This window comes from Pelobates fuscus, chromosome 5 (genome assembly GCF_036172605.1).
Source record: "Pelobates fuscus isolate aPelFus1 chromosome 5, aPelFus1.pri, whole genome shotgun sequence".
Classification (NCBI taxonomy): Eukaryota; Metazoa; Chordata; class Amphibia; order Anura; family Pelobatidae; genus Pelobates; species Pelobates fuscus.
In genome coordinates this window covers 113,745,508-113,889,686 of record NC_086321.1, presented here as the reverse complement: position 1 = coordinate 113,889,686, position 144,179 = coordinate 113,745,508, and the positions used below count along the sequence as shown (strand labels likewise).

The window sequence follows — 144,179 nt, the reverse complement described above, 5'->3', positions numbered from 1 at the left end:
AATAGCTTTATTTAGCGTTAGGCACACACCTAGAGGGAAGCACTCATTATCCCCATATGAGATTCTATTTGGGACAGCACCCAGACTAGGTTGTTATTATCCGCAACAGTTACAGCTTCAATCAGATGTTTTAGTAGACTATGTAACTGAACTTGCAAGTGCCTTAAACAAAATACATGCCCAAGTTTTCTCTTCAATTCCAGATCCCGATTTGGATACAGGTACCCACAACCTGCTTCCCGGAGATTGGGTTCTGGTTAAGAAATTTGTGCGGAAAAATACCCTGGAACCAAGATTTGACGGTCCATTCCAAGTTCTCCTGATCACCGCAACCTCCGTCAAAGTGGCCGGCAGGCCAAATTGGATCCACGCTTCCCACTGCAAGAAGTCTCCTGCCCCAGAGGAAGCAGATACCGCACAAGCATGTACCTCTGGTACATAATTTCCTTAATTAGTTCAATTAAGGCCCAACAGGTAGCCATCACCAAAGATGTTAGTGGGTACACCTTCTGGTATAATTCATCATGTACCCATGTGGCTACCTATACCTTTGATTATTGTGACATCGTAGAATGCCCATTCCCCACATCACAAATTCAGAATATCTATAGAGATATCCCTCATGCAAAAGACCCATATGTTTGCGTAGTTGACAAACAATGGGGGCACAATTGTGACCATTGGGGGGCGGCGGGATGGAATGCCGGGACTGCCTGGGGTTACAAACCAAAAAGTGCCTTATCTAAAGTAGATAATCATGGTAGATCCCTCCTCCAGAGAATGACTTTGAGAAAGCCTGGGGGGGTACACCGATGAAATTAATCCTTAATATTGAGCATCCACGTCCAACAGATGCAGACCAATATGTGATGGGAATGTATTGGAAAAAGGGTTCCTACCACAAGTTAGGGCATTTCTACCTCAAAGATATGTGCAACTCTTCTGAGTGGCAAGGGGCCACTCATATGGTCCCCAACCCATTAAAACCACACATCCAGACCTTTCAAGACATGATGGCCATTGCTAACCCCACCTTTGAAGATACCATGGCCGCTGAAACAGGTTTTAATGATGTTAATCTATGGTTAGAATGGATGAAATATAATGCTAATAAGCATAATAAGACTGCATGCTATGTGTGTGGCGGTGCCCGGCCTCACCTGGGCACTGTGCCTTTAACCCTGCCAGTAGATATAGAAGAATGTGTTTTGAGCCTTTTTGCCTATCACTACGATTTCAACAGGTCCATATGTAAAGCATGGACAAAAGAGTATCCTCTCCTAACCAAGGATGTCAAACCCCCAGATGGTATTACAGTATATAAAGGTAATTACACGTGTTATGCTAATTATGATGGAATTGGTAAATTCTTGGGTAACTTCTCTAAGGGGTATTGTGCTACCTACAGAAATGTCTCCATGAACTTGTTGCAGTTTCACACTAGGTCATTAGGGGATATTTACTGGTTGTGTGGGGATTTACAGCCAAGATCCAGAATGGACAAGGAGTGGTGGGGGGGGTGTACTTTGGCTAAAGCCATTATGCCCATACACATCATCTCTGACACACACCTCAACACCCATGAGTCCAGACACACTAAGGTTAAGCGCGAAGCCCCAGTGAAAGGGAGTTTCGATCCTCATGTTTATATTGATGCCATTGGGGTGCCTAGGGGGGTGCCCAATGAATTTAAAGCAAGAGATGAAGTTGCTGCAGGATTTGAATCACTTTTTGCCATAGTTACCACAAACAAGAATTTAAATTGGATAAATTATATATATTATAACCAACAGCGCTTTGTCAATTATACCAGAGATGCCCTCCAGGGATTGGCCGAACAGTTGCAGGCCACATCCCAAATGGCGTTCCAGAATAGAATGGCCTTAGATATGATCTTAGCCGAAAAAGGAGGGGTATGTAAAATTTTGCCCGACACCATGACATGTTGTACCTACATCCCAGAAAACACAGGCCCTAATGGTAAAGTTACATTAGCCATAGAAAAATTAAATGAACTTTCTGAAGAGTTAAAAAGGAATTCTGGGATAAAAGATCCCTGGGAAAGATGGTTTGGTTGGATGACAGGATGGCAAAAGGCTTTAATGCATATTGGTATGGCAATACTAATTTTTCTTTTTATCTTTGCTCTTCTCTTTTGTTGTATCCTCCCTTGTCTAAGAAAATCCCTCATGAAGACTGTTGACCAAGCGGCACCCACTTTCACACACCTCGAAGTTGATGACCAAGATTTCCAAGATCCCAACTCACCCTGTTTACCGCTGCAAACTATCCCTTTTGTTGATAAAGTGCGAGAATTCTAGGAAGGGACCAGCTTAGGGACAGCATCTGTCAGTGAATGGTAAAGACCCCGTGTTAGCCTATTAGGGTCAGATTCAGGGACAGACTTGCACTTTGCATTAACACCTAGCTAGCGGCCACGGGGTTTCTGTGCCTTTGGGTTAACACGTCTTCTGATACTAACAAATAAAGTTTTATCTCTTAGAATCTAACATTTCATAGGGGGGACTGATGTAGAATTATTAAAAAATCTTGTTGAACTTGTATTGAATTATTGCACTAACTCCATTTTAATTTCATACTGTGACAAATCCTCCATTTTGTCCTCATAACCTGACTTCTTCATTTTAAAACTACATTACATGACAGAATTTCCCAGCACATCTAACACAATGGACAAAGACTGTATTTTCTATAAAGACATGACTAACTCAGGAACTGCTGAATTTCCCCTAACTCGCAACATAGTATAAATTGAAGGCCATGAGAACACTGTAGTAATGAAATGTTCTATTCATAAGAGACCTTGCACCTGACCACAGACCTGACATCACTGAACGTGTAAAATGACGCTCAAGCCCCCCCTTTCCACCGAGTAAACCTCATGCTAAGGGAAATGGCGCCTGAGCCCCTTGTCCCCACCCGTGTCCAAACAATACCACCTCTCGGTGGGTGGACACATAGCTAACCACTTAGTTTTTGAGCCAATTAATTATATTGATAGGTGGACACTAATCCAGACACTTAACAATTAATCCAATTAATGATGTGTATTTACTGATATCCTGATAATCAATGATGACGCAAAATGCCTCTTAAAAGGGCCTGCGCGCCCGCTTTTCTTCACTTGCCAATAAATTTTCTCGAAGTTATTTTAACCTGAACTCCGTGTGTCAGACTGAATTACTTCAGCGTATATACGCAATTCAATTTTCTTAATTTGGACAGGAACAGATAGACATTTAAACATTTTGGTTTACTGCTAAAAAGTACCATAACATGTGTGTATGCTCTCGCGAGATTTACACTGTGAGCTGACAGAAGAGCTGAACGGACCGGCGGAGGAGGAGAGAGCTGACAGGAGCTGCAGGAGAGGTAAGTAACATCTCTCTGCAGCCCCCACAGCCCCCATTGTCTTTATTATGGCAATGTAAATTGCCATAATACAGACATTGACTCGAGTATAAGCCGAGTTGGGGTTTTTCAACACAAAAAAAGGGGTGAAAAACTCGGCTTATACTCGAGTATATACGGTATATATTTTTTAATTACTAACTGTTTAAAACTTTATTAAACTTTCTTACAGGCACAGGCAGGCTCCCTACAGGCACTGCTGTGGACAGCTATTCCGTCATTGTGGTCGCGACGTCATCGCGATCACATGGCCCGGGAGGGCAGGATCAGCTGCAGGGGGACTCCATGGGATGCCAGGTAAGTCCCCCCATTGCTATCGCCAGAGGGGGATCGCCAGCAATCAGGTAAGTGGGAAGGACGGCGTGGACGTACTATGCCGCTCGCCGGCATTTAGGACTGTGTCCGAAAGATGGCATAGTACCTTAAGGGGTTAAAGAAATACTGCAAACAGAGTTTAACAAATTTATATTACATTGACATCGCTATATAGATGACGTCCTCTTGTTCTGGACAGGCTCAATTACATTATTTGAGGATATGGGATCTAAACTTAATAACAAATACATTGGCTTGCAACTCACTCATGTAATTAGTGAAGACAAACTCAAATTTCTTGACCTCACAATCAGACTGTCACCTGGAGGTGAGATTGAAATGGAATTGTACAGAAATCCCACCTCCTGTAACAATCTCCTCCATTGGAAAAGCCACCACCCGTATAAGCTTAAAGCTGGCACTCCATATGGACAGTATTTGAGGGCTAAGAAGAACTGCTCAAGTGAGGAATCCTTTTTAAAGGAAGCTAGAGCATTACAAATTTGCTTCAAACAACAAGAGTACCCTAATAGAAGCCTTTCAACGAGTCTCAAAAATGGATAGATCAACTTGCCTTACAAAACCTATCAAAATGGATAGATCAACTTGCCTAAAAAACCTATCATCAGGTGTATAGGGACATATGATCAACTTTAGGACCCTATCCGCAAGATATTCACCAACATCTGGCCAATACTGACTCACGATAAGGATGTTGAAACAAGTCTTTCACAGTTCCCTAGTGTCACCTCACGACGAGCACATAATTTACATGACCTATTGGTCTGTAGCCATTTGGAACCATTCTTTGACAATATTCTGATGCCTCAGAAATTCAGCCGTACTGTCCTTCTGGTAGCTGCCGATTCCAAGACAGCAAATATCCTTTTTAGGATGCCAGAAGTTACAAACTCGGCTGACACACACACACACATATATACACTGCTCAAAAACATAAAGGGACCACAAAAATAACACATCCTAGATCTTAATGAATTAAATATTCTTCTGAAATACTTTGTTCTTTACATAGTTGAATGTGCTGATAACAAAATCACACACAAATTAAAAAATGGAAATCAAATTTTTCAACCCATGGAGGTCTGGATTTGGAGTCACACTCAAAATTAAAATGGAAAAACACACTACAGGCTGATCCAACTTTGATGTAATGTCCTTAAAACAAGTCAAAATGAGGCTCAGTAGTTTGTGTGGCCTCCACGTGCCTGTATGACCTCCCTACAATGCATGTGCATGCTTCTGATGAAGTGGCAGATGGTCTCCTGAGGGATCTCCTGCCAGACCTGGACTAAAGCATCTGCCAATTCCTGGACAGTCTGTGGTGCAACGTGACGTTGGTGGATGGAATGAGACATGATGTCCCAGATGTGCTCAATTGGATTCAGGTCTGGGGAACGGGCAGGCTAGTCCATAGCATCAATGCCTTCGTCTTGCAGGAACTGCTGACACACTCCAGCCACATGAGGTCTAGCATTGTCTTTCATTAGGAGGAACCCAGGGCCAACAGCACCAGCATATGGTCACACAAGGGATCTGAGGATCTCATCTCGGTACCTAATGGCAGTCAGGCTACCTTTGGCGAGCACATGGAGGGCTGTGCGGCCCCCCACAGAAATGCCACCCCACACAACTTGTACTCAGAATTTATCTAATACGTAATGAAATGTAGAAGGAGAAGCAAAGTTGGTTGAGGTGTGCGGAAACCAACGTACGAGTAGGCCTGTAAAAGAGGGCAAAAAGAGGATTCAAAGAAAACACACTTTATGCAAGTTAAATACAGTGTGGGTACTGAAAGCTTGTAAGGAGCTTATACTCTGATTGAGGTATATATGTAACTGCGCTGAGGATTAGCCATGGCCCCATCACTTAGTGATGTAGACTGGGGTGTAAGAGCTTGAAGCTGCTGATGCAGCGCTTTGTGACAGAAAGACCAGCAAAGGAAGCCATGATGGACGGTTTAGACGTGGAGTAGTGGATTAGGACTGATAGTGTGTGGTTGACCTTGGAGACATAAAGCGGTGTGACAGCATAGGAGGTTTAAGTAAGATGCTTGATTTGTAGGTTTGGAGAAAGAGGCAAAAAACAAACAAACATATTGTAACTGCAAAAGTCTTGATTCAAGCAAACTCTAATTGTGATATGTACAATATACAAGGCCCTGGCGTGAGTGATGGAGTAGTCGTGAAACTGCGTGAAGCGTGCACACCTGTACGTGGTGAAATTGTGTGTTTAGTCCAAGATTAGCTCATGGAATGGTGGTATCTTGGATGGTATGTAGTGGATCGTAGGGAGTGCCTGAAAGAAAACCTTAAATTGAGAGCGTGCAAAGTGTCAGCAGTTGTGTAGTGGATACCAGGAATAAAAATGTAGACTAGAAAGAACTGAGGGGTTGCTACCTGCCAAATCAGTCTGCAAATCAGCCACAGTGGCGCGAGTATGACCGCCCTTGCTAATGAAGTCGCAGGCTGCGGAGTTGTCAGAGCAGCATTTAACTGCCTTGCCGGTCCAAAGATGACCCCATGTGAGGGTGGCCGCCACGTTGGGTTAGATCTCTGACAAAGTAGAAGTCTCTCTAAAGGCCGGCAAGGCATCCATCACAGTGGGCCAGGCATCCCCAACCCGAGGTTGCCTGGTGACAGAGGGACCCTGAGTGATGTGAAAAGGAGGCTGTGGTGGTGTGAACACTGTTAGGTGTTTGTGAACCTGCTAAATCAACAAAAAATTCATCCAGATAGTGGATAACCTGAATATTTTTAGGAGCGGCCAGCAGAGGGTTTGTGCGAAGATGTTGAATACTTACGGCTGCTCCTAGAACCAAACGTAGACAAGGTGCCATTGTGGAGGGTGAAGAGGTAGTAGATTAACCCCTTAAGGACCAAACTTCTGGAATAAAAGGGGATCATGACATGTCACACATGACATGTGTCATTAAGGGGTTAAAGGCGTTGGATAAGTCTGACTTGCTCAACCAAGCCTTACTACTTGCTGAAGTGATAGCTTGTATGGCATGGTCAATTTGCGTAGTGCAGTGAGAACTCCTTAACGGGAATGAGGAGTTTTGATGCTGGGAATGGAAGTAGAGTGTGGTGTGGAAGGGGACTATGATCAGATGTATACAAGGGTATTGTGAATGGCTACCTCGATGGGAATGGTACAGAAGGTGGTCCACCGTAAGAGGGTCAATGGATGTAGATAACAGGTTGATGCATATGAGTGTACCTGTGGGAATGGCGATATGGCCTGTGTGATTAGAACAGAGTGGGCCGGTGAGACGTATGGAGTAGTGATAGTGGATGGTGGTGGAAGGGGAGGGAAATGAGGGGTAAGTCAGACTGTATGAACGAGATCGCCAGGTGAGAGCCTGCCAGGCTTAATGAGACACCTGGTGTGGCTATAGCCGATTCCACTTATCAGCCTGTTGATCATGGAGGCTGGCCAGGATAGCGACCGGGGTTTTCTGATTGGAATCTGAGGAGTAAGCTGATGGCCCTTGTGAACTAGAGCCGGGCCTGGGGACGTTGGCCTGAGCCGCCATAAGCCTGTGTTGTCCTGCCTTACTGGTAGTGGCTGGAGATGGGATACCCCTGTGATTGAGCTCTGCTGACATTTTTGGAATGTACCAGTATCCCAGGTTACTGAGGGTAGAAGGGGTGATGTATTCCTTTGGAGACCCAGGCCTGACTGGCGTGCTGGGTATTTCGTGCAACAGCAGACTGATTATTGGGATGGATTCTTGTGACATTCTGAAAAAGAAATAATTATTTGGATAAGTAATGTGTCTTAGTTGTGTGGATGAGACCTTCGGAGAACTGGCCTGCTAGCTAGTGCCGAAGCAAAAAAAAATTCTAGAACCAAGTGACAGGTGAGGCCTTGCTAGTGCCAAGTGGCGGAGAAAGCTCTACCTATGATTTGGGCCGAGGGAATTTTGTGGCCACTTGAACATGGTGCAGGGTGTCGGCCTCTCGGTGACCGTAAGAGATTCAAAACATGTGGCCGTGACTTGGGAAGCCCTAACTGTAGCCCTAAAGAAGGGCGAGCGAGGTAGCTAACTATGATTTGGTCGTGGGGCTGAACCTCTGTGTATGAGGTGGGGGTGTAGACCTCGCGGCACCGTAGTATTACTTAGGATAGCTAAGGCCAGCGCCTAACCCTCAATGCCAGTTCTCTAGCCTGATGGGGCTTGTCTCAGAATGGTGTGATATAACGTATGTAGATACTTAACCTTGAGTGTTTGTCCTCTCTCTTTGGGCAATGCGCAGGAAGATTACAATATAGTCTTGCTTCTGCAGGGAACGGGCCTAGTCCGGGAAACCTTAGGGGAAAAAGATGCTAGTGGCCTGAGGCGTAAATGAGTGTAAAAATGTTGAACGTATGGGTAGGTGTGTATCAGAGATACTGTAACGTAAGAACTTGGGTAAGCTGAGGGACCTGAACATAGGTCTGTAAATTAGAGACAAGCCCCTGGGTTCCCACAAATGTGAATATTTTTGAATGAAACAAAGGCGAAGTGAGTCCTTAAGAAGAATCGTAAACATAGTGAGTAAGATTACCAATACCTGATACTGTAATGGATGGAATCAGGTAGCCTGTATGTTGTCGATGGCGTAGGACTAGGCAAACTGACGCAGGTCTAAGTAATCAAATGTAGAACTGAATGACAAAAACATGTACTGTTAAATATGGTAGTAATACGGTGGATTATGATAATGAGATTGTTGTTGACATTTGTGAGGAATCTTAGACCAGGTATGTTTTAAAGTTTAGAACCCACTTTGGGAGGTGGGGGGCTGTATGAGACCGTGGAGGCTGAATGAGGCCTCGAGGGAAAAGAGAACTGGTAAACCTTTTTTACCTGATACAGTAAAAAAACTAAAAACATATGCAGACTAAGTGTAAGGAACCAGTATATAAGGACTTTCAAGGAACAGAGGTTTTTTAAAATCGTGCTAATGGTCTGTAATGAGCCTGGTGAAAAAGGACCGTAAGGCTTAACCTATGAGCGGAGACCTTAGTTGCATAGAAGACTAATACATAGGGGAAAGTACAATAGACTAAGTCTCAGCAGGGTATGATAATGCCTGGAGGTGTACTTTATAACTTAACTTATAAGAGAAAGTGGACAAACTGTGCCTTTAAGAAGATTTATCCTGTAAAACAGGGCTGTCCAACCTGTGGCCCCCCAGATGTTGCTGAACTACAACTCCCATGATTCCCTAGCTATCTTTTCAATTGAAAGAATCATGGGAGTTGTAGTTCAGCAACATCTGGGGGGGGGCAGGTTGGACAGCCTTGCTGTAAAAGATAGGTGTCCCATAATTATGTGACCATAGCAGAAAATTAGAATATTATTTAAATAGTGGTGACTTTAAGAGCCATATAATAAAAACACATAAATACATATAGGAAAAAATAATGCGAGTGCTTAGATACGTGAAAGCATAACTATGTACTATTACAGTAGATTAGTGAATTTAAACACTGTAGCCTCTTGTGTTCGGTAAATGAATGAACAGGAGAACTGTAACGGGAAAGAACTCCTGCATTCAGCTAAATAGAGCATACAAAACAGATTTTTTAAACGAAAGCCAATTGTACCTGTGGTCGGATAAACGAACAAACGAACGAACGGATGAAATAGTCGAACGTAAGTTCGTTTAGTGCGGTCGGTAGTTAGCGTATACGAAAATAAACGAGAGGAGTGTGTACTCTGCGGTCGGCTGTTAGCCACACAAATGCTGAAGTACATAAATGGTGTAAAAGCACAAATGGGTAAGTAATAAAGGGAGCCTATCCCCGCGTTTTTAGGCCCGAACGTGCAAAATAGCCGAACGCCATTTCGCACGTTTATGCTTACGTGGACATGCCGGTCTCGTGACCGGAAGCCGGGTAGCAAGTGGCTTCGGGTAGAAGCCGGTGGACTGGCACGGAATACGGAGGCAGCTACTGGTGACGGACTGCTTGCTGGAGACAGCTTGAGACAGGACTTTGCAGGAATGACGAACCGGAAGTGCAGGTAACTATGGAGATGACACACAGCTTGCATAACAAAGGTAAGTAGGGGGGTAGGGTTTATATAGCATCATAACTCCTCCCACAAATTCGGGCCAAATGGCCTTCCAACATATAATATGGATGCATACACTGGTATATACTAGTGCTCAAAATTCCCACTCACCGTCTAATCAGGTGGCCTCTGATAGATACACAGTCAGAAAAGGATGAATGTTTAAAATGTCATTCCTGTTATAGATACCAAAATCCAATTTATATCTTGGTACTGCATTGAAATAGAACTATACTTTTGGCATAAGTTGTTTTGTATCTTTTCATATCCTTTGTGGTAATTGGAAATGCAGTTGAATCATCTCTTAAAGAAGCATGCACTCCTATCAAAAATGAAAGCTAAAAAGGAACAATCATTTTTGTCAAAGAATATTAAAATGTCGTATGATAAATGTAGTAGTTCTAGAAAAACCTTTTATCTATGCCTATATTTTAGCATGAATTTTCTAACCACCTTGTGATTATAAAGTTGTTATGACTTGTGTTCTTCAAATGGAACCAAGATACAGAGAGGACTGGAATTTTGGAATTGGGGATTATAGGCATTGTCTGGAACAACAATTTCTAACTCAAACAAGAGTAAATCTCAAACTCTTGGGGACCTGGTTGAGAAACTAGGAACCTTAAATGTGACACCCTATATAGAGATAGGGACAGAATCATTGTCTCATCTTGACTCCTGGCATTGGCCAGCAGCAAAGCATTTTGCAAGTAAGTGGCCCAACAACAGTATGTGGCCATGACAAAAGCTAAATGTTTAAAAGCATATGCTGTGCACCAAGGATCTGTAACAGTCAACTTTTTAATGTAATTATGTAAGTTCTGTACTTAATCTTTGTCTGAGCTTATTAGAAAGCAGACCAGCAGATCTATTTTCACTCTCTCAAATGCTATGTTTTAATCTAGTCAGACCACGATTAATCTTGTCATTCAATCTTTGTCTAATTGACCTCTGGGATATTGGAACACAATTAGTCTTTTTTGCTTGCAATTTTTTTTTTAGTTGCCAAGTCTATATTAAAGTATATTAATTTTTCTGCACTTATTTCCTCAAAAAACTTTACTTTAATTAAGTGATCCTTAATTTTGCCTGTGTAATTATAAACTATTTAAAAAAAAAAAAATTCATCATACTTCTGAAATCCTCTTTAGTTTGAATATTACAGAAAAAAAGTCCTCATTCAGTCTCCAAGAAGTCCTCAAGCTCAGATAATTAAATTTTTATAACACAAAAGTAATTGGAGCATGGTATGACTAAGATGAGAGGCATACAATTATTATTTCACATTTCCCGAGTGCATTGGCTCCAGCCTTTTTTTTATGTCTAAACAGAAGTATGTGTAATGATATTGATGCTACAAAGGTTTGGAGTCCAGCAGCCAGATGAGCAATGTTTTCTGCCAGAAGTAGCCACTCATTACCCAGGTGTTTGAGCTCCTGAGCCTTGAGTGGCCGTCTGGTCTTAAACAGAGATGAGAGACTGGAATAGAAAAATGGTAATCGTAGTAAGGCAAACTGAGGTCAGTTGGAAGGAGAAGCAGCAAAGTCAAACAGTCCAAATTCAACAACAAGTAGGGTAAACAGGAACAAGCTTGAGAGTACAGGAACCACAATAATCTGGCAAAGGTACAGAGACAGGAAGTGGCTTATATAGGCCAAGAACCAGACACCGGACCAGACAGTTGGCACTGATATCATTGCTTGTAGAGTCAAGGTTATCAGATCTCAGGTAATTTTCTAACGGCTACTTCCAGCAGAACAAGCCACAGGGAACGCCAGATCATGCTACTTCCACAAACATGACAACATGAGATCAGTATAACTCTGCACCTTGTGTTATTGAGGCATTTTAAGGGATTTGATGGCAAAATGAGTTCGATGACCCAGTGATTACACTTCCTGTTTTAAACACTGTATAATCAAGAACCCAGTAAACAGCAGGGTTTTGATGGGGTCAATGTATTGCCATAAGAAGACATGTGTAAGTGTTAATAAAATAATGGAAATAATGGTAAGATTCAATTGAGTGCGTTGGATTGTAAATTGATGGAGGTTACAAAAGAGATGTAAATGGGTTGATCCTTGGCATGTTTATGTGGATATGTAAATTAAGATAAATAGCAAAGGGATGTGAAGATGTATGTAGTGAAATAAGACAGCAGTGAATGATGTAGACAAACATCCATCGAATACACCAACCTAAACTAGTTTTATGTTCTCTGTTGGAGGTCTCATACCTTATAGCTTAACCTAGGTTCTTAATCAATCTCAGTTAAAGATGTCCAAGCATACAAATATTACCACTGCATGCATCTGTTCTACATTGACTTCTGGAAACTCGTACATCACTAATGCTATTTAGAGAGCAGTCTGAAGTAAAATCCATAAACATTTGGATTAAAGCCTATATATCAATCATGATATGGTCCTGCAACCTGCCCTACATAACACTTCAAATTCAAGCCATTTTCCAAAGCTTAACTTGTGGCATGTTTAGAGACATCAGTGAAACTATTTCTAAAAGTCTACCATAATATATCTTATTTTATCATACTTCCAGAAAATTACATACATCTTATGTGATTTCTTAGAATCTTATTACAAATTCTAGATATTCTAGAAACTAACATTTTAGGAAACAATAAAAATGTTAACTTTATTTTGATGAGGCATATCTATTTGTAGAAGACCAGTGGTTCTTAACTGTTTTTGGCATTGATTCTGGAATTGTAAAATGAGGTCAGTGACCAATTCAGAAGAGCATATGTATAAAATACATTCTTCAAAATGCATTGTAAAAGCTTCTCCATTAGTCTAAGCACCTACGGTTTCCCATCCTCCGGCCCCCACCTATGACGAATAAACAAATAGCCAAAATTTCCATCCAAATTTAGGACAATAGCGAATGCTCAAGTTAAACTGGGCTTGCGTGGGAATTTCACCATGCTATCTAGTGTGGGGAGATGATGTGTCCCACAGTGCCTTCATTTGCCCACACTAAGATGGCGGCGCCCTAGACCTAGGTCCGGGAAAGAAATCAACAGGTAAAAAAGTGTAAAATGGGGTTCCTAGATGCATTCACGGGTGACTAGCGGGACAGTTAGATGTAGTGGAGTCAGAAAGGGGGTTAAAAAAAACAAAAAACAGATGCGGCCATGACAGTGCCGCTTTAATGCATTTGTAATCTTTCTTAAGCCAACTCAATAAAGGACGGTGACTTAAATGTTAACATGTGACTTGCCTCATTAAAAAGCTGTTAAATTTACTTCGCTGAGTGCCTGGACCTTCTTTATTTGCTAAAACACTGTTACTAGGGATTGGGGCCATGACTGTACTCTGGATAATTTGCTTTGAGGAGTTTTATCCCTTTGGGAGAGCAGTCCCCGTAACTGGAAACTTAGTTTCAACTGTTAATACAGCTTGGTTATTTTGTCCTACATGTTGCAATTTAAATGTTTACTCCAACCAAAAACCAGTGTTTAAGAAAATACTGGTTTTGGTTAGAGTTACCCTTGCTGTGCTGGTCCGTAAAGTAATGCCCCCCACACAGTAGAAAATGATTCTCTACTGATCTCATTCCCAGGGAGGGATATGGGGGGTTGGGGGATTGGCTAAGGCAGTGATGGCGAACCTATGGCACGCGTGCCACAGGTGGCACGCCGGGCCCTTTCTGTGGGCACGCGGCCACAGGTCCGCCATCACTGCAGAGTAGGCACCTGCCTGCCCGAAACGGCAGGCGCCTACTCTGCTTCCGGTTCGGGAGGCAGGGGAAGGATCTGTGATGCTGATCCCTGTCCTCCCGCGCGATGCTGTGTGGAGCGTTGCCGAGCGTTACCATGGCAACGCTCCACACAGCATCGCGCGGGAAGACAGAGGGTTCAGCATCACAGATCCCTCCCCTGCCTCCCGAACCGGAAGCACTGCCTGCCACCACCGGACCACCAGGGATGGCTGTGTGTCCCCCCCCCCACTTCATTAAAGGTAAGATGGAGGGGGGGGGGGATACTGACACACAGCACCCCTACCCCCCCAGAAGTACCCTTACCCCCCCATCTCCCCAGCACCACCCCTAGCCCCCACAGCACCACCCCACCCCCCAGAAGTACCCTTACCCCCCACAGCACCCCCCCCAGAAGTACCCTTACCCCCCACAGCACCCCCCACCCCCCAGAAGTACCCTTACCCCCCACAGCACCCCCCCCCACCCCTCCAGAAGTACCCTTACCCCCCAGCACCACCCCTCCAGAAGTACCCTATCTCCCCAGCACCACCCCTACCACCCACAGCACCCCCCCAGAAGTACCCTTACCCCCCACAGCACCACCCCTATCTCCCCAGCACCACCACTACCCCCCACAGCACCACCTCTACCCCCCACAGCACCACCCCACCCCCCCAGCAGTACCCCTACCATCCCAGCAGTACCTCTCCTCCCCCACAACAGTACCCCTACCCCCCAGCAACCCTACCCCCCCTCAGCAGTACCCCTACCCCCCCTCAGCAGTACCCCTACCCCCCCTCAGCAGTACCCCTACCCCCCCAGCAGTACCCCTACCACCCCCAGCAGTACCCCTACCCCCCCACACACAGCACCCCTACCCACGCACAGCACCCCTATACTCCCCCAGCAGTACCCCTACCCCCCCACACAGTACCCCTACCCCCACACAGTACCCCTACCACCCCACACAGTACCCCTACCACCCCACACAGTACCCCTACCCCCCCACACAGTACCCCTACCCCTCAGCAGTACCCCTACTTCCCAGCAGTACCCCTACCCCCCCCCACAGCACCCCTACCCACACACAGCATCCCTACCCCCCCCACAGCACCCCTACCCCCTACAGCACCCCTACCCCCCACACACAGTATCCCTACCCCCCACAGCAGTACCCATACCCCGCCAGCAGTATCCCTACCCCCCAGCAGTACCCCTGCCTCCCACACAGCACAGCACCCGTCTCACACACACATACAGCACCCCTACCCCACGCACAGCACCCGTCTCACACCCACACAGCACAGCACCCGTCTCACACACACATACAGCACCCCTACCCCACGCACAGCACCCCCCTCACACACACACAGCACCCCCCTCACACACACACAGCACCCCCCTCACACACACACACACACAGCACCCCCTCACACACACACACACAGCACCCCACACACACACACACACACAGCACCCCCCACACACACACACACACAGCACCCCCCACACACACACACACAGCACCCCCCCAAACACACACACAGCACCCCCCCCAAACACACACACACAACACCCCCCCCCACACACACACACAGCACCCCCCACACACACACACAGCACCCCCCACACACACACACACAGCACCCCCCCACACACACACACAGCACCCCCCCCAAACACACACACACAGCACCCCCCCAAACACACACACACAGCACCCCCCCCAAACACACACAGCACCCCCCCACACTTACACAGCACTTACACACCACACAGCACCCCCCCAAACACACAGCACCCCCCTCACACACACACACAGCACCCCCCCCCACACTTACACAGCACTTACACACCACACAGCACCCCCCCAAACACACAGCACGCACAGCACCCGTCTCACACACACACACAGCACCCCCCTCACACACAACACAACACCCCTCATACACACACACACTTACACAGCACCCCTCATACACTTACACAGCACCCCTCATACACACACACAGCACCCCTCACATACAACACCCCCCCACACACACACACGCACCCCCCCCCCACACACACACGCACCCCCCCCCCCCACACGCAATTGCCGTGTTGGCACTTTAAGGAAAAAAAAGTTGGCATGTATTGCGGTTTGGGCACTCGGGCTCAAAAAGGTTCGCCATCACTGGGCTAAGGGGAGGACATGGACAGCAAGGAAAGGGGAGCTGTGTCACCACTGGTTGTCTGTTACCAGCATGCTGACAAATGTGTACAGAAATCACTTTAGCCAACCACAAACTCTTGTTCCGAGCTGGCTTGTGATACCCCAATGACTATATTGGAGGTGAAGTTATACTTCCAGCAGCAGAGGGGTTAAACTCTAAATGTGCAGCATTTCATAGAGAAACACAACACATTTAGACTCCAGACACCATGACCACTTCAAATCACTGAAGTGTTAATGGTGCTTGGAGTAACCTTTTGAGTCAAGTCATTTTGAGGACATTTTGCTTCAAAGGCATTGGAAAATAGTCAAATGCTAGCAACCCTTGCCTTTTAAGTGCTTACTTTACAAATTAGTTGTCCGCTCAAGCTGTGTAAAATTTAATCAGAAGTTTGTTTTGACATTTTTTTGAAATAAGTGTTCCTAAAATGTAGGTATCCCTGACATGGGGTCCCTGAACAGCAGAATTGGAGTTAATTAATGTGTTGCACCTGTACGTATAGATATTTTTATACGTAAATCTTTTTTGCAATCTTAATTGTAGCATTTTTTAAATTGCTAACCTATTCCTAATGATCTTCCATGAATAATAGCCCATATCTTATTAATTAATTTCAGCTCCAAAAATACATACTTCACTCATGACAAATGCAATTAAATCTGTGTCTTGGACAACTTCTGTCTCTTCTTTTACAGTAAGAAAGTCGTTATGTCCTTTTTTCGCATACTAATGTTTAATAAAAGGCAGCTTAACTATTTTTGAAAGTAAAAGAAAATATGACATATTTAAAGAGGCTTCAATAAATCAAACTCAAATAAAATGATTAATTAACTTTTAATATACCTGTGATAAAATTTTAAGGATCAATATTAAACCCAGTCTGAATATATTCAAATTATATTATTCAATCGGTGTTGGCATGAAAACATGTCTTTGTCTTCAATTTTACAAATTCTTCATGTCTAAAACTCCAATTTCTCAGGAATTAGGAGAGATATTGCACAGAAGCACAGTAGTTATTAGAAAAGTAACAGTACACTATAATGTTAGAATAGCCCAGGCAATAATTTTGGCTCCTTCAGTGGCATAGAAAAATAAAACGTACATCGCTGACATTTTTAATATTTATTTTAGTGTTGCTGTAGTACTGTTTTGTGTCTATTACAGCGGGGAGTTGCTAGGTGGAAGAAAATTCAGAGTTTTTCCTAGGGTACATTCCATGGCTCTTCACACCCATATTGACTTGGTTCTAAAACCAGTCCTACACTATTCCCAAAGTCGAACACTAAACCCTAATGTTCTTTAAATCACATTGTGACATCAAATCTTAAAATTAGGAGTATTAGATAAACCTTTTTTTTTAAATCACATACCTGCTGTATTACCCAAATGACTTCAACCCACTGCATTAAAACCCTATCCCCACCGCAATGGCACCACATTGTGCGGTATAATTAACTCCAAATATGGCACATTAAAGTAGCACTGTCACCAATAATATAACTGGATGTGTTTTCTCCTATGATTACAGGGGACTGAGGGTTTCTAATAAGATGGTGCCAACATTCAAGGGCCTCCAGCCCTTGCCAACTAACCTTTTTTTTTTTTTTTTTTAAATGATCGGTTAAAAATATCTTAATACAAACAAATATTTAGGTCAATTGTTGATTTCTTGTTTTCCCTTTAAAATAATGACATTCTAACCAAAACTCAAAACTGCCCATAGGGAAGGATAGACAGGACAATTTGTCCTTGTGTTATGGTGTACTGGGCACACCTTTTGCACATGTCTCTGAATTACAGAGCAGTCATGGATGCCCCCACTGCATCCATTAATCCTCACCCCAATGTACCCTTATTGAGGTAACATGATTAAGGACTTGGGACCACCACACTTTTCATTTTCCCGCATCTCACAAGTCAGGGATAAAGTTGGCAGTATCAGTGCGGCTTTCGTGCTCAGTGATCAGAAATAGAGACAACTTTTAGATAGGTGACCCTGGGGATTATAAATCATCAGTCACATCAACATGCATGGTAAGTTAAATGGGAAGGCAAATGCGGTCATACCCTCTCTGCACAAGAGACCCAGCAAGCACACACAATCTTTTTGACCTTACATAGGCCTCTTCAGTGTTCTCCCATACCTTGTTTTGACAAGTTTTAAGGCCGTAAGGCCTGTATTTGTGGGAGGAGTTAAGCGTTCCATATAAACGCTACTCCCCCCCTTCCTACCTGCCGTACGCACGCTGTTCACTCTCAGTGACAGCCGAACTTCCGGTCTTCGATCAAGCACTCCCAGTCCTCGCCTCTTCCGGTCCGGCTTCCTCTCCGTTCCCCCGCTCCTCCGCCAAGGTATTCGGCAAATAGCCGCGCTCGGGCTATTTGCTGTTTCGACGCTTTCCAGCAACCGTGAGTCTTCTCATTCCGGTCCCCTCCACATCGCTGTGGTCATGGGGGACCGGAACTCGCATATCTGACCGTCCAGGGTGCACACAGAATACTACTGAGCCTGCAGGGGACAAGTTCTGCTTCCTGTCAGATCCCTGTGTATCTCTGGTCTCCATTGCTTTGATAACCAGTCTGAGGAAAGTGTCCCCTGCTGGGTAGAAAGAGTTATTCATTAATCCAGCCTGCTCCCAGGCATTGGTTCTGCATTTCCTGTTGTAGAAGTGAAGCTCAGCCCATTCTGCTGTTAACCCTTTCACTGCCAGCAAGTGAGAAACTTTATTTTAGCATCAAACTAACTGATTGACTGATCAAATGCCCACATTAATACAATCAGATACAGAAATATATGTATTTATTCATATACTGGAATCCTGCCCATTTACAATCTGATTTTCCCTTCCCTGTGTTGAAATCTTACAATAGCAATCAGCTTAAGTGATTTCCCTATCTGGTTAAATTACATGCGTGTCGATCAAGTAATACACGCATTTACTAAGCTACGTATTTAACTTAAATAATACAGTTAACTGCTGTATTTCAATTGTTTCTCTATCTACCATTATGGTGGTTCTAGTGAACAGCTGGTTACCTATTGCAGCATTTGGTTGGGACAACAGTCTTGTCAACTTAATCTATGCTAAAAGGTTAGGTTGTATTTTATGAATTTCGTTGCTACTTGGTAGTCACATAAATCTTACCGGGGTCCACCACGCTCCCCTCACGCTAGCACCTAGGCGGTCACTTTCAATCACCCGTCTGGGGGGTCGGGATCCTACACCCCCCCCTCACCCCTTCACGGACTCATTAATTTCCGGTCCAAACGTTAATCTTGCTATGGTTATTTATATTAATCCATTTGGGTTAGGACTCATGTTGTTATAGAGGCTATGCTTTTCTACGGAGAGGGTAAAGGAAGGGATGCCAGTAATTTCATTATATCATGCACGACATATTGGCTACGTATATTTTCACTCCTACTTTCCATCATGTTTTTCATATATCAGCGCTATATTTCTAAATTGGAGATTTTGAGCATACTTTCCATTATGTTTTAATGCATCAGTGCAAAGTCATAGTTTATTCGGCTGGTATCTCCGCCTAGTGGTTTGATGGTATTTGCTGTTTTATTCTGTATAATGTGTAGCTTCTCTGCCGTCCTGTTTTCAGGTTGTTAGTGGTGTTTCTACTATTGGTGCATTCCACGTAATACCACTAAATGCCTGACGCTATGCATGTACTATTTTATTGGGTCAAGTTAATCTAACTAACTAAACACTGTGTATATGTTGGATTTGTTTTATCTCCCAGTTTACGCTTACACTTACGCATCTCCTGTTATACATGCATCGAATTACCTCAGGTTCAGGCGTAACCGCCATTTGACATTCCCCGCTGATTTCTATTAATGTTGCATACTGTCATTTGTTACCATTAGACAGTCACTAGGTCGCTATTATCACCTATTTCTATCAGGTACAATTTTGTTTCATCCACACTTCAAACAACCGCCTCGACAAGGCCACGTTGTTACACGATGAGGTATCGAACCGGCAATCACTGTTACTATTTGTTTCATTTTGTCATCTGCTAGCAGTAGACAATTACTGGTTCACTATTGCCGCCTGTTTCTATCTGGTATAAATGTGTTCGTTCACATTTCCTACAATTGTTACACAATTGGCCTTTGTTAAACGACTATCGCCTGTTTCTATCAGGTTTAGTTTCATTGTGTTTCCTAACAACTGCCTCTACCAGGCCACGTTGTTACATGTTTGGGGTACGGGGGCTTGATTCCTGCCTTGCCTCGTCAGGCCACGGCTCCACTCCACAACTCTTCATTCGTACTCACTACCCGTAACAATCGTTTTGTTACTCACTACCTTGCTAATTTCACCCTCCTCTCTCCGTCAGCTGCCACAACGTTTTCTCGGCACAACGCCTTCATTTCATCTCCTTTCAGGTTTATATGGTAACCATCATGAGAAACTTCAGCACCCTCGGGGTCTATCGATACTGCACTATCAGCTATATCTCCATAGTACTTCACTATACTGCACATTATTTTCCTTCCCTCGACTTCAGTTCCTTCTTCTTTCTTCCTCCTTTCTCTCCCTTCGTTTCCTCTGTCTCTATCTGGGAATATCCGGGTATCTATCGTTTACTACAACTTGGGTTTCCAAGCACGTTACGTTACCCCCTTATCAAGCCCCCGTCTAGGGTCAGAGAACTGGCTATCTAGGGTTAGGAGCTGGCCTTAGCTGTACACCGTAGCTGGTCCCGCGAGGCCAACTCCCCAATCTCAACACAGAGATTTCGCCCCTCGGCCCAAATCATAGTTAGTGCCTCGCATTCACCCACCTATCGGGTTTATAGTTAGGGCCTCACCTGACACGGCCACACGTTTTGGATCTTTACTGTCACCGAGAGGCCACCACCCCGCCACCACGCTAGTGGCTCGAGCCCCACGCCCAAATCATAGGTAGAGCCTCTCACCAGCCGCTTGGCTACTAGCAGGGCCTCACTTGTCACGGGGTAGTGAGCTTTTCGCTTCGGCACTAGTTAGCCAGCCAGTTCTATTTTACTTAACCATATTGTTGTTGTTTGAGTTCATTGTTGTTGTCATGTTCTTTTTCAGGATGTCCTACATACGCAACGTCAGACGAGGGATTGCAGCATTTTCGTGTCTATCAGGGCCGACTATCCACGAGTCGCTCAGTCTCGTACCTCACCCAACTCACATCTCTAAGGCATAAGCTGCATTTTGGCATCCCCTTCCGGTCACTCGGCTGTTGGGGCTCGACACAAGTTATCATCTAGAACTTTATTCGTTTGCTCTAAGATACATATAACAGAATCGTGACATTCTTCCAAGAAGCAGTGGAGCAGGACTTCCACAGGCATACTGATCACCCTGTAGTCTTTTCTAAATTTTTGCCACCTTTTATTCAAACCTTCATACGTACATGATCGCACTATTCCGAACTGACATACACGTTTCTAACAAGCCTTTCAAACCATACCCCATTTTTTACACAAGATATCAAAGATAATTGGTTATCGCTTCACAGTAACGTACGTACACAGATGGGAATACCGGGCAGTATCAGACTCCCTAAACAGCATTCGCGCCACACAACCAGGTCTTAAATCTATGTGCCTGCAACCATACAAGGGTTCGGGAACCCTACAACTCCACGATCACAACTAATCAGACAGGTAAGTCATGTCTCCCCAAGGAAACTTTAAGAAGGTACAAACACTACACCGCGTCACGTCAACGTTCGAACCAGACAATCGAGACACTTAACCACTAATCACTCCCTATTTACTTCTAAATACGATTCTACGTTCACATTCCGTCATTAGAGTAAGTAGGACCACTAGCTGCTATTTTCACATCCATTCTATAAGAACGACATCCAGTAGCAGTACGCCGGAACAAACATTAGAGGCACTAGGAATCGGCTATATATTATACAGGAACATTCCCAACACAGGAGTAGCAAGACATGGATTTTATATAGTGCTATAAGTGTGTTTTCTGGCATTTCCTTTTGCCCTCTTTTTCAGGCCTACCCTCTACGTCGGTTCCGGCACACCACACCGACTTAATTCCAATCACAAGGTACTTCACTATACGATATTAACCGACCACAAGTTTTAAGGCCGTAAGGCCTGTATTTGTGGGAGGAGTTAAGCGTTCCATATAAACGCTACTCCCCCCCTTCCTACCTGCCGTACGCACGCTGTTCACCCCACCCACCTCTCCCTCTTATACAATTCATTCAGGGGGGCCCTCTTTTTCAGGCCTACCCTCTACGTCGGTTCCGGCACACCACACCGACTTAATTCCAATCACAAGGTACTTCACTATACGATATTAACCGACCACAAATATTATTTAATTGTTTCTTTGGTGTCAGCTTGATTCTGTCAGCAAACATTTTAATGGTTTTCCTTTTTGATGCTTAATAATTGCTGTTCAAGAGGCAAAAATGATAATTTAAAGGGAAACTCTTGGAACCAATACAGCAGTTTATGCATTTGACAGGTTTGGTCTCGTTACTATGCTGTATTTGTTGCATGCTGAACTCTTCATAGTTTTTGCACATATAAAATAAATGTTTTGCAGAACACTGCCCCAGTACTGAAGTTTGTGTTTACAGGATGTCAGGTAAATATCGAGCATTATGCTATGTGTGTGTTACATACCTAATAACGGTAATGACTGTGCAATTTACCATAAGGAACCTGTGTATTGTTTTGAATGACAGATTTACTTTCTTTTCATACAATGTATATTCTTAATTAATGAATAAAAATGGAAAAAATATAAAGAGGGGGAGGAAAAAAATAGTTTTGTCTATAATAATTCTACTACAACTGGTGCAAATAAAGACATATCCCTTAAAGCAGAACCAATATTTTGTGATTGGAACACAAGTGATAAAAAATTGTCTCAAGTCAGTTAAAATCTTTGCCACATTAGTAAATAGCGTGTAAATCAGCCAAACGAAAGTCAGCAAGTTGTACTGTCCGGAAGTTGTGTTTTTTTTTTTCTTACCAGGTTAGACAAAAAGTCATTTTTTTGTGATTAATGCTTTTTTTTTGTGGCTATACTTACTTACTTTTATGCCTACTTCTCTGTTCTCTATTGAGCTATTAAGTAGATGGCAGTGCATTGTGCTTGTTTGCTAAATTGTGGTAACAAAATTAAATGAATAGATGTCTTCATGGAACAATCTTCATGGAATCTTAAGTCTTAGTTCTAGGTTTTGTGTGTCAGTGAGTGTGTCTGCTAGTGAGTGTCAGTGAGTGTGTTACTGTGTGTCTCTTACTGAGTGTGTTTGTGTGTGTATTAGTGAGTCTGTTTGATGTCTGTTAGTGAGTGTGTGTTTGTCAGTGAGAGTGTATGTTTTGTAAGTGAGTGTGTATGTATGTCTGTCGCTGAGTGTGTCTGTCAATAAATGTGTGTCTGTTAGCTGGTGTGTATGCATCTGTTCGTGAGAATGTGTGTGTGTGTCTTCAGCACTTACCTTTCTCTAGCGCCGGACTCCCTTGGCGCTGGGGATCCCTCCGCCTCTCAGCTCCGAATGCTCTTGCCGCGCACGCATTCAAACCGCCCATAGGAAAGCATTACTCAATGCTTTCCTATGGATGTTCAGTGTTTTAGAATAGCGGAAGCTCCTCTAGCGGCTGTCAGTGAGACATCCACTAGAGGCTGGATTAACCCTCGGTGAAACATAGCAGTTTCTCTGAAACTGCTATGTTTTCAGCTGCAGGGTTAAAACTAGAGGGACCTGACACCCAGACCACTTCATTGAGCTGATGTGATCTGGGTGTCTGTAGTGGTCCTTTAAGTGTGTGTGCATCTGCATGCACTGGCGTATATACCGCGGTCGCAGGGGTCACAGCCCTGCAACCCCTGCGACCAGGTGCCCGCCGCCATGTGTTGCGGCCCCGGCCCGCACAGAGTAAGCGCGAGAGGGGGGCACGGATCAATTTGCGCACTGGGGCCCCATGGGTCATGTGTACACCACTACACCTACCCTGGTGTCTGCCGCAGGCTGTGTGGAGGGGGCGAGGATATGAATGACATCATATCCCTGCTCCCTGTCTACCACACAGCGCGGCTGGCGCCCTGTGATGGGGCTGGGCTGCAGGACAGGACTCCAAGGAGCCAGACAGCATGCATCCAGGGGACAAGATTGAACTGATGTAAGTATGTAATTGTGTATTTCTCTGTATGTATGTATGTCTCTGTATGTATGTATGTATGTAGGTCTCTGTATGCCTGAATGTCTTTGTGTGTATGTTTCTGTATGCCTGTATGTCTCTGTATGCCTGTATGTCTCTGTACAAAATGTATGTGTCCGTATGCCTGTATGTCTTTGTATGTACAAATGTATGTGTCTGTATGCCTGTATGTCTTTGTACGTATGCGTCTGTATGCCTGTATGTCTCTGTATACCTGTATATATGTATGTTTCTGTATGTGTGTATGTCTTTGTATGCATGTATGTATGTATGTGTCTGTATGCCTGGATGTCTCTGTATGTATGTTTCTGCATGTATGTGTCTGTATGACGGTATGCCTCTGTATGTATGTCTTTATATGCCTGCATGTCTCTGTATGCATGTCTGTCTCTGTCTGTGTCTGTATGTCTCTGTTTGATTTTTTCTGTGTTTGTATGAACCTTATTTTAAACGAGGGTGGGGGGCACCAAAATGCATCTTCGCCTGTGTAACTAAAAATCCTAGCACCGGTCCTGAGTGTGGGGTAATCTCACCAGCAAGGGGAAGGGGCAGACGATGGGGCTCAACTGGTGAGATTATGCTTACCGACAGGTCAGAGGCGAAGAGAGTGGCCCCTTCCCAATGCTTCCGCCACCATGAAGGCCACAGATAGGCTGCCAAAGTTCCCACTGAAGGTATCCCTGCAACCACACAGGAAGCCAACGCTGCTCACACAAGCAATAGGGACCAGGGTAAAGTTAGGCTTGAAATTTCCGAGCAAGAGAGTCCACAAAGTGGGTCAAATAAAAGATTCTGCACACAGCCCAAGCAATGTGCGACTTCTCTGCATGGCAGTGGGGCACTGCCCCCCTTAATTCTAGTTTTAACCCTATGGTTCCTGTCATCATTTGTAAAAGGAAATCAACATTTTGCATACTGGTAGTGTGTACATGTCCTGCACATTTCTGATTAGACAAAGTAATACGTCCTTGTATATACACTAAAAACAATATAACCTTTTAAATAATGTGTGTATTTTAAATATTAAACTAGGCAAATACCAAAATCAACTCTCAGTGCTGCTGCTTTTTATTCTATTTGTATATATTTCAGTTTCTGCTTTACTTCTCAACAAAATGGAAACATAGAAAGTGGAAAAACCAAAAATGATTAATTCACATAAGCAAAGAAATTCCCCCTTGTAAATTACATTGCAATGCAGAGCAACTATCCCTCTAAAATCCCTTAAGCTGCTTTCAACATCAAATTTGTAATCTTACCATATGCCGAATGACTCAAATGCTCTCTCTCCTGTAGCATTTTGTGATGGACAAGACCAGTGATTTGCATTAAAATCTAGTAAATAAATTCCAGAGTGTTTGTCTACTAGATACCAAACATCTAGTGCTTATGACGTTCTTATTTAGGTTTTATACATATATGTATGTATATAAATGAAACCAAGAGGGCTGCACTCACCTGAACATGCTTACATTATAGGGTGCTGCTGGGACCAAAATATACAAAATACAGAATCCAGCGCACTCGCTTATTCACTAAACGATGATTTCAAATCTTAGCGATTGTAATAGTTTTATTTAAAAACACCTCACCTAGGAAAAAAATAATGGGGGTTTAGTTTTAGTTTGGTTTTAGTTTTTAGGTTACATTTTATGTATGTATATATATATATATATATATATATATATATATATATATATATATATCTTAGTATACATAGTAGGTACTATACATATCATTTTAGATATATAGATTTCTGTAGAAAAAAACAGTTTTAATTTTTTTCACCAATAATTGCATATGTTGCAGCAATGACCTGGTGCTACTGAGTGAAGGTGTGTTGCTGGCTACATATGACTAGGCAGTGAAGGTGTGTTGCTGGCTACGTATGACTAGGCAGTGAAGGTGTGTTGCTGGCTACGTATGACTAGGCAGTGAAGGTGTGTTGCTGGCTACGTATGACTAGCCAGTGAAGGTGTGTTGCTGGCTACGTATGACTAGGCAGTGAAGGTGTGTTGCTGGCTACGTATGACTAGGCAGTGAAGGTGTGTTGCTGGCTACGTATGACTAGGCAGTGAAGGTGTGTTGCTGGCTACGTATGACTAGGCAGTGAAGGTGTGTTGCTGGCTACATATGACTAGGCAGTGAAGGTGTGTTGCTGGCTACGTATGACAAGGCAGTGAAGGTGTGTTGCTGGCTACGTATGACTAGGCAGTGAAGGTGTGTTGCTGGCTACGTATGACTAGGCAGTGAAGGTGTGTTGCTGGCTACGTATGACTAGGCAGTGAAGGTGTGTTGCTGGCTACGTATGACTAGGCAGTGAAGGTGAGTTGCTGGCTACATATGACTAGGCAGTGAAGGTGAGTTGCTGGCTACATATGACTAGGCAGTGAAGGTGTGTTGCTGGCTACGTATGACTAGGCAGTGAAGGTGTGTTGCTGGCTACGTATGACTAGGCAGTGAAGGTGAGTTGCTGGCTACATATGACTAGGCAGTGAAGGTGAGTTGCTGGCTACATATGACTAGGCAGTGAAGGTGAGTTGCTGGCTACAAATGACTAGGCAGTGAAGGTGAGTTGCTGGCTACATATGACTAGGCAGTGAAGGTGTGTTGCTGGCTACGTATGACTAGGCAGTGAAGGTGTGTTGCTGGCTACGTATGACTAGGCAGTGAAGGTGAGTTGCTGGCTACATATGACTAGGCAGTGAAGGTGAGTTGCTGGCTACATATGACTAGGCAGTGAAGGTGAGTTGCTGGCTACATATGACTAGGTAGTGAAGGAGTGTTGCTTGCTACGTATGACCAGCCAGTGAAGGTGAGTTTCTGGCTACATATGACTAGGCAGTGAAGGGGTGTTGGATATTTGTAATGCGTCCTTTGCTACTTCTAGTGTGGTATTTCAATACATAACATCATGGGCACTCACATATAATTAATCGTAGTATTGAGTGATTGCCCTTTTGAAGTTAAGCTATTTTTGATCTTAGAAGGAATATTCAGTATTCATTTAATCACCAGGAATGGGCATGTTTTTGAGCTAAATATTGCCAGCTGCTGCAGGTACATCAAATATTGAACTAGCTCTTTGCAACATGTTTAAAAGAAGAATACATTTAACACAGTTAAGAATTATGACAGTTTAGTTGGTTTTATTCTTCAAGAGGGCATAGGCAAAAGAGTAGAACACACATGTATTTGGGTTATTTAGCAATTTATGGTCTACATTAGTGGTTCCCAAACTTTTTAGGTTCAAGGCGCGCCTAATATTTCAATACTTTTTCAAGGCGTCCCAAGTCAAATCAAATTTCTAGGTTGTATATCTGTACAGCTCTGCGGCTTATACTGGAGCTTTAGTGGGGTGCTTGTATGTTATTTTCATATTCTATTACAGGGGTATGTTTGCGTGTAATGTTTGCATTTGGGGTATGGAGCAGCTCCTTGTGCCCCTCTCTCATAATGCTGCCTCTGCAGCTGCCTTCTCTCGCTTCCACGCGGACTCTCTGCATGAAGCATGGAGGAAGTCCAAGGCCGTGGTCTAAAAGGGCCGTGGCACGTGACCAGGCCCCTGTTAAGCAAAAATGTTTCCCAAGGCTACAATCATAACACAGGGCAGTGGCGTACATACCAGGGTCGCAGGGGTCGCGGCTGCGACCGGGCCCGGCCCACCAGGGGGCCCGGCCGCCCCTGCGACCCGGTATGTATGCTCTGGGCCAGCCTCTTCTCCTGGGGGGCCCAGGAGCTGGCCACCTCCGGGCCCCCCGAGGCTGGCCCTGAGTGCCCCCTCCAGGCCCCCCTGAGTGCTTCCTCTTCAGCTCCCTCGCGCACCGCACTGATACCGGAGCCGGAAGATGACATAATGACGGTATCAGTACGCGGCGCGCGAGGGAGCTGAAGAGGAAGCACTCAGGGGAGAGTGCTCCCTCGCGCGCCCGCCAGCCTGACTGCCCACCGGGTGACCGCCCCCCAGGAGCCCAGCAGCACCACTGGACCCCAGGGAATCCCCCAAGGAGGCTGGGGGATTAAATTAAAAAAAAAATGCGTTAGTGTGTGTGTTAGTGTTACTGTGTGTGTTAGTGTTACTCTGAGTGTTAGTGTGAATGTGTGTTAGTGTTACTGTGTGTGTTAGTGTGTGTTACTGTGAGTGTTAGTGTTACTGTGTGTGTTACTGTGAGTGTTAGTGTGTGTGTTACTGTGTGTGTTAGTGTTACTGTGAGTGTTAGTGTGTGTGTTAGTGTTACTCTGAGTGTTAGTGTGAGTGTTACTGTTACTGTGTGTGTTACTGTTACTGTGAGTGTTAGTGTGTGTGTTAGTGTTACTGTGAGTGTTAGTGTGTGTGTTAGTGTTACTGTGTGTGTTAGTGTTACTGTGAGTGTTAGTGTGTGTGTTAGTGTGTGTGTTAGTGTTACTGCAAGTGTTAGTGTGTGTGTGTGTTAGTGTTACTGTGAGTGTTAGTGTTACTGTGAGTGTTAGTGTGTATGTTAGTGTTACTGTGAGTGCTAGTGTGTGTGTTACTGTTACTGTGAGTGTTAGTGTGTGTGTTACTGTGTGTGTTAGTGTGTGTGTTAGTGTTACTGTGAGTTTTAGTGTGTGTGTTAGTGTTACTGTGAGTGTTAGTGTGTGTGTTAGTGTTACTGTGTGTGTTACTGTTACTGTGAGTGTTAGTGTGTGTGTGTTAGTGTGTGTGTTAGTGTTACTGCGAGTGTTAGTGTGTGTGTTAGTGTTACTGTGAGTGTTAGTGTGTGTGTTAGTGTTAGTGTGTGTGTTAGTGTTACTGTGAGTGTTAGTGTGTGTGTTAGTGTTACTGTGTGTGTTACTGTGAGTGTTAGTGTGTGTGTTAGTGTTACTGTGAGTGTTAGTGTGTGTGTTAGTGTCACTGTGTGTGTTACTGTTACTGTGAGTGTTAGTGTGTGTGTTACTGTGTGTGTTAGTGTTAGTGTCAGTGAGTGTGTGTCTGCTAGTGAGTGTCAGTGAGTGTGTTACTGTGTGTGTCTGTTACTGAGTGTGTTTGTGCTAGTGAGTCTGTTTGATGTCTGTTAGTGAGTGTGTGTTTGTCAGTGAGAGTGTATGTTTTGTAAGTGAGTGTGTATGTATGTCTGTCATCGAGTGTGTCTCTGTCAGTAAATGTGTGTGTCTGTTAGCTAGTGTGTATGCGTCTGTTCGTGAGAGTGTGTGTGTGTCTTCAGCACTTACCTTTCTCCAGCGCCGGACTCCCTTGGCGCTGGGGATCCCTCCGCCGCTCAGCTCCGAATGCGCATGCACGGCAAGAGCCGTGCGCGCATTCAAACCGCCCATAGGAAAGCATTACTCAATGCTTTCCTATGGACGTTCAGTGTCTTAGAATCGCGGAAACTCCTCTACCGGCTGTCAGTGAGACAGCCGCTAGAGGCTGGATTAACCCTCAGTGAAACATAGCAGTTTCTCTGAAACTGCTATGCTTTTAGCTGCAGGGTTAAAACTAGAGCGACCTGACACCCAGACCACTTCATTGAGCTGATGTGATCTGGGTGTCTGTAGTGGTCCTTTAAGTGTGTGTGCATCTGCATGCACTGGTGTACATACCGCGGTCGCAGGGGTCGCAACCCCTGCGACCAGGTGCCCGCCGCCATGTGTTGCGGCCCTGGCCTGCGCAGAGTAAGCGTGCGGGGGGCCCACGGATCAATTTTCGCACCGGGGCCCTATAGGTCATGTATACGCCACTGACACAGGGGAAACATTTTGTGGCACCCCAGGGTGCTGTGGCACACATTTTGGGAAGGGCTAGTCTACAGGTTATTAAAGAAGAGGATAATTTTACATCTTTCTCCATCTTACATTTGTTGCACATATTTGCACAGATGGCATTCATGCAGGCTTTCAATGCATTTCTGTTAGCAAAGCTTTTATTTTTTATGGTTACATTAAATCATGCATGTCATTTAGATGTTTGCACACTGTTATAGTGTCTTCTTGCATCTTTTTTTATTCCATATGTAATTACAAATATTCCTGATGCTGGTTTCTGACTAGAATCATAGCCGTAGCCTCATCGACCAGCTAGCAGCAGTAAAACACAGGCGAAGGAATGACGTTTGTTCTGCCAAACTGCATTTGATATACAGTTACAATTGAAGTGTTAGATAAGCGTTTCTAGTTGGTGTAGCTTTTGGCTGTGCAATATAACTTGTGGCAGAACACAAGGTTATGCACATTTAAAATATTTTGATGACCTGCTGAAGATAGAAAGCTTGAAAAGCATTGTGGCCATATACCTGCCCAGTCAGCTAGAGCAGTTCAATGGGGCAGAAAAATCTCAGATGAGCGTCGCTATAAATGAATATACAGTTCATTGGAGCCTGGAGTTGTGGGGGGAGGTGGTGGGGGGGGGGGGGGGTGGTGGATGTGGCCTACATAAGCTCAAACCTACCTCCATACGTGGCTGGGGTCGATTGGCTACTTCCGGTTCCGGTTTCCCGAAGAGAGGTTTCCCGCGTGGTTTCCCTGGCCCAGCTACAGCCAGGACACGGTCTGGTATGTCCAGCAGGCTTCGCATCGTGTTTCACCGACGCCAGCTTCAAACCACTACTACACGGTTACATACAGCTCCACTAAGCTTCCGGTGCACAGTCCTGAACTTCCGGGTCAGCTACCAAACACCCGGTAACAGTGAGTAAAATACAAACGCGGTTCTAGTACTGAACGGGCGACACATGTGCACGATCACTGTAGACTGTAACTTGTAGTGCACAAATACACATTAACTTATGTACCAATAAGCACGAACGCGGTGGATTCAAATCCAATTTCATTCCCCTCATACAACAGTAGTTCGCAAAGATGATTCCTCATACATGATTCCTCTAGCATGTAAGCTCATTGAGCAGGGCCCTCAACAACCTCTGTTCCTGTACATCCAGTGGTCTGATCTCAATTATGTGTCTGTTAGTCCACCCATTGTACAGCGCTATGGAATTTGTTGGCGCTATATAAATAATAAAATAATAATAAAATAATAATAATAATACGGCTGTTATCACCTTTTAATTCATTAAATTACTTTCTGTTCGGCTGTTTCAACGTTACAAACCTCTATGAGCAGATACCAACACTGCCATCTACTGGTAAAAATTGCTAACTACGTATAACTCCCAAACTGTTCCAGTAACGTGGTCATAATTTATAGATTATTTCACAGTGGCAAACAAGAATGTACATGATGTTTTTTATTAACTATTGAAAGTCTGTTTACTCATTAAGTACAATGGGTTACTCTAGTCAAACGGTGAAAGTTAAATAGTAATTAAATAGGCTAATAAATAAACATCATGGAGTTCGCAGAGATGTGCAAACTGCTTACCCAGTAAGTGTCCAGCCTGGCCCAGACTGTTTTGGAGCTGCAGCGAGTTCAGTTTCTTAAAGGCACAGTACGCCCAGCCCTGGAACCTGCATATTCTGAGACGTTTTTTGTTATGCCAGAGAGATTTGACGGTAGCCGTGCATCCTTCCAGTGTTTTAAGGTGGATTGTGAAATTGTATTTGCCTTAAAGCCTCGGACATATGCCTCGGACAACCTGGACTAACGATGCTAATGGAGCACGGGAGAATGCTAGCAATAACAGCGCTCTCAGCTAACACCAAACGCTCATACAGCCGAGCTCTCACCATCTTCAACAGGTTCATTTCTGAATACCAGATTAGGGACCTGTTGACATTAGATACTATGGTGGCATTTACCTCCTTTTGCCACCTAAATCTAAAACTGGCACATTCGATAAAACTATATCTCACAGGTATACAATACCACATGATAAACACATACCCCAGTCACTATACCTTTATGTCAGCAAACCTAATAAAGAACAACTTAAAAGGCATACTACAGTCAGAAGGTCAAAAACCCATAAAACGACAACCAGTAGACGGTAACAAGTTTAGGGCACTATCCGATATGTTGGATATGCAACCATTGGAAACAAAGACTAACAATACGATCAAAATAGCTATATTTCTGGCCTTCTACAGGTTTTTATGACCTAACGAGTTCATAGTAGACAAGGAAAACTATACTATCAACATGCTAAAAATATCCGACCTAAACAGAGTAGGGGACCACTATGTTTTGACACTACAACAGTCAAAAACAAATCAAACAGGACCACCAGGTGAAATACAACTATTTCCCACAGGGAACAAATGGTTCCCTTTTCTGTTACTCAACCAATTTCATATGCACCTATTGGGTCAGAACAAAAGTGCTCCTCTACTGAGCTTACATGGTAAACCGCTGACATCTAAATTCATGGTGTACATAAGAACTCAATTTTCAAAAATAGGTTGTGATCCATCAGCCTTCACTGGCCATTTATTTTATATTTGGGCAGCAACAGCGGCCTCTAGTCAAAACATACCAGTACACATAATAAAAAGACTGGGACGATGGAAGTCGTCAGCATACAACCGCTACATACCTCAACTGGAAAAAGAACTTAGACTAGCATTCAGAGGGTTAGCCAAGTAATGATAAAGTGTCATATATTCACTGTTGTTATTAACTATTACATACATATTAAAGTTTGCATAGCAATCTTCTTTTTGCCCTCTTTATTGATAGGCCTGCCTCGGTTTCGACACACCACAACCGACTATATATTAAAGTATACAGTTAGATATAAAATGTGTCAAGCATGACAATGGAGAGGGAATTCGCTCTCCATTGTCATGCTTGACACATTTTATATCTAACTGTATACTTTAATTTATATCTGGTGGTACCTTTGTTTCGGTGGATTGGTGATATGCACTAATAACTTGTACTTTTATTGTCTATACCACATGTAGTGGATTATGAATTGTGATCATGTATCTATATATTGGAAATGCTGTTTGAAAAATTTTGCATTTTATAAACACCTCTGGGCTGATCACTTAATATTCTTCTTCTTTTCTATGTTGCCACAGATGGGGAAAGATTCCTTGTATACGTATGGACGATTTGGAACGCATTATGCGTTGTAGCACGCATTGACGTCATCTACTGCGGAGGATTCAACGTCCGGGTATATGGAACGCATTTGCGTTCCGGGAAGAACTACCAGAAGCCCATATATGGACTATGGCAATCAGAGCAAGTAACAACATATGAGAAGAGGAGAAGCGATTGGTGAACTGACGAAAGAGGGGGATTTAAAAGAAGCTCCAGTTTTTCTTATTATAGCACTTTATTGATGCACTTACTAGCACTTTGTATGTACTCCTGAAGAAGTCTATATGTTAGACAAAACGCGCAGAGTCAGTTTTTATTTACTTTAGAGTTTTTATTTGTATGCTGCTGTTTTATTTAGCCTTAGATTTTTTGTGTAAGTTCCAGCCACTGATACTGTCAGGATTGGACTGAAGTTCATATCTGATGGGCTTGTGACCTATTTCCACTTTGTAAGTGTGATAATTAAAGCGTGTAATTTTTTACTTTTCAACAATGTTGCACTATGGTTTCTGTAACTTATTTCATGTAAATCCTCGGAATGCTGAGCATTGCGGAACCTGGGGACATCTATGATTGATGAGCTTGAAACTATCTGATTCTCTGTGAGTGCAACTTTAAATGCTCGGGGGCTCTTTAACTTAAAACGTTATTACCCTATGAGTTCTCTTTCCATGTTATATTTTTAGGTATATTTGTTTTTGTTGTTTATACTCTGCATCCACTATGCACATACATACACCTTGCGTCCACTAAACACACATACACTGCATTCACTTTAGTTATTCTTTTGGGTAGAATCTGGGGGTGGTTCCTGTTGAAGGACTAGGTGGCAAGCCGAGCCCAGGCCTTGAGTTGTGTAAGGGGCCTCAACATTTATGATGGAAACCCTGCTTCTAATGTCTTAAACCTAAGGTTCCCAATCTAGTCCTTATGACACACCCACAGTTGTCATTTCCAAATTCTATTCCAAAGGTGACTGACAAAAAGGGGGAAATGGTGTGTCTTAAAAACTGAAGGCTTATTTTCGACATTTTCATTAAATATCTGCCATAAACTGTTATTGCCAGCCTGTAGATGTTAGCACTCTTATCTACCCTGGTCATCCTCTGGATCTTGAAGTCTACCTAAAGTAATTATTGCACCTGATGCTGAACATCAGATTGCCATTTACAGTTGTGAACATTTCTAAAAAAACAAAGTGAATGTGACAATAGATTACCACAGCAACTACAAAAAGACAAAGTTCTAATTAACCAATTCAATACCACTGTGGAGAGCTTCTCAAAGCAGCATTGAAAGGTTCATTAACTATTAAGTCAAATAATACAAAATATTCCATGTATATCTATACTGAGCATTCAATGTGTGGGAATGCCTTTATAAGTGCTTCAGGCTCTCACTGGGCTCACATAAAAAAAAAAAAATGTTTTAAGCAACATGGCTTTTATTTTTTTTTGTCATTTTTGCAAAGTGGGTCTTTATTTTATTAAGCTTTGTCTGATTGTGATGGCTTTTGATTTATTCAATAAGAATTTTGAGGGATAGCAAGAGCCAGTAATAAGTGGAGTCAAGCTTGGAATCCAGTCCATAACAATAGTTTACGGCTTCCATTATTGCCTATGATAGCTGTTAAAACGCTTATCTGATGGCAATTCTGTGTCAGGAATGACAATATTTTTTAGTAAGGAAACAGCCACTACTGGCTAATGTTAGTGATGGCCTCTTTAGCGAGAAATGACTGTTCAGTAAAACTTACAGATGACACTGGAAATGAGACCTGAATTTGGAAATACTGGTCTAAACTTGTCTTCAACTTGACTATGATCTATCCTTCTCACCTCTGTAAGCTCCTTGAGTTTAGTAAAACAGACACGTAAGCAGCTCTCTACCATTATTCCATCTCAGCATTTTCCTGTTGCCTTGTAAATGGTTTACCTCTCCCTTCATATAGGATTCAATATTAAAGGAACACTATCGTCACCAGAACAAGTACAGCTTAATGTAGTTGTTCTGGTGAGTATAATCATTGCCTTCAGGCATTTCCATACAAACACTGTCTTTTCAGAGAAAAGGCAGATTGATACTAGGGACACCTCCAAGTGGCCACTACTCAGATGGCCACTGGAGGTACTTCCTGGCTCAGTGCTGCACAGTAGGCAGCTCTGCCGTTCAGTGTCTCCACGCTCTGCATGGGGATGCTGAATTTTCCTCATAGAGGTGCAGTGATTCAATGCATCTCTATGAGGGGGTGCTGATTGGCCAAAACGGCGTTTGGCCTCACCCCTTGATGATTTGAGCCAATCCAATGCTTTCCCCATGGGAAATCATTGGATTGGCTAAAAATCAGCAATTCCGACGATTTCACCAAGGGGGCAGGGCTAGCGCTGGTGGACCCATGGAGAGCTGTAAATAAGGTGAGTTTTAACCCATTCTGATGGGGTTAAGGGGGAGGCAAGCCACCTAAATGGTGGGTTTTCACTACAGGGTCAGGAATACATGTTTGTGTTCCTTTAACCCCTGCATTGCTGTAGTGCAGTGGACCATAAGTATCTACTACAATCCTGACAGATCATCCACAAGATGGAAAAGGATAATGGATGTTCAGTTTCTTATTATCTGGAGGGGTTTGTGTTTCTTTAAACCTACTTTAGAAGCCGCACACTAATGGGGACTAGTAACTCACACATTTTGCTTAATATATAAACAATTGCATACTTTTCAGTCTGAAACATGATAATTAGCTTCAAATCCTGGGTATGCTTGCCATTAACCCATGTACTAATAATGACTGAATAAAGGAAATTGAAAGCAATACTTTTTCACGATTTATTCCTAAACAAAAGCATGATTACCATCTAGTGGACACTTCTGGAATAGTTAAAGAACTTCTCCAATGCTTTGATTTAGGTATTCTCCCCTAGTGCTATCCTCTGCTTTGTAACAGACCTCATATTTGTCTTCTGGGCAATTCATTCTAAGATAGCACTACAGCTGTATTTAATAGACCGCTTTGTTATGATGAGTATTCCTTTCTAACCAGTGCCAAAGCTACTGAATTCTAAAAGCTTTTCAGATTTGTCCTCTTTTCACGTACTATACTATGCATTATTTCAATGATTTCTGCTGTTGTCGTTATTGATTGATTCAATTGTATTATTATTTTTTTTTATGTAATAATTTAATGTAAAACTGGTGGTTGCTCTTAAGTTAGCACTTTGTCCCAGAATAGCAGAGAGACACATCTCTCTATGTGTAACCTCTTTTTGGCAAGGCCCTCTTCAACTAAACATTACTCTGTTTGTCAATACTTGTTATTTTCTATTACTTTTTTATCAATGTAAAATTGATGTGGAATATGTTGATATACAAATGATGATGATGTCACATTGTAAGCCTAGGTCCATAAAATATCCCAGCACATTCAGAACATCCTTCAGCTAAGCTTGATTTGCATCAAAGCTGCACATGAGCTAGATCAGGTATCCAGAAACTCAGCTACGTTGACAATTCTAGTAGTATATTATGGTGGAGCTACCAGATTGGGGTACTCGATGTTTAAAAACATTAAATTACCCCTGCTCAAAAGTCTGCATACACTTAGTTCTTAATACTGTGTATTGTCCACTTTATCATCAATGGCAACATGCAGTCTTTTGTAATAGCTGCCCATTTGTCTTGGCAAAATGCCTCCAGGTCATGCAAAGTCTTTGGTCATCTTGCACGTTTGAGATCTCCCCAGAGTGGCTCGATGATGTTAAGGTCAGGAGACTGTGATGGCCACTCCAGAACCATCACCTTTTTCTGCTGTAACCACTGGATGGCCAACTTGGCCTTGTGCTTAGAAGAATGCAGAATGCAAATTGTCTGCCAGTATTTTCTGATAATATGCTACATACATCTTGCCATATATTTTCACAAGATTCCCCATGCCTTTAGAGCTCACTCCCCCACAAAAACATCAGTTAGCCAATTCACAGTGTGGATGGTATTCTTTTTAGGCCTTGTTGACCCCTTTCCAAACATAGCGTTTATGATTGTGACCATAAAGCTCTATTTTGGTCTCGTCACTCCAAATTATAGTGTGCCATAAGCTGTGAGGCATGTCAAGGTCTTGTCAGGCATATTGTAACCAGGCTTTTTGTGGCATTGGCACAGTAAAGGCTTCTTTCTGGCAACTCAACCATGCAGCTAATTTTTGTTCAAGTGTCGTTGTATTGTGCTCTTTGAAACAACCACACCGTATTTTTCCAGAGCAGCCTGTATTTCTCCTGAGGTTTTTCGTTGCATCCCAAACAATTATTCTGGCAGTTGTGGCTGAAATTTCTCTTGGTCTACCGGACCTTGGCTTAGTATTAAAAATGCCAGAATTGTCCAGTTCTTAATAAGTGATTGAACAGTACTGACTGGCATTTTCAAGGCTTTGGGTATCTTTTTATATCCTTCTCCATCTTTCTAAAGTTCCATTACCTTGTTACACAGGTCTTTTGACAGTTCTTTTCTGCTCCCCATGGCTCATTATCTGGCCTGCTCAGTGCATCCACATGAGAGCTAACACACTCATTGACTATTTATACAGAGACACTAATTGCAATTTAAAAAGCCACGTGTGGGAAATTAACCTTTAATTGCCATTTTAACCTGGGTGTGTCACCTTCTGTGTCTGTAACAAGGCCAATCATTCAAGGGTATGTAAACTTGTGATCAGGGCCATGTGGGTGATTTCTGTTATAATTATGAATTAAAAATAAGCCAAAACACCTATGGGATAATAAATGGCTTCATATGATCACTATCCTTCAATAAAAATAAATAGTTTTGCGTGATCGGTCATATTTTCCAAATCAAGACCAAGATTTCCCAATTTCTGCCAGGGTATGCAAACATTTGAGCACAACTGTATGCAACAACTGCCAGCACATAATAGCCATCTGCCACATTAAAATAGTAATAAATAAATACATAAAATAAAAATTCACAAATAAAAACTCTACGGTCAATAAGACCCCCACATTGCTATAATGGAGGTGTTTTACCTCCATATGCAACCACCTTTCAGATGTCTACTAAACAGACATGTCCGCTAAACAATCAAGCTAGTGACTGGGCAGCCAGTGCCTGTGAAATAACGGGGCATCGGGTTGGAGCTAGTTTTAATTTTAAGGGGGGAAGCCCGATTGTCCACTCCCATACTGGGGATCTTGATATTTGTAATAAGGGTGGTTACCAAGTGTCGCCTCCACCCATGCCTGTGGGTGAAGGACCTGATATGTTTAACAAGGGGGGACCTATAATATATGTAATAAAGGGGGCACTAGGTCCCATCCCTTATTGTACAGATAAGGTTTGGGGGAGGGGAAGTAAACACCCAGGCTAGTAAACCAGCTTGGCTGTCTGAGTTCTCTGGTTAGTCAACCAATCAGAGAGCTCTTGGTCATATTGCAAAGCGTCGTACATTTTCCCATACTTTGCAATCCCCACTAGGAGAGCTCATTCTGCTGCGAGCCCTCCATGCGTTATACAGATGAATCTGTTTTAGTTATGGATCGGTTTTAATTTTTGTAGCTTTTCTTTTTTTTTATATACAGCCTTTTTATTTTTATTTTATGTGGCGTTTGGAACTATGGATTTTAATTTGACCTTTTTGGTACTGAAGAAAAGAAATTAGATGAAAGAAGATTTGTGACAGAAAAGTGTAATTGTTATATTTATTAAAAATATTATGGGTCCCACCATTAAAATTTAAAGTACAGTATCCCACACCAGCCACCAATGGCTCAGGCCACGGGGGACGACAACTCTGTCCCTCCTTTTGTTTCACACATCCCCTCGCCACAATGGCTTCCCAGTTGCTAGTTTTAAATATTTAGTACATATGCCCCCACCAATTTTGTTTATTACTATTTTTATATGGCAACTTGCTAGCAGTCACATATTTAACCCTCATGCTGCTTCAGGATTTTAACTATTTCCCCGTGGCTGCTATTGCTACCAGCAGGCAAACATTATTGCAATGATAATTTATGAATCCGTATCCTGCCGGATGCAATCGGTTTATCTCTGGCTGCCCTGCTGTCGTTGATCAATATCTGATTCCGTGCTGTAGAATGGTTCAGATGAGCTTGGAAAATCAGTGATTTTACATCCGAACTAATGTTACAGAATCGGATGGACCAATGGAATCATGATCGCATTTGGCTTTAGTAAATCGGAGAAATGTGGTCGTATTCGCTAGATTTTGTCCATTCTGACAAAATCTGGTGTTTAGTGAATAACGTTGAAAGTATTGAAGGCAAAAATGGACAATGGAGAACCCAAGGTGCTAGTTTATCAGTGGTTGCATTTTTCGTGACAACTTGAAATATAAAGTACATGGTTTCTATTTGACATATTGTATTCTAATAAGCGCAAACCACATTTTGTGCAATTAAAATGTTTTGCTACTAAAACTTAACATTAACACGTAAATAATACACAGACAAATACACATAATTACACCATACATGGTACATAAAGCAGTTTAGCTTTATTTATCTCTTCAGTATTTACGGAGTAACCAAAAAAAAAATAAGAAAATACAATCCAAACATATTATTGCTGTTTAGATTTGGACTTTACATACAGTGTTGCAGCTAGGTTTGAGTCCCTTTCTTAACAGAATTCCAGAGATTATTGTCATTGACAAAATGATCTACCTACTTCACAGACAAGGAAGCTTCTCCTTACTATAGCAAGTAAAGCATTAGTGTGAAACCCATGCTTTAGAGAAAGCATTCTGGTTTAAACTGTAGTAAGCAAGTATTAATTTATAAAATATTGTAGCAGCAAATTAGTTTCACAGAAGCAAAAATACTCCACTTGACATGGAATTAGATTAGAAAAACCAAAAATAGTTAAAACACGATGTTTGCATTAATGCTAACCATGCTGGAACCTCTAGAATCCCAGATTACCAGCAGAATGCATATGAAACCCCATGAAGCTTACCAAAAGCATAAATATACTTAAAAATACCAGTACTAAAATGGTTACCTTAGTCTGCAGCCTAGAGCTGGCCCACAAACTGTTACTTTTGGATGTGGTAGTGCTCTAAAAATGTTTTTAAAAATGTAAAATGGATTCTGATAATCGATAGACTCCATATCTAATACCACTTATCATAAATTACTGGAAAGTGACTAGAGGCCAGTATTTTTTCACAATCCTGTCTTCAACACTTGACCATTTTTTAAACTATTATTTAGTAAAATTAATATTACATATCAGCACGCTTACTATGGTCCTTACCATTTTTTCATGTTAGAGTATAAATTATCACCATATTCTTGGGTTTTTAAAGGATTCTTCCAAAATCAGTGATCGCTACAACATGTAGATATGCTACAATTATCAATTAGAGTCAGCTGACTCTAGCTCACCATTCAGAAAATGGATTTAAAAAAAAAAAAATAAAACTTTTTTACTCCATTTTTCTAAATGGGGAGTTAGTGATGGGCTTAAAGTGTCAGTGGACGTTCTGAGCAGCACCCAGTTCGAGGCTTTGTAATTGAAGCCTTGGACCAAGAAAGGAAGTAGAAGGGCAGAGCAATCAGGCGCCATCTTCTAAAGTTTGTGGTTAAACCATGCATTAACGGTTTAAACCCTTAAGGTAAGACAGCACTTGGACCTTGCACCAAAATAACTCCACTGTAATAAAGTTGCTATGGTGCAAATAGTGGTCCTTATTATTTTAACCTTGATGTTTGTTAGTTGTAAAAATGTCATTAGCACTTATATAGTACACAGAGAAAGTACTGATATTTTGAAAGGAGTCAGACAGGGTAGAAAAAAAAATGCTACTTAAATTATTAAAAAAATAAATAGAAAGTGGGCCTTTGATACAATATATTTCCTTCCCCTTAATCCAACAATACACATTTACCAGGTAATGCATCCATATCCATGAATAGTGTATACATAATTTCCATTATTGCAAATTACATTTGTTTATTGAAAATAAATTCAGTTTGCAAATGATTCCATAACTACAGTCAGCAGTCACAGCGCAGCAAAGTGCTGATATTCCAGCCTCTGGATGCTGAATACAGATACTAGCTCTCTGTATACAGTGCTGCACAAGCACAACCTTCAGGTCAACATTTTCCTAATTACTGCATAACTGTCGTTGGTGCCACCCGCTTCTAGTTATTTAGACCTGTGTCACTTTATTATGATCCCCTGCTCTTCCTGCCTCCTCCATCAAAGTGAGGAAAAGCTGGAAGGTGGAGAGACTGAATGTTGTATTAGTACACTGACAAAGACAGTTAACTACGGTACCATACCTTCATTCGCTGTAAAATTAATGCAGAATCTGCCTCCTGCATGCTAGTGTATCTGTGAGTCTACGTATGTATATCTTGGAATGTCTGTCTGTGGATGTTTTTGTGGGTGTATTTGAATGTGTTCCTGTCTATGTTGGTGTGTCTATGAGTGTGGTACTGAGTTTGTGTCTCTCTATATGTATGAATGAACATGCGGATGAATGTGTGAGTCTAAAGATATGTATATGTGTGTCCGAAGAGACAATGTTTTAGTAATGCAGCAACATTATATATATATGACATATAAACAGGAAATCCATGGGGTCCAAGTATGCAATGGTTAAATGTCAGTTACAATTTTTTTTATTTTTATTTGGAAACGTCATTGTTTGGGCAAATAATTTGTGTTTGAATTTTTCCTGTCCAACAAAAATATTTGCTTTTGTTTTCGTAAAATAATGTGCTATCTATGCATACTGAAATGAAAAATCCATTTAAACGTTCGTTTCCAAAACACTTAAAATACTGTGGGTATTTTTTATTTTGTTTGCAAACTGCTTGGTAGTGATAGGGTTAAGATTGGTTGTTTACACATAACTGGTCTCCCACAGAATCAGGTAGAGAGATTGTACTATTCCCTAAAGTCACAGGATTTGAAGGTACCTTTGAAGTACCTATGCCAACTCCCAAGTGAATGTGACATGAACTCAAGCATGGGCAAGAGACAAAATCCACTTGATGAACAACATTGATGTTTGTATTATTAAACTAGTTACCTGTATAAAGATTATTTTCTATGTAGCCTATTGATTTTAAAAGGTATTGGCTTTTAATTTGTATTACATTAGCGGTCATGTAGGCTGTCTCAATCCCTTTCACCATGTTAGCACTTTGCGCTAATTATTCTGGTGCAATAAGTTAACTAAAGGCAGTCAGAGTGGTCCCAATGTTCTCGCTATGAGAAGTATTGCTTTAACTAATTTCAGGAACAACAGTAACCACTCACAGTGAGGGTTAAGAGTCCAAAAAATGCAAGTTCATTGCAACAACACTTAGACACCCATGCTTAGAGTTTTATCAGACCAGAAATTATGTTCTCATAAATGTCTTTGGTCAACGGAATATATGCTTTTTTTGAATCATCTAAGAAAAAAAGTGGTTCTGATATTGACGTTGGATTGAAACCTTCTTCCACAAGACGGACTTTCTGTTGCTTGAATGTTCCAGTTACTTCCATGTTTTCCTAAAAACAACAAACACAAAGTCTGTAAGTTTTTTTTTTTTAATGGTTCTAATGGGCATTGCAATAATATTTATCTGTTTTATATTCTCTTTTCCATAATTCAGGACATTGAGAATAAATGTTTACAAAGATATAAGCTTGTTATATTTGCCGGAGGAGCACCAATTTTCTCTTTTGATAACCGTACATTAAAAAGTAAACACATCTGTACCAAACCCAGCGATGGTCTGTGCAAGATGTAGGATATATTTGTAGTGTGAACTGTCTTCCCTGTACTACATAATACAGATGTCTGATTTTAGCCAGGCAATTGTACATACTGTATGCAGACATTATACCCATGGACAGACATTTTTACATTGACAATTCTTGGTGTTCTTAGAAACACCGAGCGTATTTTCTGTATTTATCACATAGGCTCTATGTGACAAATGGTAGTTGTCCTTGTATGTTAAAAACTAATCATTCATAATAATGAATTGTCCAGAGAAAGGAGTTACATAAGATACAATTGTGATAAATCCCAACAGTTAATGGCTGTCATTTATTGCACAATATGTTTTATTACCAGTAGTTTTTTCAGACCAGATGTACAATTTTAGGATTAGGGCTGGATCATGCATAGTCCAAATGAGAGATCAAGTGCAGGGCTACATTTTCCCCAAGGATTTTGATAATAAGGAAAGTAATTACAGAGCTTTTGGTCTCCAATTATTTTGCTTGCTACTACTATTGCTATATTGTTTTACTAATTGAGAAAAACACAAATTTTCACACTGTCACTGTGAAGGTTATGTGGTGGACCGCCTAGTACCCCGACTGGGTATCTACGCCAATTCACGCTTCCTAGTAATCCCCGAGTACTATAAGAACTGCACCGGACACCATAAGCACTGTAGCCCCTTAGCAGCCGCAGCTTTGCTGGGGTCTTGCCTTCTCCACCCACCCTGGACCCAAGTCCTAGATCCAGCTCCCCATGGGTAGATCTCTCCTCCAGAGAGTACAGCAATCAATAGAGCAGTATAACAGTTTCCCCCACACATGAGCCAAGGCCTAATGCTGGGAGTAAGACTGTTTTATTAATTTCCACACAAGACCTTTTATGCAAAAGCCCATGCAACGTTTTTTTTTTACAAAAACTCACAGGGTAATCCCTCCCCTGTGCCTGGAACTGTACAAACTCAATTATCTCCAGGTACAGAAAACACACAATTTACAAACACCCCAAAAGTACCCCCAAAATCCATAGAAGCCTCACAAGAGTCACATCCTCGGATAGCCCTGACCAACATATGCAAAAATCGTCCAGATCAGTTCAGTAGTTCCATGTAAGTCAACTTTTGACTGATCGCACACAAGGCTCCTGTCCAAAATAGTTCCATGAGAAAAGTGGTAGCGGTCGGTCAACTTTGGTAGTTCAAAAACAAATAAACTACCGAATGTAGTTTTGTATTTGAACCATGGAGCTTGTTTCCCTCATCCAGACGAATGATTCCAATGAACAGTGCCTTTCCACGATGTACCGAACCAAACGCAGGAGATGATGGAAGTTCAGCGGTGTTTGGGAGTTCGAGTGTCCAATTTTAATTCCATGCACTAGACGACCAAACACCGCTGCCTGCGTTTGTGCGAACAAGATGGTCACCACCCTGTGTTTGTGCATTCGATGGCGGCCACCCAGATGAACACTTAGAACACTGCAGTTAGAATCGTTATGAGGTGTTAATAGGGTTTAACAAGCATCCCGGGTGGTCGGGAGTTGGTTCGGTTCCCGAACAGTCCAGTGAAATCACCCGAACCCAGTCTTTTTACATGGCCCATAGTCCTTGGGAACACGTGGCAGAGGCATCTTTGCCACAGGTTAGACACTTACCAGATATGTAGGCCAAGCCAGCTGTTCCCACACTTATGAATCAAGACATACTTTAACAGGAAAACAATTTCTAAGGCGCATATAACGGACTAGTTTAATTACTACACTTTTGGGTTCACGATTTTAAAGATGCCACTTATGGAAGAAAATAATTATTTAAAGAACTGCATTGAGTCTATTACAGCCTGAAATCAATATGTTCGGGCACACTTGAGGTGGCTTGGAGAACACCAGTCTGACATGGCACACCGATTGAAAGCCTCTGGGCTAGGCTATCCACGTACAATAAGGTAATTAATGGAGAGATTCTCAATAATAAATTCAGATCAAATATTGGATTAAAAAGGTTTATAGTAATTAAACTAATTTAAAGATTTATCTCTGACACTTGTGTAAATGATAACAGTGTAGAAAATTGTTAAAATATATATTTCTCGCCTTTCTTCTTATGCATATGTATTAGAATTCTTCTGTGTTTCAGTTAATGCACACGATCCAGCACACTCACTTATCCACTAAACAGCAACTTCAAAGCTCACAGATTTTTTTATTATTTTTTTATTTTTTTTATTTTTTAAGACGCCTAATCTAGAAAAAAAATAATGGGGGTTTAGTTACAGTATATTATCTTACATTGCATAAGCCTGCCACCAAGTCAATGTACATCTTTGGCGGGTCCTACTCTAACAAACTAATGTCTAATCTTATGAGATTAACCCACTTACTTTAGGAAACAAATTTCATCTGGGGCTCTCTGCAATACAGAGTCAAATAGAGCCCTGGAATGAGGCACCTTTGACAGGTAAGGGTGCAAAACAAAGGAGTTGGCGTAGACTCCCAAATGTATATATGAAAACAGGGGGCTGCACTCACACGAACATGCATAAATGGGGTGCTGCATCTGGGGTGCAGAAATCCCCACATGGAATCCCCCCCCACACCCAAGTAAGTGGGTTAATCTCATAAGAGCAGACATTAGGTTGTTTGAGTAGGACCTGCCAAAAACAGATGTTAGTTGCAGGACTCGGGAAGGGAGAGATAAAGTCTTTTAAAGTCAAAGAACACACAGACAACATGCCTTGTAGTCCTTTGTCCACAATTCTATACAGCTATGAATATAATGACGTTGGACCTTTTTAGGTAAAACTCTCAGACAAAGAAAGCCAGGTGATTTATTGGAACCATCTGTTACTTGCTCAATCCAGACAGTCATATCTAACGTGAATAGAAAATGCAATATTCAACAATCAGCAAATCTTTGAATTCATAACCTATTATTGCATAAAAAAACAACAATTCACAGGCATAGTTCTAAATGTGGAGCTATTACCATGGGAACAAATGAAATGTTCATGCCCACTACCCACTACTAGAATTTCTCCCATTCATTGCTTATTTTAAATATTTCCTTTCATTACATAATATCCGTTACCTTTGTATCAAGTATTAAACTTTACAAATGGTAGAGAGATTAGTGCAATGCCTAGAGGCAGGGGCGGACTGAGAGCCTTTGGGGCCCCGGGCAAAATTAGATCCCAGGCCAAATATTTGTGCATTATACAAATGTTAATGGGACACTATAGTCGCCAGAACAACTACACCTTAATGTAGTTGTTCTGGTGAGTATATGCAGGCATTTTCATGCAAACACTGCCTTTTCAGAGAAAAGGCAGATTGGCCCTAGGGACACCTCCAAGTGGCAGCTCCTTAGATGGCCACTGGAGGGGCTTCCTGGCTCAGCTGTTCAGCGTCCCCATGTTCTGCATATAGACGCTGAATTTTCCTCATAGAGATGCATTGAAATGCAAATTGGCATTTGACTCCGCCCCTGTGCTGATTTTAGGGAAATGGGAAAGCATTGAATTGGCTAAAAAATCAGCCATTTTGATGATGTCACAAAGGGGGCGGAGCTAGCGTCAGTAGACCAGCGGGGCAAGCCACCTAAATGGTGGGGAGGATTTAAACTGTAAGTAAACTTACTTTGGGACTATGGGTGGGTGACTGAGTGCGAGTGGAAGACTGCGCGTGGGTGGGTGACTGAGTGCGAGTGGAAGACTGCGCGTGGGTGAGTGTGTGTGGGTGACTGCGCGTGGGTGAGTGTGTGTGGGTGACTGCGCGTGGGTGACTGCGCGTGGGTGACTGCGCGTGGGTGACTGAGCGTGGGTGACTGAGCGTGGGTGACTGCGCGTGGGTGACTGAGCGTGGGTGACTGAGCGTGGGTGACTGAGCGTGGGTGACTGAGCGTGGGTGACTGAGCGTGGGTGACTGAGCGTGGGTGACTGAGCGTGGGTGACTGAGCGTGGGTGACTGAGCGTGAGAGAAATAGATATAGATAGAAATCGATAAGAATAGAAATAGATAGATAGATAGAAAGATTTATAGATAGAAAAAGATAGATAGCAATAGATAGTGTGTGTGTGTGTGTGTTTAACAATATTTATTTTAAATGTATGTTTTTGTATACAAGCACAATATATAGAAATCTCTCTATATATAGTGTTTGCATACTTACTTTGGGCTGGAGGGTTGCCATAGGAGAGGGGTGGGAATAGACAGCGAGCTGAGCTGTCAGTCAGCTCTGCTCACGAACGCGCATACTGCGCACATGCACGGTAAAGCGCTCAGTTTTTCATAGAGCAGCATTCAATGCCGCTCTATGAAGAACCTGATTGGTGCAACGCGAAGCCGCACATGCGCACCAGAGAGCGATGACGAAGCGTCTGATTGGGCCCTGCGATTTCGTAATTTTGACAAAAAAGGGGTTGTGGCCTGGCGAGGAGCTGGGCACTGGAACGGAGGAAAGTTTTATTAATAAAAAGGGCTCTAAATTATTTTTTTGTAATAAAGAAGGCTGCTTTCTTGCTTTTATATGTTGACTATAGTGATCCTTTAAACAGAATCATTTCCAAGTGAGAATTGTAGCTTACTTTATCAAAAAATAGAACTATAATTAACTGAAGCAACCTCATGTGGCCATTTATATCCATTGACATGCTTGGTTACAGAAAAGTTACTGCTTACACTGCTGAGCCTACAGCATCAATCTCTTTGCTCCAGAACCACTACATTAAACTGTAGTGGCTCTGGTGACAAGAGCGCCCCTGTAAAAACTCTCGTCTTTGGGAATATAGTGTGGGGTGGGATAGCTATGTAGTGTGTAGGTTATGCAGTGTGTATAAGCAACATAGTGTGAGGTGGGATAAGGATATAGTGTGTAGTTGTGTAGGTTATGTAGTGTGTGTATGGAATATAGTGAGGTGTGAGAAAGGGATGTAGTTTGTAGGTTATAAAGTGTGTGTATGGAACATGGTGTCATGTGGGATATGGATGTAGGAAACACACTATAGTGTGGGATAGGGATGTAGTGTGTATGTTTGCAGGTTATGTAGAGGGTATGTATGTAGGGCACATAGTGTGGGGTGGGATAGGGATGTAGTCTGTATAGGTATGTAGGGCAGAATAATGATGTAGTGTGTATAGGGCACATAGTGTGGGTTGGATAGGGATGTAGGGTGGGATAGGGATGTAGTGAGGGTAGGTCACAGTGTTGGGTGGGTAGGAATGTGCTGTGGACAGAGCACATAGTGTGGGTTGGACAGAGATGTAGTGTGTGTAGGTCAGTATAGGGCTGTAGTGTGGGTAGGCCAGGATAGGGATGTATGTGTAGGGCACATAGTGTGGGGTGGTTTAGGGATGTAGTATGGGTAGGACAGTGTGGAGTGGGGTGGCAAAGTGAGGGGGTGACAGAGTGTATGAGGGAGGTGGTGACAGAGTTAGAGGGTGGCAGAGTGAGGGAGGGAGGCGGTGACAGGTGGATGAGTGTGGAGGGTGGTGACAGGTGGCACAGTGAGGGAGGGAGGGGGTGGCAGAGTGAGGGGGGTGGGTTACTGGTGACAGAGTGAGGGAATGACTCTGCATCTTCCCCTTGCTCCCTCTGGCCTCTCCCCATCTTCAAAATCAGAGAAAAGGGGGTTAATGTGCAGAATAATAGGTTGCTTGGGCCCTTCGCTCCATCAAGGGCCCCACAACCTATCAATGGAAGAGATTTTTAAGAAATTTCCATTCCAGTTGGAGAGATCTCTAATCTCTCCAGCTGGATCATGACTGTGCGGCCAGTCAATGACCGATGTGCCAGAGTGGTCAGTGGTGTATCCTGGTTTTGTGCTGCCCTAGGCATGACAAAACTCGGGCACCCCGCCCCGCCTTCTAAATACACATACACACTCACTGACAGACACATATACACTCAGTGTCAGACACACACTTCCACTGACAGACACACATGCACTCGCTAACAGACACGCATACACTCACTAACAGACACGCATACACTCACTAACAGACACGCATACTAACACACTCACTAACAGAGACAGACACACATACACTCTCACTAACAGACATGCATACACACAGTAACATACTCCCTAACAGATACACACGCACACTCACAGACACACACACACTCACACTCACAGACACACACACGCACACTCACAGACACACACACGCACACTCACAGACACACACTCACACACACACACACACACACACAGACACACACACACACACTCACATTGTTTTTAAAATTCAATCCCCCCAGCCTCCCTACCTTTTGGAATACTGGGGTGGAGTATCACTTTCCCTGTGGGCCAGTGGGGCTGCTGGTCGGTGACTGCTGGCGGCGAGGCACTAATCCTCCTGTTCAGCTCCCTCGCGCACCGCGTAGTGATGCAGGAGCATCACTCCAATCTGAGTGACTTTGACAAGGGCCAAATAGTGAAGGCAACTGGGAGAGAGCATCTCCAAAATGGCAAGTCTTATGGGGGGGCTTCCAGTATGCAGTGGTTTGTACCTACCAAAATTGTTGCAATAAAAAACAACCTGTGAGCAGATGTCAGGGTCCCAGAGCTTATTGATACATGCGGGGAGTAAAGGCACAATTTGCATTAAACTTAATGCTAACCATGATAAAAAGGTGCCAGAACACACAGTGCAATGCAGTTTGCTGCGTATGGGGCTGTGTAGAGCAGCCTGGTCAGAGTGCCCATGATGACCCCTATCCACAGTTGAAAGCTCTTTCAGTGGGGACGTGAGCATCAAAACTGTAAGAAGGTTATTTAATGTTTAATTAATGTTTTAATACCTGCAGCCTTAAAAATCGTGGGCGAGCATAGCCAGGTAGATAAGCGACAACCTGATTGTAGAGACTGTTTAAATCCAAAGGATGGTTGGGTTTCATAATAATAGATGCCATTCCAACTTTTCCGTCATGCTCTAAAACAAATAAAAAAATAAATAAAAAAAACACATTAAACATTTTATATATGGCTCTGCAAGTACACAGATTCCCACATTACATATAAAGATGTTTTAATAATTGTAATTATTTTTTTTTACAAGACAAATTTAACAAAAAAAAATGATAAGCAGAAATAATGACATTCTTCAACCATCACCAGTAACTGTCCTCATATTGCAAAATCATGTATACTCCTTACTCTAATAAGTACACCTATATGTTACTGTATTATAGGATTCATGTGTGAATAACAGGCTTTTAAAGATTTTCTTACTCCTTTTACCTCCCAGTTGCCTACCAATTAACCCCTTCCCCTTCATCAGTGATAGTCTTCTGGGAGGGGAGCATACCAGCGGCAAGAGAGGATTCGCCGCTGGACAAAAAGCAAGTACATTTTATTTTTGTATTGGGGCACTCCTGACCTTTGCAATGTTAAAGAGACACTCCAAATGTTAAAATAGTTTGAGTGTGTCTTTAGCTTGAAGTGGCTTATATTCTTAGAATTACCCTTTATTTTAAAAAGAGACTGTAAAATAAGCACAAAAAAAAAAAAAAAAAAAGATGTAAACTCTGGACAACATTTATTCAATAAGCCGTGAATTGTGGCAGTTCAAAATTTTGAGAAAAATGTCAGAAAACATCTGGAAAATTATACATATAAAGATAATATTTTAAAACTTTTTGCTTAGCTTTCTATATAAAACAAACATCACCAAAAATTAAGAAAATAAAAATAAACTTTTGTAATTAATATTCATGTATAATCTATCACCTTGGAATGTGTTATTTCATGGAATATTTAAAAGTATGAATTCAAAATGAAATTCACAGTAGCAAACTTACTCTGCAGATACTCTTGTTTTACATAACCTGACTCTTACCTGGAGCAGTTACTCCATATACATTGGCTTCTTGAATAAAGTCCAGAATTCCAATGATGTCAGAAACTTCTGTAGTAGCTACATTCTCTCCTTTCCACCTAATAAAAACATACAATTATTAAATCTGTTGTATAACAGCTTCATCTAATTTCACTTGTCAAAAGAAGACCCAGCAAACTACATTTCAATTGATTTTTAAACAGATGTGACATACCGTATATACTCGAGTATAAGCAGAGTTTTTCAGCCCATTTTTGGGGCTGAAAAACCCCAACTCGGCTTATACTCGAGTCAAGGTCTGTATTATGGCAATTTGCATTGCCATAATACAGACTGGGGGGAGAGGGGGGCTGGCAGAGCTGTAACTTACCTGTTCTGCAGCTCCTGTCAGCTCTCTCCTCCTCTGCGCCGTCCGGTCAGCACCTCGGTCAGCTCCCAGTGTAAATCTCGCGAGAGCCGCGGCTCTCGCGAGACTTACAGTGTAAGCTGACAGAAGAGCAGAACGGACGGCGCAGAGGAGGAGAGAGCTGACAGGAGCTGCAGGAGAGGTAAGTTACAGCTCTGCCAGCCCCCCCCCCCCCCACTGAACTGCCACTGGACCACCAGGGAAGGAGAGCCCCCCTCCCTGCCATATATCAAGCAGGGAGGGGGGACGAAAAAAAAAATCTATAAATAAAATAAGAAATAATAATATAAAAATAAGAATTAAAAAAAAATTAATAATAACAAAAAAAGGGGTATAAGGACCACTATGGGAGGGGGGGGGGGTATAAGGACCACTATGGGAGGGTGGGGGGGGTATAAGGACCACTATGGGAGGGTGGGGGTGGGTTAAGGACCGCTATGGGAGGGAGGGGGGGTATAAGGACCACTATGGGAGGGAGGGGGGGGTATAAGGACCACTATGGGAGGGAGGGGGGGGATAAGGACCACTATGGGAGGGAGGGGGGGGATAAGGACCACTATGGGAGGGAGAGGGGGGAAAAAGGACCACTATGGGAGGGAGGGGGGTATAAGGACCACTATGGGAGGGAGGGGGGGGGGATAAGGACCACTATGGGAGGGAGGGGGGGGATAAGGACCACTATTGGAGGGAGGGGGGTATAAGGACCACTATGGGAGGGAGGGGGGGTATAAGGACCACTATGGGAGGGAGGGGGTGGGATAAGGACCACTATGGGAGGGAGGGGGTGGGATAAGGACCACTATGGGAGGGAGGGGGGGTATAAGGACCACTATGGGAGGGAGGGGGGGTATATGGACCACTATGGGAGGGATGGGGGGGGGATAAGGAACACTATGGGAGGGAGAAGGGGGATAAGGACCACTATGAGAGGGAGGGGGTGGGATAAGGACCACTATGGGAGGGGAGGGGGAAGTAAGGACCACTAGGGGAGGGGAGGGTAAGGACCACTAGGGGAGGGGTGAGTCAGGACCACTGGGGGGGGGGGTGAAGGAACACGGGGGTGGGGAGGTAAGGACCACTGAGGGAGGAGGAGGGGAAGTCAGGACATATGGGGGGGGAGGGGGCGGCAAAATTTTTTTTGCCTACGGCGGCAAATATCCTTGCACCGGCCCTGCACACACTGCATTCACACACTGCATTCATACACACACACACTGCATTCATGCACACACACACTGCACTCATGCACACACACACTGCACTCATGCACACACTGCACTCATACACACACGCTGCACTCATACACACACGCTGCACTCATACACACACACACACTGCATTCATTATACACACACTGTAAATAAATATTCAATTAATATATTTTTTTTAGGATCTAATTTTATTTAGAAATTTACCAGTAGCTGCTGCATTTCCCACCCTAGTCTTATACTCGAGTCAATAAGTTTTCCCAGTTTTTTGGGATAAAATTAGGGGCCTCGGCTTATATTCGGGTCGGCTTATACTCGAGTATATACGGTAATTCTAATATTTACATTACTAAAGTACGATGTTTACATAGAGTGAAAAAATATAAACACAAAACACATACAGCTAGCAAACCACATAGTAACTCAAATGATAATTCAGGTAAAAGCAAGATTATCACCGCTAGGAGTGGCTTAGTTTTCCACATTTTATTAAAATGTCATTAGAACAACTACAGTTTAATGTAGTTGTTCTGGTGTCTATAACATGATCATGCAGACTTTTCAATGTAAATGATCTATATATTTACATTGCTATATGTTAAATTAAGGTGGTGGGGGCGGAGCTAAGCAACCGAGAGGGAATGTCGCATGGCACATGAGCTCCGGCATAACCAAGCTCAAACTCATCAAAATCACGCATTTGGCATCACCTAACCGGCATCATAACAGCCCACCGAACTGACCGATACCAGGACAACATAATGGGGTGAAAATCAAAGAAGCCCAAGCAGGATAACCCAAGACAGGGCCCAAATATAGCCGAGCTGCTACGCCAAACACAGGGGGCGTCCGCTTATCCGGAAAACCTTCCCTGACTTCTCCGACGACTTCTCCTCTGGAGAGGAGGATGCAGACCTCCCGGTGGAGCCAACACCAAAACCGGTTACTTGTAGGGCAGACACCTCACCTGTGACGACGGCGGTGCTGAAATCACTGCTTGCTGACCTCCAACGCACCCTTCAATCGGACGTGGCGTCCCTACGGGTAGACATCCACGGCTTAACGGGGAGAATAGGAGCCCTGGAGACGGAATCCACTGACCACGCTTCCCAAATAGCAGCTCTGCAGATGGAGGTACAGGGCCTCAAAGGCCAGAGCGAGGGATATGAGCGCCGGTTCGCAGCACTCGAAGACGCAAGGCGGGCCAATAACTTAAAAATCCGGGGCATCCCTGAGGACACCCCGGCAAACGAACTGCCACACTTATTGCGCCGCCGAATGACGGCCCTGCTACCGCCACGACAAGCCAAAACAGCGCAGCTGGATGGCTTCTTCCGAGCCCAAAAACCAGCTAAGGCACCCACCGCAACACCCAGAGATCTTATCATAAAATTGCAGCGCCACAAGGACAAGATGGCAGTCGTGGCGGCGACCAGGGGAAGCTCATCCTACCGCTTTGAATCATTGGCTCTCGCATTCTATTTTTTAGCAGTGTGGGTGTATAGGAGCATATTTTTGCTCAATATCATTGTGTGACTTAATTGTTCTTTCTACAATTTGGATCTACCCTTTCACTTGTCTCATTCAAGCCACCTCTTCCACCTTGTGTCTTAATTACACCCCGGTCTTATCTCTCATGCCCTCCTCTTCATCTATTGTGTCTACTATTCAGTCCTTCAGATCAGCCTCCAAATTTGTTCCTGGGTGGCCAGAGTTCTGCATGTGGTTGGGGTCCACTTACAAACTGTTCCACCTGGAACTGATCATCCTTGCACAGACATCCAAATTGTGGGGCCCTTCATCCAAGGTAAGGGGAAATTAAATAACAAATACGCTCTATTGATCTCCCCAACCAGCCCATGAAGTCTGCTGAGACCAAGCCATTAACTTCCATGGGTCTTCGGTCATTGACCAATCGCATGAAAATACAGTGTCCTCCATGGTCCCTTCTTCACAGAGCCATAGCTCCATGATAGGACAGGGGCCCTAGGGTCGGACACATGGTCAATAGAAAGCGACAGGGGGTGAAGGGAAACTTGGCTACTTATTACCCCAAGAATGAAGAGGATTGGAGGAGGATCATGGATACACCTGAATGTGGTGGGAAGGTTACTTCAGATATGATTGATTAGAGGCAGGAATCTAAGGGACAGACACACTCTACACATACATAGATATGGATTCCGACATTTACCTATACTGCTACATGTGCACACACTAGATCCACACACTCAATCTATAGGTCTGTGCATTTACAATAATATTTATCATATTTAAACATTTCATTTTGCTTTCATTCGTTTGGAAGAGGGGAATTTGAGAGTTCTATGCCTGCAGGCGCTTGTGATGTAAATCCGGCACTGCTAATGAATAAACTTATTATAAATGCATAGTCTTACCTAAAGGTATCTCCAATCCGGTCACGGAAGTAAAGAAAGTTGTCAGAATCTTGGACCATCAAATCTCCAGTATTGAAATAAACATCACCTTTTTTGAACACATCACATAACAACTTCTTTGTCGTGTCTTTTTTATTCCCAGCGTAACCAAAGAAAGGGTTGTTAGAGTTCACTTTCGATATCAATAGTCCAGTTTCCCCTATGGTGTTGAATAGACAAATTACAAATAAAGTCGAGAAAAGCCACTTGAATAATGTCACATCTTAAGAAATAACATTTAATTAAGTAAATACTAAAATGAAGAAAATGTAAACACTACATGTTCAATCTTATAACAAATTAAACAATGCAAAAATATAGAATGATAATAATAATACTAGAAAAGCTACAATTTCTGGTGAAATTGTGTGAAGTGTTCTTGCCTCCACCAGTAGTCTACAACTGGAGTGGGCGGAGTAACTTATTATTTGTTTATATAGCACATTTAATTGCAACGTTGTTGCCCAAAGTGCTTCACAGTTACATTAAAACATACATTTATAAAAACATTAGCAGGTGTACAAAAGGCCCTGTCTATGACATCACTTGCTGCTCCAGTCTAGAACAGGTCAGAGTATTTTGGCGGTTGCCATTTTTAAACGGTCGTATTTTAAAAACCTAAAATCCTACAGCAAAGAGCTTTATATTGTGAGAATCACAAGATCCAGACCTACATTTTGATGCATAGTATGTCTCTGAAGTATTAAAAATGAAGGCACATTCGCAGTTAAGAAATTGCCCTTCAAATTTGAGCTGGCTACAGTGGAGTTTCAATGAATGTCAATGGACGGCATGAGTTGCAAGCAAATTGTCAGACTGTGAAAACTATCAGGACTATGGCTTAGCCGTGGACATTTTTAGTGACAGCAGGGATAGCTGAACGTTTTGATATAAGATTTGTGTAGGTGGGCTTGAAAATGAGGGAGTGGTGGCAGTTTAGAAATCATGTCCTGATTTTTCAGCTTTTGCCAGCTAGTTTTGAACATTTTGCCATTCATTCCTATGGGACCAATTTCGCCACAAGAACGACGATATTCCGTGAACCATTCGGCGAAACGTTCCACAAAGTAATAGCAATCCAATCGGGAACAATCCGCACGTTTCGGTATATGACTGTCTATGTAGTGTAAAAACTGTGTGAGGAGTTAGGGTGGTAAATTTGGCTATAATAAGAATAAGAACAATATATATGTGAGATAACATGAAGTGGTCTTGCTATGCAAGAACACTTAATAAAAGACACAAATAGCTGAAACTCCTGCATTACCTGCATCCACCAGAGTTTGCAGCTTGTGTAGTGACCTATAACCAAATTATTAAGTGACTCAATTAATCATTATTTTCTATAGCACTGCTGAGCAACCCCCCTGCTTTATGGAAAAACAAGCATTTGTCAAATTCTCAATCTTTCTAATGTAGAAAGTTAAAAGCCGTAGTGTAACTGCCAAAAACAAAATTGTGTACATCAGATATTTTTTTAGAACAAAATAGAATCAGTGCAGTTTGGAAGGGAGGGCAGGAATGGCAGTCTACTGAACAAAAGCAATCACAATCAATCAAAAAAAAGAAGTTTAAATGATAAAAAAAAAAAAAATCACAGAGAGCTATTGCATACATTGTGCCTAATGTGTGGGTACCTTTAATGAAACATGATAAACAAAAATCCAAGAGAAGTTCTTCTCTAGTCTTAGTTACCTTTCTCAACAGTTTGACACCAGCCATGTTGGTTTTTTATTGGTTCATCTTTCTGAATGTCATATTTTATCAGTTCAAATGGGAACACAAGCTGGATGTGAAAAAATAGAACATTTATGTCACAAAGTAACCTCTTACTAACAAACAAAAAGAGCATTCAAAAAGCATAGTTTTGTTAATATGTAAAATAAACACTAAAATTATTGTATCCAAATATGTTTTAGTTTATCAGTTTTATTTGTGAAAGCAATACGGGCGGTGTTGAAATTGCATAGAAATTCCAGGCCAGTCCAAGGATATACTGGGACAAACTAAGGATTAATAGGTTTTTTGATATTTTCTACGCCTGACACACCTAGACACTGATTGGAACGAAAGCAGACTACGGTTGCAAAGATATTAGCGGTTTCTGGGGAAGATCCTGCAGTATCATATGAAGCACATAGTAAGTCCACATAAATGCAACATATTTCTTAGAATCATAAATGGCTCTACAGAGGAGTCCTTGATCACCAAATGTCCTCTTAGATGTAACAAACTAGTGCTTTTGCAGTTAGTGTGTCAGAAATGAGATATGGGCCACATTCCAGTCTACTTGCTTGTGCTGGTTTTGAAGAAGATTTGTGTGTGTGTCATTAATGTGTATGTGCCATGTGTTTTTGGGGAACTGTCAGGATTTTTTATTTGTAGCACCCCGTCATCTGTAAGGATTGTGGATTCTCCCACTCTTTGAGTGACCTTGTAGAGAGTTACTTTAGATGGGCTTGCTTAAACAACAGGTACTTTGTACCAATTGTTTTCACATAAATTGCAAGTTATAGTAAGTTTCAACTTTGTGATTCCTTTAAAAATATATAGTTATCTAACAACAACAACAAAAAAATAATTTATTGTTTTGGTTTATATGCTTGATATCCTGTGAGCACATACACAGTTTAACCTCATGGTACATTCTTGTTGTGTTTGATTGTACTTCTGTATTATCTTCATCTGTTAATAAATGTTTTTTGGGGGTTTTTTTTATTGTGGTATAGTTGAAGACCGCTATTTGCATTTTCATATAACAATTTAATCAGTTTAAAAAAATTGTAGTGACAGCCAATGACAATTGTCTTCATATGACTCCTACAGACAGTGCTGTGTTTAGCACAAGGCAAAAAACACCGCCCCCCAAGTGCCCTGGCAAATACCTTGTTTGCCTTAACTTATGGGGGGCCCAAGAGTTGGCTGGCTGGAATGTGACGTCACTCCGGCACCAGGCATCACTAAGAGGCGCGCAAGGGAGCTGAACAGGAGGATAAGAGCTCCCTCGCCGCCTATTTTGCGCACCCACACCCCTCCCTTGGTGCTCCATCCTGGATGCCTGCCTGCCCGCCCAGCAGCCAGCCCAGCAGCCCCACTGGAACCCAGCTAAAAATCCAACCAGCTCTCCCAAAGGTAGGGAGGCTGGGTGGATTTAAATTAAAAGTAAATAATTATTTGTAAATGTTGGAGGGAAATGTGTGTGTGTCAGTCTGTCAGTGTGTGTGTGTGTGTGTGTGTGTGTGTATCTGTCTGTCAGTAAATGGGTTCAATCTGGCAGTGTGTGAGTATCTGTCAGTGAATTTGTCTGTCAATGAATGTGTGTGTGTCTGAGTGTGTATGTCAGTGTGTGTGTATGGATCTGTCTGTCAGTGAATGTGTGTTTATATATGTGAGTGTGTCTGTCAGTGAGTTTGTTTGTCAGTGAATGTGTGTTTCTGTGAGGGAGTATGTGTGTTTCTGTGAGGGAGTTTGTGTGCATCAGTCAGTGAATGTGTGTGTATGTTTATCAGTGTGTATGTCTGTCAATATGTGTTTGTCAGTGAATGTGTGTCTGTCAGTGAGTGTGTGCATGTCTTTCAGTGCGTGTCTGAGTGACTGTGTGTGTCTGTTAGATTGTGTCAAATCCGTGAGTGTGTGAGTGTGAGAGTCTGCCAGTGAGTGTATGTCAGTGTATTTGAGAGTGTGTGCCAGTCAGTGAGTGGGTGTGTATGTCAGTCAAAGCATGTGTTAGTCTTTAACAGGAAGAGGTGTGGCCCTGATCAGAAGGGGTGGGGCACATGTAAATTAGGGGGTGCCCGAGTTCCGTCATGCCTAGGGCAGCACAAATTCAAAATACACCACTGCCCACGGATATTGTGGTGGTTCAATATGTTTGCTTACGTAAACGATATAACATATCGTCTCTGCTAGGACACTGCCCTGTTAATCAGATATTAAAAGTCTAATGTTCTTTTGAATTTCAATGAATTAGGATCTCTGTAACGCTTTGAGTATTGTATGGATTTAACTATATTATACCTAGCTGAGTATTGTATGGGTATCTCTGTATTGTATGCAGCTCTGTGTATTGTAATGACACTGCATTTAAGGATTGAGTACATAAGGTTAGGAGTACATCATAACCTTAACAGAGGTAAGGGTTAAATTCAATCAAATACCGGTTTAGGAGTCTGGCGACCCACCATCTTAAAACCTCATCAGGTGTTGCAGAGTACTGATCTTCCAGTCAGTCCAATGCATGGCACTTGCCGCTCTGACATTGTTTTCATAGTGAAGCACTGAATCCAATGCTTCTCTGTATGAAGCACTGTATTACACTTTGTGCCGGGGCACAAAACAATCAAGAAGAGCACCCTCCCAACTGTTAAATGTAAAGGGCCAAGTTCTGTTAAAATAAAAAGCTTTACAAAAAATGAGACAAGCTGACGTGTGTTAGGCGTTTGGAGTGTTCCTTTCATTTCACCTAGTTTAGGACATGTTAAAATGTGACAAATTTAATAACTTAGGCTTCCCTGTGTGCAGATGTTCATTTAGTATTTGAATAATATTGGTATGCACCATGCAATGTTTGATAAAAGTGTAAATTATCCCCCAGTATGCATATGAAATTTGAACATTCTGTCAATAGATTAATAAAGTGTCCAATTATTGATAAACTGCATAAAATGTAACCATGCAAGGTCACTCTGTAAGAATTATATTTTTATTTTGTAAAATAAACAAATGCATATATGGCAACATAGATCTTACCTTGTAAAATAAATTGCTGCGCCCAACAGATCCAATTTTTCCAGTGTGATTCATGAAGCAAATATTCCCTTCGGTGGCACCGTACAGTTCACACATTTTGATGTCACCAAATCTTGCTAGGAATTCTCTCCACACATCACTGCGAACACCATTTCCTACAGCCATACGCACCTTATGATCCTTATCCCCATCTCTCTGTTGCATAAACAGAATTTGAATTAATGGATTTATATATGCATTGTTGTCATTTTTCTTCTGTAAGAAGGGCTCATTCAGAAATATTTTAAAAGCACACTCCAAGCACCATGACCACTTCAGTGATTTGAAGTGGTCAGGGTACATGGAGCCTCTCGCTATAGAGCATTTTGAATGCACATAACGAATTAAGAGTCCACCTACTGCAGCATTATTACGCAGCCCTGAATGAGAGGAACGGTAAGGGGCAGTGACATCACCAGAGGAGGATTGGACTGCCCAGAAAACTTGCTATCGTTGCTGGGTCAAAAGGTACAATTTATTTTCTTAAGAAGGGGTGAGGGAACATGCCAACAAGGAATATGCTAGCCAAACTAACTAAAATTAAGTTACTCCTGATATTACAACAGCTTGTACAGGCCATACAACTCCCAAGTACAGACCCGCCCATGGCATTCTAATCATAAGTGACTGTTGTTCTATTAAAGAGCTGTTTCATTCATGTTTTTCATTAATTAATTAAACCCTTTACATATCAACAATGCATGGGTATGCACATTACTCCCTTTTGAAATGGGCTAACTGAGATGGGCTAAAAAAAGTCAGTTTTCTTGGCCTCTACAAACTCAGGGAATTGTTTACTAAATGATAAGCACTCAAAGGATTTTTTTTTTTTTTTTTAATTGCTTTTAATTTTACTAGTGATGTCGCGAACATTACATTTTCCGTTCGCAAACGGCAAACGCGAACTTCCGCAAATGTTCGTGAACGGGCGAACCCGGCGAACCGCCATAGACTTCAATAGGCAAGCAAATTTTTAAACCCACAGGGACTCTTTCTGGCCACAAGAGCGGTGGGTGGGGGCCCTAAATACTAATGGGGGGGGGCTAATCTCCTCCCCCCTGGCCCCCAACCCTGAGCGGTGGGTGGGGGCCCTACAGTAAAATAAGGGGGGGCCTAATGTCCTCCCCCCTGGCCCCCACCCCTGAGCGGTGGGTGGGGGCCCTACAGTAAAATAAGGGGGGGACCTAATGTCCTCCCCCCTGGCACCACCCCCCGCCCTGCAATTAGGCTCAGAGCACTCTGATTGGTGGGTTTAAGCCATCCAATCAGAGTGCTCTGATAGGTAAATGAAGAGACTGACAGGTAAGTCTCTACATTTACCTGTCACAGCACTCTGATTGGTTGGTTTGAAATCCACCAATCAGAGTGCTCTGTGTCATTTTACACAGCGTGGGAAAGTTATTTGGAATTTTCCCACGTTGTGTAATTTGACTCCTAACACTCTGATTGGTGGATTAAGTAACCAGAGTGTTATGAGTCAAATTACACAGCGTGGGAAAATTCCAAAGAACTTTCCCACGCTGTGTAAAATGCCCCTTATTAGTATTTAGGGCCCCCACCCACCGCTCAGGGGTGGGGGCCAGGGGGGAGGACATTAGGTCCCCCCCAAATTTGTGTTTAGGGCCCCCAACCACCGCTCTGGGGGGGCAGGGGGGAGGACATTATTAGTATTTAGGGCCCCCACCCGCCGCTCAGGGGTGGGGGCCAGGACATTAGCCCCCCCCCCCCAAAATTTGTGTTTAGGGCACCCACCCACCGCTCTTGGGTGGGGGCCAGGGGGGAGGACATTAGGTCCCCCCCTTTTTAGTATTTAGGGCTATGGGGGGATAATGTATAATAAACTCAGGTTACTGCTATGGGAGGGATAATGTATAATAAACACAGGTTACTGGCTATGGGAGGGATAATGTATAATAAACACAGGTTACTGGCTATGGGGGGGATAATGTATAATAAACACAGGTTACTGGCTATGGGAGGGATAATGTATAATAAACACAGGTTACTGGCTATGGGGGATAATGTATAATAAACACAAAAAAAAATGAATGAATGCAGCTTCAGAATTAATCTAAATTGTATGCTGTCTAGGAGGTGGGAGGGTCTGGGAGGGAGGGTCTGCTGCTGATTGGCTGGAATGTGTCTGCTGACTGTAAGGTACAGGGTCAAAGTTTACTCAATGATGACGAATAGGGGGCGGACCGAACATCGCATATGTTCGCCAGCGAACCGTTCAGGACATCACTATAAGTGTCATGTTACAAGCCAAGAAAGAAATGTGCAAAGTTCCTTGTCAAATGAACAAGCCTTTATTTTAGACAACACAGTGGCGATATTATAGCAAGCACAGCCCAATTCACTCCAGCTCCCATCCTACAGTAGTCATTTCTTTATTTCCAATGATAGCCTATTCTATAGATCAGCATTTCCCAATTGGTGTTCTGTGGAACCCTAGGGTTCTGTGAGAACAAAGTTGGGGTTCTGCTGTGATTTGCCGATCAGGTAGCCCAAGCATTTAGAGCCACCCGATTGGCATCACCGAACAGGGGCCCGGTCATTTAAGATCATTACAGGACCCCTGTAGCATGGAATGCTGGGAGGAACTGACAGCCTGTCACTTCCTCCCAGGCAGAGCGTGCCGATTGGGACAGGAAGAATGAGGAGCAGTGAGGAGTTAGCAGCACACCAGCCTCAGCCAGCAGCACTCCAAGCAAGTCAAGCTCCTGCAGGAAAAAAAAGGTAATCTAACAGGAAGGTGACTGCAAATACCTGTGTATGTATTGGTGTATGTGTACTACGTGTCACTGTGTATATCTGAGCAGTATCTGTGTTTGTGTCACTGTATGCATCTGTGTGACAATGTGTATCAGTGTATCTGCCACTGTGTGTGTGTGTGTGTGTGTGTGTGTGTGTGTGTGTGTGTGTGTGTATCTGTGTGTCAGTGTGTGTATATCTTTGTGCCAGTGTGTTTGTGTGGCAGTGTGTGTATCTGTGTGTCACTGTGTGTATCAGTGTGCGTGTGTATATGTGCCAGTGTGTGTGTGTGTGTGTGTGTGTGTGTTTATATGTTTGTGTCAGTGTAACTGAGTGTTTGTGTGTGTCTGTATCAGTGTGTGTATCTGTTTGTTAATATAGTATGTATATCTGTGTAAGTGTGTATGTGCAGACATCCCAGCAAACACCAACACAACATGCAAACAAACCGCTGCAATCATGACATACAAAGACACCCCTGAACTCCAACTCTAAAATTATATACAAACACTCAAACAACAATAATACACACAAATGTACATCCCAATTTAAAATCCAACACTACATCCAAACACACCATAGCACCATAAATGCAGGCATAATATACAAACATGCCCTTGTATTAAAATGCTAAAATGATATACAAATACCAGCTCTACACACAGAAGCACACCTCCTACTAAGTACTACAATCTGTTTACTATTTTTAGAAATTTGCAAAAAAAAGAAACCCTTACGCTCAATTAAACGGTTTGTGCTGCGGCGCAAATTTTTTTCAGGGGGTTCCACAATGTTGGTACATTATATCAAAGGTTTTCACAGGAAAAAATAATTGGAAACACCTGCTATAGACAAGGAAACTTGCAAACGTTGCAACAAAATAATTTATATTCCAAAACAATCTGTAGGAGATAAGCTACGAATCTAGCACCCAAGTGCATTTTATCATATCTTGAAACACTTCAGATCTATTTATTTTTTCTCCCCATTTGCGAGATATCATTCCAATTCAGTTTTGCCCTCTATCCCTCCCATTAATCGTCATATTTCTTGCAATTATCTCTCTTCTACTCGGTTTTCTCCAACCCATTCTGCTTTACTTGTCTGTCTTAACCCTGTCCATTTCCCTGCCCTGCTAGTATTACTGAAAACAAATACATTTCTCTATTTTGTTTTATCTAGAGTTGCCTGTAAATGAAACTTTGAAAGAGTGCCAATGCTAACGGACAACAAGCAGGAGTAACTGAAGCTACATTCCTCAGTTTGCTACAATGAGAAGGCTTTCATACGACTTTGCTACAAAACAACGAGTCTTTCAGCTTCCAACACTGGCGCTAGTATGAAAAAACACCTACATTTTATAGCTGTAACTTAAGCAGCATGTTGGAAACCAGACTTCTCAGCAGCTGTTTTCATGGTTAGAAATATAAACTAGTCGCACAATTTCGGTTTATAAACAAGGATGTACATCTCATGACTGTAGAAACTGGGGTAATGTAAATTGCCATGTTTCTCATAGTGGTAGCACCATTAGTGTTGCATATCTTGACATGTAATGTAGATAAGGGCAAGATAATGCATATTGGGTGTAAAAGCCCAAGGTTAGAGTATAGAATATATAAAACAGTCCTAACCTCAACATCTGAGGAAATGGATTTAGGGGTAATTATTTCAGATGACTTAAAGCAAGCATGTCAAACTCAAAGGCTAACACGGGCCAAATAATCAAGGTTTAAGTTTATGTGGGCCGCAAAAAAAAAAGTTTGACCTAGACCAACGCAAACTAAAATTACTTGTATCATTCACATGCAAACAAGATGTAATCCTGGAGATTTTATATTATATTAATATATAACTCAAAAGTTTCACTTTAAGTTACTTACTATGCCTCCCAATCTAATACACAGCCTCCCACAGCCTTGCCCCCCACTAATACACTGCTCACTCTCCCTCCCCCCAATTTATTACACTGCCTTCCCTCCCTCCCCCACTTTAATACAGTGCCCCTCCCTCCACTCTAGTTTAATACGCTGCCTCCCCTCCCTCCACCCACTTTAAAACAGTGCCCCATCCCCCAATTTAATACACTGCCCCTCTCCCACCATTCTAATACACTACTCCCCACCTCCTTCCCCCAATTTAATAAAACTACTCCCTCCCCTCACTCTAATACATTGCTACACTTTCCTCCCCCAAATTTAATACACTGCCCCAAAATGTAATACCCTACACTACAGGAAGGTTCCCCCAAGCCCGTTTTGCCCTACCATAAGCCATCTTCCAGTCCTGCATGATCTTCTCTGCTTAAGCAGGCCACACGCTTCTCTGGCACTGCGAGCAGCAGGTAAGGGGGAGTGGCTGGCCAGCTCTGCATGCAGCCAGCAACTCTGCCACCCCATATGACTCCAATTGGCTGGCACAGCCACCGCACAAAGCGGCCCGGGGCACGTGGCCTACCGGAAAACTTCCCGGTATCCAGGTAGGCCAATCCGGCCATGGGCCGCAAAGATACCCATTGTGGGCCGCATGTTGCCCGGGCCACATGTTTGACATGCTTGACTTAAAGGTAGGCAGACAATGTAATAGAGCAGCAGGAAATGATAGCAGAATGTTTGGTTGTATAGGGAGAGGTATTAGCAGTAGAAAGAAGGAAGTGCTCATGCCATTGTACAGAACACGGGTGAAACCTCACTTGGAGTATTGTATACAGTACTAGAGACTGTATCTCCAGAAGGATATTGATACTTTAGAGAGTTCAGAGAAGGGCTACTAAACTGGTTCATAAAACGGGGTAAAGATATTCTGAACCTTTTTGAACTGGGACAAAAAAAAAACAACACGCAAAGAAACAGAGTGATGCGATTCTAAAAAAATAATAAAAATAAATAAATAAACAGGACATTCATAGGTGTTAAGAGTTTCTAGGATGGAGCAAGGGAGGCAGATGGACAATTTGGGAGCAAGTGACAGAAAGTCTGTTAGCAAAGACTGTTTTATTAGTATGAATTTCTGTCCTCCTTGGACATCCCCAAGTGTTTTGAATTCCTTTATTGTGATCTGTGGAACTGAATGTAATAGAATCACAGATTCTGGGACACTGGGATTTGTGGTTGCTGGTCTGCCTCAGATGCGATGCACCCATCAACAGGAATAACCCCGCAATCACTGGCATCATGGCGGACCAGTGCTAATTTTAGCGCATGACAGAATTATACCATGATAACTTCTTTAAGGTAGGACAACCTTGGCAGAATAATTTTGTCATTGATCATGAAGTGGTTAAAATGTATGGAGCAAGAATGTGTGCACTGTAGCTCAATGCAAGCCTGAATGATACAGTGTCCAATTTATGATATTATTAGTAAAAAAAAAATGTGGTTAACTTATTTTATGTACACTTTTGAAAGCCGTTGACACATAATATCCCCATTTACCAATGGTATACATATAATACGTAATATTTTTTTATTTTTTAAATCTGAACTCACCTCTGGTTGCTTGCATAAATAACGGCACAATTCTCCGATATATTGAATAATCGTAACGTTGTACTTTTTGCAATCATTCCAGAACTGACTTGCGGAAAACTTCTGCCTTAATACACATGTTGCACCTATAGATAAAATGCTCATGAATAGAATCCAGTTACATGCATACAAAAATATAGAACTGTAGGTTTATGTAATAAAATGTGCATTTTTTCCTAATAAATATACGATACAAAACCGTAAAAACGCATCTAATCCGTTATTATACTAAAATGTGTACTGTACAGTACTATTATTTTCCAGTAATAGTAAAAAAAAATTTTTAATTTAGAGGAAAGGCAATATTGTCAGGGTTAGTGTAACAGTTAGTGTTTCTTTAATTGTGAGGCAACACAGTAATCTTGAACATTACATTATTTTTGTCAGCCTAGGCACCATAACCTGTTTGCATTACTGCAAAAGTTCATGGTGCTGAGAGGTCCCCAAGCCCCATTTACACCCCACTCTGCCAAACCAAGCCCCGTTCACAGCCCCACTCTGCCAAGCAGGTGTGGATACCTACCAAGTGGCAGTGAAGCTTGGCATCTACCCGAGTGACTGAGCAGCCCTATTCAGGATTTTATTGCTCGCCTCTGTAAAATGAAAAATAGGCAAGAAAATGTACCCCAAACATTGCTTGTTTCACTTGGCCTACATACCATGACGGATGTCGAACACAAGCAAAACAGAGTGTCACTAATCACTATAAACACATGTATTGCGCACACACACAATTAAATGAAATCATGACATACAGATCAAAATGAAGAATATCACGTGTCGCCAGAGACCTTGCACACCACAGAATTGACATCGCAGCCTTTAGAACGCCTCACCTTGCTATTTAAGGACAACTGTCCTAGTCAGGTGGTAGCCATACATTCTTCTGGAGTGGCAGCAGCAGTGATGAACGTTGCTCATCTGGAGTTGACTTCACCATCTAGAACCATCTTGTTCAGACACTTGCCTGCCTACCCAAATGTGTGAACAACCGACTTATGACTATACAGCTCCACTTTATAAATGACTTGATAAGTTACTTTGATCAGTTCATATGCTCCCAAAATGATAAACTCAAAAAGGAAGTGAATGATACATTTTACAAAGAAAAAAGATACCCTGCTATTATCAGTGCACCGTACAGACAAGCTGATCCTGCTTGGTGATTTTAATGTAAGAGGCAGATCAATGATACCACCTGGGAAAAACTAGGTGGGAATGTGTAACAGCGATGACCTGTTAGTTTTGAAAACCTGTCGGGACCTAACCTTTTAATCACTACCCATAGCAGGACTTTATGGATGCATCCCCATTCCAAGCATGGCAGTGGCACTTATTATTAGTAGAATGGACAGACACAATGACAGTCTTACAAAAGCTATGTGCGGCAATGATTGTTGGACAGACCACAGACTTGTATGATCTAATATGAAGCTCTGTATGATGTAGAAGAGATGGCCACAAGACACTAAAAGGACCAAAGTGTTGAAGCTGAAGAATGGCCTCATCACTGAAAATCTTGATAATGAGTTTGCAGATCTTCATATTGTGGATGATACTGAGAAAGATGCAGCTACAGGAGAAGTGTTAAGAGTAGAATCATGAACTCTATATGATAGTAAAACATCTTGGGCAATCCCAGTCACCAATGGTATTAATCAAGGGTGTGTTTTCGCACCCACTCTGTTCAGCATGATATTCTTTGCCACTCTTACTGATGCCTTTCAACATGACAATTAAGGAGTAAACCTGTAGTACAGAATGGAATTTGAGGCGACTGCGTACCATCACTACTACTGTACTTCAAGACTTTCTCTTTGCCAATGATTGTGCTCTGAATGCCAATACAGAGCCAGAAATGCAAGCCAGTATGAACCAGTTTTTATCTGCATGCAAAATCTTTGGTATCACTATTAACATAAAGAAGACTGAAGTCATGCTCATGCTCTGTACTTAGAACCATCCATCAGATGAAACTTCAAACCGTGGACCAATTTGTGTACCTGGGCAGTACCCTTTGCTGAACAGTGTCAATTCATGCTAAATTAAACTACAGATTTGCTAAAGCCAGTTCTGCCTTCAGCCGATTGCACTCCAACATCTGGGAAAGTCGAAGGATCAGCCTATTAAAGTTAAAGGTCAACCAAGCAGTGATGATTTCAGTTCTGCAGCACATCTATGAGATGTGCACGGTCTATCGGAGTCATGTGCACTGGCTCAATCATGGCCACATGTCCTATCTGCGAAAGCTTCTAAAAATCAGATGGCAAGACAAAATGCCTGATACGGAAGTCCTTACCAAATTTGCCATCCGTTCACGCACTGCTGATGAGAATACAAACAACATGGCCTAGGCATGTGATAATGTCAGATGAGCGCATTCCTAAACAGCTCCTCTCCTGGGAGAACTTACACAGAGATAGCACTCCCATGGAGGACAACAGAAGCAGTTTAAGTACATGCTGAAGGCCCCCTGAAATCTCTCAAGATCATCACTGCCACACGGCAAAATATATTGTTGCCTAGGGCGGCAAGAATCCTTGCACTGGCCCTGATTGTATATGGCTCCATTTGCAGCCACAGCTCAGTTAAGGGCAGCACATGGACCCATGTGAGTGTCAGGCAGGCTGATCATTGCTTCCACAGCAAGACTGCTTTTTGCTTTCTGCACAACAACTGGTTACAGAGTGCTGCTCCTGCTTCAGTAACAACCTGGCTGTGCATAGATATGGTTAGATTATGCGGCACAGACCATGCTGAAAGCCAGAGGGTAAATTGACCCTAGCTCCTCACAGCTTCAGCTTGTTAATCGGGTACATTGGGAGCTCCTGGAGAGAAACCAAGATCTGAAAGGACTGCTCCGCAGCTATTGATCAGCTCATACAATCAAAATTTAGAACCATATTTTATATGAAAACAAAACAAACAAAAAAAACAACACACATGGATGATGAGGAGGTAAAAATATAAAATCCATACCTAAATAAATGCAGCCAGCTATTCCAATGATAGAGGCAGCGCTATGATACAGTGGAAGTGTAACATACAAAATGTCATCCGGATTACCCCCGAATGCCCATATCCCAGCAGCGCCTTTTAGCGTTTGTAACTGACTAATAACAGCAGCTTTTGGAAGGCCTAAAAGAAAGGAGTATTTAAAAAAGAAAAATGTTAATACAATTGCCGAGTTTTCTAGTTTAATTAAAATAAACTCATATGCATTAACATACAAATATTTATTTTATAGTTTTCCAATGCAATACATTTGATAATTGTAAACTCTGCAGTTCAAGTAGGAACTATGGTTTTTTTTATTTTTTTATTCAGATAAATATATGAAATTAAATTCATTCCATTATTAAAAGGAAATTTCGTGTTGTGATGATATATATAGCATATCTAATATCGAACTCTTTTAATAATGCTGTATATTACATATATACATTTCCACTCCATTTAACACCACCTATTTTCACTCTATAAAGCCATATACTAAGAATTAGCATATAAATGCACTATAACCTAGAAAGATTCATGATAATCAAGCGTAATAATACTTGTTTAATCATTGATAGTCATTGTTGGCTACACAACACAGTCCACATACATATGGGCAGAGGGCCTTGTTCCAAAGAATACAGAATTTATAAAAATCATTATGATTTATAAAATGACTTTAGGACAGTATGGAATGTCATAACGTTTTGGTGTTAGCAGGGTTAAATAACTGTTTACAAAAAGATATGGAAGGGCTGCGCCAAATAAGGGTAGATAGTCCAGTAAAGTATTGATAGGGTGCCAATAGATGGTCTAGGATACTCGATAGAGTTCCTCTGTGGATGCGTCTAGTGTAAACCGTTCCGTATATGTAAATACAAGAGAGGTAGAGGCGACTTATGGTTTAGTATGAAAGTTCAGGGTGTGATAGGTAACAAAATGTAGAGAACTCACATTCAAGAGAGCTATGGCTTTCTGTCTTTCTTTTCCGAGTTCTGGACTACCAGACGGTGTTGACGGAGACCCCCTCCCTACATATCCTATAAGCGGGGATTATACCGCTGTACGCAATCCACACCAGAGCTGGCCATAGCTCTCTTGAATGTGAGTTCTCTACATTTTGTTACCTATCACACCCTGCACTTTCATACTATACCATTAGTCGCCTCTACCTCTCTTGTATTTACATATACGTAACGGTCTACACTAGACGCATCCACAGAGGAACTCTATTAAGTATCCTAGACCATCTATTGGCACCCTATCAATACTTTACTGGACTATCTACCCTTATTTGGCGCAGCCCTTCCATATCTTTTTGTATCTATCCACCGAAGGACCCGAGGGGTTTTCCTTCATTTGGGTTGCTGCCTACCTTGACTAATTTTGTGATTACTAGCGCTGAATTCTTTTTGTGTTTAAATAACTGTTTAAACCATCAATAAATACCTGGAGCTCCTCTCTGACAGCTGGGGCCAAACTTCATGACCTCAGACTGATATGCAACACTCACTGTTAAAGTCACCATGTCGGAGCAATGACACTCAGTCATGGTGATTTGGAGCCTGTCTTCTGTCTGAAGGACACCGACAGGGTCTTAAAAAAAACAAAAAAAAACCTGATTGAGTCTTCCTATATGCCCCTCTATTGAGTGTGATTGGTGCTGGGCTTTGCTAGCTGTTCAGCACTGATCACAGTGTGACTAGCAGGGACAGCATGCCGGAGCTGCAGCATGAGAGGGAGATCTCTCTCATGCTGCAATCACACAGAGTGGATATTGCTCACAGGCCGCGCTCTACTGTTTTAGCTTGGAAATCCCTCTGCTGTTGTCAGCAGAGGGAATACTTCAAAGATAAGGTTTGGGGAGGCGTAGGGTTAGAGTCAGGGAAAAGTAATGCTTAATGTAGTGGTGGCATTTGCCTGCCCCAGTACACTTTAGCCTGCTGTTTGCTCCAGAGTGGCAACCCATGGCTATGTTATTGCGGCTCACAAGAGGAGAGAACCTGATGCTGCTGGAGGTGGAAAGGGACACTCCCGGGCCCTCCTCTCATACACACACACTCAATACAGCAAAAAAAAACTACATGCACTACACAGACATTGCATCCACTACACATACACATAATTCACCCACTACACATACTGCATACACTACATAAATACAGACACTGCAACCACTACACACACAATATGCATTCACTACACATGCTGCATACAATACACGCAGCATCCCCTACATCATAGATGTCAAACTCCCTGCTCAGCTTCCCGCAGTAATGCCTGTAGCCGGAATATGACGTCACTCCGGCTCGTTTATTTGGCCCTTGCTACCCTTTGAGTTTGACATGCTTGCCCTACACAAACACTGTATTCACTACACATACACACTGCATAAAATAATGGTTGTAGGCATGTTTTGGTGGGGGGGGGGGTTTGGGCAGCATTTCATCATTGGACTTAGACTGCACAATGTCTTGGCCTGGCCCTGGGGTTATAGTTAGATTTAGAGTAAGCATAGTATTAGGTTGGTATAGGGTTAACGTTAACTACAAAAAGTTTAACACATAGCACAAATTCTAGTTTTTCATTCAGAATTTGGAAAATTCCCTTTCTAACTTGGGTAAAGTGATCAGCGTTTACATAAAGGTAAACAATGTATCTACAACACAAGTGATTTATTTTACTGTGCATGCAAAACTCCTTTCTAGAACTTTATTTTTTCTATTGAAATTAGATTGATTAATTTTAGATCCTTTCAAATATTTGCTTAACAATTAAATATAGCTAAAGAAAGATGATTAGCAAGTGAACACATTTTTCAGATCAACTACAGAAACTAACCTCTTATCTAGCAAGTTCTAGTCATCTAGACAATACAATATGTTTGGAACTTGGGAATGAGTAGATGGCACATAAATAAAGACGAAAATCACAATGTGGCATGTAGGCCGTTAGTAAGACATACCTAAAATATGTCTCCTACATCTGGCGGGACCATCCTAATTTTAGGCTCCTGCATCTATAGATGTTAGTGAACTTGTCTTAGCAAAATCAATGCATAGGCAGTATTAAAAGTGCTAGTGTCAGGGCACTAGGACCATACAGAGTGCTTCATCAGTACACTACACATGGTCTACCCCTGGTGCAGACAGTCAGAGAGGCTGTCAGTCAGACTGGTGATGCCATTTGCCAAAAATATTTAATATTAATTTAAAAGAAAACAGGGCATCAAATGGAAAAAAAGAATAGTTAAAAAAAAAATGCATTTATTTATTCAGTGGTGCACTTTCTTTTTAGAAAATTTATTAATCTTTTTAATATTTTTAACATGATATTTATTACCTGTAGTTCCAGAAGTGAAAATGTACAATGTTGTAGCGCTGATACGATTTACTTTATACAGGTGATGTGGGACAGGTTCATCTGTTACAGATTCCAACTTATCTAGAATAGTATTTACCCCTTTGAGAGAGGTTTCTTTTGTCATTACCCAAACGCTGATGTTGTCTTCTTGTAAACTTGGTAGAATTTCGTTCAGTGTTTCAAGCATATCTGGTAACAAAAGTAAAAGAAAACAGAAGATTAATGATACGTTAAATGTTATGGATTTGCAGTATAAAAAAAAAAAAAAAGTATAAAAAAAAATGCGGGGAAAAGGGACACTATAGTCACCAGAACAACTACAGCTTATTGTATTGGCTCTGATGTTTAAAGCCTGTCCCTGCTTGCTTTTCAATGTAAACACTTCCTTTTCAGACAAAAGCAGTGTTCACATTGCTGCCTAGTAACCTTTCTAGTGGCGGCCACTATAGGTGCTTCCTAGATCAGTGCTGCACCGTGTGCAACACTGGTGTTCAACTTTTCCACAAACTGCATGGAGACATTCAACGTTCCCCATAGAGATGCACTGATTCAAGATAGATGATCTTAGTCAGGGAGGCGGAGCCAGGTAGGGCCATCCGCAGCACGACCAGCGTGAATTGGGAGAAAAGGTGAGAAAAATTACCTTTTCAGCACAATCGGTCACATAAAATGCCACTTCAAGACATTTGTATTCCTGACACTATAGTGGTTCTGTAAACAAAAAGACCAAAAAAACAACACCTCTGAACCTCTGTGTCAAGAGAAACAATGGATTTTAAGGAATAAAATATTCTTGCCTGCTCATTGCAAATCCTATAAAGACCCAAACTGATTTGCAACTGATTTGTATGCCATAATATAGTACAGTACAATTAGCTCACTTGTTCGGATTTAGAGGAGATTAGGCTTTCTTGGATCAGGAAGAATGCTGCAGCATGCTTTGGGAGCTAATGAAAGTAAAATGTATGACATTTACAAACTTAGAAAAGGCCTCTCCAAGGAGAATGTTAACACTTGAGAATACAGACTTTTGAATATGTAATATCAATTTGCATATTTGTGTAAAACAAATATTTTCAGATACATATCTAGCTCAATTTCAAGATTTATTCACTAAAAAGTAGAAATAACTAAAAAACAGGAAATCTGTCACATTTTGGATATTTCTGGTTTAATTTTGAAGCCTGGATCTTAAAAGACTACAAGTCACTGTTTAGTGAATAAATATGTTTGTTTGTTATAAGCCAGATTTGTGCAAATAAAGTTCTTGAACATGGGGTGTATAATACTTCATGTAAACATAAAGAAACAATTAACTTTTCAACCTTTTGCTAAAACATTTCAAACTCAATGTGGACACCCCTAGAAATCTTTATTAAAGGGACACTATAGGCACCCAGACCACTTCAGCTCGTTGAAGTGCTCTGGGTGCAGTGACCCTGTCCCCTTAACCCTGCAATGTTAATTGTAGCAGAGAGCTGATTTCTCACAGCTTAATTCCACCAGTATATCCAGAGGATGCAGGAACAAGTAATAAATCCCAGAGAATATCCAGCACAGTCAGCAATAAAATCCAATAATATCCCATCACCTTTCCCAATCACTGGACGACACACAGTATCAGGAGTAGAGCTAAAGTTTAATGGCAACATTCCTGCTTTTATGAGATTCTCCCAGATACCTCCCGCACATCTCCTCCCCTTAGCTTAACAGATAATACAATTATACTGTACATACTTTTCCCCACTTTCCAGATGTACCCCAAATATGTGTGATATACCTTTAAATATGGTACCCCCTGATCTGGGTGAGAAACATATCCAAAAATCACCCAGATCAGACAAGGGGTTCGGGAGTTATAGGAAGGTAAAGTTTTGACCGACCGCATGGGTAAAGATGCCGAAATTAGTTCCATGAAATCTGGCCCTGCAGTCGGTCTCTATTCGTGCCCCAAAACTCCCGAAAGGCTATGCCACACATAATGGAGTCGGTAACCGGATGAATCCCCTAGTTCGTGGGATTCACCCTACCGAATGACGGGCCGTTCGAGAGTTGCTTTCGGTAGTTTCTGCCGTCCTGGAGGTCTTAGCGGTGTTCGGCTAGTCGAGCGTCCGTTTTGAGTTCCAGACACTCGACGACCAAACACCGCTGTTAGTGGGTTTAAGATGGCCGCCGCCACGTGTTCGGCTGCTGAAATGGCGGCCACCCAGGGAATACAGCAGCGAGTTCGTATGAACAAAGGGAATAGGAGAAGCGATCAGGGAGGTAGATTACATGATTAATGTACATCAGGGTGGTCCAGTTGTTTGGTACTTTGTTCGTATACCGAACAAAGTATGTCCATAGATGGTGCAATGTAAATCTGTGTAATCCATGCATGAAAAACCTCTGCGGTGCCAACAAATAAAACAAGAGATGGGACAGCCAAAAAGGGGTTCCGCTACATTAATTATAGCAGTTTTTTTAAGAAACTGCAATAATTACATTGTTTGACAGCCACTAGAGGCATTTCCTGCTTGCTAGGCAACATTTGGTCACTTGACGCTGGACGTCCTCACGCTCTGCATGAGGATATCCAGCATCAGTGAAATCCCCATGGGAAAGCATTGCAACAATGCTTTCCTATGGGAAGGGCCTAATGTGCTTGTGGCATTAGCCCACCCTTCGTCAGGTGACATTGGAGCGCAAACCCAGCGCCAAGGGAGATAGGTGCTGGAATCAATTCAGTACAGTGCATGGGGGAGGGCGTGAGTGAGGGGGGTATTCCTAGCACTATAGTATCCATTTAAGGACTAAAGCACATTTCAAGTTGATACCTAGAGATACCTGGTTAATTGCACAGAGCCATATGTGCCCATAGGATTAATGACCATATGATCTGGTATCCACACTATTCATTTATTTTACAGCATAAAACATTTGCATAAAGTATGTTAACTTATCGTAATTCCTAATAGTATGCCACCCTGTTTTGTTTTTTTTGGCCACAGGTGGGGCAGAGGGGTGGCCAGTGATCTGTCCACCACCCATTACTTAATTTTAAGCCCTGACTTGATGCGCATTGTTGGTAAAAACAGGGGATCTGTGGTCCTCACTTTATTTTATTAGCAACTGGGCAGTGCCAACATCAGCAGATAGAATAACTTGAGAGGTGGCATTAGAAAGTGGGATTCAGACTAAAATAAAAAGGCTGAGACTAAGACTAAGAGTATAGGTACGGTAGGATTAAAGGTAGTAAAGTTTGGTTAGCATTAGAGATTAAATTACGGGGATGATTAGGGAAAAGGTATACATGCAGGGTATCATTGTAGTCAAGACCAGTCAGAATACAAATATAAGGTGTTGACAGTAGTGGGACATGGTCTGAATTTTCTCAAAATAAAACGTGCGTGGGGAAAAAACAAACCAACAAAAAAAAAAAATAATACGTTGACCTAGGTTTGTAAAATTGTAAAATATTACTGGACCTTAGGGAGGCCAGGTTTAACTCTCAGAATGAATCAGGGCTAATACAAGATATCTATAGATATAAACTAAGCAAGGCAAGGGAAAACCAAAATGAGGAATCAAAACTAAGCAAGGTCAGGGAAAAAAAAAAGAAGCCAGGAACCAGACTAATGAGTCAGGACAAAACAAAAAAATCAACAGTGCCAAAACACATATAAGGTTCTGAAACCACAAAAAGGTACCTGACCCAACGCTAAGGGAGTTTAAGTAGGACCAGGTCCTTGCATCATGTTTTCATTAAAATTGTGCAGGTACAGTGTGTCAAAATGGATGCCAACTAATAACAGATAAAAGGAGTGAAGGTCCAGGCTTGTGTCATTTTAGGATTGATTAAGGCCAGAAAAATGCATGCATGACACAGTGAAAAAAAAACACTCAGGCTGGTTGGTAATATTGATGCTGGAGCATCAATGTTGGTTAGTGATCTACAAAAGCTCTACTTTCCTTCTCATAGGGTATCTGAGCTGGTAAGCATCTACCTAACTCCACTGATGGGCCCTGAGTAGATTCTAGCATGTTATGTTTAATAAAGTGTCTGTAAATAGCATGCAAACAAACCACAAATGCTTGGAAACTAGGAGGTGTATGACAAAACACAGTGAAGTTTAATCTGATAAGAAACTGGGTGAACAAAACGCCTTTGATTACCAGCCAAAGCTGTACTTCAATCAGCTTGCGTCTTGGGATAAACAAAGTAAAGCACAGCTTTAATACATTGCATAGCTGCTGGTCGATATGATTACCTGTAATTCAGAGAATAACTTTCATAATTAAAAAAAAGATAGATGGACCACAACTTTCAGACACTTGTAAATGGTCTTTAGAAAAGTCTCACTGAAAAGTGCTAGAGCATCCTGATTAGCTAGGCTGCTTCCTGGTTAGTAATGGGTGCATTTTTGAGAGTATAGCCATATATTAGTGAAATGCATTAACATAAAAAAAGTAATTCCAGCCTGCAGGGCCACCCACCCAGTAATTAAAAATTTCCTAGCATTAAATATCTGCATGTCCTTTATTAACCGATGTTAGATTATTGCACAACCATCTGTTTCATAGATAACTGTAAAAACAGCTTGAAGAACTGTGTGCCAAAGATCATTTAACATAAAATGAAACTCCAGTTAAAAGAAATGTTGTAGTGTCAGGATTACAAACATATTTTCCTGACACTATAGGTCTAATTGCACACTTATTTGTTATCCTTATGTGGGATTGCCATATTTAAGGATACCAAATTATGGAGCCATCTGCTAAACACATACACATGAATATACAGTACCACAGACACACACACAAAATCTCAGACCCAGTGGCGGAACTATCGCAGTCGCATCTGCGACTGGGCCTGTCACTCCAGGTGGCCCAGCTGCCCTATGGACCCCTGCGACCGGGTGCCCGTCGGCCATGTGTTGCGGCCCTGGTTTGCGCGGTATAACCGCTGGGGTCACGCATTCAGGGGCCCATGCAGTTAGGGCCACTCAATGCTATGTGTTTCCAGGGGGCCCAGAGCAGTTTTCGCATTGGGGCCCGGTGGTTTCTAATTACGCCTCTGCACAAACCTAAACACACACATAACCACAGACACACACATACAATCACAGACCTATAAGCACAAATCACAAATATACACACACTATAACAGACCTATACACACACACACACATAATCACAGATGTACACACACACACACACACACACACCTACAGACCTCACATACACTATCACAAATACACACACAGTCACATACATACAAACACATAATTACAGATGTACATACACACAATCACAGACAAATACAACAAGGCCACACACACAAACAACCATAGACCCACACACAAAAGAATCACAGACCTATACATACAATCACATACATACACACACACACACACACACACACACAAAATATACACAAGAATTACATTCATACACTTTTAGTACCGAATAGGTCCACCCAGCTAGCGGTTGCTGCTGGGCTGGGATCTAACTCTGTGCCTCTCCTGCACAGAACCCTCACGGGGGCCCAGTACTGATGCCGATGCCAGAATTACGTCATGTCCCAGCAGCCGGCTCACTGCAAGGCGCAAAAGGGAGCTGTCCAGGAAGAGCACAGTATGTAAAGACTCCCTGCAGCCCGGACAGCTACCAGGAGGGTACTGCTAGTGGGCGGTGGATTGGACATCATTGGCTTAGAGCATTAGCTGATGCTCTTAGCCATTTGGCGGACCCCTTGGCTGAGGGCCCTGCTGGAGTGTTTCTTTAAAAAGCAAACACTCTTTAATAAGCAAACATGAGTGTTTAAATAAACCAAGTGGGAACTAGTATGAATTATCTCTACGGTCTTTAACCTGATCTCAATTGCTTTAGTAAAAAAAACATGAATACTTCTGCCAAAATATTTGCACAATGCATATTTAATTTGCAGAATAATGAACCCAGATCACCTGGTGAATAATTTTGTTGCCAAAATGTTAAACTAGCATGGACCTGCCTAGATGGTTATGAGGCTGATCATCTTGGGAACACAGCAACATCCCCAGAGGATAGCAAGCACTAAACATTTCATGAAAGAGGATATAAAGAGTATAAAAAGTTAACATTGGAAATATAAAGTAGGCAAAAGAGAAAGAAAAAGCAAGTAAAAAGCAAAAAAAAAACAAAACAAAAAAAAAAAACAATTATGAGATACCACGGTGTAGAATCACAAAATCAATAAGGGATTGTGCCATAGCGCAAAAGAGGTGATTAACCATACAATATAACCATATCTGGAAACTTTACAAACAAGCCAAGAGATCTGTTCAAATAGCTTCTCATCATGGCATTGTATGTAGTGCTCTCAGCAAAAAGCAATAAAGAAATGTTTTAAAATGTGTGTCCTCATGTGAACCCTAATGTTTTGGAACTTAGAAATATCCTTCAATTATTTCAGCTATATTTAAGCCACCACTGCTGTGATTGTGACATAAAACTAACAATTGAGAAGCTCAAACATCTTATTTAAGGAAGAATATTCCTGTTTCAGCTATTCTGGCCTAAATTTTGCAATTTACTTCCTTGTTTTGTGTGTTTTTCTTTTACTCATGTTTTTAACAAAATAAGGTGACAGCCAAGATGCATAACATAGCTATATATCATTAAAAACTTGGGTGCTACACTTCTATAACAACACCTGACTCCAGTCCACCTAAGCAAGTTTTTTGGCAATTTGCCCTTCCTGTGGACACTTTCCCAAGCAGAGAAAACCTCATCTATTCCGGTATCTGAACGTTGTGGTGTCACATCAATATAAACACTCAGGCAGGCTGTGAACCATAGAACATGTGGCCATCAAGGCCATTCGTTTAGTAAGTACAGAAATTGTCAGCAACTATTTTGATCAAAGAGCACGTTTCAAAAGACTGGAACCCACATTAGTCTCTATAGTAGTGGAAAAAGTAGTGCAGTGACAGTAATTAATACATAGCAATCAGTTGCCTGGGGCCTATTCTGATATCCATGTTCCAACCAGTGGTGGCCCAAGGAAATGACATGGGGATAAGGTAACTCCTGACCGTAGGGGTTTACGAACCATTATTATGAGGATCAGTGAGCTGGACATCTCTTGATCTTTTGATATGTGGTGCAAGGCACCCTTTACCTCAACAGCACCGTTGTGAAAGTGAAAAAATGGCAGGGACCAGAACTTTGTTTGTTTCAGCATGAAAACATGTCAGTCTAGCACTAGCAAGACAAATAACACCGCTGTAGTGAAGGCCTACAACAAACTCAGTAAAGTGTCCCCCTGGACAAATAGGGAAGGGGGAGCATGACTGCTGCCCAAGATAGTGGGACGGTACAATGGTAGCAACAATGTTGCAAAGATGTAAGGATTTATAAGGGGGAAGCAGGGGAGGAGACTTACCAGTCAGTAGGAGATTTTCAGTCCACTGGTTGAATTTCTTATCACTGACTGTATTTTTCCCTGGAGTGGCCTTTTCCGTGTCGGTTGCTGGAATACCTGGGCCTGCACACCAAAATAATTCATAGATTTTATTAAGGGAGGAACAGACTTCAATATGGCCACCCCATCTTTGGAGGAATTAGTAAAAATGATGGCAGCTTACCAGGAGTCCCATGGCTCCTTGGACCAGGTGCTGTCTCAGGTGCAGCAGGCTGCAGGAGGACGTCTGGATCGGCCTGATGGATCTGATGTGTTGCTGAGCGGGCGGAGGGCCAGGAGGTCGAGGCCTCCGTCGCGTTTGTCGCCAAGTCCGGTGCGGAGGAGCGGAGGGAAGAGTGTTCCAAGGTCTGATGGAGGCAGCAGTGAGACCGGGCGCTTACCAGCGCGAAGATTGACCAGCCGGAGGTGTAGAAGGGCCGGACAGGTAATGGTGGAGTCCGGGCCCCAAGATGGCGGCGAGCAGAGTGGCGGGAACCCGGCCGGAAGGTCGCGCAGCCCGCGCGCTTCTCTTCCGGCGCAGGGGAGTGGGACGTCATAACGCACGCAAGCCGGCGTGCGTTCAACGTCGGACGTCATGACGCCGCGGAGCGCATGCATACGGCCAACTCGGGATAAACCCGGAAGTTCCTCTGCGGTGCAGGAGCACCGGAAAACATCACGAAAAGGACCGCAGGTGTGCGCTCACGGCGCCTGCGGGTCCCAGCAGAGACAGCGTGAGGCAGATGGCAGCAGCACTCCATCCGGATCTGAGGATGGTGATGAAGAGGCGGTGTTCCCCAGTGGGTCCGGCCTGCTTCCTGCAGCATCAGCACGTGAGTACTGCGCTAGCGCTTGGGATGCGCTGGCTGAGGGTGATAGGGAGCTGAGTTCACAGGGACTAAGGGAATTAGGTAGCAAGAAGGATCTAAGCAGAGTTGGTTTTATTGGACAAGGGGAGTTAGTTAGGCAGGGTGACTTAGTGGGTCAAAAGGGGAGTTGTGGCACTGGGGAGCTTGCTAGTTTATTGAGGTCTGTTTTAGAGCGTTTGCCTAGCGATGTCCCCTCTTCTAATCAGCTGGGTATGCGGTCTGCGTCACAGATTCCTGGCAAGGACAGGGTTATGCGTCCGCGGTTGCCGGGCTGTGAGTTGTCCCCGTTGGGCCTGCATGTTGCAGCAGACGTCAGGGAAAAAATAGTCCGAGGTGAGTATGTCGACTTCCTGGCGCTGGTTCCTCCGGACAGGGAGTCGGTGGATAGACCGCGGCGAGGTGAGCTAGGTGACAGGGAAAAAGGTAAGCAGCTTCCTCGCACTTTTGGGAATTGGCTGCAAGGTTTTTCGATTTTTGCAAGCATATTAACGGGTAGTTTTCCGGATAAGGCTCCCTCCTTGTTCTGTTATTTGGATCTCATTTGGGGGGCATACAAGATTTACGGGGGGCAATGCTGGTACCGATACGACCAGCAATTTCGCCAAAAGATGGCGGTTAGCGAGGGCATGGATTTTGGTGTACAGGATGGCAGCTTATGGCTGCTGTTGATGACACCTTGCCGGCCCTCCCCCTTTCCAGGGACAGCCGGCGCGCTGGCTAGTGCGCCGGCAGGGCAGCGTAGAGGAATCTGTTGGCTCTTCAATGAGAGCCACTGTAAGTGGTACAACTCATGCAGGTTTCGGCATGAGTGTTCGCACTGCGGCGGAGCACATCCCGCCGTACGCTGTTTTAAGAAAAGTAAGTCGGGAGTGCGCCCCAAGGACGACTTTCCTAGACAGGAGGACGCCGGTGAACGTCGCAAGGATGCGCCCGTGGTTAGACCGGTATCCTAAACGACGAGAAGCCGCTGTGTTATTGGACGGATTTTTAGTTGGTTTTTGGATTCCGTTTGTTTTTTCTGAGGCGCCGTCGTTTGCGGTCAATTTACGTTCGGTTTTGGGTAAAGAGGATATTCTTGAGCAGAAGTTGGACAGGGAGGTGTCATTGGGCCGCATGGCGGGACCATTTGCTGAGCCCCCATTCTCTAACTTGCGAGTGTCGCCCCTGGGTTTGGTCCCTAAGAAAGTACCGGGGGTCTTCCGTCTCATTCACCACCTGTCCTACCCAGCAGGCGGGTCGGTGAATGATGACATTGATAAAGAAGTTTCAAGGGTGCGTTATGCTTCCTTTGATAGGGCCCTGGAGTTAGTTCGGGACGCAGGGTCGGGGGCATTGCTTGCAAAATCGGACATAGAGTCGGCTTTCCGTTTGCTTCCGGTTCACCCGAACTGTTTTCATCTTTTGGGTTGCCAATTTAATGGTTTGTTCTATTACGATATGTGTTTGCCCATGGGGTGTGCCATATCCTGCTCCTATTTCGAGATGTTTGCGACATTCTTGGAATGGGTGGTGTCTCAGGTGTCGAGTTTGTCCTCCTTGACCCACTACCTGGATGATTTTTTGTTTGTCGGGTCCGGGGATTGCAACGACTGTGCGGTATTGTTGACGGCATTTCAGCAGATCACGTCTGAATTTGGGGTTCCAGTGGCGATAGACAAGACGTTCGGACCGGTGGGTAAGTTGGCTTACTTGGGTATCGAGATTGACTCCGGGGAGATGGTCTTTCGATTACCAGAAGAGAAGCTGGGCCAGTTACTCTGCCTTATTGACCGAGTTAAGGGCTCAAAGAAAGTTCAGTTGCAGCTAATGCAATCGCTTTTGGGTCACCTGAACTTTGCTTGTCGTGTTCTGTCAATGGGCCGAGCGTTCGGTCGTCGCTTGTCCCTGGCTACGGTAGGGGTTAAACAGCCATTTCACTTTATCAGGATTACGAATAGACTGCGGTCGGATTTGCAGGTGTGGAGCACCTTTTTAGGTACGTATAATGGTCATTCTTGTTGGTTGCACCCGGAAGTGTCGAACGGTGATCTGGCCCTGTTTACTGACGCATCTGGGTCCGTAGGTTTTGGGGCCTATTTTCGGGGTCAGTGGTGCGCGGCAGAGTGGCCGTCCACCTGGCGAGGTTCGGAGCTGATGGGTAACCTGGCGTTTCTTGAATTGTTTCCCATTGTGGTTGCTGTAGAATTATGGGGTGCGGGTTTGGCACACAGGAAGGTGATTGTTCACACGGACAACATGAGTGTGGTCCAGGTGATCAATCGTTCCACGTCTGGGTCCCCTCCGGTTTTGGCATTGCTCAGGCGGCTAGTGCTACTTTGTCTTCAATGTAATTTGTGGTTGGTAGCCAGGCACGTGCCGGGGGTGGACAATGTCATTGCTGACTCTCTTTCTCGGTTTCAGTGGGACCGTTTTCGGGAGGCGGCTCCGGAGGCGGCGCCGACGGGAACCCCGTGTCCGCCTTACTTGTGGGACCTGGTTTTGGACATCTGAGGCGATTGATCCAGGGGTCGTTATCGGAGTCTTCTTGGAAGGCATACTCCGCGGTATGGGATCGCTGGTGGGCCATGGGTAGGAGCGGGGAAGTGGCCGGCAGACTGGCCCTTACGCTATCGTTCCTGGAGTCTTTGTGTGCCGCAGGTAGGTCGGCTGCAGCAGCCGAACAATCGCTGGCTGCGCTCTCTTTTCTATTTCGTTTCTTAGGTTGGTCGGATGTCACCAAGGCTTTTTGCGTTTCCCGTATTTTGAAAGGGTGGAAAAGGCGCCGCGTTCCTGACAAACGGCGACCGATCTCGGGGGCCCTGCTGTTGCAGCTGTTGGAAGCTCTTCCAGATGTGTGTAGCTCAGCGTACGAGGTACTTTTGTTTCGGGTGGCATTCTCCTTGTGCTTCTTTGGGGCGCTGCGTATCGGTGAGCTGGTGGCCCCCAGGGTGAGTTCTGTGTCAGCCCTTAGGCTTTCCGACGTATCAGTGACACCGGAGTGCGTGACACTGTGGATTCGGCGGTCTAAGACGGATCAGGAGGGGGCGGGAGCGAGAGTCCGTATAGGGGTCACTGGGGGTGTATTTTGCCCGGGGTACTTGTTGCGGGCATACTTGGGCGCCAGGGGTGGCGCTGAAGGCTCGCTTCTGGTCCATGCGAATGGGGCCTCCCTGAGCCGTTTTCAATTTGCGAGCCTATTGCGGAGTTGCATTGTTAGGTTGGGGGGGGATCCCAGGTTGTATTCTACACATTCATTTAGAATTGGAGCGGCAACACAGGCGAGCGCAATGGGTTTTCTGAAGGAAGCACTTATGCGCCTGGGGCGCTGGGAGTCGGGCCGGTTTCAGCTTTACGTGCGGCCGCATTTGCTGTGATGGTGTGCCTCTGTAGACACTTAAATTTCACTGTTTTTCTTTGTTTTATAGGTCAAGTTCCTCGTTATGTGTGGATCCTGGGGCACTCATATATTTACTGGGCAGCTAGGAGGGCGGAAGAAAGAGCACATGGCCGTAATTTGGGGTTCCCGATTCAGGACGTTAGGGTACGTTGGCGGGGATTAAGGGGATTACGTTGGGATCAAGTATACGGGGAGTGCGAGCAGCTGAGTCGCTGCGTCACGGGCCCAGTTACGCTGATAGTGCACGCAGGCGGTAATGATGTTGGCCGACGGCGGTCGGTGGATCTCATTCACGACATGCGTCATGATCTGGCACGCTGTTTTGCGCTGTTTCGTGACTTGACGTTGATTTGGTCTGAGATAGTGCCCCGTCCAGTGTGGCAGGTGGGAGGTTTTGGGAAGGCGTTTGAACGCTGTAGGCGCAAGATTAATGTTGCTATTTCGCGCTTTGTACGTAGTTTGGGCGGAATAGTGGTACGTCACTTTGAGTTGGAGGGGAATAATGCGGATGTGATGCGGCAGGATGGGGTTCATTTGACCCCCATTGGGCTGGACATTTTTAATGTGGGGCTACAGTCGGGTATTGAGGTGGCGCTGTCTGCGGGGGGGCGCGAAGCCGGCGCAGGTCAAGATGCGGCAGATCGGCTTCGCGGTGGCGGTTTCCCTGGACAGCGGAATCGAAAAGGAAAGGAGTATGACGCAAGGTCACATTGGGGAGACGACAGTCGGCGCAGGGCTGATGGCTAGCGACGGCTGTGTTGGGCTCATGGACAACAAAGAAGGAGAACTGCCTGTTGGGTCCTCACCCAACAGCTGGCAGGAATTAACAATTAAGTTTACTGTTTAAATAAAGCTGTGGCCGTTGCCCTTATCCACTTAAAAAGGTGTCCAGTGTATTATTTGGGGGCAACGGTGGGATGGATTATGGGTCAGCAGTCATGAGATTTCTGTTTCTGTTACAAAGTTTTTTATAATAAGAAGATACTTTTTTTTTTTTTTTTGCAGATAAGTAAAAAAAGCATGAAGCATTGAATAGGATTGCTTCCCGAACATATACAATTTAACTAGACAATAAAGGAGTAAAGAAAAGTAATGTAATTATTAACCTCCTGAAGCAGGGGATAACCCCTAGTGAGACTGGTCACTATGGAATAAATAAAAAATAAAAAAAATAAAAAACAACTGCCAGGAGAGAGTGAGAAATAACTGTATCGCTGGTGGAGTGGCAAATATCAACCAATAGGCTAGGTATTTCTAAAAATAAAACGTAACTTTTAATATAGCAATTAAGAGGTGAAATAAGTCACCACAACAAAAACAAAAGGAAAACAAAATTCAAACAGAAATAATAATGTACATATTTACAAAACAATTATCCTGAGTGTAGCTATAATGTCTGTATATGAAAATCTGGTAGTTATACCCAAATATAGGGATAATGAATACAGAGTAAGGTAGTGCAGGCTGTAGCTTTAATTGAATTCTGGATAAAAAAAAAAAAAAAACAACAAAAACACCACCACCATCTGTAGCAGACCAGCGGTATAAGGAGAATAGAAAAAAGAATCTAAACCTAAACTCCAAACAAAGGGATAAGGGGACGTCTCCCTCCCTTTTAGAAAAAAAAAGAAAAAAAAAAAGTAGTATTTCATAATGTGCAGTGCTACAATAAGAATACTAAGATATCAGAAAATGCTTATAATACAGGCTAAATGGCCTTGCTAGAGATAGTGCAACTAAAAAAGTCCAGCAATGAAGTGGGAACAAAAAAGTAGCATTATAGAAACATAGAATGTGACGGCAGATAAGAACCATTCGGCCCATCTAGTCTGCCCAATTTTCTAAATACTTTCATTAGTCCCTGGCCTTATCTTATAGTTAGGATAGCCTTATGCCTATCCCACGCATGCTTAAACTCCTTTACTGTGTTAACCTCTACCACTTCAGCTGGAAGGCTATTCCATGCATCCACTACCCTCTCAGTAAAGTAATACTTCCTGATATTATTTTTAAACCTTTGTCCCTCTAATATAAGACTATGTCCTCTTGTTGAGGTAGGTTTTTCTTCTTTTAAATATAGTCTCCTCCTTTACTGTGTTGATTCCCTTTATGTATTTAAATGTTTCTATCATATCCCCCCTGTCTCGTCTTTCCTCCGAGCTATACATGTTAAGATCCTTTAACCTTTCCTGGTAAGTTTTATCCTGCAATCCATGAACCAGTTTAGTAGCCCTTCTTTGAACTCTCTCTAAGGTATCAATATCCTTCTGAAGATAGGGTCTCCAGTACTGTGTACAGTACTCCAAGTGAGGTCTCACCAGTGTTCTGTACAATGGCATGAGCACTTCCCTCTTTCTACTGCCAATACCTCTCCCTATACAACCAAGCATTCTGCTAGCATTTCCTGCTGCTCTATTACATTGTCTGCCTACCTTTAAGTCATCAGAAATAATCACCCCTAAATCCCTTTCCTCAGATGTTGAGGTTAGGACTCTATCAAATATTCTGTACTCTGCCCTTGGGTTTTTACGTCCAAGATGCATTATCTTGCACTTATCCACATTAAATGTCAGTTGCCACAACTCTGACCATTTTTCTAGTTTACCTAAATCATTTGCCATTTGGCTTATCCCTCCTGGAACATCAACCCTGTTACATATCTTAGTATCATCCGCAAAAAGACACACCTTACCATCAAGACCTTCTGCAATATCACTAATAAAAATATTAAAGAGAATGGGTCCAAGTACAGATCCCTGAGGTACCCCACGAATATACTCCATTGACTACAACCCTCTGTTGCCTGTCACTCAGCCACCGCCTTACCCATTCAACAATATTGGAATCCAAACTCAAAGATTGTAGTTTATTGTAGGGATCGACCGATATTGATTTTTTAGAGCCGATACCGATACCGATATTCTGTGAACTTTCAGGCCGATAGCCGATATAATTTGCCGATATTCTGTACATTTACCATTTTGGAAAATAAAAAACTATTTCTAAAGGTAAATGCACAAACTATACATGCCACGTGTAGTGGATGCAGTGTGTTTAGACAGGGGAGCTGTGTATGTATGTGTAGTGGATGCAGTGTTTGTGCAGTGTGTGTGTGTGTAGTGGATGCAGTGTGTGTTTGTGTAGTGTGTGTATGTGTAGTGGATGCAGTTTGTATTTGTCTAGTGTGTATATAATGAAAGCAGAGTGTTTGTGTAGTGTGTGGGTAGTGTGCGTAAAGTGAATGCAGTGTGTGTAAAGTGAATGCTGTATATACTAAATGCAAAGTGTGTGTGTGTTTGTGTAGTGTGTATATAAGGAATGCAGAGTGTGTGTATTTGTGTAGTGTGTGTATAGTGAATGTAGTGTGTTTATATAATGCAGAGTGTGTGTGTTTGTATAGTGTGTGTATATAATGCAGAGTGTGTGTGTAGTGTGCATTATATAAACACACTACACAAACACACACTGAATTATATAAACACACTACACAAACACACTGTGTATATAATGCAGTGTTTATATAATGCAGTGTGTTTGTGTAATGTTTATATAATGCAGTGTGTTTGTGTAGTGTTAATATAATGCAGTGTGTTTGTATAGTGTGTGTGTATATAATGCAGTGTGTTTGTATAATTGTGTGTATATAATGCAGTGTGTGTTGTATAGTGTGTGTGTATATAATGCAGTGTGTGTTTGTATAGTGTGTGTATATAATGCAGTGTGTGTTTGTATAGTGCGTGTGTATAGTGTGTGTGTATATAATGCAGTGTGTGTTTGTATAGTGTGTGTATATGTAACGGATCGCCTGGCACCCCGACTGGGTACCTCCGTTGAAGGATGCTCCTAGCGCTCCTGAGGACGTCAAGCACTGCAGCAGACACCACAACCACCGACTCTGAGAAGCATAGGAATCCTCTCTAGCATATGAATGCTGTATACAGCCGAATAGGAAAAACCATACGATAGGTTTACACTCCTAGCAGTCAAACTGGAACAGCATACCACGAATCCTCCCCCCAATAATGAGACGACACTCCACTTTGAGGGTTAAGCAGGAACTCTGGACTGGCTCATCCAGCCTGGCTTTTATTACACTTGTACACTTACAGGCCACACCCAGGGGGAGGCATAAAATAACCAATACATACATTGTTCAGCCCACACATCGCCTCCCCTCAGATAACAGTAAACCCAATTATACAGTACACATTTTTAGCCAGGTTCTGGATGTACCCCAAAAACAGGGGGTACACCTTTAAATCCAGCATCGCTGGATAGCCCTTATTCAGGGGGACAACATATCCAAAAATCAGTTCATTCGGATAAACGGTTCGGGAGATATGGGGTTCCAAAGATTTGACCGACCGCATGGGTAAAGTATCCGAAAACAGTTCCATGCATTTTGGCCCTGCGGTCGGTCACAAACAAGGGAATGAAAACAGACGAATTGCCTGTGTTATAGAGCCTGGAGAGGGTTTGAATGAATTCCCTTGTTTGTGGGGTTCTTTCTACCGAACGGCGGGTCATTCGGTAGTTTCTATACGAATTTCTGGAAGTATGGAGGTCTCAGCGGTGTTTGCCTAGTCAAGTGTCCGATTTTAGTTCCAGACACTCGACGGCAAAACACCGCTGTTCGGTAGTTTAAGATGGCCGCCGCCACGTGTTTGTTTCCCGAATGGCGGCCACCCAGAGGACAAAGAATACATTACACTGATTGCCAATTACCCGTTTGCAACATTGTTGCAAACGGTAATTGGAGGCACACTTAGTCCTGGGTGGTCTGGTTGTTCGGTAGTTTCCCTCAATATAATGAATGGAGGGATTCTACCGAACAATCAGTTGAATGCTGCATACATATCCCAGGTAAAACTGAACACAGTATAACATATATAATATGAAAGGCAATATACTGAAATATGCTCCACAGTCTTAAAGGGACAGTAGTCCCAAAAGTCCCAATCTGTCCATCACTGATTTTAAAGGGCCAGTAGCAGCAATATAAAGTACAATATGCCCCAAATAACCCAGGGGCCATAGTCAGTAGGTAGGAGGCTAGCAAACAGGCTTCTCCAGGGCCCAGTGGCGAGGTTAGTTTCGTCACAGTATATATAATGCAGTGTGTGTGTATATAATACAGTGTTTGTGTAGTGTGCATTATATACACACACTATACAAACACACTGAATTATATACACAGTGTGTTTGTGTATAATAGTGTATGTGTGAGGGGGCATTTTTTATTAAATATTTTTTTTTTTTTTATATTAAATATTTTTTTTTATATATATTTTATTATTATTATTTACTTATTGTTGTCCCCCCTCCCTGCTTGTTGCCTTGCCAGGGAGGGGGGATATGTTAATTCCTGGGGGTCCGGTGGCATTGGCTTAGCTGGGGAGGGGAGGGGAGGGGGGGGGGGGATGTGGTGGGATGGGCAGCAAGCGTTTACTCACCTCCCAGCAGCTCCTCCAGCTCCCCAGTGTAAATCTCGCGAGACCCGTGGCAGTCAGAGCTGGCCGCGGGTCTCGCGAGATTTACACTGGGGAGCTGGAGGAGCTGCTGGGAGGTGAGTAAACGCTTGCTGCCCGCCCCCCCAGGACCGCCGGGCTTGTAATGAGCCTGGCGGTCCTGGGAGGTATTATCGGCAATATCGGTATCCCTATTGGCCGATACCGATATTGCCGAAAATACCGAATATCGGCCGATTATATCGGTAAAACCGATAACCGGTCGATCCTTAGTTTATTGATAAGCCTTCTATGTGCAACAGTGTCAAAAGCCTTACTGAAATCTAGGTAAGCAATGTCTACTGCACCACCCTGATCTATAATTTTAGTTACCCAATCAAAAAAATCTATAAGATTAGTTTGGCATGATCTCCCTGAAGTAAACCCATGTTGTCTCTGATCTTGAAATCCATGTGTTTTTAGATGTTCAACAATCCTATCCTTTAACATGGTTTCCATCACTTTCCCCACTACTGAAGTAAGGCTTACTGGCCTATAGTTGCCCGACTCCTCCCTATTACCTTTCTTGTGAATGGGCGCAACATTTGCTAACTTCCAATCTTCTGGGACTACTCCTGTTATCAATGATTGGTTAAATAAATCTGTTAATGGTTTTGCTAGTACACCACTAAGCTCTTTTAATAGCTTTGGGTGTATTCCATCAGGTCCCACTGACTTATTTGTCTTTACTTTTGACAGTTGAAATAGAACCTCTTCCTCTGTAAACTCACGTGTAATAAATGACTCATTTATCCTTTTTCTTAACTGAGGTCCCTTTCCTTCATTTTCATCTGTAAATATATTCATTGAGGCAGTCAGCTAGACCTTTATCCTCATCTACATACCTTCCTTCTTTTGTTTTTAATCTAACTAATCCTTGTTTTACTTTTCTTTTCTCATGTATGTATCTAAAAAAAGTTTTGTCCCCCTTTTTTACCGACTGCTATTTTCTCTTCTGTGTGTGATTTGGAAGTTCTTATAACTTGCTTAGCCTCTTTCTGCCTAATCTTATAGGTAATTCTGTCTTCCTCACTCTGTTTTTTTTTATAATTACTAAATGCTAACTTTTTGTTTTTTACTATTTTGGCCACATCTGCGGAGTACCACAGTGGTTTCTTGAATTTTTCGCTTTTACTGACAAGCCTAATGCAATTTTCTGTTGCCTTCAGTAGTGCAACTTTTAAATAATCCAATTTCTTTTGGACTCCATTTAAATTGCTCCAGTCTGATAATGACTCCTTTACACATATTCTAATTTTAGAAAAGTCTGTTTTTCTAAAGTCTAAAACTTTTGTTTTTGTGTGGTGTGACTCAGTCACTGTTCTTATATTAAACCACACTGACTGATGATCACTGGATCCTAAACTTTCACCTACAGTAATATCTGATACCAAATCTCCATTTGTTAACACTAAATCTAGTATGGCCTCTTTACGGGTTGGCTCCTCAACGACTTGTTTTAGAGACAATCCCAGTAGGGAGTTTAGAATATGTGTGCTCCTGGCACAAGTAGCTATTTTTGTTTTCCAATTCACATCAGGAAGATTAAAGTCACCCATGATGATAACTTCCCCCTTCTAGTAGATTATCTAACTCTTCAATTTGCCCTGGGGGCCTATAAATCACACCTACACGAGTTACTGTGTGATTACCAAATTCTAACGTAACCCAAACGGACTCTATGTTCGCCTCACTAACCTTTATTAGGCTAGATTTTATGCTATCCTTTACATACAGGGCCACCCCTCCTCCTTTCTTGCCTTCCCTGTCTTTTCTATATAAAGAGTACCCTGGTATTGCTATGTGTCAGGGTACCTGAAGTCTCTACCTCCGAGAGAGGTAGAGACTTGGACGTCCATCCGTCCGGACGGGCTGTTTCCTCTGTTCCTCGCGGTCCATCCGGTCACGTAAACGCCGGCCGCGAGGGACTCACTTCCTTTTCTAGCATGACGTCCGGAAACCGACGTCATGACGCCAACCCGGAACAACCTGTCACTCAATCCTTCAGAGACTAATCAGGACTCGTCGGAGGCGTGTCTACCCTTCCGAGCCAGGGTATTTAAACTTGCTTCTCCCATTTGCTCATTGCCCTGTCGTGGTTCTAGTCTGCCTAGTCACACAGTGCTCTTGTATTTCTGTTATCCCTTTGGTTCTGACCCGGCTTGTTTGACTTACTCTGTTTATCTCTGTTACCCTTGACCCGGCTTGTTCCTCGCTTACCTGTCTTCTCGTTCCCTCGACCTCGGCTTGTCTTTGACTATTCTCTATATTCTCCGTACGTTAGTCCGGCCATTCTAAGGTCCGGTATACGTATCCTGTACCTGTTTGTACTCTGCGTGTTGGATCCCTGTCCCGATCCTGACATTACGACAGGGCCAATGGATCCTGCAAGTACAAACAGTCAGCTTGGTCCTTCTGATCCTAGGTTCGAAGCCATGGAGCACAGAATGGATCAGATGGCGCTAGCACTACAGGCGTTATTGTCTCGTGCTAATAACCCGCCAGAGGAGACGCGTACTACTTCTATTTCTCCTGTGAGCTCAGGCCTAGAGGTAGCCACTGTAGGTGCCTCTTCCCGTATTACACCACCAGTACGTTATGGTGGCTCACCTGACGAGTGTCGTGGTTTCCTTAACCAGATCAGTATCCACTTTGAATTACAACCTCGCTCCTATCCTACAGATAGGGCGAAGGTTGGATTTATTATCACCTTACTCATTGAGAAAGCTCTGAGATGGGCCAACCCATTATGGGAGAATGATAACCCTTTGGTATATAATTATAATGCCTTTGTAGCTGCCTTTAGAAGAACTTTTGACCCTCCTGGTAGAAAGGTCAATGCAGCTAGATTACTGTTGCGCCTGAGACAAGAGAACCGAACTCTTGTGGATTATGCACTAGAGTTCAGGTCTTTGGCGGCAGAAGTTAAGTGGAACGAGCAGGCATATATAGATGTATTTTTGAATGGGCTATCAGATGTAATCCTCGACGAGGTTGCTACTAGAGAGCTTCCTGAAAATTTGGAGGATTTAATTTCATTCATTTCTCGTATTGATGAGCGTTTAAGAGAGAGACAGAACACTCGAGAGAGGAACCTTAGACCTTCATTTAAATTAGCTCCCGCATTTAAAAGTCCTGATTCCACTACCTCACTATGTCCTGAACCTATGCAGATAGGCAATACTCGCCTCTCAGAGGAGGAGAGGCAATACAGGAGAAGGGAGGGATTATGCATGTATTGTGGAGTCAGAGGTCACCTACGCCTGAATTGTCCTAATCGTTCGGGAAACGCTCGCACCTAAGTTTCTCTAGAGGACAGGCCTTGGGTGTTTCTATTTTGTCCTCTACGCATAATTATAAAGATCACAGGCTTTTGCTACCAGTTTCTTTAACTTGGGAAAGGGGAGTACTAAGGACCATGGCTTTGATAGATTCCGGTGCTGCTGAGAATTTTATCGATCAAGCCTTTGCTACTAAACACACTATCCCATCCCAGTTAAGGGATACACCCTTGGCCGTTGAGGCCATAGATGGTAGACCTTTACTTGAGCCTGTTATCTCTCGTGAGACCATCCCAGTTAGCTTAACTGTTGGTATCTTACACGAGGAAAACTTATCGCTTATGCTTATTTCATCCCCTTCTGTTCCCATAGTCCTGGGTTACCCATGGTTAAAAAGACATAACCCTATTATTGATTGGGAGTTAGGGGAGATACTCTCATGGGGCCAGGGTTGCCAGGAGAATTGTTTACGGAGGGTTTCCCCATTGGGTGTAATTAACACACCAGGTAGTTCTACCCAGTCTACAGAGATACAGATACCGCCCCTGTACCTAGACTTAAAAGCAGTATTCGACAAAAAGAATGCTGATACTCTACCTCCACACAGGACCTTTGATTGTAAAATTAACTTACTACCTGGTACCATGCCTCCGAGGGGCAATGTATACCCCCTATCCACTAAGGAGAATTCAGTTCTAGAGGAGTATATTCGGGAGAATCTAGACAAGGGATTCATTAGGAGATCTTCTTCTCCTGCTGGGGCTGGTTTTTTTTTTGTTAAAAAGAAGGATGGTTCACTAAGACCTTGCATTGATTACCGAGGTTTGAATAAGATAACCATCAGAAATGCCTATCCGATTCCCTTGATTACCGAGCTGTTTGATCGTCTGAAAGGCTCTAAAATTTTCACCAAGTTGGACCTCAGAGGGGCATATAACTTGGTGAGAATCCAGCAAGGACACGAGTGGATGACAGCGTTCAATACCCGTTATGGGCATTATGAATACACGGTCATGCCTTTTGGTCTTTGTAACGCACCTGCAGTATTTCAGGATTTGATTAATGAGGTTCTTAGGGAATTTCAACATGATTGTGTTATTGTATACCTGGATGACATACTGATACACTCTAGAGAGGTTGAGACCCACCACAGACAGGTCAGAAAGGTATTACACAAACTCCTGCAACATGGCTTATACTGTAAATTGGAGAAATGTAGCTTTGACCAGTCTCAGATAGACTTTCTTGGATACGTGATTTCTGGGGAAGGCTTTAAGATGGACCCTGACAAACTCCAGTCCATTTTAGAGTGGCCTTTGCCTAAGGGACTCAAGGCTATTCAGAGGTTTATTGGTTTCTCCAATTATTATAGGCGCTTCATTAAGGGATACTCTTCTATTATTGCACCTATTACCAATATGACCAGACAGGGGGTTGACACTAAGACTTGGTCTAATGAAGCTCTCGCTGCTTTCAAGACTCTCAAGGATCTTTTTGCTTCTGCTCCAATTCTAGTCCATCCTGATACGACTCTGCCATTCCTACTCGAGGTCGATGCCTCTGAGACAGGCGTAGGGGCTGTTCTGTCGCAAAGGTTAGGGGTGGATAAACCACTACACCCTTGTGGTTTTTTTTCTAAGAAACTGTCTGGTCCTGAAAGTAGATATGACATTGGCGACAGGGAACTCTTAGCGGTCATTATGGCCTTAAAGGAGTGGAGACATTTATTGGAGGGGACCTTACATCCTGTTACTATTTTAACGGATCACAAGAACTTGTCTTATATTGGGGAAGCTAAGCGACTGTCCGCCAGACAAGCTCGTTGGTCCTTATTCCTGACCCACTTCAATTATGTGCTTACTTATAGACCTGGTTCTAAGAACTCCAAAGCCGATGCTTTGTCTCGCCAATATGAACCTTCTACTATATCTGAACCGGTTCTTTCCTCTATAGTTCCGAAATGCAATATTATCGCCAACACGAATCTCAGGATTCACTCTCCGTTACTTGCCGAGATCATTAAACTGCAACATCTAGCTCCTAAAAAGACTCCTGAAGGTCGACGTTTCGTTCCTCCTGTTCTACAACTGGAACTGTTGCAATGTTTCCACAACAGCAAGGTGGCTGGACATCCTGGTATTCGCAAGACATGTGCTTTGATCTCTAAGGACTTCTGGTGGCCTGATTTACGGAAGGATATTAAATATTTCATCGGTGCATGTGAGGTTTGTACTAAGACCAAGCAACCTCATACCCTTCCCTGTGGATTTCTGCACCCCTTAGAGGTTCCAGAGAAGCCATGGTCCTGTTTGGCTATGGACTTTATTGTCGATTTACCTATCTCTAAAAAACAGACTGTTATCCTCACCGTGGTTGACAGATTCACCAAGATGGCTCACTTCGTTCCTCTGCCTAAACTCCCGTCTTCTCCCGAATTGGCGGAGATATTCGCAAGGGAGATTTTTCGATTACATGGGATACCCTCCCAAATTGTATCTGACAGAGGTTCCCAATTTGTTTCCCGTTTTTGGAGGTCCTTCTGCTCTCAACTGGGTATCAAATTGAATTTCTCTTCTGCCTATCATCCTCAGTCTAACGGAGCTGCTGAACGCACCAACCAAAAGATTGAACAATATTTACGTTGTTTTGTTTCCGAACACCAGGACGATTGGGTTGGTTTGATTCCTTGGGCGGAGTTTGCACACAACAATCTCATTTGTGATTCTACTCGTTCAAGCCCCTTCTTCATGAATTATGGCTTTCATCCATCTATTCTCCCTTCGGCTTCTTCTTCCCAGGGGGTGCCGTCGGTTGATGTTCATGTTGCCAATTTGAGGAAGTTGTGGGATCAGACTCGACAGATTCTTCTGCACAATTCTATGCTGGTTAAGAAACACGCTGATAAACGTAGAAGGGCGGCTCCGGTGTTTGTTCCAGGTGATAAGAGTATGGTTGAGTACAAGAAACATCCGTTTAAAAGTGCCTTCCATGAAGTTCGCTCCTCGTTATATTGGACCTTACAGGGTGCTAACTTGCATTAACACAGTTGCGTATCGTCTAGCTCTTCCAACTGCCTTACGCATCCCTAACTCATTTCATGTTTCATTGTTGAAACCACTAGTCTGTAACAGATTTTCCTCCACATCATCCTCTCCTCGCTCTGTTCAGGTGGAGGGTCAGGAGGAGTATGAGGTTAACTCTATTATCGATTCTCGAATCTCCCGGGGGAGAGTACAATATCTGGTCGATTGGAAGGGATATGGTCCTGAGGAGAGGAGTTGGGTACCTCAGGAGGAGGTTCATGCTCCTCGTCTCCGCAGGGCGTTTCACTCCCGCTTCCCATCTCGTCCCGGTTCCTTCCGCCCGGTGGGCGTATCTGAGAGGGGGGGTACTGTCAGGGTACCTGAAGTCTCTACCTCCGAGAGAGGTAGAGACTTGGACGTCCATCCGTCCGGACGGGCTGTTTCCTCTGTTCCTCGCGGTCCATCCGGTCACGTAAACGCCGGCCGCGAGGGACTCACTTCCTTTTCTAGCATGACGTCCGGAAACCGACGTCATGACGCCAACCCGGAACGACCTGTCACTCAATCCTTCAGAGACTAATCAGGACTCGTCGGAGGCGTGTCTACCCTTCCGAGCCAGGGTATTTAAACTTGCTTCTCCCATTTGCTCATTGCCCTGTCGTGGTTCTAGTCTGCCTAGGCACACAGTGCTCTTGTATTTCTGTTATCCCTTTGTTCTGACCCGGCTTGTTTGACTTACTCTGTTTATCTCTGTTACCCTTGACCCGGCTTGTTCCTCGCTTACCTGTCTTCTCGTTCCCTCGACCTCGGCTTGTCTTTGACTATTCTCTATATTCTCCGTACGTTAGTCCGGCCATTCTAAGGTCCGGTATACGTATCCTGTACCTGTTTGTACTCTGCGTGTTGGATCCCTGTCCCGATCCTGACACTATGTCCCAGTCATTTTTCTCATTATACCATGTCTCAGTAACAGCGACTAAATCTACACTATCAGTTGCCATTATTGCCACAAGTTCATGGATCTTATTCCCTAAACTGCGAGCATTTGTAGACATGACTCTAAGCTTATCATTTTTTAACACACTTGCTACAGGCACCTTCTGTCCTTGTTTTGGGGGACAATTGGATTGATGTTTTATCACCCTTTGTATTAGCTAATAGTCGCTGCCAAACAATGTAGCCAATACATGCCTGTATCAATAGGGGTGATAGCAGGGAGAGGTAAAGTAAAGTAAATACTAATTCTGGGCACCCCTTAACCCAAAATGCCTGTTACTACTAAATAGATGTATAAGGAATGCCTCTCACCCCTAGAATCAATATAATGAAGGAAAGCTGGAGATTGTAATAACAGCCATTTTTTTCACCAATATATGGTGACAGGTGTTAGTGAATTTCTTTAAACGCCATTATAAGCCGAGCATGAGCTCACTCGTGATAAAGTGGCTATAAAGTGTGCTTGTCAGAACCCCTGATGAGCCAGATTGGCGTAAAACTTACATTTTTTAGAAATACCTAGCCTATTGGTTGATATTTGCCAGTAATTTCTCACTCTCTCCTGGTAGTTCTCTTTTTTTTTTCTCATTTATACAATTTAACTATTTTATTTATTTTTAATTTAAACAAATGGCTTTGATGTCTTTTGTAACACGTAACTGAAACAAAAACAGGGCTATTTATTAAAGGATCACTATAAAACAAACTCTTTCCTGACACTATATAACCCTGAGGTCCCCCCCCCCCCCTCCCTCCCCACTGTGCTTAAGGGGCCTTCAGCTACTAACCTTAATCCAGTGCCGGGCTCCCTCGGTGCTGGTGACCTCTCCTCCCCCTCAGACGTCAGCTCCCAAGTGGAGCGGAATGCGCATACACGGCCAGAGCCATGCGCGCATTAAAAACGCCCATAGGAAAACATTTCTCAATGCTTTCCTATGGACGTTCTGCATGCTGAATGCGAACTTCGCCTGGTGCTGGATTCGAGGTGAGAAAAACCTTGTTTTACTGAAAATTAAGGAATGGGACCTTCTCTAGAATGCCCAATAAGGCATATTACACTTCTCAACAGTGTAAAAGCAAGCCTTTATGGCCAGAGTAGATCAACTGAAAAGATAGCTGACATTTTTAACACTCTGGCTATTTTTACTTTAGATTCGAAATACACTTTGAATACTTACTTTAGTGGATTATCCTGTAAATCCCTCTGCTAACCAAACCGGATACAGGTTTATATTGGCTTTTATTTATTTTCCTCATTTTACAGATCTGAATAATTTATTATACTATGGTATTGGAATAACAGCAATTTGATGAACAGGTCATTAAAGGAACACTCCAGGCACCATAACTTAATCTCAATGAAGTTGTTGTGGTTCTTAGAGGTCCTTTTGGGAAAACAGCACTTATTAGCTCTGCCCCTCTCCTTCCGGTTATGAACCTTTAAGGAGATTAACTTGTTATGGTGCCCAGAGTCTTCCTTTAAATCCAAACATTTTAAATGTGCCTACCAGTTTTAAATGCTATGATTATTAAAGGGACAAACCATACATTTAAAATTTTACCTATTTAAAGTGCAATTTATCCAAATTCTTCATAATTCCACAGGTGTGGTTTTGCATCACTCCCTTACCTCTTGATAGCAACATGTTTTGTGGAAATAAAGTATTTTATTTTATTTATAAAATATTTTATTTTATTTATAAAATATTTTACCAGGAAAGATACATTGAGATTTCTCTCGTTTTCAAGTATGTCCTGGGTTTTTCAAGTATGTCCTGGGTAAGTAGTGGGAAACATACTTGGGAAAGTGTCTTCTTTGGCATTTTCCCTACAAATTAATTAAGAAAATTGAGCTAATGTCATAATTGCAGTCAGGGACAATAAGCCAAGGTATGTTATTAGTGGTGTAAGTTTGTTGTTGTGTGCCGAAACCAACGCTTGGTTAGGCCTGTAAAGGGGGGCAAAAAATGTAAAAGGTTAATGCAAGATACGTGTTGATATAAACTTGTAATATCTGCCTCAAATATGTCTCTGGTAGAGGCATCTGGTGTATGCAGATAATTTGTCTCTGTCACTGATGATGCGTACTGGGGGCTGTTGAAGCCGCACAAATTGTAAAGGAGTGAACTGAAGATTGTTGAGTTGTATGCATGCAGAGTTATTATTCCAAGCTAGTTAAGGAAGAGGGGGCAAAAAGAAGTAAACGCTAGAGCGGTGTCGATCGTATACAGATCACTGATTGGTATGCTAAAGGGAATGTATAAATAACTACCAGAACTCTGGTATAGGAACGGCTGCCGGAAGTAGAAAGTGACATATGTGCCAGCTATCTATCAGTAATCACGGAAGAGCCAGTCCAAAGCGAAGCCTTGGAATTTATGGATTTGATGAGACGATTGACAGTTGTGGGAGGGCAGGGGACAATATGTAAAATTGTGAACAAGTGAAGGCATTGGCTGTAATGTAGGGATAGTTCGGTATGTGGGTGCAAACAAGCTAAAATATACAACCGCCATCACCGCCAGTCCAGACAAATCCTAATTAACTAAAATTGGCAGCAGGGGGACCAGGCTAAATCCGGTTGCTGTGTAGCTGAGCTGCGTTCATCCGATAACCCCCTTCATGGAGACCCTGAATGTGCGCGATGTTCATGATAGGGCATACAAATAAAGTGGCTGGGGTTATGACTAGGCTAGGGTAGGTTTTACTCCACTGCAGGCCACTATTTACAGGCCGCAGACAACAAGGTCATCGTGAGATTGTGGGGAATGAAACATGGCTTCCCCGTTCGAGTGTAAGTTTAGCCACATAAATGGGTCTGCGTGAGCTCGTGTGCTAGAAGTCACAGCACATTTGACTGGGGGGGGTAGTGCACAGCAAGTTCACAGAACCAAGAAAAGTTCCATGAAACTGTAATACTCTGGACCCCATGCGTGGGGACTGGATTGCGTCCAATATTGAGTCTAGTATACTAGAAAAAGGAGACTGTGGAGGGGCTTAGATTTTAACTACAGACTGTAGAACACCTAGGAATGGAAACAAATCCATAAGAGGGAACAATGCTGGTAACAGGTTGGGGTTGTCTCAGTTAGCAAGATTATACAGTATGGCTTACTGGACTGTAGTGGGGAATGGTATGGTTTACTTCCATGATCAGCAGTGATTGGGAATGGCTAGCTATATCTTACTTCATGGCTGAAGTACTTCTGGAGGATATAGTGGGAGTTCATGTCAGTAATCTTCTCCTATTGCCAAGGTGTGAAACATAGTATGTTGAACACATAATGAAACATGTGATTGACTTGCCAATGTTAGTGTAGTCCTACATCAACTGGCTGCTAGCTAAGTGCCGGATAGCTAAGAAATTAGATGAACAAAGGGAAGGTGAGGCCCTGCTAGTGCCAAGTGGCTTTGAGAGGATCTAGCTAGGATTTGGGCCGCGGGCACTGAGGCCACCAAACAAGGCTGCGGGAATGTTGGCCTCTCGGTGAAAAGTCAAAGATTTAAAAAAGTGTCTGTGACAGGTGAGGCCCTAACCAATAACCTTTAGAGGTTGAAGTGAGGCTCTAGCTATGAGTTGGGCAGATGGACGAATACCTCCATGTCAGAATGGGTGTTGGCCTCGCGGGACAGAATTATATTTATACTAGAATATGGTCCGCACCTATACAGCCAGTTGATCTATCCCTAGGGAGTGTAGGGGAATATAAACGTTTTGGATTGATCTTGAGTATGTTGGAATGAGGTTGAGATAGGAATATCAGAAAGAGGGAATAAAAGACAAAGCGGGAACGCTAAAGGCAATATGAGAATAGGGTATAACATACCCGAGTAGTGGGTAGGGCTTAAAACGTCAACAACAGGATGATAACCAGGGCTAATAGAACCTGAATAATAAGGGAACCTATATGTATGAGCATGAACCTAGGCCAAATATATGGATAGGAAAGGAAGGTTCCCCCTATGTGCCCTTTCAAAAGAAGGACCTGACATTTGTATGAGAAAGATGGAAAACTGGTATACTAGGAAGCAAAGTATGTGAGATGAAATAAGAGTCTGTAACAGGAAGTGTGGATGAAATGTGTAGTAAGGGGTTCTAGGTTCTCAGGTGTGCAGAGAGGGTTGTGTAGGAAAGAAAAGCCTGGGCTTAACAAGGTAGAGAGAACTAGTCACAACAACACCGTATGGAGAGACAACATAAATATGATAGTACCACTAGGTGCAAATACTCTCCCTCCAGTGACCAAACAACTATAAAATACACAAAACGAGATTGCACACTATACCACCTCTAAGAAATATATAAATGCTTTTTATTGAACCAAAAAAGTTATACATAAAGAAGAAAAACAAAGTAACAATAAATAGGCAAATAAGTAAACAATAATAGTTACCAAAATTTCACAAGCCTACTATGACAGAAACACAAGCCACCAATACCCCCAATGTTTCGGCACCTACATTGTTACTTTGTTTTTCTGCTTTATGTATGCATACCTTTTTTGGTTTCATAAAAAGCATTTATATTTTTCTTATAGGTGGTTATAGTTTGCAATCTCTTTTTGTGGATATTAGAGAGGAATAGTCAAGCATAGTATGAAAATGTTGTAGTAGACAATTGCAAAGCTGGAAAAGTCGTATGAAATTGCTTAAATGTGTCTTGGTGTATTGCCCGCGGAGGGCCATAGGCAACGTATGGAGTGAAGGGGTCACGTGTAGGGGTGTAGCAGCAGAAGGTGGAGAGAGCTGAATGTAAATCTTGTGTCATATGTAATTGCCCAAACGAGGTGCCGAAAATTGTAATGTAGTTCATTTGGATTGCACATGGAGAGCCGTATGCAACATAAGGAGTGAAGACCTAGTGAGGGCCATGAGTGGATATATCGCAGTGAAAGACGGACAGTGTTAAATATAAATCTTGTGTCGTATGTAATTGACCAAATGAGGGACGAAATTGAGGCTAGGTGGATAGCCTGCGGATGGCTGTATGTACCGAATAGAGTAATGGCTTACAGAAGGCCACGAGTAGAGGTATCGCAGAGTGGTGTGGACCATGAAATAGTGTATGGACCGCAATGTTTTGGGGAGCGAACCGGTACATAGCAGTGGTAGGGAGAATTAATGTGAAAAAAAGTTTTGTTTTTTTTTGTTTGTTTTTTTTATTTCATTTTTTTTTTATTGTATTTATTTTTATACCCAAAAGTTGAGGAGGGCCGACTATAAGGTTGTGACCAAGGATAATGAATCACATGACCGACCCAACAAATTTGCCCCTTAATATAGGTAATATGGTTTCAGATGATGTGGTTTATGTATTGTGTTAGTCCAACCGGCAGTACTAGAAGTAAGGAGAAACATAATGAGGGATTTCAGAAGTATAGCCTGGGTGCTAAATATAGGCTTCACAGTGGAGAGCATGGAAGAAGAGGCCAAAATTAGGTAATGGTGGTAAACTCTCTGAGAGCCATATGAAGGGCATGTATTGAAAACCTAAAGGCTCTTGTGACTTAGGAAATGGAGTCTTGGGCAGGGAGAGCCCAATGTGATATGTGAGCAGCGGGACGGCCGTGTTATGTCAGTATCAGGAATAGTGGACGTAAGAATTGATACGACGTCTTGAGTAATAAAAGTTGAGTAATGGGGTATTTGCAATTTACGCATTCCCCCAGTAAACAAAATGGTATGCAAACAAGATGCTCGAATGAGGGGTCCAAATATGACGTATGAAGCCTTCTGAGGGTCACATGAAACGCATATTGCAAAGGCGGCCATGGAAGGCTGGGTGTAACTAAACAGGGGGGGTGAGTAGACTGCCAAATGATTGGTTACTGGGTTTGTGAAGTATCATGCAGCATTCCTAATTTAGTTGAATGTTTAAGATCATATCAATATGATGGTAACAGAACAGAATACCTGCCAGCAGCATAGGGCTGAAAAAATTTAACTTGTCAGAGAAACAGAAAAACGAGCAATGTGCACCTGATATGACTGAGCGGCCCACACGTGTCCGAAAGCTGCCCAAGCAGACAAAGGAAACCAGACTTATGGTAAGCAATGGCCGAATGGAATGTAAATGAAGCATGTGTAGAAAGCCCCATAGACTCATGATTTGTGGCCATGTGGAAGACCAGGGAAGCAAGGACGGCGAACCGAAAGACCCGCATAGGTCAGGGGCCAGGATGTGTTAGCCCGAGGGAGTCTCCAAGTGAAAGCTGAAGACGGCGGGCACATTGCTGTTGTGGAAGGGGACTGGAACCAGAAGTGGCCTAAACACGATGGCACTGGCGCAGAGGAAGGGAAACCCGGAGTGCGTATGGGCTGGGTAACCCCTCTACAGTTACAGGCTCTGCCTTTCATTTATTAAATTTGAGAGAACCCGAATTATAAGTGATGGTGTTTGGCTTTGTAAATATATCAGGCAAGAGCTTCTAAAATATCATCATAAAACCCACCTGCATAACAGATCATATTTATCTGAAAAGGCAGTTTTTACATTGAAAAGCCTAGAGGAACAGGTTATAGACACCAGAACCACTACATTGATCTGTAGTGTGTCTGGTGACTATAGTGTCCCTTTAAGGATTGTATTTTTGAAAATGAAACTTTTTTTTAACTGTTCCCTAGATTCCAAGCAAATTTGTCAAGTCCTGTTTCATTTGTTATCTCCGACATTTACTAAAATGAAAATTGAATGGAATTCATAGAGAATTAAAAATTTTTGATATTTTGGCATTTAATTTGAAATGCACTTTGGATTCTCCCTTTAGTGAATAAACATGGCAGTCATTTTTCTAAATAAAGTCAGAGAGACAGGATTGGCTGTGATAGCACAGCCACTTCCTGGTTTAGCGCCAGCAAATTAGAAAGAAAAGTGTTGATAGATTTTCTTTAACCCCTTAAGGACACATGACATGTGTGACATGTCATGATTCCCTTTTATTCCAGAAGTTTGGTCCTTAAGGGGTTAAAGGACTGAAGGGTTAAGTGGCTTTGTACTTTTAGCCCTTCAATGCTAAACGCAGCCATTTCATTTTGTTGAACCGAAAAGGTTTACCTTGAATGTCAAAACACACTTCTAGTGCCGGTCATACTGGAGGCCACTAGAGGCGCTTCTGCTACAACAATCAAGTGAAACTTGGTCACATGACATCCATGAGGCCATCAAATACTGCAATGAGTTCAATATTTACCTATAGGAAATATTTCATTGAATGTGCACATGGCACTTGCTGCACATCACAACCGAAATACTTCCGCTATAAAGAGGTATTGGACAACAAGCCACAAAGTGACACCTCCATTATGACGTCACGGGAGATAAAGAGAGCAGCAGAGCCAAGTGAGACTCTTAAAAAAAGATGACGAACTTATTTATTTTTTTTATCAATGGTTATTGCAGTTGTGGTGGGGGGTGATATCTAATATGGGATTAGAGAACGATAGCATCAGGAATAAATGTTTCCTAATCATATATTTCCAACACTATAGTGTCATGCTCGCTGTTTGGATGGTTGCTCCCCACCCATAAAGAGTCAAATAAAATTGTATTTACCTTTCCTCCCGCGGCGCTTATAAAAAAATAGTATACAAATATGTCAGCGGCTACCACACAAGGGTTAGTCTCTCCTTGGCTTAACACAATAAATACCACCAGAGCATATAGTGGAATGATATATATATAAAAAAGGAACCTTACATGGGATATGGATAACAGTAATGCTAAACAAAAGATAAATTGATATATTGCAGTAACAGTGGAGTGTATTAGAAGTGTATAAAATACACACACATGGAGCAGAGCGAATAAGGACAAACTCAAATCTCTTAAGCAGGTGTGTTCTAAGGTGACACTAGGCCTTTTCTTTATTCTTAGGCAGGTATACGCAGGAGAAAACACAGGAAACAGAAGCAGAAACCTCCTAAGTGAAGTACATTCCATGCAGTGAAAACGTATTCAAATATTTACTGCTCACCTTATCTAGCTAGAGCCTATGGAACCTGTCTCTAGGTATCAAGGCCTGTGCGCCTCGAAATAGGAACACAACGCTTCTTTTACAATGAAGCAGGTACTGGTTGGGAGTCCACAAGAGGATGATTTAGTCAAGCAATTGCAAAATGTATTAAAATATAAAATAATATAAATACAATATCAGCAGAGTCCTACGTTGCTCCTTTTTCCCCCAAGACGTGTTTTGCCACTGTGGCGGGTTTATCAATTGGTATAATTCTGCTTCTTCCATGCCGTTTTAAAATCACCAGTGTGGGCTCCTACTGGTCCACAACCCGCGATTCATCCAATCGCAAGCGCTGTCGTAAGGGGAAGTAACTGTCACATCTGTGACAGTGCATTGTAACCCAGCAATGTTTTCTATTGCAGGGTTAAAATGACAGTGGCATGGCACCTAGACCACTTAACCTCAATTAAGTGGTCTGGGTTCCTGCCTATAGTGTTACTTTAAAAAAATAAAATAAAACACTATAGGGTCAGGAATACAAACGTGTTAAAGGACCACTCTAGTGCCAGGAAAGCATACTCGTTTTCCTGGCACTAGAGTGCCCTGAGGGTGCCCCCACCCTCAGGGACCCCCTCCCGCCCGGCTCTGGAAAGGGGAAAAGGGTTAAAACTTACCTTTTTCCAGCGCTGCGCGGGGAGCTCTCCTCCTCCTCTCCGCCTCCGTTCCTCCCCGTCGGCTGAATGCGCACGCGCGGCAAGAGCTGCGCGCGCATTCAGCCGGTCGCATAGGAAAGCATTCATAATGCTTTCCTATGGACGCTTGCGTGCTCTCACTGATTTTCACAGTGAGAATCACGCAAGCGCCTCTAGCGGCTGTCAGTGAGACAGCCACTAGAGGAAAAAGGGGAAGGCTTAACTAATTGATAAACATAGCAGTTTCTCTGAAACTGCTATGTTTATAAAAAAATTAGTTAACCCTAGCTGGACCTGGCACCCATACCACTTCATTAAGCTGAAGTGGTCTGGGTGCCTAGAGTGGTCCTTTAAGTTAAAAAAACAAAAACAACAAAAACACTATTCAGGTGTCCGGGGCCCCCTTGGATAAAAACTCACCTTTATTCCAGCATCGTGCAGGTCTGTTCTGGTGTCCCTTTATGGCTAAAATAATTCTGAATGTAAATTTGTTATGCAATATCAAGAAAAAAAAATGCAGTAAGAGCCACCCTTAACCCCTTAAGGACACATGACATGTGTGACATGTCCTGATTCCCTTTTATTCCAGAAGTTTGGTGCTTAAGGGGTTAAGTATTACTTTAGTTACACTTAATAGTCCAGATTGGAGACTTATCCTTGTAGTATAGCTGTACTATGTGTACATTGGAGGTTTTTTTCACTAAACAGTGAATTGTAAGGATCTGAACATTTAGGCCAAACTGTGCATTTCGCAGTTCAGTTTTTATTTTGTGAGAAAAAGTTATAATTTCCATTTACAATAACCCCAGAAAAAAAAAAAGTGGAATTGCATGCACCCAGTAAGCCAATGAGAAATCCAAGACTGAACTTCACAATGATGGATGGTTGAAAAATCAGTACCAGAACTGCCTTTACAGCATGTATTGATGGTTATGAAATTTTCACCAAAATAAACATTTGCAATATTTATCGACATACAGTAGCAGCAAAGTACTATGTTATCAAACATTAGGTATAATGCACATTAAACTGAACAAACTGAGATTAACCCATTAAATACAACGGACAGGTCAGCCAGGCTATTATATAAAAGTTTAAAAAATGGGTCGCAAGAGAATGATGTGCTTTGCAATTCGTACCCACGTTTAACAGAGAGCTACGTTTATGTATATTACCTGCTCCCACAATAAAGATCTTGGCTCCGCAGCTGTGAAAACAGTGCAATAGGGATCTGGATCTGATGTTATAGTTCAGAAAGCCAACCAGGCAGCCAATTTTTGCCAAACCAAACCACACATTCAGAAAGTCTGGCTCATTGTTCATCAGCATAGCCACTGTGTCTCCCTTTTTCAGTGAGGAGTAGTTTATGAAGACCCTTGCCACCCTGTTGCTCCTCCTGTCCACATCACGGTAAGTGTATACCTGCCCCTGGTAGATCAAGAAGGCTTTATCAGGGATCCTCTGAGCTTGTTGAATAAAGCGATCCAGGACTGTGACCACGTTGCCTGTCCTCCTGTACATCTCGATCTGAATGCCATATTTCATCACTTTCAGCAGAAACTTCAAGTCAACCCACAGGTATGGAAACAACCTCTTCTGGAGGAAATACAGAGCTGCCAGACCGGTCACAATCCCAGTTATCCAGGAGAGAGACATACTCTGCCAATATGGGGGGGAAATTGATAATCTTTAAAAAATAATCTGATTATATAATCAGCAAGTGGAACTGGAGAAGCACACGTGAGTAGCTGCCATGCCCTCAGTGCCGTCAGACTGCATTCACTAATCTGGAATAAGAAGCCAGCTATCCAGAGGATTTGTGTTTCAGACAGTTCAGGATGAATGCAACACAACTCCAAACAGAGTTTCTTGCAGCAAGATTGATGACAGTCACACAAAGTGTTACAAAGATTCCAGAATCTTGTGGTGTGGGTGTGACTGAATTAGAATACTCTGTAACCAGCAGAGGAAATTCTTCGCTTTCTGTGACTTTCCCCGCCCCCTGTTTCTGACAGAGCAGAGTTTTACATCACTTGGTGAAAAGAGAAACTCTGTGATCTCGAGCCCATGTTTTCCCTATAGCCAGTCTCAATGCAGAATGCTCAGCTTCAAATGGCTGCTGTGCTGTAGCTTTAAGAAAAGGTGGGAAGGAACGTAGACAATGTGATGAGGATCCCTCCCCTTGTTTACTCTCAGAGCTTAGATAACCGACAGATAAGCGTTTGTACTAGGGTGGCTCATGAAAAGGCTTCTTATGAAGGGGAGGGGATAGCAAATTAGGATGGGCTATAGTCTACAAGAAGGTAGAAATGTGCTTTCCCCTGGTAGGGCTGTATATAGTAAGAGCACTGCAGTATGGGGGAACCTGCTTTATTATAGAATGGCTAGCATATAACATGTGTGTACCCATAAGGCTGTCCTATGCATTACCAAATTGGTTTTGTACACACTGACCATTCACAACAACAGAGGAAGCTGTCACGGGTGCACCCATTATGCTGTGTTACTCAGTAGTGCTGATTTATGTCATACACACTCATAATGCATTATTTTTAGATTTAAAGGGACACTCCAGACCCCTAAAGCACATCAGCTTGCTAAAAAGCATGTGTGAAGACTGTCCTATTTTTTTTTACATTTTGCAAATATCAATAGAAATTGACACTTTTATAAATTAACCTAACCAGCATTAGCATATATCATTGCACTAGGTACATAGCCGTATGAGAGGCTGCAATGATGTGGGGGAGATTAATGTATCCCATGATGTAGGTTAATAAATAGGACTAGGGGGTTTCTGAGTTAGGTGTACTTGTTTTCACAAACTTTGGGTCCATAACTCAGGCTTCTCCTAGGTACCTAGGTATCATAGGAGTTACAGTCCACAATATTCTGAAAGCAGGTGTTTCCTTACAATGTTTTACCTAAGCCATAAAGACCGCTATCTCCCCCGCCCCAAGCCCAAATACTGTTAAAGGGACACTATATTCACCCAGACCACTATATTCACCCAGATTCAGGTCAATGAAGTGGTCTGGGTGCCAGGTCCCTCAGGTTTGAACCCTACAGATGCAAACATTGCAGTTTCAGAGAAACTGCTAAGTTTACATTTGGGGTTAATCCAGCCTCTAGTGGCTGTCTTCTGGACAGCCACTAGAGGCGCATCTGCGATGCTGGAGGCACATTTCGCCTCCATCGCGCAGATCGTCTATAGGAAAGCATTGAGAAATGCTTTCCTATGGACACTTTGAATGCGCACGCGGAACTTTCTGCGCCTGCGCATTCGGCCTCCGCTGACGTCAGCGGGGGAGGAGAGGTCACCAGCGCCGAGGGAGCCCTGCGCTGGATTAAGGTAAGTGGCTGAAGGGGTTTTATCCCCTTCAGCACCACCGGAGGGGTACCCTGAGGGTGGGGGCACCCTCAGGGCACTATAGTGTCAGGAAAACCGGCTTGTTTTACTGACACTATAGTAATCCTTTAATACTACAGAACCCCTTATCCTAACTTACCTCCCAAATCATACTAACCCCCCCCCCCCTCTCATTAGCTGTGTCATTCCAATCATCACCATTGTGAAATTTAGTGTAAACTGAATGCTTTGGGAAAAGTGAGGAGAACAAAATTAAATCAAAATTGCAATTTAGTTATTTACTAAAAGCATTTTGAGGTCAAATTTGCAGATTTTATTTCATGCAGGATCAGAGGCGTAACCAGAATCCACTGGGACCTGGTGCGAAAATTGCCCTGGGCCCCTCATCCCTGGTGTCTCAATCATTCCCACCCCGTGACTCATTCCCACGCCCAGGCCCCCCCAATGTGTCTAATTCCCTCAAACCCAAAGCTCCTCCATGTGTCTCATTCCCTCTGCCCCTCCTTGTGTCTTTGTGTCCTATTCTCTCCCCCCTAGCCCCTCCATGTGTCCCATTCCCTCTCCCCTCAGCCCCTCCATTTTCCCATACCCTCCTCCCTCCTAGCCCCCTCCGTGTGTCCCATTTCTCCCCCTCCCTGTGTCCCATTCCTACCTCTCTCCTCCTCCCTTCCATGTGTTCCATACCCTCTCTCCCTCCTCTCCTCCTTCCATGTGTCCCATACCCTCTCTCCCTCCTCTCCTCCTTCCATGTGTCCCATACCCTCCCTCCCTCCTCTCCTCCTTCCATGTGTCCCATACCCTCCCTATCTCCCCCTTCCCTTTCTCCCCCTCCGCTCTATGTGTCCCATTGTTCCCTCTTTCCTCCCTCTCTCCATGTGTCCCATTGTTCCCTTTCTCCCCCCTCCCCTCCATGTGTCCCATTGTTCCCTCTTTCCTCCCTCTCTCCATGTGTCCCATTGTTTCCTTTCTCACCCCTCCTCTCCATGTGTCCCATTGTTTCCTCTTTCCTCCCTCTCACCATATGTCCCATTGTTCCCTCTCTCCCCCTCCCTTTTTCCCAATTCTTTCTTCCCCCCCTCCCCGTGTCCCATTCCTACCTCTCTCTCCACTCCAGTACCAGCATTTCTATGACGCGGTTTCTGGTCTGGCAGGAAGTGCTCTCTCAGTGAGCACTTCCTGTCAGACCGCTTGGCCACACTACATACAGGTAGGAGGGGAGCAGCATAGCATAGCTTTCCCATCATTCCAGCATCAGGAACCTTGGACCTGGGCTGGTGCTGCTGTGCACTGGCCCATAAGGTAGCCAGGCAGCCCACGGTGGCAGGGGTCGCGACTGTGGCCAGGCCCCCTGGACTGAGGGGCCCGGTCGCAGCTGCGAACTCCTGCGACTTTGGTGGGTACACCACTGTACAGGATGCTCCTTATTATAATGATCTATCTTTACTACTCCACACAGCAGCAATGAAAGAGTTAAATAAGTTTAAATGCACAAGAATAATTAAACTGGTACAACCAAACTTAGAATATAGGTAGTCAGTCATCATGCAATAGGTAATATAAGACCCAAGCGGGTAACCCAAGTCCTTGCTTCTCTACACTACAGATAAGTAGTAGTGTGTTTGCAGACTTTGCTCAGCTTCATTACTTTTTTCCCACCCTTTGTATGTTTTTGTTCAATAGTTATTCTGATATATTGTATTCTTGTATATTTTACTTTCTCTAGGAGAATCTCTTTTCAGTCTCTGTTGTGCCGCAGTATCTCTCAGTGCTGGGGCTCAGCTCCATTGTTTTTCCTTCTCTCTGGCTTGTATTCATCTTCAGGATTTCCCTCAAACCATATCATACCTCACACAATCCTGTCAGAAACCTTGACGGGATATGTTTCCACCACCACCTGCTGGACATTTCATTTTTTGTGCTTCCATTCGTTAATTTAACACCGTTGTCTTCCAGTTATTCTCCCAGTTTCACTTACCCTGTTATATTTTTTGGTTATAAATTATCATTTTTATATCTATTACCATTTACATTTCTCACAGTTTTTTTTTTTTTTTTTTTAATAATTTGGCAAATAAATATTTATCTAAGATAACCACCCCAGATACTGCCTATGTGTCTGAGTGTAATTTTTTTTTGTGCGGAGCATTTAAAGAATATACAGTCATGAGAAAAAGAAAGTACACCCATCTTTGAATTCTATGGTTTTACATATAAGGACATAAAAACAATTATCTGTTCCTTAGGAGGTCTTAAAATTAGGTAAATTCAAACTCAGATGAACAACACATGACATTAAATCGTGTCATAATTTTTTTAACAAAAATAAACCCAAAATTGAGAAGCAATGTGTGAAACACTAAGTACACCCTAACTGCTTCCATATGAATTAAAAGGCTAAGTAAAAGGCAGATGTTGCTAAATAAATGCCCTTTGATTAATCCCTTAACGTACTAGGTACGTCCGTAAAAAACGACCCCTTTACTTACCTGGACCGGCAGCAGCTCCGGCCACCCCGGCCCTCCAGGGCCATGTGATCACCATGATCACATGGCGGCAATAGGAGTCTATGGAACTGCCAGCAGGGGGACTGTCTGAACTGTCAGGCAGTCCCCCGGGCAGCTAAAAGAGTAAAAAAATAAATTAAACATGTTAAATAAATATACATATATTATATATGTATAATATATATCATAAAATAATTAAAGCATTTTACAATATATTATACATATATATGATTTCATTATAAGTGTACTTTGAGATATATACACATATATCTAATAACACCACCTCTAAGAGGGAAAAGAGGGAAGATAAAACAAAAACGAGTTTCAACCAATGATTTATTTTCACCACAAGCTAACAAAGTCCCAAAAGACTCGGACTGTAAAGAAACGGATGACTCAAACATTGAAGCAAACCAAGAAATGAATACTACATTACAAAAAATCATGGAAAAATGCTTTCAAAAAGCTCTACAAGAATTAAAACTGGAAATCAACAACAGTACCTCAGAGATTAACCCCTTAAGGACCGGACTTTTTTTGCGATGTTGTACATTTGCGACCAGGCATCTTTTTGACACTTTTGTGGTGTTTGTGTTTAGCTGTAATTTTCCGCTCTCTCATTTACTGTTCCCATACAAATTATATATTGTTTTTTTCAGGACAAAAGGGGCTTTCTTTACATACCATTATTTATATAATCTCATGTAATTTAATTTAAAAAAAATGAAAAAATATGATGAAAAATTGAAAAAAATACACGTTTTTTGAATTTTAGGTGAAAAATCTTTTACTCATCTACAAAAGCGAATGAAAAAAACTGCTAAATAGATTCAAAATGTTGTCCTGAGTTCAAAAATACCCAGTGTTTACATGCTTTTTGCTATTTTTTTGCATGTTATAGGGCTATAAGTACAAGTAGGATATTGCGGTTTCAAAACATAAATTTTTAAAATGTATCAATAGTGACATTGTAACACTATTATCTGTCATAAATTGCTAAATAACACCCCACATGTACATATTTTTGTTAAAAGTAGACAACCCAGGGTATTCAATATGGGGTATGTCCAGACTTTTTTAGTAGCCACTTAGTCGCAAACACTGGCCAAAGTTAGCGTTCATATTTGTTTGTGTGTGAAAAAAGTAAAAAACTAAATTGAACGCTAATTTTGGCCAGTGTTTGTGACTAAGTGGTTACTAAAAAAGACTGGACATACCCCATTTGCAATACCTTGGGTTGTCTTCTTTTGCAAATGGTATGCCATCATGGGGGTAATTCTCATTCCTGGGCTACCATACGCTCTCAAAGGCAACCTAACCAACCTGGCCATTTTCAATGTAAAAATATTTGACCCATATATTTGACCCTGTAACTTTCAAAAACGCTATAAAACCTGTACATGGGGGGTCCTGTTCTACTCAGGAGACTTTGCTGAACACAAATATTAGTGTTTCAAAACTGGAAAATGTATCACAACAATTATATCATCAGTAAAAGTGCTGTTTGTGTGTGAAAAATGCAAATAAAGTCACTTTCACTGACAATATCATCGCTGTGATATGTTTTACTGTTTTGAATCACTAATATTTGTGTTCAGCGAAGTCTCCCGAGTAAAACAGTACCCCCCATGTACAGGTTTTAGGGTGTCGTAGAACGTTACAGGGTAAAATACAGTGATAGCAAATTAAATTCTCTGGACTTTCGGCCTGGGTTGGCAGGCAGGTCCCTTAAATTGCAATCAATAAAATAACTTAATTATGTAAAAATATTACATAAATACGCACGTAGAATTTAAATATATATGCATATTTATATATTTGAAGTCTACGTGTATATTTATATAATTATTTATGTAATTTTGTATATGGACATATGAATAGTTCGCATTCTTTTTATTTATTTATATATACATAGATATATATACAATTTCATTCTAAGTGTATTTTGATATAAATATATATATATTAATATCAAAATACAGTTAGAATAAAATTTCGTATAGATATATAATTTTTTTTTTATTTTTATTATTATTTTTAATTTTTTTAATTTAATTTAAATTATTTATTATTTGTATTTTATAATAATATATACCGTATATACAATATATATATAGTTATTATATATATTATATATATATATATATACGTGTGTAAATTAATTATAAGTGTATTTTTATATTAATATATGTACATATTAATATAAAAATACACTTAGCATGACATTATATATATGATATATAGACATATATTATATAGGTATAATATATGTCTATATATCATATATATACACATATATAATAATATATATTTTTTTTTAATGACTTTCACTTTAATTTTTTTTAATGATTTTACAGTTGCAGGGAGACTGCCTGTCAGCACAGACAGTCCCCCTGCAGGCAGAGACTAGGACACCTATTGTGACCATGTGGTCGCCCTGTTGGGCGATCACATGGCCACAGGGGTCCTAAACCGCCATGGGGAGACTGTCTGGGCTGCAGGCAGTCTCCCCACACTGGGACCAACGCCGATCGCCGCCGGGGGAACGACGGCGATCGGGTAAGTACATTGGACGGTTAGGACGGTTCAGGACCGTCACCGGTCGGCAACGCAAAAATGCCGATGACGGTCCTGAACCGTCCTCCGTCCTTAAGGGGTTAAAAAATAAATTAGGGCTTTATCAGAAAAAATGAAAAACATTGAAGAGAACCTACCATAACATCTGAAATTAGAATTGCTAGGAGATCGAGCAAGAAGAAATTATTTATGTCTTATAAATATCCCAGAAGAAATCAGCCCTGAACAACTAAGAGAGTTTTATCCGAATACTTTAATAAACTAGGTGTTGAAGATCAACAATTTAATGAATACACCGCTTACCAAAACCAAGTTAAAAAAAACAACACACCCAGAGACATCATCACTAACTTCCGGTCCCACCTATTTAACCCCTTGATACCGGAGAAACTGACGGAAGCGAAGCACAGAGAGATGGACACAGGTTTCTTCAGGAAGGAAGAGATTCTTTATTGGATCACCGATCGGGACTCAGAGGGACTAGCGTCACCAAAATACCACAAGTTCTGAGCCCCGGACAATAGTGCAGGCTCCTTATATAGGCACATAACTCCTCCCATATTAAGCTCCACCCGCACATTCTCTTGACCAATCAATACAAATAAGAATGAACTTCCTGCTTGACTGCATGGCCTGTCCAGCACAATGGAGGAGGGGAATACTACATCCTGTATTCTTGCACATGCTCCGTACACTACTGATCGTATCTTGCCTCGTGCAACCAACTGATCGATACGTCAGCATATGCACGTACACATGCCACGTGGTAATCTCGGCCTACTAAATTTATTTTTACCGAGATTCCACCACATTCCCCCCTTTGATGCCTCTTGATATTTCACAATTACTTGAGGCATCACTTAACCTTAGTTTGCATACACCGCAAGTTACCTTGAACCAGACCAGACTTAACTTATGACGTGAATCTTCAACACTCATCTTCCTGCATTGGTTCTCCCTGATCTAGAGCCTCATATTTATAAATTGCCATTATCTGTGCAGCAGCCTTCCTCTCTGCTATATTTTCTATCAGGCTTTGCACAGACCTAACTACTAAGGGTATAAGACACGGCAGGAGTAGACACAACATTAAAATCAGTAGGACTCCACCTACCACTGCCTTAAGCCCTCCAAACCACTCATACCAGCTACCAAACCAACTACTTGGATTATACCCTTTCCATACCTGAGTAGGCACATGCGCTAGTTTAACCATATGGCTAGTAAGCTCAGCTATTGCTTGCCCTTCGTCATCTATTTGAAGACAGCAATTGCTCAGGTTAAACTTCCCACATACACCTCCCTCTACTGCCAAAAGGTAATCCAAGGCTAATCTATTTTGGTAGACTGCTGTCCTCATCCTGGTATTATGCTTCGCTAGAAGATTGAGCGCTTGTGATGTTTCGTTAGTAATAATCTCAACCACCGCCTGTAATCTTATAATACGGTTGAGCATATAAATAGGGGTTCTGTAACCAAAGGTACCATCCTCAGCCCACGTGGCTGGCCCATAATAATCTATGATACGCTGGGGAGGCCATTCATCATCTTCCCAGGCGCCTATCTCTATGGGTCCCCTTTTCTTCCTATGATTCACATCATACACTTTAACACCTAAAGTCTCACCTGTTTCAATCGGTAACAAGAAGAAGGATGGTTTGAGCATACCCAACACACATGCCCCTTCCCAGTCCTGTGGCAACTCCGAATAGGCTTTCTTACCACAGATCCAGTACAAATTTGCTGGGGCTCTCCAGGTAGATGTGATGGATAAATCAAACCACACATCCTTTAAATTGGCGTATCTAGCAAACGGGTTAGATGGTTCTGAGACATTTGAAGCCGACCACCAAGTTGTATTCTTTGTATCATCATCATAAGCTTTTTGCCCTAGACAAGTTAATTCTCCTACAGAAGTATTATACATTATTCCTTTCCTTGCTATGCAAACATAACCTATGATGGAGGTCTTTAATCTCCACTCAGATTTACCTCTAACACTCATATGATAATCGGCTTGTGTAGATATTAGTTGGTCAACTGCCTCAGAATCGGACATTACCTCCTTTGCTTCCCAAGGCCATTGGTCTCCCATGTTAGTACCTCCACACACATAGCAGTTGGTAACATTAAGACTACCGGCAATACTTTCAGCTAAATCAATGAACAGGTTTTTAGCATTATGGGGGATCTTATTATCTATACTCATCTCTTCATAAAAGGAATGGTATACTTGATGAGTTTGGGAGGATACCATATCAGTCTCTATTCCTATAAACAATACTGTCCCAGGATCTAAACCCGTCCCGTATATTTGAAACCCAAATAAATTGCCATACTTGTCTAAGAACTTATCGGGGTTATTTATAAGTATATGGACTGGGTTACATTCCATAGACTTACAATATGGGCTGGTAGGCAACTTAGTCACTATCATGTCTTTGTCTACTGTCTGTCCCCAAGTTGCCCACCCCACACAAGACCAATATGGGCAAAAGTTATAGTCTTTATTTGGGCATCTAGGACTCACATATTTATTTTTACTACTGGGACAAATATATTTATCATTAGACCCATACGTCCTCTCCCATCTAAGATCCCCACATACATTCCACGGCTTCCTACCACTTGATATCGCTTTACACGCATCAAATAGCAGAACACCCGAAGAATGTACGGATTCTAACACCGTCTTATTAATTAGGGTCCCCTGAGGATCTCCATTCCTGAGAGTCAACCAAATTGTACGGGGTTGATACTCTGGACTGAAGCACTTAGGTTCTCCTACTCCTAAATGGCACACACTATAGTCTATATTTAGGTATCTACATCTCGATACATCTCCTTTACACTCGTATTGTGAATGCCAAATTAGGGTTTGGGAAATATGGTTACCTGTTCTTGTAGTCTTAATGCATACCTCACAGCGAGTGTCGGTACCTCTACCTTCCTGAATATAAAAATACACATAAATAAACATTATCATCAACACATCTTTCGCCGTCATCCTCAGTCTTCGTCCGTGCGAAGGCACCTCAGCTTCCAGGATGTAAGGGCTGCAGGGAATGGAGTTCTGCTCGTCTTCACAGGAGTCCCTTCGAGACTTTCCCTGGCTTATACACTATACGTCGGTGGGCGGACAGGCTTTATTATGGCCTTCTCACTCACGCACCAAATCCCAAAAATAATAAAATTTGTAATCCACAATAGTTCCTCGTTACTCCGACTGAGTCGTGCGTTTTAACCGGATCTTGCAGGGATTCTCTGGATCTGCTGTAACTTGCCAAGAATCGACTGCTGCTGGTTTAACCCTGGAGTGATGTATCCACGGAGTCACTTCGGCTACTTTTATCGCTGTAGGGGTAGACAAAAGAACAACATAAGGACCTCTCCACTTGGGCCCTAACGGTACATTATTCCACTCTTTAATCCACACTTGATCTCCTGGATGATAACTATGAACTGGGGGATAAATATTCACAGGTAATCTATCTTGTACCCATTTCTGTACCTCCTCCATAGTCTTACCCAACTCTACAACCTGCTGCCGGGTAATTCCTTCTCCCAACTGACTCAAGTCCCCCCTTAAGTTACCGAGTACGGGAGGTGGTCGCCCATACATGATTTCAAAAGGAGAGAGGCCCATCCTTCTGGTAGGGGTACTGCGGATTCGCAATAGAGCTATGGGTAAGAGAACGTTCCACTTAAATTGGGTTTCCTGACACATTTTAGCCAACTGATTCTTAATAGTTCTATTCATTCTCTCTACCTTACCAGAACTCTGGGGTCTATATGCCGTATGAAGCCTCCACTTTATACCAAGCATATGAGTCAGTTGTTGTAGGCACTGATGAACAAAAGCTGGACCATTGTCCGATCCTATAGAACAGGGTAGTCCATATCGGGGTATTATTTCTCGTAGCAGGAACCTCACAACTTCTCCTGCTTTCTCTGTACGAGTAGGACATGCTTCTACCCAGCCTGAATAGGTGCACACAATTACCAGCAGGTAACGATGTCCACCCGATTTAGGCATCACTGTAAAGTCAATTTGTAAATCGGACATGGGGAGTCCCCCCATAAACTGGACTCCTGGTGGCTTTACTGGTCCTTGTCTTGCATTATTTTTAGCACACGTTACACATCTTCGTACAATGGCCTGAGTCAAGTTGGACAATCTTGGTATGTAGAAATGTTTTCTGAGAGATTCTTCTGTGCTGTCTCTCCCAGAATGTGTCCCGTTGTGATAATTTTGGACAATTTCTACCGCTAGTGATGCTGGTATGACTATTCTTCCATCTTCTAGCTGATACCACTTGTTCTCCAAATACTTTCCTGGTTCAGTCTTTAACCACTCCTCTTCTTGAGCTGTATAAACTGGAGTCCATTGAGACAGTGGAGTTGGTATAAGAGCAGCTATATGCCCCACATATTCCTGTCTTCCTGATTCAGCAGCACGCTTAGCTGCACTATCTGCCATCCGATTTCCTTTGGTTACATCACCATCTCCTCTCAGATGCGCTCGACAATGTATGATACCGACTTCTTTCGGCTCCCACACTGCTTCCAATAGTTGTAGGATTTCAGCTGCGTACTTGATTTCTTTGCCTTCTGAATTCAGTAGTCCTCTTTCTTTATACAAAGCTCCGTGGGCATGAGTGGTTAAAAACGCATATTTGGAGTCCGTGTAGATGTTCACTCTTAAACCTTCAGCCAATTGTAACGCTCGTGTCAGTGCTATCAATTCTGCCTTTTGTGCTGATGTTCCTTTCGCCAGTGGCCGAGCTTCTATCACCTTGTCTATTGTTGTCACTGCATATCCTGCATAGCGGATCCCTTCTTTCACATAACTACTGCCGTCGGTATAATATTGAACATCGGGGTTCTGGATGGGAAAATCACGAAGATCTGGTCTACTTGAGAATACTTCATCCATTACTTCCAAACAATCATGTTGACTTTCAGTAGGTTGTGGCAAAAGGGTAGCTGGATTTAAGGTGTTTACAGTCTCTAAATGCACTCTTGGGTTTTCACACAACATTGCTTGATACTTGGTCATACGGCTGTTACTAAACCAATGATTTCCTTTGTAATACAACAACGTCTGTACTGCATGTGGGACTCGTACATAAAGTTCTTGACCCAGAGTGAGTTTATCGGCTTCAGCTACTAGCAGGGCGGCTGCAGCTACGGCTCTTAGACAAGGTGGAAGTCCGCTGGCCACTGCATCCAATTGCTTAGACATGTAGGCAACAGGTCTTTGCCATGATCCCAAGTACTGTGTCAATACTCCCACAGCCATTCTTCTTTGCTCATGTACATACAGGTAGAATGGTCGTGTGTGATCAGGTAGACCTAATGCTGGGGCACTCATCAAAGCCTTCTTCACATCTTCAAATGCCGTTTGCTGTTCTTGAGTCCATAAGAAGGGGTCATGCTCTGTACCTTTGATAGCTGCATACAGAGGTTTTGCCAGTATCGCGTAGCTGGGAATCCATATCCTACAGAAGCCTGCTGCCCCCAAGAATTCTCGCACTTGTCTTCTATTCTTGGGTATCGGTATTTGGCACACAGCTTCTTTTCTCTCTGGCCCCATAATTCTTTGACCTTCAGAGATATGGAATCCCAGATATTTGACAGTTGGCAAACACAACTGAGCCTTCTTTCTAGACACCTTGTATCCTGCCTTCCAGAGAATGTGTAATAGATCGTGCGTTGCTTGCTGACAGATTTCTTTTGTAACTGCTGCTATCAACAAGTCATCTACATACTGTAACAATACACACTCTCCTGGGATGGACTCGAAATCCAGTAGATCCTGACTTAGAGCTGAACCAAATAGGGTAGGTGAATTTTTAAACCCTTGGGGCAGTCTTGTCCAGGTCATTTGGCGTTTTGAGCCCGTTACAGCGTTCTCCCATTGGAAAGCGAAAATACATTGACTTTCAGCGGCAATTCGGAGGCAAAAGAAGGCGTCTTTGAGGTCTAAGACTGTGAAGTAAGTAGCCCCGCCCGGAATTAAAGCAAGCAGGTTATATGGATTGGGTACAACTGGATGTATACTAACAACCGCATCATTTACTGCTCTCAAGTCCTGCACAGGTCGATACTCATCTGTACCGGGCTTTTGAACAGGCAGCGATGGGGTGTTCCAGGGGGAAGTACAGAATTTTAGGATACCATACCGTATGAACTTATCCAGATAAGATTGGATGTTCTTCTTAGCCTTCTGCGGGATGTGGTATTGTCTTAGGCTTACTGGATAAACCCCAAGTTTTAATTCAATTTTAATAGGTGGAATATTGCGGGCCAGTCCTGGTGGGTTGTTCTCTGCCCAAACTCCTGGTATGTTGAATAATGATTCATCACTCCTAGGGTTTTGGCTAGTCAACGCTGTATAAAGTCGCCACTCTTCTTCCTTTGGTACAGATAATGTCATAATACCTGAAGGTCCATTAAACTTTAAGGATGTTGTTCCATTTGGTAGGAACGTAATCTGTGCTTGTAATTTTGATAGCATATCACGTCCCAGCAATTGGACTGGACATTCAGGCATATAAAGGAATTGATGTTTTACTACGTGGCCTCCCAATGTACAGAGTCGACTTTTAAGAACCGGTTTTTCAGCACTTCTTCCAGTTGCTCCTATTACAGTAATAGTCCTTCCAGATGGAGGAGCAACTAGATTAGTCACCACTGAATGTTCAGCACCAGTGTCGATCATGAACGCACTCCTTTTTCCCCCTATTGATACATCGACCATAGGCTCCGCTCGACCAAGGGGGATGGAGCCCGGTCGGTATCAATAGTCCTCCATGACCGTGTCAGCCAATCCTACAAAGTCCCTGCCTTCTCTATCGCGGGACCTTTGCGCTGCTGGGAAATACCTATCTTCCCTAACACTTCCTCTGTTCCCATTACTCCCTCTATTACCATTACTCCCTCCGGGGCCTCCTCTACCTCTCGCTCTGCCTCTAAAGTTTCCGTAACCTGCCCTGGGTTGGTCTCTCTCGTACTGCTCTCTTTGTGGACATTCGTTCCTCCAATGCCCTTCTTCCTTGCAATACGCGCACTGATTCCTACTCAAAGGCTCCCTACTCCATCTACTATCGCCTCTATCTGGGCCCCGTCTATCTACGCCTGCGATCGCTACCGCTAGCATGTCTGCCTTTCTACGCATCTTGCGCTCTTCTTCTTTCTTACTTTCTGTTTCCCTATTCATATATACCTTATTCACTACCTCCATTAGTTGGGTGATGGACATACCTGCAAACCCTTCTAACTTCTGTAGCTTGCGCTTAATATCTCCGTAAGCTTGGCTGACAAAGGCGGAGTTCACCATTCGGGAATTATCTGCGTCTTCCGGATTAAAGGGGGTATACAAGCGGTATGCCTCCAATAATCGGTCATAAAAGACACTGGGCGCTTCATCACTTTTCTGAATCACCTCAACTGTCTTCGACATATTAATGGCTTTCTTTCCTCCGGCTTTCATGCCAGCAATTATAGCGTCTCTATAGGCTCTAAGTTGAACCATATCAGCACCATTTACATTCCAATCGGGATCGGTGTTGGGATAATGTGTTGCGGCCCATGCTGATGGATTGGCTTGGTTTAAAGTACGGGCTTTATCCTCTAGCGCTTTAATGGCCGCTTGATTAATTCTTGTCCTTTCCTCATTGTTGAATAAAGTCATTAATAACTGCTGGCAATCAGCCCATGTCGGGTTATGTGTCTGTACTATTGAGGTGAACAGATCAGTCATAGCTTGTGGTTTCTCAGTATACGAGGAATTGTGGGTCTTCCAATTTAAGAGATCGGTTGTCGTAAACGGGACATATACAAAGACTGGGTCAGCATGTGCCATTTGGCCTGCGGCATCGATATAGGCTAACCCAGGATTCAGACGAAGAGGCATCTGATAGTGTTTTAATTGTTGGGTACCGGTCAGTTGTCGGGTCTGTATGGGGCTACGTGGAGGGGCGTCAGTCATAGGTTCCAGTCGGGGAGAAATAGGGTATGGGGATGTGGGAGCTTGGTTTTGGGAAAAGGTTGTAAATAAAACACTTCGAGTCGAGCTAGATGAAGCTTGACCGGAAGTCTGAAGTGGCGCCAAGTCAGGATATTCGGATCTAATGGGGGTTGGCTCTGATTCCGGAAGGGGAGATTTAGTACGAGAGGGGGTGGATTCTGTACTGGAGGAGGAAGCGGAAGTGGATGAGGGTAATGAGGGAAGGGTTGCAGGACTTCCTGCATTTGCGTCACTTCCTCTTAACGGAAAGTAAGGGGGCGGCAAAGGGATCTCGGACTCAGGGGGCGTGTCCAAAATGGGCCTAACACCAGTCCTAGTGGACAAACAAGTCCTAGCTACCATGAGGCGACATTGCTCCTCGTGGCATGTCTGAAGCCATTTTGGCGAGTCATTTACGGCCTGTCTCCAACAATCAATATAAGGAAACTGGCCGTAAAGTTCAGGCCTACCCGATACAGCCACGTGTAAGCGCTGTACCAGAGTTGGATCCAAACTGCCACGTGGCGGCCATGCCGCAACCAAAGTAGGCCACTCCCTCGTACACAAAGTGACCAAACGTACAGGGGACATTTTAACCCCAAAATCACAAGTTTTGAATCCCTTTTTAAAATTCTTCACCATACAACCTAAGGGATCCGGAATCGTTGACTGCGACGCGCCCATACTTATCAATGGAACGTCGTTGACAACGAATACTATGCACGCGTACTATTCAACAGTCACACCCGTTTCCTCTGGCAACAGCACCACGTGGTACAGTTACCAAGTGAAACGTATACAATAACACAATAAACACTCAGGGAATTCCCGTGCACACACAGCTGTTACACCAGTCACTAGATAATCAATATTATGCCCTTTGGCGAAACTATACAGTCACCCACGCTATAATTCTCTATATACGAATTACCCGTCTATAACACACCCCAGTAACATCGTCTTTTACAAATAGCGGTTACAGTACGGTTAGCATAGGTCAAAGCACAAGTTAAGGTCACAATACAATTATTAGTGGTTATGGTGTTAAACATGCAATGGACGACAATGATTAGTACTTATATAAAGTGTCAGTAAATATACAGGGTTATGGTACCGTGCACTATAATACAGCAACACACTATTAACACTCTCGCTAGACGGCTGAGCTCGCGCTATCTAACAAGATATACACTTTACTAAACAATCTTTATCACATTTACAATTCCCAACTAAACTATTGGCCAGTACCTTGATGGACTACCTAAAACTATATACACCCGTTTTGGTTAGCCACACTGCCCAAGCACCACATATAGCGAGCTAGAGGACCGAATTTACACAGACGCCTCTTAGTCGATTACTATCAAAAATCTAGTGGGTTCCAAATTTACACGCCTTCCCACTTAGCCAAGATAGGTTGAGAGCTAGCGAACCGAATTTACACAGGCGCCTCTTAGTCTCCCGGTCCCTCCGACCTAGCGAACGTAATATACACCCTAGAACGCTAGTCTAGACAAGACACCGGTGTCCGGCTAGGGCTATTTACACAGGACCCCGCCTGACTAACCAAATCAAACGGTCTGACTAAAGAGCGTTCGATTGAGCGGTGCGCCTTCGCTCCTTCCCTCCGACAGAGGGGGCAGATTCCATACACAAATAACCCCTTATGGGCCTACCGCACAATCGGTATACCCCTAGTGGGTCTGCCGTCTAAAACAGCAGTTGTCTTACCTCCTCGTTCCTGAACCTGAGTTCACACTCATCGACGGGGACACCCCAGCACTTCTCACGTAGAGGCCGATGATCTCATGGACAACAGACCAGTGGCGCCGAGACGAAGGGAGGTCCACGCAGAAGTTCAGGGGTGCAGCCGTAGAGAACGTGGGCAAAGATAGACCGTCTCACGCCTCTGCCTCTCAGCTACCGTTGAACGATGAGCTTCCCGGCCAATGCACCAAATGATACCGGAGAAACTGACGGAAGCGAAGCACAGAGAGATGGACACAGGTTTCTTCAGGAAGGAAGAGATTCTTTATTGGATCACCGATCGGGACTCAGAGGGACTAGCGTCACCAAAATACCACAAGTTCTGAGCCCCGGACAATAGTGCAGGCTCCTTATATAGGCACATAACTCCTCCCATATTAAGCTCCACCCGCACATTCTCTTGACCAATCAATACAAATAAGAATTAACTTCCTGCTTGACCGCATGGCCTGTCCAGCACAATGGAGGAGGGGAATACTACATCCTGTATTCTTGCACATGCTCCGTACACTACTGATCGTATCTTGCCTCGTGCAACCAACTGATCGATACGTCAGCATATGCACGTACACATGCCACGTGGTAATCTCGGCCTACTAAATTTATTTTTACCGAGATTCCACCACACCCTTAGTGTCCAGACCGTTTCATGCAGCCATTTTACCTCCAATCTATGCCAAATTAAAAAAAATAATAATAATTGGTGATTTTTTTGACACACATAGCAATTTAAGAATACATGTACAGATAACTTTAGGGGTTACTGCCAAAGAACACCCCAATATGTGTTCAGCAATGTTTCCTGAGTACAGTGATACCCCCTATGTATAGGTGTATCAGGTTCTCTGGGGGCTAGAAAACCTTATTTGGAGGGTGCACATTTTCACAGCTGGTCATCATGCAACCGTGTCCTATTTGGGACATTTTTGAAGCTGGCCAATATAATTTACCCCCATCAAAATATTTGTGAAAAGTAGAGACCCTAGGGTATTTCAAATGGTGGTATTTTAACACTTTCCATGCACTAAATCTATCACCTGTCTTTGTCAAACTTTTGGGTAGTAATTTTGTGTGTTATTTTTCTCTCACATTGTACTTTAGGCATGAATTCTCAGTTCCTGTTATGTGTTACTGACAAATAACATCCCAATATGTGTTCAACAACATCTCCTGAGTACAACAGTGCCACAATGTACAGGTTTTATGGGTTTTTGCAAACTTACAGGGGTCAAATTTAGGGCTTTTCCATGTTTGCACATTGAAATTTGCCAGATTGGTTTGCTGGGCCTATGTTGCCTTTGAGTCCGTATAGCAGGAATGAAAATTAACCCCATCATGGCATACCATTTGTAAAAGTAGACAACCCACAGTATTTAAAATGGGGTATGTCCAGTCTTTTGTAGTAGCCACTTAGCCACAAATGCTTGCCAAAGTTGGCGTTCATATTTGTTTTTTTTATTTTTTTACACAAAAACTGCACTTTTACTTGTGATTTCATCGTCGTGATAAATTTTACAGTTTTAAAGACTCATATTTGTGTTCAGCGAAGTCTCCTGAGTATAACAGTACCCCCCATATACAGGTTTTATGGTGTTTTGAAATTGGACAGGGTCAATATAGTTGTGACGAGAGCAATCTCGCCACATTGCATTGGAGGAGCCTGGTTGCCCGCCTGCTGCCTTTGGATTATGGAGTAAAGGGTTACTTTCACTGTGCAGAAAGATTTATTTTCCCTTTCTGCACAGCCGTTCGGTAGATGCTATCTACCAAACAAACAGCCGTTTTTCAGACTCCCCAGAGCCGTGGGAAGCTGGCCGGCGCTGTTAATTGGCCACCCAGAAGCTGGAGTGTGCCCTCCATTTACCTCCCTGAAGCTGCTGTTAACCGCAGCTTAATTGATTGTTACTGGGTGGCCGCGGTTACACTTAGCTGCTACTGGGTGGCCGCGGTTACACTTAGCTGCCTCTGGAGCTCCCCGGGCAGCCAGTGCTTTTCTGCCCGGCTTTCATACACCAAACCCGGACAACCTCAAGTAATAATAAAAAAATTAAAGAAACAGAAACAGTCGGAAAAAAAGGACTATTTCTACCCAAAAATAACATCTCCACGTCCTCTTTCCTTTAACCAACTTCTTCCATCCTAACATCCTCAAAAAACCTTTCATACAATCTAGATGGCGGTGTTCTGGAGCTCCCTGGGCAGCCAGTGCTTTTCTCCCCGGCTTTCATGCACCAAACCCGGACACTTTTACGTGCAGGCACCGCTGAACCTCCAGACCCTGGTTCTAATTCGTATATATTTAACCGAATGCATGTAAATTCGGTAGTTTATTTTATGTGAATGTTAACCCAGATAGCTATGCCATGGAGCCAATTCGTGTAATTAAAGACTCTGGCTCCATGGCAATTAAACTGTATTCGTGTGGTCTGAGTGCCATTCACCTAATAATGTGCACTCAGACCTGAGCTATCTGGGGATATGTTACATGTCTGTGTTTTATGTATAAAATGTGTCTTTATGTAATTTAAAGTGATAGTCTGTCTTTGTGTCCCCACATGTGTAATGGAGTTTTTCCTTTGTCCTGGGAGATAATTGAATTACTTCTCCAGGGCAGAGAGGAGGAAGCCAGGATGCATTGTGGGGATATTTTACTGCTGTATGTCTGTAATTGGTACTTGTCTGTCCGTTATTACAGTCTTCCATCTGGTCCCCTAGGGGAGTGTCCACCAGGTGGGAGACCTGCATAAATACAGGGGCAGGTAGCCCTCAATAAACAGACCACTGCTTGAACCTCAACACGGAGCCTTGTCTCGTTCTTGGGGGCATTCTCTGTATGCTGATAGGGACTGACTGCCAGGAGTGTAAGCCGCTTGGGAGCTTTTCCTGTTCGTCTGCTAGCAGCTATTCGTGAGGTTCCAGTTCGGGAGTTTGGAGTGCTACCTTATTCCCTTGTATGCAGTTCGGGAGTTTGGTGCATTCACTTATATCCAATTCGTGAGTTTTGGTGATTTTACAGTAGCTGTGCCTGTCTGTGAAAAGGGGATTATCGCCTAAACGGATTTTAACCCCTTGTCTGCTGAAACGGTCCGTTACAATAGTGCTTGCCCAATTCGTACATTACTATTATCATTTCAACAGAATTGTACATACATTGTTTACATATCATAGCTCATTATTTTACAGTAATTCATAAATATTTTAGCCCTGATCTAATTACTCATATGTTGCAATAACTACATTTACAGTTGGGTAAGGGCCAATTAGAACTAAAGATATATACATAAACTTCACTCATACCGTATCATTGATGGGGAAGAGAGAGAGAAAAAAAAACAAGAAAGAGAGAGAGGTATATATGTATATATATATATATATATATATATATATATATATATATAATCAGTTCCATTTGGTACCAAAGTTGACTGTAAATTTCATTTATATATCATTGGTTTTCCAATAAGTTGCCCAGGGGTTCCAACTTCCATAGAGTTTTTTTTTTTTTATTATTAAATGTCTTATCCAAACCTTTTTCCATATTACATTGGAATTGGATCTGTTTAATAATTTCCTTAGGGCCTGGAATATCTTTCGATTTCCAGTATCATGCTAAGCAAAGTTTAATCGCCATAAAAATTTGAATCATTAGCATAACTGGGGGTCTTAGGAAGATCTAAATGAAATAAAAAACATTTCAATTTCTATTTTTAACTCAATGTTGAGAACTTCTTTTATTAGCTCCTTCATCCATTTTTTTTATTTAGTCACGTTTTTTACCAGACCACCAGATATGCATGTGTGTTCCAATTTCCCTTTCACATCTCCAGCATATTCCAGAGTTTTCAAAATTAAACTTCTGTAATAAATATGGAGTCCGATACCATCTATGAATAATCTTTAGATGGGTTTCCCAGATATTAATATTATGTACTGGTTTTCTAAACCATCCAAAAGAGTTGAACCATGTCTCCACCAAATATGATTTCCTGAGATCTTTTTTCCAGTTAGTCATTCCCAATATCTTTCCATTATCGCTACTAAAATATAATATTTTATTAATTTTTGAGATTTTTTCTTTATGTATGGATATTCGTAGTTTATCTATGTTGGAATCTTTTCAGAAAAGACGTCACTGTTATAAATTAAAAAAAATCTTTAGAGGATATGTTATATTTTACTTGGATTTGAGAGAAACCCATTATTTTCCCTTTGTCCATAATATCCCCCAACCATTTTATTCCTTGTTCTGTCCAGCCTGTTAAACTTAAATCTTGGATATATATTTCTAAAACTTTAATAGGTGTTTGAAAAGTAAAATATTCATGTTGTCTTATGTATTTTTTAAAACAAAATTCTAAGTGATGTATATAACTCGTGTATAATTTGGTTGTTTATATTTACATTTTTAAAAACATTAAGATCTAGCCAGAATATGCACTTTAAGTTTAACTTTATGCAACATGCTTTCTCGTATAAGTACCATAAGGGTGGATCCTTTCCAACAGTGTTCCATGCAAGATAGGGGGAAAACATTATTGAATTGGAAACTAGAAAAATATCCTGGAAGGACATTCCCCTTTCGTCAGATTTCCTCATCATATTGTTCTTAGAGATCCTAGCCTTTTTTTTATCCCAAACATAATTCCACATCAGGTTTTGAAGATTTTTTAGTATCTTATCTGGGATTTTTATAGGGATATTTCTCATTACATATTTGATTTTGGGCATTATATCATCTTTCACTACATTATTCTTCCCTTTCCATGAGACCCACGCTTTACTCCATGAGTCTAAAATTATTTTGATTTCTTTTAGAAGATTGTTAAAATGTAAAGGTACCATCTTATCCAAATCGAAACTCAATTCAATACTTAAATATTCAATTTTATCTTTATTCCAGGAAAGATTGTATAGTGACTGAAGGAACTCTTTCATCTCCTCTGTAATATTAAAAGAAATGATCTGCATCTTATTTAAATTTATATTTGGAATATGAGCCAAATTATTTAATCATATCTAAGGTGGCTGGAATAGAACTTTTTAAGTCACTTAGAATTAGTATTATATCGTCAGCATATAATAGAAGTTTACATCCCCTTATTGTCAAATGTATCCCAGATATTTTATTATACTCTCTAATAAGAGCTGCTAAAGGTTTGACAGAAATTATATATAGCAAAGGTGAAAGTGGACAGCCTTGACGGGTCCCGTTATTTATTTTGAACCCTTTTTTTTTTTATATTGCTTCATATCCTGCTATCTTAGCTGATGGACAGGTATATAAACTCATAATTAGATATTTAAATAAGCCATCTATCCCAAATCTTTCCAAAACTTGAGATAACAATTTCCAATGAATTCTCGATCTAATGCTTTTTCAGCATCTAAAGAAATAAAACCAGATGGAATAAGGTTGTTGTTTATATTGGAAATCATATTTATCAGAATCCTAATATTGTCGCTACCATTCCTATTAGTAATAAATCCGACTTGATCTTGGCTTATAATATCAGAGATCACAGCTTTTAGTCTCTCAGCTCAAATTTTTGAGAACATTTTAATATCTGTATTTATTAGGGAAATTGGTAGGTAATTAGAAACAAAATGAGAATCTTTCCCAGGTTTGGGGATGGGAGACATTGTGGCTCTTAACATTTCTTCAGGGAATGATTTTTTCTCTTGAATGTCTTTAAATAGGTTTGCGAGGGCTGGATAAATTAGGTCTTTAAAGGTTTTTAAAAAGGTACATGGATATCCATCTGGGCCAGGAGTTTTATCTGATTACAGATTTTGGATCGCTATTTTTAGTTCATCAAGTTCTATTGGTTTATTTAGAATATCTATCTTATCTTGTTAGTCGTGGTAGTGGTATCTTTCCAAGAAAGTTGTTTATCTGTTCCTGTGATAGCGTTGTAGCGGAGAGCTGATTTCTCACAGCTTGACTCCACCAATATATCCAGAGGATGCAGGAACAAGTAATAAATCCCAGAGAATATCCAGCACAGTCAGCAATAAAATCCAATAATATCCCATCACCTTTCCCAATCACTGGACGACACACAGTATCAGGAGTAGAACTGAAGTTTAATGGCAACATTCCTGCTTTTGAGATTCTCCCATGCAAGGGAGGTATTTACATTAATTACACATTGCACCAATCATATAGACGTTACCTCCCACACATCTCCTCCCCTTAGCTTAACTGATAATATAATTATACTGCACATACTTTTCCCCACTTTCCAGATGTACCCCAAATATGTATGATATACCTTTAAATATGGTACCCCCTGGTAGCCCTGATCTGGGTGAGAAACATATCTAAAAATCACCCAGATCAGACCAGGGGTTCGGGAATTATAGGAAGATAGAGTTTTGACCGACCGCATGGGTAAAGATGCCGAAAATAGTTCCATGAAATCTGGCCCTGCGGTCGGTCTCTGTTCGTGCCCCAAAACTCCTGAAATGCTATACCACACATAATGGAGTCGGTAACCGGATGAATCCCCTAGTTCGTGGGATTCATCCTACCGAACGACGGGCCGTTCGTGGGTTTCCTTCGGTAGTTTCTGCCGTCCTGGAGGTCTTAGCGGTGTTCGGCTAGTCGAGTGTCCGTTTTGAGTTCCAGACACTCGACAACCAAACACCGCTGTTCGTGCGTTTAAGATGGCCGCCGCCACGTGTTCGGCTACCGAAATGGCGGCCACCCAGGGGATATAGCAGCGTGTTCGTATGAACGAAGGGAATAGGAGAAGCGATCAGGGAGGTCAATTACATGAATAATGTACATCAGGGTGGTTCGGTTGTTTGATACTTTGTTCGTATACCGAACAAAGTATGTCCATAGATAGTGCAATATAAATCCGTGCATTGCAGGCATGAAAAACCTCTGCAGTGCCAACAATAAAACAATAGATGGGACAGCCAAAAAGGGGTTCCGCTACAAGCGTATTCTCCGGAAGATCTTTTTTTATGGTGACTAATATAGGGGCATGATTTGACCATGATATTAGTCTATTTTCGGCTTGGAGTAGTTCTCTAAACTTTGCGAATATGTCAAGAATAGGTCAATTCTAGAATACGACCTATGTACAGTTGAAAAATAAGTAAAATCTTTTCCTCTTGGATTATGAACCCTTCAGACATCATATCAATTATATTGCCTTAATTGATCTGAAAAGAGGTTACACTTTTTCTTAATTGCTCTCAGAGATCCATTTCTAATATTCATATCTCCTGCTATTAGTATTACACCTTTTTTAATGTCTTCCAATCTATCGAAAACTTTGGAAAAAAGCTTTTAGAAAAAATGTTGGGGGCATATAAGTTTACTAAGGTACACTTATCTTCTATTTTGCAAATCAGTATTAGGTACCTTCCAGAAGAATCTTTTTGTTCAAAAATCAATTCATATTTAATCATTGAAGACATAAGGATTGCTACACCTCTCTTTTTCTTATTTAATAACGAGGAATAACCTTTAATTTCATATTTAGAGTATTTCCATTCAATCTCAGAGTTATCTCTCCAATGAGTCTCCTGAAGGAAACATATATCGATTTTATTCCTTTGTATCGTCTCATATAGGAAAATCCTTTTACGTGGAGTATTTAACCCCTGAGCATTAATTGAGCCTTTAAAATATGAGACAGAATATCTTCCTTTTTTATCATCAACTTCGGACCTTTTATAAAATTCCTTAACAACCTCAAGTAATAATAAAAAAAATTAAAGAAACAGAAACAGTCAGAAAAAAAGGACTATTTCCACCCAAAAATAACATCTCAACTTCCTCTTTCCTGTAACCAATTTCTTCCATCCTAACATCCTCAAAAAACCTTTCATACAATCAGACTTTTTTTTCTCTTGAAAAAATAACAAAGAAATTCTCAAGGGAGTATCTGACCCTCATATTACTTAAGAACTTGTTGCTGACCGAGTGTTCCAACACAGGTTCGGAGTGGGGAGAAAAACTTTCCATTTAAATTCTCTTACCAACATTTCTATAATATTTTACTTATTCAATGCCAATCTAAAAATATATTCTCATCTTAATTTGTTACTATTGAAAGAGAGAGCATAGGAGGAAAAAAAAAAGAAGGAAAACCTCACATTATTATTTTGTTATTTTCTTAATAAATCTTAAAAACTTATATCATTTTTCCAAACCAATCCTCTATGGCAAATTATAACTTACAGTGTTACTGGGATACAATCATGTTATATCCAGCCTTAAACTCATGTTATTAGTGCACCCTTTACATCATATTATTTTTCTATTTAATTAATTCAGTGCACTCGGTGCAGTGATATTAATCATATCATTATGATCTTGTGTCTGTATATTAATTACCCATCTTCCCATAATCCATTAAAAAAGGGTTTTTCATATTTTATATTTTGTTGTATTTAGCTTATGACTCTTAAAAAACTTTTATCACCATTCATAACCAATCATATTCAGCCTATATTCTCTTATTCTTTCTCTTTGTCTTTTTCTATTCAACGTATCTTTATTACCATTTAGTGACTTGTATGTGTTATATTATTCTTAGCTAATTATAAGTTGCAGTTTTATTGCGATACCCTCGTGTCAAACTCAACTTAAAGCTCCTATTATTTGTGTCCCCTTTTCATCTTTATATTCTTATGTTTTATATCTCGGTGAAACTAATCATATCATTATTTTCTTATATCTGTGCATCTAACCAATAGTTTACCCAGGTCAGTATTCGAGAATCTCTCTGTAAAACTCACTATAGTGCTCTGTATACAAAAATAAAATGTCTGCCATAACATTTAAACCATCTCCAGCTTTTTTTAGGATCATGTATATGTGTATATTTCTTTTTAATTTATTAACTTTATTTTTAATAAAAAAAAATTTCAACTTTTTTTTAACTGTTTTCACCAGTTTGTCAGTTCAGGCAGTCCCCAAGCTGGCAGCACTCTGGACACCTATTGCGCCATGTGACCGCTCTTTTAGAGCGATCACATGGCCCCTGGGGGTCCTAAATTGGAGAGGGAGGACTATCTGGGCTAAGCCCAAACAGTCCCCCCTAAGAAGAAGAGCAATCGCCGGCAGGGGAATGGCAGCTATTGGTAAGTACATGGGAGAAGGTAAAGGGTAGAGGTAAATTCCTTTTCATTGTTTAAAATTTTATTATTATTATTATTATTATTATTATTATTATTATTTTACTTTAACTGAGTGCCTGGACCCGGGGAAGTGTTAAAGAAAACACCCTAAAGTTGAAAAAAGGATGAAAAATTTAAAGATGTGCTGATCTTTCCAGATCTTTCATACCAGACAAGAATACGTCGGAAACTTTTACAGACGCTCTGCAGATATTAAGACAAAAAAGTGGCAGATATAGTTGGAGTTTTCCAACCTCTATTAATCTATTTTGGGAAGGCAAAAATATAATATTGCAAACTCCTGAAGCCTTAAAATCTTGGTCTGAAGAGACTATACTTAACTGAATTATATATAAATGGTTAAACATATATTTTTTTTATTTTTGAGTGACAATATATAAATACCTGTCAAAGATAGAAACACCAATATAGCACTAAGGGTAAAATAATAGATCTCACTTTCCTTTACATTGTAATAATTGTGGCGAAACCAGCCTTGCCACTGGGCATTGGAGAAGACTGATTGCTAGCCCCCTGCCCTGTGACTATGGCCCCATGTTAAAATGCTTGATTTTTCCCTTTAAAGACCCGAAAGCCGGGTCATTCTGTACGTTCCCTATGTGAGCAGTGTTACCCCAGATAGCTATGCCATGGAGCCCATTCGTATAACGAAAGACTATGTGAAAGACTTTGGCTCCATGGCAATTGAACTGTATGTATGTGATCTGAGCGTCATTCAGTCATAATGTGCGCTCAGATCTAAGCTATCTGGTGATATGTTGAATGTATATGTTTTATGCAATAGCTGCTCAGTTATATATTTTTATGTATTTTATTGTATTTTGCTACCATGTGGCTAATGGAGTTTTGCCTCTGTCCTTGGAGATAATTGGATTACTTCCCAATTATCTCCAGGATAGAAGACTCTGTGAAACTGGTTTTGGGCAGAAAAGCCATGCTTCATTTGGTCAAATAGGACTTTCCCTTAACTTTTTAACCCCTGGATGGAATTGCCTGAATTTTGATTATGTTTATAAATAAAGTGTGCTGAGTTAGAATATGTTATGTTTGTGGCATGTATATTTTGAAAGTTATTAATATTTGGTAAAAACTGTATTTCTCTGCCTGTGATAATTATATTAACCATTGTGTTCAGTAATCATATCACAGGCAGAGGGGAGGATTTTGTGTGGGAGTGTCTGTGTGTATTATACGGATTAATTGGTTGTTCTGTAAAACCCTGTGGGCAGTACTAAGTTTGTGGATTGGGAATAAAAGAGGCTGTATGTGCCAGTACAGTCAGTTGTGCTTGACCTCAAAACAAAGTGTCGTCTCGTTATTGGGGGAATTGGATTGTATGCTGATTGCCAGGAGTGTAAGCTGATTGTATGCTTTTCCTGTTCAGCTGTTTACAGCATTCATATGCTTGAGAGCATTTGTATGCTTCTCCGGTTCGGTGGTTGTGGTGTCTGCTGCAGTGCTTGGAGTCCTCAGGAAGCGCTAGGAGCATCCTTCAACAGAGGTACCCAGTCGGGGTGCCAGGTGATCCGTTACAATAATAATATAGTTATTAAACAAATATCACAAGATAAGATATCAACACAAGTATATAACAGATTATAAGATACATATATAGTTGGTAGTTACAATAATAAGCTTTTTTCAACCAATATATCATAATGTGTTTTTTTGCATAACGCTAATATGGCAATGTTAGAAATTATATCAGACAACTGTAACACAGAAATAGAAAGATGTTTGAATGATTGTGATATAATATGAGGGTGTTTATTAAAAGTAAGAAAGGAAATAAACAGTAAGAAATACACAGTAATTTTAAGATTGTTTGCACGGCTGTTAATACTTATAACAATGTCACACTTACAACCTCTACATTGAGGTACAGATTGTGGCATGTCTATCGTGAGGCTCAAGAAGACATTCACATATGTCGTCTTTGTTTATATGTATGTATGTTTGTCAAGTTTTGTGACTGCCAACACAGGACGAGGAATGGGGTTAAACTTTTTCTTTTTTGATCATGGTTACATTTTGGAATGTGAATGTACAGGGACTTCACTTTAATTAATTTTACACGACAAATGGTGCTAAAAACAATGAAAAAAGAGCTATAGATATATTAATGGTTCAAGAAACCCATTGGAGAGTAAAAGATGAACATAAATGGTGGACTAATACATTTAGACATGTATACTCAGCATCTTTGTCTGAAAATAAAAAACAAGGAGTAGCCATTATAATGGCAAATACCCTACAAATACATTTTAAGTATCAGAGTAAAGATACAGAAGGTCGCTATATAATTTTAGTGTGTGAGATAAACAATCAGTTATTTACTTTAGTGAATATATATGTAACAGAGCTCCCTGTACCCCTGGCTGGGTACCTCTGCCAAAGACCACTTCCTAGCTGGAACAGGGGAAAAAACGCAGCACTTCTGCCCACAGTCGCCATGGCTGGGGGTGTCTTGAGCGAATTCCCCATTTGGCTCCAGGAGGGAGTAGTTCCAGGACCCCAGCCAAGCCACGGTGACTGAGAGCAAGAGTGCTGAGGTTTGACCCCTGTTCCAGCTAGGAAGCGGTCCTTGGTGGAGGTACCCAGCCAGGGGTACAGGGAGTTCCGTTACATTGGAGGCAGCAGTGGGTTGACTTCTTAGCCGTGGGAAAACCAGCACTACCTCAGAGATGGGAGGCAAGTACCTTTGGGCAGCATCGGCACACAGCTTCAGCAGCAGTTACAGGTAGTTCGGTGCAGTTTGGATTACCCTTTCTCAGTGGAAAAAGAGATGGAATGGAGGGTGACGTTCCGAACTGAACTCTGGGTGGGGGTTCTAGGAGAAATTCTCCCAGATTCCAACCAATGCCGATGGGACCAATTCAACATATGGATCCTGTTTCTGGGAGAACAGCCCCTAGAGGAGTGGGTAAGAGAACTGGAGCGGTTGGTCGCAATTGAGGTATGGTTAGATGAATCCTACCGGGCCTTGAGGTGGCATGCAGGCCACCTCTGCCCAGGGCTACTCCCCTGGCAGCTTTCCGAGGGAAAGGACTACGTTGGGCTTGGGCTGTTGTGGGAGGCTTTTAAGGATCCCCTGGGGTTTTAAAACCTGGACAGTACCTGCTACGGGTGCATCCACGACAAGCGGGAAGTCCGCTTGGGGCTTACATTGGTGTCAATCTTGAAACAGGATTTGTCCCACCTGGTTAACCTGGAGAGCGAGCTCGAACAGGACTATGCTCACTTGCTCCAAAGTGTAAAACCACCTGTCTCCGACATGATGGGGCTTATGGACTGTATACCACCGGGAGTGTTGAGTTTCCTCCCTCCTCCCCAGCAGCTTGGCCTGTCACCAGGAGACCCGGTTACTGTACCACCTACTTCCCAACCAGCCCCAGATAAAATATACCTTATCAACTGGTCCTGGGAAGACCTAGGTCTCTCCACCGGCCCTACAGGGATACTGGGCAGCCTGCTCAGATCTCCAACCCCAGATGGAGATGTTAGGAGTGGGGACAGTCAGTTCCCCTCCACAGCGGCTCCAGCAGCAGAGTGGGTTATTGGGAGAAGAGACAGTCGGTCTCTCTCTCCAGCGGCAGAGTATGTTACAGAAAGTGGAGACAACTGGTCTCACTCCCCAGCAGCAAGGCAAGTTATTGGGAGTAGAGATGGTTGGTCTCACTCCCCATCGGCAGTGTGTGTTACAGGGAGAGGAGACAGGCAGTACCTCTCCCGAGCGGTAGTATGCATTACAGGGAGAGAAGCTGTCATCCAGAGACAAGACCCCTGGCATGGATGGTTCAGATGGGACCGAGGTCTCTGCACAAGCCTTACAGGGATGCTGGGCAGCCTGTCCAGATACCCAACGGCAGAATCCTGGCCAAGATGAGGATGTCAGCGAGCAGGAGCAGGTTGAGAGCCTGGGAGAAGAGGGTGTCGTCTCTCCCCAGCCACAGCAGAAATGCCAGAGAGAGGGGGTTATTGATTCCTATCTCCTGCAACCAATTCCCAACCAGGTTCCAGGTGCAGTGGAGGGAACTACGGCCTCCCATGACACCTTCCCAGCAGAAGAGCTGGCCCCTTTCCCTTTATCCAGAACCTGAGTTTACAAAGGCCACCCCAGCTGTAACGTTGGCAACAAGGCAGAGCGCACTGGCCTCTGCCCTACCTGTCCCGTTGTTCTGGGACCTCACTTTTGGGGTGTTTGGGAAATGTGTGTTTTTTGTGCTTGGAGATAATTGAGTTTAATACAGTGCTTGACTCAATTTTCTCCCCGGCACAGAGGAGGGATTGTCTTGCTTTGTATGGGAGTGTCCTGGACCTGAGAGCCAATCGTGTGTATGTTTTTGTCAGGGTACCTGAGGTCTCTACCTCTAAGGGAGGTAGAGACTTGATGGTTTATCCGTCCAGGCGAGCTGTTTCCTCCGTTCCTCGCGGTTCATCCAGCCACTTAAACACCGGCCGCGAGGAATCCACGTCCTTTTCTAGCAGGACGCTCAATACGTGACGTCATGACGCTATCACGAGCGACCTGTCACTCAAGTGTCCGATAGCCAATCGGCACTTGTCAGAGGCGTGCTTACCATCCGGAGCCAGGGTATTTAAGCTTACTTCTCTCTTCAGCTCATTGCCCTGTCGTGGTTCTAGCTTGTCTAGTCACTCAGTGCTCTGGTATTCTAGTTTGCTCTATTTGGTTTTGACTCGGCTTGTTGTACTTCCCTGCTTCTCTGTTCTCCCTTGACCCGGCTTGTCTCTCGCTTATCTGTCTTCCCGTTCCCTCGACCTCGGCTTGTCTCTGACTATTCTCTATTACTCTCGGTACGTTAGTCCGGCCATTCTAAGGCCCGGTATACGTACCTTTCCACTCTTTGTACTCTGCGTGTTGGATCCCTGTCCCGATCCTGACATTACGACAGGGCCAATGGATCCTGCAGGTACAAACAGTCAGCTTGGTTCTTCTGATCCCAGGTTTGACGCCATGGAGCATAGGATGGATCAGATGGCTCTAGCACTACAGGCACTTTTGTCTCGTGCTAGTAACCCACCTGAGGAGACACGTACTCCTTCTATTTCTCCTGCAGTCTCAGGTCTAGAGGTAGCCACTGTAGGTGCTTCTTCCCGTATTACCCCACCAGTACGTTATGGCGGGTCACCGGAGAAGTGCCGTGGTTTTCTGAACCAGATTAGCATCCATTTCGAATTACAACCCCGATCTTATCCTACAGATAGAGCGAAGGTTGGATTTGTTATTACTTTACTCATTGAGAAAGCTCTGAGATGGGCCAATCCTTTATGGGAGAATGATAATCCACTAGTCTATAATTATAATGCCTTTGTAGCTGCGTTTAGAAGAACTTTTGACCCTCCTGGTAGAAAGGTCAATGCAGCTAGATTACTGTTGCGCCTTAGACAGGACAATCGAACACTTGTGGACTATGCACTAGAGTTCAGGTCCTTGGCGGCAGAAGTTAAGTGGAACGAACAGGCTTATATAGATGTGTTTCTGAATGGGTTATCAGATGTAATTCTTGACGAGGTCGCTACTAGAGAACTCCCTGAGAATTTGGAGGATTTAATTTCTTTTATATCTCGTATTGATGAACGCATAAGAGAGAGGCAGAACACTCGAGATAGGACCCGCAGACCCTCCTTTAAACTAGCACCTACCTTTCAAAATTCTGAGTTCGAGGACTTACGTATTTCTGAACCTATGCAGATAGGCAGTACTCATCTCACAGAGAGAGAGAGACAGTACAGAAGAAGGGAGGGTTTATGTATGTATTGTGGAGTCAGAGGACATTTACGCCTAAATTGTCCTAATCGTTCGGGAAACGCTCGCACCTAAGTTTCTCTAGAGGACAGGCCTTGGGTGTTTCTACTTTGTCCTCTATTCACAACTACAAAGAGTTCAGGCTTCTGTTACCCGTTTCTTTGAGGTGGGAGAAGGGAGTAGTAAAGACTATGGCACTAATCGATTCTGGAGCTGCTGAGAGCTTTATAGATCAGGGTTTTGTTGCCAAGCATGCTATCCCATCCCAGTTAAAAGAGACACCACTGGCTGTTGAGGCCATCGATGGTAGACCGTTACTTGAGCCTGTTATTTTCCATGAGACCATACCGATTAACTTAACTGTTGGCATCCTACATAAAGAGGATATTTCCTTAATGCTCATTTCTTCTCCGTCTATTCCCATAGTCCTGGGGTACTCCTGGTTGAGGAGACACAACCCTATTATTAATTGGGAGTCAGGGGAGATAGTTTCGTGGGGAAAGAATTGTCAAGAAAAATGCTTGCGGAAGGTCTTACCTCTCGGATTAACTAACACATCGACTACCTCTGACAATCCTACAGAGACACAAATTCCGCCCCAGTATCTAGATTTAAAGGCAGTATTTGACAAAAAGAAAGCCAATACCTTACCTCCTCACAGGTCCTTTGATTGCAAAATTAACCTACTCCCTGGTACCATGCCTCCCAGAGGTCATGTATACCCATTATCTACTAAAGAGAACTCAGTTCTAGAGGAGTATATTCACGAGAATTTAGACAAGGGATTCATCAGGAGGTCCTCCTCCCCTGCCGGGGCTGGATTTTTTTTTGTTAAAAAGAAAGATGGTTCTTTGAGACCTTGTATTGATTATCGAGGCTTGAATAAGATAACCATTAAAAATGCCTACCCGATTCCCTTGATCACCGAACTCTTCGATCGTTTGAAGGGCTCTACAATTTTCACCAAGTTAGACCTCAGAGGGGCATATAACTTGGTGAGAATCCAGCAGGGACATGAGTGGATGACGGCATTCAATACTCGATATGGTCACTATGAATATACTGTTATGCCTTTTGGGTTATGCAATGCGCCAGCTGTATTCCAGGATCTAATAAATGAGGTTCTTAGGGAATTTCAGCAAGAGTGCGTCATTGTATACCTAGATGATATACTCATTCATTCTAGTGAGATTGAGACTCATCACAAGCAAGTCAGGAGGGTTTTGCACAAGCTTCTCCAGCATGGCTTGTACTGCAAGTTGGAGAAATGTAGCTTTGATCAAACCCAGGTAACCTTTCTCGGCTATGTGATCTCTGGGGAGGGATTTAAGATGGATCCGGATAAGCTCCACTCCATTCTAGAGTGGCCTTTACCCAAAGGTCTTAAAGCCGTACAGAGATTTATTGGTTTTTCTAATTATTATAGGCGCTTTATTAAGGGCTATTCTTCCATTATCGCACCTATCACTAATATGACCAAACAGGGGGCTGATACTAAGAATTGGACTACTGAAGCTCTCCTTGCGTTCAAAACTCTCAAGGAGCTTTTCGCTTCCGCTCCAATTTTAGTTCACCCCGACACTTCTCTGCCTTTTCTACTTGAGGTAGACGCATCAGAGACTGGTTTAGGTGCTGTCCTATCTCAAAGGTTGGGGGTTGATAAACCATTACATCCATGTGGATTTTTCTCTAAAAAATTGACCGGTACTGAAAGCAGATATGACATTGGTGACAGAGAATTACTAGCGGTTATCAAGGCTTTGAAAGAGTGGAGACATTTATTGGAAGGTACATTACATCCTGTTACCATTCTAACTGACCACAAAAATTTGTCTTATATCGGAGAGGCTAAGCGGTTGTCCTCCAGGCAGGCTCGTTGGTCGTTGTTTCTTACCCATTTCAATTACGTTCTGACTTACAGACCTGGGTCAAAGAATTCTAAAGCCGATGCGCTATCTCGCCAATATGAGCCCTCTGCTTCAGTTGAACCACTTATGTCCTCCATTGTACCCAAATGCAATATTATTGCTAATACCAGTCTCAAAATTCATTCTCCGCTACTTGACCAGATCTTGAAGTCACAACATCTAGCTCCCGAAAACACTCCTGAGGGAAGAAACTTTGTTCCTCCTGAACTTCAACTGGAGCTCTTACAATGTTTTCACGAAAGTAAAATAGCTGGTCATCCTGGTATTCGCAAGACATACTCTTTGATATCCAAGGATTTCTGGTGGTCTTCACTTCGAAAAGATATTGAGGAGTTCGTCGCAGCTTGTGAAACTTGCGCCAAGACTAAACTACCTCATGCATCTCCATGTGGCCTCTTACACCCCTTGGACATTCCTGAGAAACCTTGGTCCTGTTTGTCCATAGACTTTATCGTTGATTTGCCTGCTTCCAAGAGACAGACTGTTATTCTCACGGTGGTGGATAGATTTACTAAGATGGCCCATTTCGTGCCATTACCTAAACTTCCGACTTCTCCTGAATTGGCGGAGATTTTTGCAAGAGAGGTTTTTCGCCTACATGGGATTCCTTCGGAGATTGTTTCTGATAGAGGCTCTCAATTTGTCTCACGTTTCTGGAGATCCTTTTGTTCTCAAATGGGCATCAAATTGAACTTCTCCTCGGCCTATCACCCTCAGTCTAACGGAGCTGCTGAACGTACCAATCAAAAGATCGAACAGTATCTGCGTTGCTTTGTTTCCGAACACCAGGACGATTGGGTCGGTCTGATTCCTTGGGCGGAGTTCGCACACAATAACCTTGTTTGCGATTCAACTCGCTCTAGCCCTTTCTTCATGAACTATGGCTTTCATCCTTCGATTTTTCCTTCGGTTTCCTCTTCTCAGGGGATACCGTCGGTTGATGATCATGTCGCCAACCTGAAGAAATTATGGGATCAGACTCGGCAAATTCTGTTACATAGTTCCTCGTTGTTCAAGAAACACGCTGACAAGCATAGAAGAGCAGCTCCTGTTTTTGTTCCTGGGGATAGGGTATGGTTAAGTACTAAGAATATTCGACTAAAAGTTCCATCTATGAAATTTGCTCCTCGCTACATAGGCCCTTACAGGGTTCTCACTCGTATCAATCCGGTTGCGTATCGCCTTGCTCTGCCACCTGCCTTACGCATTCCTAACTCTTTTCATGTCTCCTTGTTGAAACCTCTTATTTGCAACAAATTCTCCTCTAAGGTCTCCTCGCCTCGTCCTGTTCAGGTGGAGGGTCGGGAGGAGTACGAGGTCAGCTCCATCGTTGATTCCAGAATTTCAAGGGGAAAATTGCAATATCTGGTCAACTGGAGGGGATATGGTCCTGAGGAGAGGAGTTGGGTACCTCAGGAGGACGTTCATGCTTCTCGCCTTCGCAGAGCATTTCACCTTCGCTTCCCATCTCGCCCCGGTTCCTTCCGCCCGGTGGGCGTATCTGAGAGGGGGGGTACTGTCAGGGTACCTGAGGTCTCTACCTCTAAGGGAGGTAGAGACTTGATGGTTTATCCGTCCAGGCGAGCTGTTTCCTCCGTTCCTCGCGGTTCATCCAGCCACTTAAACACCGGCCGCGAGGAATCCACGTCCTTTTCTAGCAGGACGCTCAATACGTGACGTCATGACGCTATCACGAGCGACCTGTCACTCAAGTGTCCGATAGCCAATCGGCACTTGTCAGAGGCGTGCTTACCATCCGGAGCCAGGGTATTTAAGCTTACTTCTCTCTTCAGCTCATTGCCCTGTCGTGGTTCTAGCTTGTCTAGTCACTCAGTGCTCTGGTATTCTAGTTTGCTCTATTTGGTTTTGACTCGGCTTGTTGTACTTCCCTGCTTCTCTGTTCTCCCTTGACCCGGCTTGTCTCTCGCTTATCTGTCTTCCCGTTCCCTCGACCTCGGCTTGTCTCTGACTATTCTCTATTACTCTCGGTACGTTAGTCCGGCCATTCTAAGGCCCGGTATACGTACCTTTCCACTCTTTGTACTCTGCGTGTTGGATCCCTGTCCCGATCCTGACAGTTTTTACTGTAGTCTACTCTCAGGTCCAGGGGGGGAGTACTTGCATGGGGTCCTGCATATAAGGTTGGTTACCGGGAGGGGAAACGGACATTTTTTAATCACTGTTCCAGTGTGGAGGATTCAATGGAGAAAGTCCTTGTAGGTCTAGAGTTCCCAGGAACTGGTTCCTGAGTGTCATTCAGTGCCTGGGGGTGTCTAGAGCGAATTCCCCATTCGGCTCCAGGAGGGAGCGGTTCCAGGACCCTAGTCAAGCCATGGCGACTGAGGGCAAGAGTGCTGAGGTTTGGCCCCTGTTCCAACTAGGAAGCGGTCCTTGCTGGAGGTACCCAGCCAGGGGTACAGGGAGCTCAGTTACAATATATTTACCAAATGTGTATCCAGTATGCTTTTTTCAAAAGATTATAGAAGAAATTAGACAGGTTAGATTGGGGCAGCTTTTAATCGCAGGTGACCAAAATTGTGTTCCTGATTACCAATTAGATAAAAAAAACAAATACTTCCAATGTTATAGATAAAAACTCTAATAAACAATCAAAATAAATGAATGAATCTGGATGATATCTGGAGGGTTTACCACATGAGTGAAAAAGATTATACACATTTTTCTAAAGTTAATTTATCTTTTTCTCGAATTGATCTTTTTTTTGGGTGATATGTCCATTATTAGTAATACTAAATATATATATATATATATATATATATATATATATATACATATATATATATATATATATATATATATATATATATATATATATATAAGATAATGTGTGGTCAGACCATAGCCTAGTAATCTTGGAATTAAAGGATGCTTTAAAATTATCACCTAGAACCACATGGAATTTAGACGATTACATTCTTAAAAACCAACATAACCAAGAATATATAAGTAATATACGGTAATTAAATTCTTTTTTCAAGAGAATTCCACAGAACAGATACCACACACCACAGTTTGGTGTGCATGAAAAGCAGTTGGTAGAGGTCACTTCATTAAACTTTAGTCTAATCTTGTTAAAGCAAGAGGTGCTTCCTTATTGGATCAATATATACAATTCTATAATCTTTCTCAAAAAATTAAAAACAACTTCACATTTGCAATTCAAAAGAATCTTGAAGAAATCTCAAGTAAAATCAAACAACTAGAATTGGAAATTACTATTAAAAACTTGGATCGCCTTAAAATGAAATTTTACCACACAGGTAATAGAGCGGAAACAATTCTAACAAATAAATTGAAAAAAAAAACATTATAGAAAATAATTAATTCAAAAAAGTTAAAGACCAAGTATATATGACCCCTAAAGACATAGCAAATGCGTTTGTTAAATTTTATAAACGACTCTATAACCTTCACAAAAAAGTTTCAAAAGAAGACAATAACAAGTGTTTGAAAAATGTAAGTCCACCCCCAATTTCAACTGAGAAAATGAATAAATTAAATCAATCAATAGAAACAGCAGAGGTAGAAAGAGCAATTGAAAAATTAGCTCAAAATAAGACACCAGGTCCTGACGGTTTCAGCCATTTATTTTATAAATTATAGAAAAATGAGATTTTACATAATCTAGTTAAAACCTTTTTATGAGATAGTGACCAAAGGTATTTTCCCTCAGGAATAGTTGAAAGCAAATATCTTACCTATACTAAAACAGGGAATAAAAACATCAGATTTAACCAGTTACCGTCCTGTCTCATTAATAAAAGTTGATACAAAGCTATTCTCCTCAATACTAGCTGAGCGCATGAAGAGCATCTTGTGGGATATTATGCACCAGGATCAGAGTGGTTATGTTCCGGGCAGGTCATCCTGCAATAATATCAGAAGGATAATAAACATTTTAGATTTGGTTGAGTGAGCGTGTACTCCCCTCCTTACCT

The 144,179-nt window shown here is 42.5% G+C and overlaps 1 protein-coding gene across 1 annotated transcript; it reads right to left on the bottom strand.

The window, feature by feature from the left end:
* Positions 1-39,463: 39,463 nt before the first annotated feature.
* Positions 39,464-107,322, bottom strand: SLC27A6 (solute carrier family 27 member 6). The gene is made up of 10 exons (XM_063454159.1): positions 106,313-107,322; positions 71,992-72,201; positions 68,632-68,790; positions 65,614-65,738; positions 59,333-59,527; positions 56,279-56,369; positions 54,545-54,743; positions 50,532-50,629; positions 49,495-49,625; positions 39,464-42,475 (listed from the first exon to the last, which is right to left on the bottom strand). Exons 1-10 carry the CDS (start codon positions 106,791-106,793, stop codon positions 42,299-42,301), a joined length of 1,866 nt encoding a protein of 621 aa, XP_063310229.1. The 5' UTR covers positions 106,794-107,322; the 3' UTR covers positions 39,464-42,298.
* Positions 107,323-144,179: the final 36,857 nt, after the last annotated feature.

Coding starts and splice junctions, on each gene's coding strand:
- SLC27A6 (XM_063454159.1), bottom strand. CDS start 106,793: ATGTCTCTCTCCTGGATAACTGGGATTGTGACCGGTCTGGCAGCTCTG. Junction 72,202..106,312: donor GATCTTTATTGTGGGAGCAG/GTAATATACATA, acceptor TTTTGTTACCAG/ATATGCTTGAAACACTGAAC. Junction 56,370..59,332: donor GCAGCAATTTATTTTACAAG/GTAAGATCTATG, acceptor TTTCACATCCAG/CTTGTGTTCCCATTTGAACT.